The following is a 144,179-nucleotide window of genomic DNA, read 5'->3' as shown; positions in this document are numbered from 1 at the left end:
GGGGACAATTTGTATATTAGCCTTTTATTATATAGGATATACACTGAGTGGCCAGATTATTATGTGTTCAGAGATCATAATAATCTGGCCATTCAGTGTATATATTAGTATATTTGTCTAACTTTTACTGAACATTGTCATATCAGAAATGTCCAGAAAAAAACACAATTTTTATCAACAGGGAAGTGTTTATACAAAATACAACTAGATTGTAAAGTTTTTTGCAAACTTTAAAATGAATGAGATGAAATCATGCATACTGACATAATAAAATGTTCAAGAAAATTTTGAGTAAAAAAGTACAAGTTGCAAAGATCATGCATAGCATAATCCCAAATTTGTGAAGGGAAAACAAATATACCTGGACATTTCTGTGTGTTTTCATAGAAATCGTCTGAAAGGACACAAGCTGAGGACAAGTGAGGACAGGGAATATGTGAGGAATTATACTTTTTCTTTCATACTTATCTGTAGTAGTTGAGCTTTCTACATGAAGTATGTAATATTTTATTTTATTTTTTATTTTTTTTAAATATATTTTATTGATATTTCACAGAGAGGAAGGGAGAGGGATAGAGAGCTAGAAACATCGATGAGAGAGAAACATCGATCAGCTGCCTCCTGCACACCTCCCACTGAGGATGTGCCCGCAACCAAGGTACATGCCCTTGACCGGAATCGAACCCGGGACCTTTCAGTCCGCAGGCCGACGCTCTATCCACTGAGCCAAACCGGTTTTGGCGAAGTATGTAATATTTTAATGATAGAAAAAATATAAAGTGGGTTTGTTGAGGCTGGCAAAGTGGAGAATTGTTTCAGTTATGCTTCAATATGAAGGCAAACTGTCAGAGGTTAGATGAAGCCATTCTGAGAGCTGTGGGTTAGTTTAGCTACTTCCACATAATGTTAACTTTAGAGTCTCACTGATTTGCTAATTACTGTCCATTAACTAAAGGAAGTGGGAAAGAAGAGGCAGACACCATAGCCCTGTGGTACCCGGATTCACTTTGAAATTGATATTGTATTAATGTAGCAGTTATCTCCCCAAGATTGCTTTCCACATTAACTTCGTCAAAGAACATGACGGCCCTCTGTCCAAGGCCTCTAACTGCCTTGCCATCTCACTCAGAGAAAGTCAACATCATTACAATAGTCTACAGAGGCCCATGGCATTCTCACTTCTCTGAGCTCACAGCCCACTCCTTTTCCCCAACTCACTCTACCCTTCAGGCCTCTTTTCTGTAGCTTAGACACCGAAAACATCCCTGTGTCTTTGATAAAACTCTAGCCAGGCTCTCCCGAGCCCTCGTCTTGACTGGGCCTCTACTTTGGCCTATAAATATCTGAACAAACACTCATAGTTTCTAACAGCTCAAGGTCACATCCCTAGGATGACCAGGGGGACTATAGTGCTTGCCTGCAAAAACTCAAGGCTGCCATAATAATTCACTATTTGTTCCAAATGACACTTGAAGACAGGGCCTCAGTCTCCCAGCCTCTGTGGGAGGAAGGAACCTAGCTTCAATAAGCACCAGATCACAAACCCAAACAGGCTTCACGTGGATCAACCCACTTGTAATTTTTCACTTTCTTGGCTCTACTGAACTCCTACTCACCTCTTCCTACCATTCTCCCTTTAAAATGCCTCGTCACCTCTGTACAAATTGAAGTTGAGTTCAGCTCACACTAGACTCTTCCCTCTCGCGGTGGCACATTACTGATTAAAATCTCACCTTTCCATTTTAACTAAGGTCCAGCTTTATTTGACATTCCCCACCACAATGTAGGCTCCACGGGCTGGATTTTGTTTCTCACTGGCACATAGTAGAGAGTTGGTAAATACATGCTGAGTGTCGTTGATAGATCAATGATTGTACATGGGTTTTAGCCCCTTAACCAAACTTCCGGGATGGTAGCATGTTTAAGCTTGTGGATGAAATATCACTGTTCAGTTCATTCATTAAATACTTGGCAAATGACAGGTGGGTGAATACCACAGATCACGCCAGTCTTCCTAAACTTATCTTCAATTTGTTTTTAATCTTGATAGAGCACCATCTGCTACCTGTTTAATATTATCTATAAACATACATGATGGCACACAGGACCATGCTAATGAAAGATTACCGAAAAGACCTTGCTTCACAGGAAGACTTCTATTGTTGATGGTTATTTCCTCCATTCCCCACCCTTTATTTCCATCCATGACCCTGGTCCTGAAACTTCCCTTCATCTCCAACTCCCCCAGTTCCTCTCTGGGTTTCCATTCCCAGGACTTCTTTACATGTTTTGGGTAATGCCATTTTTAAAAATGGATTTGAGTTTGCAATAAATTTGGTGTTTTAATCTAGTTAAAAATAATCTAGGTGAAAAAAAATAATCTAGGTGAAGGTGGTCAAAAGGTACATACTTCCAGTTATAAGTAAGTCTTTTTTTTTTAATAAATCTTTATTGTTCAGATTATTACAATTGTTCCTCTTTTCCCCCCCATAGCTCCCCTCCACCCAGTTCCCACCGCACCCTCTGCCCTTACCTCCCCCCATACTGTCCTCATCCATAGGTGTACGATTTTTGTCCAATCTCTTCCCACACCCTCACACACCCCCGAGAATGGTCAGTCCACTCCCTTTCTATGCCTCTGATTCTATTATATTCACCAGTTTATTCTGTTCATCAGATTTTTTATTCACTTGATTTTTAGATTCACTTGTTGATAGATATGTATTTGTTGTTCATAATTTTTATCTTTACCTTTTTCTTTCTCTTCCTCTTCTTAAAGAATACCTTTCAGCATTTCATATAATACTGGTTTGGTGGTGATGAACTCCTTTAGCTTTTTCTTATCTGTGAAGCTCTTTATCTGACCTTCAATTCTGAACGATAGCTTTGCTGGGTAGAGTAATCTTGGTTGTAGGTTCTTGCTATTCATCACTTTGAATATTTCTGGCCACTCCCGTCTGGCCTGCGTAGTTTCTGTTGAGAAATCAGCTGACAATCATATGGGTGCTCCCATGTAGGTAACTAACTGTTTTTCTCTTGCTGCTTTTAATATTATCTCTTTGTGTTTTGCTCTTGGAATTTTATTTATGATGTGTCTTGGTGTGGTCCTCTTTGGATTCCTTTTGTTTGGGGTTCTCTGCACTTCCTGGACTTGTAAGTCTATTTCTTTCACCAGGTGGGGGAAATTTTCTGTCATTATTTCTTCAAATAGGTTTTCAGTATCTTGCTCTCTCTCTTCTTCTGGCACCCCCATATTTCGGATGTTGGTACGCTTGAAGTTGTCCCAGAGGGTCCTTACACTATCTTCATATTTTTGGATTATTTTTTCTTTTTTCTTTTCCAGTTGGGTGTTTTTTGCTTCTTTGTATTTCAAATCTTTGACTTGATTCTTGCGTTCCTCTAGTCTGCTGTTGGATTTCTGTATATTATTCTTTATTTCAGTCACTGTATGCTTAATTTCTAGTTGGTCCTTTTTCATATCCTCGAGGATCTCACTCAATTTATCGGCCTTTTCTAGGAAATTCTTGAAAAACCTTATAACCGTGGTTTTGCACTCTATATCCAGTCGTTTGCTTTCCTCCATTTCTTCCATTTGTGACCTGTTTCTTTGTCTCCACATTTTGGCTGCTTCCATGAGTTGTTAGAGTGGCTTTGTGTGGTAGGTGTCCTATAGGGCCCAGTGGGTCAGCCTCCCCAGTTACCTGAGGTGGACACTCTTGGTGCACCCTTTGTGGGCTGTGTGCACAGTCTTGTTGTAGTTAAGCCTTGATTGTTGTTGGTATCACTGGGAGGAATTGACCTCCAGGCCAACTGGCTGTGAGGATCAGCTGTGTCTACGATGGGAGAAATTCTGTGCTGGAGACACCCTTATGAGGCAAGACTTGCTTCAGTGGGGGTTTGGTGTTCACTGAGTCTGCCCCCTGAGTGTGTCCCTTATGGATCTGAGGAGTTGAAATCTGGATGGTCCTACTCTGACCCCTGGGTACACTGGCTCTTAGAGCTCCAAGGAGGTGCTAATTTAGCCTCTGCCTGAGGCCACCCAGCAGGAGCTACAGAGAGATCTGCAGATTCCTCTTCTTTGTTTGGGTTTTGGAGGTGCCCAGATAAGGCCCAGCTGTGAAGCAATTCAAGCTGCTGTGGAGCCTTGGGCCTTCTTTTGGATGTTCTGGATCTCTCTGACTCAGCTGCAGTTTGTTAGGTAAGTTTAGATTTCAAAGGACCAGGCCATTCATATGCAAAAGCCTCTGCGCACAGCTTGCATGGGGCGGAGTCTCAGGGTGGAGAAAACAGCAATGGCTTCCTGTCAGGCCTGCCCTAAGAGGCCCCAGTGTCTCAGTGTCCCTTGTTAATCACTGCAAGCACCTCTGAGAGAAAGCCGCCCTCCAGTTCCGCCCGCTGCCAGACAGTCCAGTTTCTCTGAGTATGAGTCTGGGTCCCCAGAGTCTCGCTCGGAACTGGAGTTCAGAGCAGTCGGGAGCTTGTGTCTCCCTCTGGATTGAAAAAGCCAGCCGCGTACGCAGTTGCCAGCCCTCTCCGTGCACGCCTCCGTACCTCTGCACTTTACTTCCGCAGCTCCTCTGAGTCTCGGTGTGCTTTTCTCTTCCCTTCTAGTTGTAGAATTTCCACTTAGCCGGCCTTCCGCTGGTTCTGGATGATGTCCATTTTGTCTTTTAGTTGTAGTTTTGAAGTTGTTGTGGGAGGCAGCAAATTCCGGTGTTTACCTATGCCGCCATCTTGGTTTCTCCCTCTATAAGTAAGTCTTGAGGATGTAAGGTACAGAAAGTGCTTTGGTGTGAATACCAGTAACTTCCTTCAGATGTGACCCAATGGTGTCTTTTCAGCATTTATTCTTCAAGTTCTCTTAGGTCAGTGGTCAGCACACTGTGGCTCACAAGCCACATGCGGCTCGCGAGCCGCGGTTTGTCACTCTGTTGACTAATGAGTTTGCCGACCACTGGGATAGGGGCTTAATCACAAGGAACAACAACAGCCTGTAATTATTGGAATCGAGAGTGTAAGTCAGTGGTCGGCAAACTCATTAGTCAACAGAGCAGCAAACCACGGCTCGTGAGCTGCATGTGGCTCGCGAGCTGCAGTTTGCCAACCACTGACTTAGGTGACTTGAGTGATGCTGATAACCTTGTTCACAATACTCTTTCTCCCTTATTCTCATTTTTTTCAGCTGCTCTTCTCACCATTGCTAGGTGACTACAAGTAGTCCCAAGTATAACTGTCACTTCCAATAAATGCTTTATAGGCAACTACTATGGGTGAGGCACCCTGGAGATTACAAAAACTAATACTCAAGTGCTGCACTCAAGAGAGTCTGTCCTCATCTGAAAACTTAAAGTTTACTGCATAGTGGTTGATTTAATAATTATTTGTTGAATAAAATGGTTATGTATGAAAATTCTGGTGCTATTCAAGGCATAATCAATTGTCACATGACTGACATAATCAGTAAGTCAAAGTTCTCCATTTAGAGCCATAGCCTCTCCCCATTGTTCTTTTTCTCACTTCCACGGGGTGTTTCCCATGACAAAACATATCTTCTTATTGTATCCTCAAGCCTGCCTATTTTCCAACATGCTCACAATTACCAGGGGCATCATCAACATTCTTATACTGAGGTGCATCTTAGCATCTCTAGTCTCCTTTGAAGGAGATCCATGCCCAACCCAATCCCTGGGGTCCCCTTTCCTTCTCATTTCTATGATCACAGCCCTGGGCTGAAAGTCAATAACCTCAACTCCAGTCTCCTCAGCCTATTCCTCCTTGGCTCTACAAAAGGCATCACAGACACTGAGAAATGAAGAATTAAAACTTTTCAAAAGTATATATTCATCTTTTACTCTTTTCTTTACATGTTTTGGGTAATGCCATTTTAAAAAATGGATTTGAGTTTGCAATAAATTTGGTGTTTTAATCTTTAGTTAAAAATAATCTAGGTGAAAAAAAATAACCTAGGTGAAGGTGGTCAAAAGGTACACATTTCCAGTTATAAGTAAGTCTTGTGGCTGTAAGGTATAGCATGGTTTCTATGGTGAACAATATTGTATTGTATATTTGAAAGTTGCTAAGAGAATAGACGGATGTTAACTAAACTTCTTGTGGTGATCATTTTGCAATATATACAAATATCAAATCATTATGTTTTACATCTAAACTGAATACAATGTCGCCCGGCAGATGTGGCTCAGTCGTTGAGCATAGACCTATGAACCAGGAGGTCATGGTTCGATTCCCGGTCAGAGCATATGCCCAGATTGCTGGCTCAATCCCCAATGCAGGGCATGCGGGAGGCAGCCAATCAATTATTCTCTCTCATCATTGATGTTTCTATCTCTCTCTCCCTCTCCCTTCCTTTCTGAAATCAATAAAAATATATTTTTAAACAGAAATAAATAAACCTAATACAATGTCAAACACCAATTATATCTCAAAAAAATTCTCCAGCTCCATCTCTTGACCCTACTATCTAAAAACCCTAGACACTAGAGGGTTTACGGATAAAGTCCCAGGAGCCAATTCACATGGACACTCTTGAAGCAAAATATCCAGCATAAGTGGAAGTTCTAAAGGCTCCCTCTCTCTTAAATCTTTCCGAGCTTCCACCTCCTATAAATAATATATAGACGGTTTACTAAACAAGAAAGCAAGAGTAGGGTTTAAAGCAGGACCGAAGTTTCCACAGATGGAATTTTAAGACATTAGTGCAAAAAGAATCTGTCCTTAAAATAGTTGACAAGTCCAATAAAAGCTATCCCTAGAGGATTGCTCCTCAAAGTGTGGTTCATGGACCAGCAGCATCAACAAAACTCAGAAGCCTGTGAGAAAATGCAGAAGCTCAATTGCACCCCAAACCTACCAAAGTTCAACAAAGATCCCTGGGTGATTCATAAGCACAGTAACATTTGAGAAATGCCACATGAGATAATATAACTTTGCCCCCTAAATCAAAGGTGAACCCTGGTGAGAACTCTGGTCAACAGGCCTTTGCGGTAGATTTGAGTTGTCCGTCGATGCACTGAAACATCACCCCAGTACCCATCCAGAAGAAAAAGGTAGACTTGGTGTTTTCTGGTGTGGCTAGTTTTCCATCCTTTGTGGGTGCTTTTGTTGCCTGTTGACTATTAACAGAGCAGTGAGGTGATAATGACTGAAAACCACAGCCTGGGATTAAGGGCTTCCTCAATGGGGCACAGGAACCAGTTGAATCATATCAAGACACCTCCACCCCCAGTCCTCAGTAATAACTTCAGCACAGGTGAGGGGCTATAAAAATGAACATCAAGGGAAGCCTTGGAGGAAGAGGGCTCAAAGAGCAACAGTTGATGTAGGTGTGAACACAAGAAGGGAGGAGTGGCAGCCACGCAGCCCACGGCGGCGGTAGGACAGAGGCATGTGCACGCAGATTTTGATGTACTTGGTAGATTTTTCCAGCACCAGAAAGTTCAAAACACCTCTCTCTTCTTCTGCAGCTGCTTGGCAGGTGCCAGGTCCCTCCTGTGTGTTCCCAGGCCCCATCTTGCCACTGCCTAAGGCCAAGGACTTGTGCTGGATCCCAGGTCTTTGGGAATTTGTCAGCTGCCTAAAGAGCAGTCATCACAGTGAAAAACCACCCATCTTGATCTGGATCATCACATGTGACCTAATGCCAATTCTAACTCCTTGCTGAGAAACGTTTTATCCGATCAGGCTGGAGGAATGCCATTCCACACCCTAAAAGAACCTCAGAAGCCGAAGTCACTATCTGGGAGAATGTAACCCCCAGAGAGCCAGGGTTTGGGTCAGCCTCACTACCATAGGGTCCATTTGGAAAGAAGCACAGGCCCGATCTGCTGTGTGAGGCCCGTTATCAACGTAGGGACAGGGGTCTGGTAAAATGACCATTGAGGACAGAGAGAAATGAAAGGAGCCCAGATAGCACCATGGTAGCATGCACCCTACAGCTGGTATGGTGGTGGTTGGGGAGGAAATTGGGTAGCCACCCCATCAACTGGGCAAAAGAGAAGACCATCTGTTTTCATAGCCAAGGCTTCTCCCCTGTATTGTTTATATTCCTCAAGGCATAAGATCTGCTCCCTCGTGACCCTCTAACACAGTGGTTCTCAACCTTTCTAATGCCGCGACCCTTTAATACAGTTCCTCATGTTGTGGTGACCCCCAACCATAAAATTATTTTCGTTGCTACTTCATAACTGTAATTTTGCTACTGTTAATCAATCGTAATATAAATATCTGTGTTTTCCGATGGTCTTAGGCTCTACAGCAGCAGTTCTCAACCTGTGGGTCGCCCGCTGCTGTAGAGCCTAAGACCATCAGAAAACACAGATATTTACATTATGATTCATAACAGTAGCAAAATTATGGTTATGAAGTAGCAACGAAAATAATTTTATGGTTAGGAGTCACCACAACATGAGGAACTGTATTAAAGGGTCGCGGCATTAGAAAGGTTGAGAACCACTGCTCTAACATGTACCCCACCCTGCACCCCAACAAATCACTTCCATCATCTTTGCTATCCCTACCTTGTTGTTCCCTAGAAATACCCCTTCTTGCTTCTTTCCCCAAAACTCCATAATACCCGACGGTGCTATGGAACATCCAATTCATTATAGACAAATGTCTTCTTATTCTATATAATTTTTAAAAAACGTTTACAGTGGTTTCATTGATTTGAGAGAGAGAGGAAGAAAGGAGGATAGAGAGGTAGAAAAATGGATGAGAAACATCCACAGGCTGTCTCCTGCATGCCCCCTACTGAGGATCACGCCCACAACCCAGGCATGTGCCCTGAATGGCAATCTAACCGGTGAGCTCTTGATTCATGGGTCAATACTCAACCACTGAGCCATACCAGATGGGCTTATTCTATATAATTTTATTACCCCACTCTTTTTCTTCTTCCTTACCTTAGCAGGCATTTGGCTTTTCTCAGTGAGGCTTTTGCATCCCAGAAGCCCAGGAATTCTTCACTTCACTAATCCTCTGGTACTCTGAGGCAATAGATAATTTTGGTGTGTTTTCCCATTCCCCCCATCTCTTATCTAAGAACTATCTTCTCCACATCTACAGAAGAGTACATGCCAGCAGCCTCACTTATCCCACATCTGGATATAGCTGGGTACAGGAATGGCTATCTGGCCCAAGCTGGCATTTGGAATTGGGACGCAAAGGCACTGAGGAGTCTCTCTGCTGGTTTGAACTGAAGATGTGTAAATTTAGATGTAAACATGTGCTCATAACAGCAGAGAAATCTGACACAGATGGGTGGATGGACGGATGAATGGATGGATGGATAGAAAGCAGGTTACATTTGATGATAGATAGATGAAGATAGATAGATGATAGATGGATGGATAGATAGATAGATAGATAGATAGATAGATAGATAGATAGATAGATAGATCCCTGTATTGGGGGGAGGAGTGATGGAGAGATGAAGAGAGTGTGCTCTCCTTGGCCACAGGTAACTTATTAGTTCCTGGTTCTAGGGCCTCATGATACTACTCAACTCTACTTCCTGGTTTTGGGATACTCTTGTATCCTTACATTTAAAAGCTCTCTTCTTTGCCCTAGCTGGTTTGGCTCAGTGGATAGAGCATTGAACTGCAAACCAAAAGGTCCCGGGTTCGATTCTGGTCAAGGCCATGTACCTTGGTTGCAGGCTCCTCCCCAGCCAGGTCCCAGTCAGGGCTTGTGCAGGAGGCAACCAATCGATGTGTTTCTCTCACATCAATGTTTCTCTCTGTCTTTCCTTCTCTTTTCCACTCTCCCTAAAAATCAATGGAAAAATATTCTCGGGTGAGGAGTAATTAAAAAATAGTGAAAACTCTCTTCTTTCACTCAAACAAGGAAGTCTCTATTACTGCCCATGGAAATTTGTTCATTTTGATCAAATCTTTGCTATCACTTAGTAATCTTCTCACTCATATCTTACTGAGTCTCCCACAAATGTTGCAGTGACCTTTAATTTCTTTATCTCACAGTCACTATGTTAAAAGTCCAAACTGGCCTGTTTGGTTAGCACATGATGCCCTTGCATAGTTTTGTATTTTTGAGGTACGGTGTATTACTATAAAGTAATATGAATGACTTAGATGTCGAAATGAGTGTTATTCGCACCCAAATAATCATGCTGGGAGGAAAATGAATTCCCACAACGGAGTGGCACTAGCCCAGCAATTTCTAGAATGCCACTTCAAATCTTCCCCAGTGACAGTGTCTGAAAGGTAGATATGATTTTTAGAAAGAGCTACAATTGTGCTATAATTGGGGCAAGGAAATAAAATGAGGGATCAAACATGTTAGTCATATGACTTCTGTTAAACACTATTTTACCCAGCAAGATCATAACTGGAACAGGCATACACTTGTCCAATAGGAAAACTCTAAAAGATAACATTCACTTAAAGACATAAGTTCTATTACATTCATTTTATATAAATCACATCCTTTATCATTACTATATATTTCTGTCACCTTCATCCAGGTATCTGGAACAGAAATCAAAGATTTATAATGCCCAGTAGGTTGAAGAAGAGGGGTTTAATATATGTTTGTTATTAATGTTTAGGGTACTTAATTATTATCTAATAGAAAGTATACCTCTGAAGAAGTATGCCAAACATTCAGGGAGGTTAAAACATATGTGAGGACAAAAGAAGATTACGGACCAGCGTGGATGATCTGAATCACGGCCATACATTAAATGCCACACATTTAAAACATGTGAGCCACTGATTCAAAATTGAAGCATCGCACCTGAGATATTCCTGCCCTAGCCACAGCCCTGAGCTCTCAATGGAACAAATGTACTTTAATTTATGTTGCAAGTTTCTTCCTGTTATGAGGGATAAGCAATAGCTACTTTTTCTTAAGCCTTCACAGAGGCATCAAGAAACTGCAAAGTAAGCTATATAAATGTCAAGTTTTAGCCAACAGGTCCCAAAGTGAGCTAGATCTCAGAAACTTTGCGAGGGCATGCTAGTGCAACCTACTTCTCTGTGCAAATTTCAGCTACTGTGATCAAAGATAATGAGTCACCCAGGACGGTATTTTAAAAACACTAAAGCTGCTTCAGTGTTTTTTCCTGAGCTTCATTGTAACTGAAACTACGCTTGTACTTTGAGCCGAGATATGCCTCTCGTGCATGAATTACACACCTGACTCCAAGACTGAGTGATCTGAGGTCCAAAGAAAGCCCCTACGTAAGGATAAATGAAGTGTGCTAGCCTGTAAATACTGGATTCCAGAATCCCATCACAAGTCATCCACAGTTCCTGTCTTCACTAGAAATCTGATGTGTCAGGTGTACTTTAAAATGGATAGACAATTGGCTGGGGCCTTAAAAAGATCTTTTGGTAGAAAGAGATGTTAATTCTGATGGTCTCTCTCATATGGTACTTGCAGTGTAAAGCATGATGCGATTTCCTCCCTGATGATGGGGGTCCGTTTGGTGGTTTTCCATCCGGGTGAGGTAGCGTGCAATGAGGGAAAGAGCGTGAGCTTTGAAGTCAGAAAGATTTTGGTTTTGGTTCTACTACTTTCCTGCTACCTGTGGGACGGACTTGGGTGGGTCACTCCACCTTTCTAAAGCCAGGTTCCTTATCTAAAAGTGATATATCACTATGTCCTGCGGTTGCTATAAAGATGAAATGTGATAGCGTGTGTAAACAATGCAGCACTGGAATGGCATGAGAGTTCACTTCCTTCTGACCCTGCCGGTCTGCACTCTGGCATCCAAGCCCCAGCACTAGCACTCCAAAGAGGCTGGATTCCATCATCACCAGCAGGAGGCTGGGCTGACACCAATTCCCTTTCACGATTTTCTATGCATGTCACAAAGCGTGGTTTGCCCCATATCCCCAGAGAAGCTCCAGTTATGAGTGGAGCTTTAAAAACACCGGTTAGTTCTGTTTGTTGTTTATTTTTTGGTTAATTCTCATCTGAGAGTATTTTTTTCCCCATTAATTTTTAGAAAGAGTAGAAGGGGGTGGCGGGGAGAGAGAGAAACGTCTATGTGAGAGAGACACATGGATTGGTTGCCTCCTGCACATGCAACCCAGGTCCATGTCCTTGGCCAGGAATTGAACCTGGACCCTTCAGTCCATGGGTCAACACTGTAACCACTAAGCCAAACCGGCCATGGTGTTTTGTTTTATTTTAACACATTTGGGAATAATAGCTTTTACCCAATCTTCCATTTATTTATTTTTATCACTTTGCCTATTTTTCTGTTTATAAGAATTTATGAAAACTGAAACTTTGATCTTCTACCCCATGCACTTCCGTCCAGCTGCCTTTCAACTGGTCAGCTGCATGACTGGCGCCAGGAATGCCTTGACATCTCCAGGGTAACAGGTCTGCCTTTGCTTAAAACTCTTTGCTCCAGGCCTTGTAGCCAACCCAGCTCTTCACAACTCTTCACACCATTTCCTTAACCGTCTCCAAAATCTGCACCCCAAGCATGTCATCCACATATAAAAATGTGTAGCCAAGAGCAAAAAAAAAAAGAAAGAAAGAAAGAAAGAAAAGAAAAGAAAAGAAAAGAAAAGAAAAGAAAAGAAAAGAAAAGAAAAGAAGGCCAGTCCAGACCTGTCAAAGCCTCAATTCCACCATTCCAACTTCTGGTTAGTTCTCTCTGGTGCCTATCTGCCCTTGGCAAAGGTGTGATGCTTGTGTTTTAGAACCTGGGAAGTAACTTTCATGTCAACTTAGGTGCAATCTTTATCTTCTCTAAAACACCATGATTTACAGATATTTGGTGTCAAAAGCACCGACTTAAGGAATTTATGCATTAATTTGGTAAATATCTAGTAGGCACCCAGTATATACCAGGCCCTGCATTAGGCACTGAGAATACAAATATAAATATTAGTAAAACACACTTTCTGATTTCAGTGATCTTACAGTATAAAGAGACAAACCCATGCGTATTTTGAATATACCATAGTAAGTCCCATAACGGAAGTGTGCAAAGGGTGCCATCATTTACATGGCACTTTATTAAGAACATTTTTAAAATGTATTTTATTTATTTCCAGAGGAAGGGAGAAGGAGAGAGAGATAGAAACACCAATGATGAGAGAGAATCACTGATAGGCTGCCTTCTGCATGCACCACACTGGGGATCGAGCCAGCAACCCAGCATGTGCCCTGGCCAGGGATGAACCATGACCTCCTGGTTCATAGGTTGATGCTCAAACACTGAGCCACACCAGCCAGGTTACATGGCACTTTAAAGTTCAAAGGTACTTTGCATACAAGAACTCTATGAACTAGGTTGCTGTTACTAGCCATTTCCAGGTCAGATATAAGGAAATCAAGCAGGAAATGGAGGGACAGTAAGTTGACAAGATCACACTGATAAGAACCATGACTCTGTGTCTCAAATCTTAGCTGTCTGTGTTCTCTCTTCCATTGTCCCTCGGTGTCCATGTCGGAAGACTCTAGAACACACCCCCATCAAGCTTGCATATGCCTTACAAATGTCACTGAAATTGTGTCTCCCAGGAAACATTCAGATGCAGGAACCTATCATCCTCTGGCTTTGGCCTAGCTCCCTAATCTCGCTTCTCTCACCTCTTTCGCAGGAACCCTACCGAGAGCCAAAGGAACTGCTGGGGGTTTTCTGCTGCTGTTGGGTTGTTTCAGGCCTTGGTGTTTTTGTGTGTCCTGTTTCCTCTCCCAAACACTCCTCCTCCACCTCACCCAAATCCATCTACCTGATGGATGGAGATAGCACAGCTTTCATCTCCTCCAGGAAGCCCTCCCTGGCTACACTTCCCAAGCCATTTCCTGTAGCTGAGTCTCCTGGGTTCTCCTCCAGGCCCAAGGCAGGGCACAAGTCATCACTCTTACTTTATTGCACCTCAGTTGTTCGTCTATTTACCTGTCTTCCCCTCACTAGATTGTGAGTTCCTTAGGGATGTGTTTGCAGCCTCTGTGTTTAGCTCATTAGCTGTTTGTTGATTGACTATATGAATTAAAAAGTCAAGGTATGCTCCCTCGCCTAGAGTAACCCCTATAGTAGCTGGAGCACAAAATAAATCCCATGGCTTCACTATCAGTCTCAGAGCTACCATTGAACTACTGATGCAAACTGGAGTGTGCCCAGTTCAGGTATAATTAGCAAATCATGCATCCTCTGAAAATAAGAACAAGAGTAATCACTATCATCGTCATCAGTCATTTTTCCAGCATAATCATGGCAAATAACAATGGCTTAGATCACTAGACATGCTGCTGTATCTGTCCTGCCACACCTTTTCTGTCCCCAAAATTGCAGAAACATATCCTGTTACCTCTGTATACCCAGTGCTTAGAACAATGACCGGCACACTTAAGACCAGTTGAATGAATGAATGAATGAATGAATGGAAACTTCCCTGACTCAGTCCTTTCTAAGTGGCCAAACTGGCATTGTGGGATGACTTTACCTTCCAGGCCACAGCTGGTCTGATTTGGGTAGGTGTCCTCAGATGAAGAACAGACACATAGGCTTCACTCTGACCTTTGACCTGCTGTGAAAAGGTGGTTTCAAATAGTAGATCTCTTCTAGGAAATTTGAACTAAGGAATACAAAGCAATTTCCCCCCTAAAAGTAGGGACAAGAACTAAGAGGAAGCAAAGGTAAGGATGGGGTAGTATAGACAGAGCCATGAGGTGGTATTTGTAAATAGGTGGCTGAGGAAGCACCTGTGAGGAGAGTCTGTTCAGATTAGACACCCTGAAGCAGAGTGTGTTCCAGCCTTGACTACAGGTTCAGGTGAAGATGAATTTTAAAATGTGCCAACCTCATGTACAGGACCACCATCAGCTTCTATAGAGGTCTTTGTGAGAATTAGATAAAAGATACACCTTCTGGGATGAAGCCGGACCCATGGTCAGCTTCTGGCCGGCTAGAAGTCCATGGCCGTTGGGCAAAGAGAAAGACATGCATAGCCTCCCTGTGCTCCTCCTCCTCTTTGGGGGAGGGGCCCAGGGAGGCTGTGCGTGTCCACACCAGGAGGCACTGCTTCACCATGGCTGGGCACAGGCTCCACTTGAGCCCCCTGTGTGCTCTGCCCATGACTCTTTGTACTCCCAGGAGGGAGGCTTTGGTCTTCTGTGAATAGAAACAGACAGAAAGTAAACTTAGAGCCAGATGGTCTTTGTTTAGCAAAAACCACTCTGAGTTTAGCAAATGGAAAGTGAGCAGGCATCCATTGTTCCTGACCTAGGGGAGCTCAAGCCCAGCTGTGACTGAGGGCCCTTGGGACCCAGCCTCCCAGGCACAGCATGATGCTTTCGGAACAACGGGCTGAGCATGCAAGCATCGACTCCAAGAGTAATAACCTTGGAGGTCAGGGAGAGGCACTCTGGGAGCAGCAGCAAGGTATGGACAATCCAGGACTCCCCTCAGTGGGATAGATAACCACTAGCTGCCGACAGCAGCACTAGCTTTGCAGTTACCGATACACCTATATACCATGGTATACCAGGGCAAAGGGATGCCCGAGAGGCGAGTCAGGGTACCAAACATCTATACATCAATCTAATAAAGTCTTCCATTCATTCATACCTCCCCCTTTTTTTAAGTGGCCCCAATAGTTCTCTGCTCTATGCATCCCAACATGCAAGACTAAGAGTCATCACTTGAAGATGGCACCCCTCTTGGGCCTCCCTATGGCCTGACAAGTCCGGCACGGTGCCTGGCACACAGTAGGTCACAGTCAGTACTTGCTGAAAGCTTACAGCAGAAATTGCCCTGGGTTGTATCCTAAGGTTCTTTACTCACTAAGCATTGGGCTTATCAGAAGAGCACATCAGAATCTACTGAGTATATTTAAGTCTCTAACATGAGAAAAGATTGATCTGAAAATTAATAAAACACCTGTCCATATACCACCAAAAGCTTATTTCAGGATTTTATTATTTTTTTAATGATAAAATGCCACTAGATTTACAAAGAAATACTAGGTTTTTAAAATCCAGAACTTTTGTTCAGTTCAGAACTGTGTATTCAAAAACCATAAAGCAAAATTAATCTGTGTTTTTATAAAGAAAAAAAATCTCAGTTTTTATAAGCTCAATGAAAGGGCTTATGTATTTAAATAACATTTTTTAAATGCATTTTATGAAAATATTTGGTTTCTTGGCACTTTTTGAGTGGATTTTACAAAATCCACAAAAACGTGCCTGGCCAGTGTGGCTCAGTGGTTGAGCATAAACCCACAGACCAGGAGGTCACGGTTGGATTCCCAGGCCAGGGCACATGCCCGGGTTGTGGGCTTGATCAGTAGGAGGTGTGTAGGAGGCAGCCGATTAATGATTGTCATCATTGATGTTTCTATCTCTCTCTCTCCCTCTCCCTTCCTCTCTCTGAAATCAATAAATACATATTTTAAATACAAAACAACATATAGGTTATGCTGACAACATGCATGCATTTTTGTCAAGTGAAAAAATAACTGCTCACATCACAAGTTAAATAAAAGCCATTGAAATCTTTTCTTGACAAAAATCTAAGTATAAAGCACAGACGGGGAAAGTGGATCCTCTTGTGATATCCCCACAGCATCAACACAGTGCGGGCACAGAGCGGGTCTTTAGAAATATGTGTCCTATTGGAATACTTCTTATTGCCATAGTTGGCAAAATTTTCGAGGTCAAGTTTCAAGTTTTTAGTTATTTTTTCATGGGAGAGGGGTGGAGAGGAGGCTGGGTGGAAGGTGGGGTGACAGATGGGGGTCGCAGGGAGGGCACGGTTGTTTTGGAGTGAGGTTCTTCTTGACCAGCCCTTGGAGAACACCTTCAGCCTTCTCTTCCTTCCCCTCCTCTCCTCCCTCCCAGACATACATCATTGCAAAATGTGATGTCCCATCCCCTCCCCCCACCTCACACTCTCCCAAGGACTCACACCAGGTAGTTGACTCATTATTAGAAATTAACCCTTAGAAGAAACTTGTTGACAAGAAACTTGAATCGAGAAAGGGAGTGAGAAAAGCTGCTTGGGAGGTGGCAGTAGTAGGAGAAAGTATCAATAGGGATGTGAGAAGGTCATATACCAAATCCATCAACCTTACAGTAACTGGCCCAGGCCAACCCTGGCCACAGTACACAGGACATATTGACATATACACACCACATGACAGTGGTTCTCAAGCTTTGTTGCACATTAGAATCATCTACTACCAGGCTGCACCGGATGCCAATTAAGTCAGAATCCCTGGGGGTGGGCCCTGGCCATACTCTGGTTGTGGGTTTTGTTTTATTCCCCACGTGACTCCTATGTGTAACCAACTTTGAAAACAAGTGTCAGAGAGTCATGCTTCTCAAATATGAATGTATCTAAACACAAGCTGGGGACCTTGTGAAATGCAGATTGGGGTTAAGTAGGTCTGGGGTGGGGCCTGAGATTCTGAGATGAGGCGGGTCTGCTGGCCCGGGGCCATTCGGGTGAGGCTACATATAAGCAACTGTGGGCACTACCCATGTGTCCACGGCTTCTGGGGAGGGCCTGGAATGAAGGCTGCTGCCCTCCCCCAGGCCAAGGGATGTTTGCACAAGGTGGCGCAGCCTCCCTGTGGTGCCTATAGGGCAATCCCGTTACCCAGCCCAGTCATCTGGCTGAAGCTCACATGCCTGCAGAGGATACAGTACTCCGGGAAAACACTCTGTGTGTGTCCATGAGGAACCAGACCACTTTTTTCTGAGTCTAAGAAATGCAGGCGCTCCTGGTCACGTTTAGCCTGCTCTTGCTCCGTTCTGAAAAGGGAACACCGTCATATGGGAGAAGTTCACTCTTTTACACGTGGGTCAGCATCCAGGGGCACCAGGACAACTCAGCTGACAGTTGTCACTTCCAATGTCCTTTAAGAACATACAGAGACACAGAGTTCTCGGAAGCAAAATAATGTTATAAAATGAAGCCCATAGCTCACACGATGTGCACTTTGCACACTCACATTTGAAAGGGTTTTCCTGTCACATGTGCCAAATGAAAAATGGTGATACAAGCTATGCTTATTTATCTACCACCGGACTAATTTTCAGTTGTCTCTTTAGAGCCATCTGAACAGTTCATTTTTGTAAAAATCAATCGAGATTATCCATAGGCTAAGTTCAGTTTGGCCAAGACATAAAAAGCAAGAGGTAAGATAATGTCCATTCAATGCTTTCCACAGTATGAATTCGCCAGAGGGGTCTTTTTTAAAAATATGTATTTTTTATTTTTATTGATTTCAGAAAAGGAAGAGTGAAAGAGATAGAAACATCAATGATGAGAGAGAATCATTGATTGGCTGCCTCCTGCACGTCCCCTACTGGGAATGGAGCCCACAACCGAGGCATGTGCTGTTGACTGGAATCTAACCTGGGACCCTCCAGTCCACAGGCCAATGCTCTATCCATCGAGCCAAACCAGCCAGGGCGCCAGAGAGGTCTTTACACAAATCCCACGCCCTACCTCCCATTACCTGTACTGAACAATTTTAACCAGCTCTATCCAATTTGATCTGCAAAGTCAGATCAATAATGCCTTTAATGTTTTCTAAGTATACACATTGTGCGGCAAAAACAATATTACAAGAATAAGAAAACTGAGGTCTTTGGTGGAAAACAGAGCTAGTTGGCCGGAAACGTGCCTTTTTTGATCAGGAAACTCGGCGGTAGAAGTGGGGTTGAGTTAGAGCTTTGGCTTGAGCCCGGGCCAGAAAGGGGTCATGGTGGGGGATAGTGTACACCTGCGCACCACTGTGAGGGCCTTTCGCTGCTAAGGGTATTCTTGATGTTCGTTTTATTTCCAATTTCCAGTTCCTCAATTGAAAATTAGAAAAAATCTCTGGAAACTTAACCAATCTGGTGGACTTTTTAAAAGTTCTGCAGTTCTTAAGGTAATGCGTTGTTCCAAAGCATTTAAAAATGATTAATTTTTTAATCCTTATAACCTCCCCATTTGGTAAGTAGTTCCACATTCTTCATTCCTAATTTGAACACCGAGATGTGAGAGACAAGGTTAAGTGATGCGCCCATGTTAGCCCCTGGCACCTGGCCGGGCTCCAGGTCCTGCCTGTCCCGGGGCGCGCAGGGCGGCCCCCAGGACGCGCCGCACACGCCGCGCCGAGTGGAGCCCAGGGTCCGCGGCGGGGCTACGGCAGTGAAGGACCAGATGAACACACAGGCTGGCCGAACTTTCGGCACCACCTGCACGGGCTTTTACAGGGAGTCCTCTGGCCAGCAGCATCCCGCACCCCCACCCCCAAGAACGCTGGATTTCAGAAATAAAGCAGTTGGGAGAGTTTCCAAGACCTGCACTGGCCCAGCCCCCCAAGTGACAGGACCGCACCCTTCCGAGGGACAAAGTCGCGCTCAAGACCAAGAGAAGGTTCCTCTTCCTGATGGCCCAGCCTGCGAACCGGAGCAGCCGCGGGAGCGCTCCCTAACCCGGCGGCAGCACCCTCGCCCCGAGAGACGGGCGCCCACCCGGCCCGCAGCCCGCTGCCCGCTGCCCGGCTCTACCATCTCGGAAGCAGGGGACCGAGCCGCAGGCAGCCTGGAAGGAGGGCGGCGGGGGAGTTCAGCTTCGCCCTGCCCCTACCTCCCAGCCCCTCCCCTCCCGCCGCCAGCCTCGGAGACCGGTTCCCGAGGACGCCCCGGCTGCAGCCTAGCCGTTGCCGCCACCTGCCCGCGCCCGCCTCCCCCGCCACGGCCGGCCCCCTGCGCCCCAGCCCTTACCTGAGCCGGAGATGTGCACCCGGAGGGGGCGACCCCTGCTGGAGCATGACGACAGGTCGCTCTGGGAGCGGCCACGGGGACTCGGGTCCCCGGGCAGCCTGCGTAGGGCCCGCGGCGGGGCGGACGCCTGGGACTCAGAGGCTTTGGCCGCCACCTGCCCGACCGGCTCCCCCGGGGGCTCCGCGGGGCTCCCGCCCGCCTCGGCCATCGGCTCCTCCGGCTGCCGGCCGGGAGCGTGGGGTGGGGCTGGCGCCGAGGGCTGTGCTGCCAGCCGCGCCGCGCCCCCCAGGCAGTGCGAGGGGCCAGGAGGCTGGACGCCGGCGCGAGGAGCGGGCGGTAGGGCGGGAGGAGGAAGAGGAGAGAAAAGTTTGCACAGGAAGGAGCCGCCTACAGCCTGCTCTCCCTCCCCGGCGCAAGCCGCAGGGCTCGGAGCCGGCCGCCCTCGGTGCCTGCGAACCTGCCCAGCTGCTCCTCCCCCTGGGGCCGGGCTCTGCCCTTTGCGGGTGGCAGCGGTAGGGTCCCTCTGGCTGCCACCCAGGCCGCCGATAAGTGGGGTTTGGGCGTCAGGAGCTGGGATGCAAGGTCAGGGTTAACAATTCCATGTCCATTAATGGGGGCGGGGGGGGGAGGGGGAGATGCCATATACACACACTCGAGCCGCAGAGTAGTGGAACGGAAATGACCATACCCAGTTCACAGGTAAGACACTGCAGGGCCAAGGCGCTGGTGAGATAGTGGCAGATCCTGGAGTCCCTTAAGTCAAGTTCCATGACCTTCCCTTGCCTGGAAACTCCTTCCTGCTCTCCCGCTCACTGTTGCCCGCATCCCTGGATTTGTCTGCTGGGTAAACTCAAAGGTCATGTTTAAAAGACAAGTGTTCCGAGAACGGAATAAATAACACAGATTTGATGTCCGAGTCAGTGCTGTTTGGAAACATTTTAGTTGATTCCATGCCTTGTAGGGGTTTGTAAAATGGGCAGTGGGGATTTTGCTGTTTCAGCTGGTGATTTCACAACCTAACCTTTATCAGTTTCCTGATTAGGCCCCCAAGTTAGGACTTGCCCAGAATCAAAAGGCTGTAAATCAGGCTCAGCAGTCACCATTCATTGCAGGCCATAGATGGGCAGCAGGAAGAGATGAGGGGATGTGTGTGTGTGTGTGTGGGGGGGGGGGGGGGGGGAGAGGAGCAGGTTAGCAATGAAACTTGATTGATACACACACGCCCATATTCCAGGTGCTAATTCAGACACTTTGTACATATTTGTACATATTATATCTTTTAATAAGAGAAGCAACCCAAGCAGATGACGTAAAAAAAAAAAAGAGGGACAAAAATAGGTGGTGTGGATCCGCAGACCAGCGGATTAAAAAGCTGTGGTACATTTATTCCATGGGACGCTATGCAGCAGTAAAAAAGAAGAATCTCTTACCCTTTGAGACAGCGTATCTCCAGGTGAAATGAGTCAAAGACAAGGATCACATGATCTCACGCCTATGTGGAATCTCATTAACAAAATAAACTGATGAATGAAGTGGATCCAGAGACGTGGAAGCATGGAACAAACTTCGGAATCTCGGAGGGAAGTTGGGGGAGGGTGGGTGGGTGGGAGGTAATCAACCAAAGATCTTGTATGCTTATATACATAACCCATGGACACAGACAATAGGGTGCTGAAGGCCTGGGGGCGGGGGGCGGGGGGGCTGGAGGGAATCAAAGGCAGATAAAGGGGGACATATGTAATATTTTCAAAAATAAAGATTTTTTTAAAAGGCAGTGCAGGCTAGAGTGGTTCATTAACACCCACTAAAGGGTTCATTAATGCCCTTTGTAGCAACTAGGTCCTAACAACAGCTCACCCTTGATCATGTAAAAGGACTTTCACCTTAACTCTCACAGCAGCTCTGTGGGGAGGGTATGATTATCCCGGTTTTGCTGTGCCAACTGTCCAAATACAGGTCCGTTTCCACAAAGCCAGCCGTGCTTGCCTGGTCCTGCCAAGCACTATTTTCTGCTTTCCCACCTTTTAAAATTTACTCCAAATGTTACGTCACTTTCTTGGTACCTGGTGTTGTTTCAGAAAAAAAGATGTCTGTGCGGCTCAGCATCGACATGCATTGTTTTAGTGGACAGGTCACTAACAGAGTTGAAAGGACAGTTAGATTTCCCACTTTCCCTGAATAACCCACATTAGATTACAGTGTATCGTCGGCTCTCCTGTGTATTGCTCGGTGATGCTGTCTGTATTCCTCACTACCCCTCCCTCAGCAGTTACCCACCCAGGTTGCCTTCTCTCTGGAGCAGTGGTCGCCGACCTTTCAGACCTCACAGACCACCAGCGTCTGCGGACCACCGGATGGTGACCGCTGCTCTGGAGCATACATTCCTGTTCCCTGCACATGGGTCTCACAGTGTGAGTGCTCCCACCATCCTCCAGGCCCCCTGCTTCTCTCTTCTCTGGTTTATTCTCTCTGCCATCTCTCTCTCTCCCTCTCTCTCTCTCTCTCTCTCTCTCTCTCTCTCTCTCTCTCGATTTCAGAGAGGAAGTGGGGGGAGGAGAGAGAGAGAGAGAGAGAGAGAGAAACATCAATGATGAGAAAGAATCATTGATCAGCTGCTTCCTGCATGTCCCCCACTGGGGACCAAGCCTGCAACCCGGCTCTTTGTATATTACAGTTTAACTTATGGAAGGAGGAATTTTTTAAAACATATTTTTATTGATTTCAGCGAAGAAGGGAGAGAGAGATAGAAACATCAATGATGGGAGAGAATTATTGATAGGCTGCCTCCTGCATGCACCTCCCCCCCCGCCACCCCAATGGGGATCGAGCCCACAACCTGGGCATGTGCCTTGGCTGGGAATTGAACTGTGACCTTCTGGTTCATAGGACCAACACTCAACTGCAGAGCCACGCCAGCTGGGCTGGAAGGAGGAATTTTTGTTCAAATTCTTTAATGCATAGTAAACAGTACTGATAAGTTTTGTGTGTGGTTTTATGGTTTTTTTTTATTGATTTCAGAGAGAGGAAAGGAGGGGGAGAGAGAGACAGAAACATCAATGATGAGAGAATCATTGATCAGCTGCCTCCTGCATGCTCCACACTGGGGATCGAGCCCACAACCGGGTATGTGCCCTGACTAGGAATCAAACTGTGACCTCCTGGTTCATAGGTCCATGCTCAACCACTGAGCCACGCTGGCCAGATGGTAATGATTGTTTTTTAAAATTAGACACATTAGGAAGCTGAAGGATATTTTGTAACTGATCAGTATCTTATTGTCTGGCAGTCTTTATTTTTTTAAAATATATTTTATTGATTTTTTTACAGAGAGGAAGGCAGAGGGATAGAGAGTTAGAAACATCGATTAGAGAGAATCATTGATCAGCTGCCTCCTGCACACTCCCTACTGAGGATGTGCCCGCAACCAAGGTACATGCCCTTGATGTAATTGAACCCGGGATCCTTCAGTCCACAGGCCGACGCTCTATCCACTGAGCCAAACCAGTCAGGGCTGTCTGGCAGTCTTTAGACAGGAATGGTATGCAATGCAAACAGTTGTGCTGCTCAAATGAAAATCATACTTCCTAAAGACATTTCTTAAAGACAGTACTAACTCCCTTCTAGCTTGGGTTATTTTGATGATTGCAATTTTGTTTTGCTGTCTTCCTCTCCCCCCACATTTATACAATTTCCTTTCATCAGACTTTATATGTAAGACACATACACACACACACACACACACACACAAATACAGTATAAATTTTTTTTTCAGGAAACATGATTCCAAAATGAAGGCATTAGAAATGAGGGTCTTTCATGGGCAATACTGTTTCCTTAATACAGGTGGATAAAACCACCATGAATAGAGAAGGGGAATCAAAGTAATATTTGAAAAGAAGTGGCAGAGATCAGATGGGTGATATACAAATCAAAATGAAATAACAGAAAGGCAAGGAATTCAGGCAATAAACAGAGTTTGGTAACAAAGGAAATGAATCTAAAGGACCACAATATAGTAAAAGTAGGCCAGCATTTAAGGTCACATTAAAAAAAAAAGAAAAGAAAAAACACACACCAAGAAATAGGAAACTAGTTTTGATAACCTCTAAGGCAGTGGTTCTCAACCTTTCTAATGCCGCGACCCTTTAATACAGTTCCTCATGTTGTGGTGACCCCCAACCATAAAATTATTTTCGTTACTACTTCATAACTGTAATTTTGCTACTGTTGTGAATCGTAATGTAAATATCTGTGTTTCCCGATGGTCTTAGGCGACCCTGCTAGTAGACCTGTGGGTTCTCGACCTGTGGGTTGAGAACCACTGCTGTAGAGCCTAAGCCCATGCCCCCCAGTAGGAGGCATGCAGGAGGCTCCAAGCAATGATTCTCTCTCATCACTGATGTTTCTATCTCTCTCCCCTTCTCTCTTCCCCTCTCTGAAATCAATAAAAACAGTTTTAAAAAGTGAGTAGGGTTGAAAAGAGGAAGGGCAGGGAAAACCTTCCAGGCAGGGGGGCCAGGGCAGGAAACAGTAGAGAGAAGTAGGGAGGTGGGTCTGGAGTCTTGGGTACATGCTGGGATATGAAACAGAGAGAGTTGTCAAAGGATGAAGCAGAGTGGTAACAAGATCAAAGTCGTGATCTTTTGCTTCAGTTTTAATACCTAAATGAGGCATATACTGAATTTGTTGGGTTGTTTTAAGGATCGAAAAATAATGTATATAAAGTGCTGAGTGTAATGATTGGCATATACTGGAAGCTCAATACAATACCCTAAGGCATTTGGGATATGCAGTCTATTTGTTTCTATAAATCATACCCAGCTCAGCTTCTCCTACAAAGGTTGCCCCAAAGACATCTTCCAGAATTAATTACTTCTCCCTAGATCAAACAGGAACCTTAGTACTTAAGACTTTAGGAAGATAGGAGGGGACAAGGTCAGCTATAGGGTCCTTCACCTTGACTTCCATGTAGCGTCCAGGACACCCAATCAGCACGGAAGCCACCTCTCCCAGGTCCTGAATCCTCAGAGACACACTGTTAGAGGGGGGCTAGGAGCCCATCAATCACTCAGATGTCAAGGGGTTGGAAGTACCCAACACGCCTGGGGATTGAGTCCTCCTCAAGTCAACCCTTAAACCACTGGAATCAATTGTTGGTGGGAATGCAAAATGGCACAGCCACTTGGGAAACTAGTTTGGCAGTTTCTTAGCAAGTGAAATGTGACTCAGCAACCCTATTCATAAGTATTGATCAAAGGGAAATAAAAATATATGTTTATCCAGAAATCTGAAGGCATAGCAGCTTTACTCATAATCTTCAAAAACTAGAAACAACCCAAATAAGTGCTTCCATACAATGGAATACCTCTCAGCAATGCAGAGCTGTGAATGACTGACACACACAGCATGGAAGAGTCTCAAAAGCATTATGCTAAGTACAAGAAGCAGAACTCAAAGGACTTCCTGCAGTGTGATCTCCCTTCAGTGATATTCTGGAAAAAGCAAACCTCTAGGCACAGAAAGCAGAGCAGAGGCTGTTGGGGAGTAGAGAGAAGGGGTGACATTTTGGGCTAATGGAACTGCTCTATCTTGATTGTGGTGGTGATTACACAGGGTATTTGTCAAAAGCCATAGAATTATATGTCAAAAAGAGAGTATTTCAGTGTGTGAAAATTATACCTGAAGAAAATAAAAAGGAAAAAAACAACAACACTCCACCAAATTGCTTTCCCTTTGGAGACAATCCAGCCTAATTTCCTTCACTGGCCAAGACTGCCAGCAGGCAGCCACCTGCGTAGATTGTTCTATGCTTAGAAACGTCTCTGGTTTGAGTACATTCACACATAAACACATAAAAGATGTTCACCTGATGAACAAAAAGATAGATACAGAGGCAAGTAAAGCATCGAACAGACTGTCAAATTACAGCAGGAAGGCTGGGGAGTGTTGTGGAGGGGGGAAAGAGATCAACTGAAGGACTTGTATGCATGCATATAAGCACACCAATGGACACAAGACACTGGGGGAGGGGTGGGATGAGGGCGCGCGACAGGGGTTAGGGGAGGCTGAGGGAAGGTCAATGGGGAAAAAAAAGGAGATATATATATACTACTATGTGTAATACTTTAAACAATAAAAAAAAAGATGTTCACATGCTATTATGTGACTCTCAGGAAGCAAAGGTCCACCTCTACCCTCTGGGCGGGAGAAAGAATGACCTCTTCTCCCTTCTGGATGCATCCCCATTGCATGCGGGCGGGAGGGAACAGTTTAGGGGTTGTCCCTGAGGCTTGCCAATTTCTGGTTTGTTTGTTTTTAAGCTTGAACTCCCAGAAGGGAGAGGAGTAGATAAAAATTACCTTTTGGAAAACTTCAACAATGTAACTTTTCATAAGTTTTCTGCTACATTCTGTCTCAGAATAGCATCCCAGCACAGGATGTATTCTGAAGGCTAGTTCTGTGGGATGAGGGGGTAAGGGGTGGACTGCCAGGAGAAACAGGGAGGGCGGCAGGGGGGACCGAAAAATGAACAGTAAGCACAAAACAAGGCCATTTCTCATAGGCATAATACTCTGAAGAAACGGAAACAACTGGAAAGAGGGGTCCTTTAACTAGCGCGGTCAGAGAAGGCCTTTCTGAAGATGTGGCCTTTGTCCAGGCCTGAAAGATGAGGCATCATAGGCACCAAGAGCAGAGGGCACATTACAGGCTGAGGGAATGGCAGGTGTGAAAACTGCAGGAGGAAGGAGCCACAGGTGCACTAAAGGAGGCTGGATGTAATGAGCAAGGGGGCACATGCCTGGGTTGCAGGTTCAATCCCCAGTAGGGGTCATGCAGGAGGTTTCTCTCAACATTGATGTTTCTCGCTCTTCTCTCTCCCTTTTCCTCTCTGAAATCAATAAAAATATATTAAAAACAAATCTTTCTGGATTTTTTTTGAGGGGGGAGGATTAGAGATAGGGGATGAGGAAGAGCAACGAATTAAGGCCCTCTCCAAGATTTTTGGCTCAAAAATGTGGTAAAATTAGCTATTTTTCTAAAGGAATTGAAATGAGGAAGACTTGTTTTATTCAATATTTTTAAAACAAGACAGAGATATAATAATTAAAATGATGTGGTGCTGGCATATTAATAATTAAGACTAATTTAACATGTATAATATACCAGACATTACGTGAGGTGCTTTAAATGTATAGCACAACAAATCCTCACAGAAACCTATTAGCACTATTTTACAGGTAAGGCACAAAGGCACAGGAAGGGTAAGTAAGATGTCCCAAGTCCCGAAGCTCAGAGGCAGCCTGGCTCCAGAGCCCCTGTTCTTACCACACATCACTTTACCCATGACTAGGCCAATGCAAAGAACATGGAATCCTAAAAAGAATCAAATATATCTAAATCTTAGTCTATCATAAAGACACCATAACAAATCAATGGGAATAAATCAATAAACAGTGTTTGAATATTTTTCTAAAGTTTTTGGAAACTACTTCCTTTGACACATTCCCTAATAAAGATACACTACATAAGGACAGATTGAAGAGTTTAATTTAAAAAGAAATATGCACAATCTATACAAAGTTAGAGGAAAATATGGGATAGATAGAAAAGCATTTTCTAGAAATGAAAGTCATTTGAAAAATTACAAAGAAAAAAATCAATACGTTTGACTTCATAAAAATGAGAAACTATAATGTAAAACAACTCAGGAACAAAATGAAAAGTAAATTGCTTTCCAGAAATACTGCATCCACCTTACATTATGGCTCACAAGATTGTATCAATTCATACCGTGGCTTGCAGTATTTGAGAGTGCCCATCATACTTTGCCAGCTCTGGCCATAAAAATTTTACCAACATTTCCTAGATTGACAAAAAAGAAAATGGTAAACATCTGTTGTTACAATTAGCATTTTAAAAGTGTGGTGACTTTGAACACCTGTTTGATCTCTTTATCGGCCTTTTGTATTTCCTGTTTGTGAAATGGTTGTCCGTGCCCTTTCTCTGTGGGGATTTTAGTCTTATTGATTTGTATGAGCACTTTATAGATCGAGAAGAGTACAGGTGTTTTTTTTTATCTTTTCATATTTGCAGAAAATGTATTTCTCCAGTTTGTTTACCTTTTAGTTTCTACTTCACATTTTTTTTGCTGCTATTGTTAATGGGCTTCTCCTGCCCACCCCCCCGCCCCCCCCCCCCCGCCCCCTTTTCAAGCCAGCCAGTTGTGTATACAGGAAAGCTATTGATTTTTGTCGTTGTAACCTAGTACCTTATTGAACTCTTTTTAGCTCTAAGAGTTTTCAGCTGATTCTCTCTTGGGTTTTTTAAGTCTATGATAATATCATCTACAAAAGGAAGGGAGTGACTGAGTGAGGAAAGGAGGGGGAGGTATTTTTTCCTTGCTAATAATAAACTCTTACTTAGGCTTGATATGTTAATTTTTTAGCCAAAATTTCCAGAAAATTTGGTGGTAATAAGTACCATAGTTTTTTCCCCCTTATTCTAAAAAGAATCTCTAGAATTTCACTGTTATCTGTGAAGTTGGCTCTTGATGTGATATAGATATTAATGATTACTTTAGATCATCCATCCTTCTATTCTAAGGTTTTCATTTGGTTTTGTTTTAAGGACATGTTGTGGCAGGATATCAAAGATGATAGGTAACAGAAATAAAAGCAAAATTTTAAACCTCAGGCAGAAAGTACACTAGCAACACCATATATTTGGTTTGAGGACAAAAAAAAAAAAAAAAAAAAAAAAAGTCCTTGACTATTTTTTTGTGTTGTGGACAACTTTTTATTTATTTTTTTAACCAGTCTCTTGATTTTCCTTTGAATAGCACTCCTTACCCTTTTTAAAAAATCAACTTCCTTGAAGTTTAATTTACATGCAATACATTGTGTCTATTTAAATGTATAACTTTATGCATTTTGACAGATGGAAAGAAACACTGGTAAAACTGACACAATCAATATACTGACAATCTCTTTCACCCAAAAGATTCCTCCTGCTTCTGAATTGTAGTCCATCCCCCCTTTTGCCCACAACACCAGGCAACCACCGATCTGTTTTCCTGTCATTATGGAAGAGCTGGCATTTTCTGGAAGTTTATATAAATGAACATACTATGTGAACTCTGTGTCTGGCTTCTTTTACTTAGCTCTACTCCCACTTCGAGAAGGGTAGATGCAGCCCCTTAAAAGATGAAGAAACTTGGCGTTTCTTCAGAAATCTCTATATTTATTCTCTCTTCCCCCCTTCCTCTCTCTCTAAAAACCAATAAAAAACATATCCTTGGATGAGGATTAAAAACAAAATAAAACATGGGCCTTAGTCTATTTAGGTAAGTTATTTAACCTCTATGCCTCTTGTCTCATCTGTAGGATGAGATAATAAAAATGCCGTATGCAGATATTTAATTACATGTATATGTATATATGTATATATTCATCAAACACTTAGAACAATGCTCAGCATATAGTAAGCACAAAACAGTCCCTTAAAAAAACTCTCTCTTTGCAATCATGGAATTTTCATGATCACCCCATTCAGTTGTTGCTATTCTAATGCACTTACCCTGGCTCACATTATTATAAATATTTCATCTAATCTCTTTGTGTATTTTTAGTGCTTATTATCCTGTGTCTCTAAGTTCTCCCGGGCAGACTTATCTATCCACACAGTAGGCACAGTGCCCAGGGCCCACAGGTCTTGTAGAGGCCCATAAAAATGTTTCTATTTCTCCTAAAGTCTGAATGGGGGGGCGGGGAGGGAACTTTTAGGTTAAAGAAAACGTTTTAGTATAGAATAATAATACATTTGCCTTTATACCAACATGGTCATGAAATAGACTTTTTAATCCGTGTGGGTTTTCTGCGGGGGAGGAAGGGCCCCGCGGCAGCCCAAGTCAGCGTGCAGCAGGCAGCTCCCACCTTGCCGCTCTGCACGGGAGCCTTCACTCCTCCGTTAGCATGAAGGAGAACAAAGCTATCCGTGAGGCAGCCGCACGGCTCTCCTGCGCAGCGTGAAGGTCTGGCAAGGGCAGGCTGCTCCTGAAGAACAGGCTTCCCAGCAGTAGGTCATCTTTCCGTGCAGGCTCTACCCTCAGGGAAACAAACGCGCTCAGCTAGAACAGAGCTGGGGGAGGACTCCCCCCCCCTGTGTCATCCACCCACTCCCTCTCACTGGGTCCTCAGCCTCCCACTTCTCAGCCACAGATTTCCTGCTCACATCACCTCCTTTCCCCTTCTCCCCACTGTGTCCTCCTCCACCTCGGCTTGCAGGCATGCCTCAAGGAGCTAGGTCTCCTCTCCTTCACCTCTGGGATGGTCCCCTGTGTCTGTCGCCTTGCTTTGTCTGCACCTCCTTTGGATCCCCCACTTTGCCTCTCCTGTCTTCCTTCTCTTCACTCCCTATTCTTGCACATTGTATGCTTTTCTTTGTATTGCATTGTAGTTCCTTTCTGATTCGAATTTTAGGCACTCTTTGTTTCTCCAATTTGTTTACTTTTTTTTTTTTTTTAAGTTTCATGGTCTTGTAAATTCTTTCTTTCTTTTCTTTCTTCTTTTTTTCTTTTCTTTCTTTTTTTTTTTATTTTTGCTTCTTCTTGCTCCAAGGACCTGGCCCCTTCTAACCAGGGCTATGGAAACTTCCCTCTGTGCTCTGACCCACGCAGCCAGGAGCAGGTTGTCCCCCTCAGCCAGGAGGCCCGGGAGGAGATTGAGGTGGGACACAGACCCTTTCCCCCTGAGCTGGGCCTCCATGGACAGGCCCTGATTGGAGCATTCATCTTTCCGTGGACACTGGGAAGGAGTGCAAGAGAAGGCAGATGTGTTGCACATTTGGAAGCTCAGGCTCCTCAGGTTACCTGGCGGAACCCACCGTGCAGAGAACATGTGGCTCCTCTGTGTTGTAGGTAGCCAAGCTGCCCGCCTTCGCAGCGCAGCATACTGTCCGTCTCCCCCATGCACACGCCAGGTGGTGGGTGGCCAAAACGGATTGTTCAACCAGATGAAGTGTAGACAAGTCCTGCAAATTAAACAGCCTCTTCAGCAAATATTGAGGTTCTCCTTTGGGTAAAACCACTCCGAGTCTCAGATGCTTCCCCAGGCCTTGCTTTTCCCTGAGGTGGAAGGGGCTGCAGGCAGGAAGGCCTTGGTGACGCCCCCCCAGTGCTGGGGTAACCACACGCTCCTGTAGGTGCTCCCAGATGAAGCCTGAAGCTGCTACAATTCGATCTGGTCTCTCGTGGGCCCGCCTCAGCTTTTACTGGTGAGCTGGAGACCTCTGAGGATGGCTACGAACTCCATATACTCGGCACAGAGGCCTGCCACAGGGAACCACTGGGGCCAGATTCCCTGTTAGGTTCTCAGCGACTTCTGGGTCTCGTGTGTATCACTTGAGTTTCAAGGTCATCAGGGAAAGCTATACAGCAGCCTCTCCCTTCACCTGACCACACAGCTTCACCTCGTGAAATCTGCCAGTCAGCCTCAGAGCCTTCCTCTGGGGTCCTCAGTGGGATCCCAGACAGAAATGCCTGTCCCTTAGCCTCCCCTCAGTAGTCTGCACTTCGAGGAGGCTTCATATGTGCTTTGCATGATTTAATTTTCACAGCAATTCTAGGGAAGACATACCACTATCATTCACATGCAATTGGTGCAGAAACCAAGGCCCAGAGATGCTGAATGACTCCCCAGGGATCACGCAGCCCCGAGGTAGAGGCAGGAGCTGGTGTGGTGGTCCAAGGGGCCTGGCTGCCAACCTGTGGGTCCTGCTGCTCTCCTGCCTCCCCTGAGCCCTGTGGCCTCCTCCTTCATTCCTCCTTCTCTTCCCCAGGCCAGTAAAGGGAGGATGCTATTTCCCCCATGTCATCTGCTTGTTCTACCATAAACTGGGCTATTTACCATATAAAGGACGAAGTGGGCTCAGTTTGAATGTTGTTCTTGTGCATTTCCAGAGCGAGACTGTGTTGATGTCAGCGGTGAGGCAATTGTTTCACTTCTCTGACTGGCCGCTTGAGAGGAATCTGGGATCTGCTGAGGCTGTGGTGGCAGGCATCCAGGACCCACATGGAGATACAGAGTGTGCCCTCCAGAGCCTCGCCCAGACGTCAGCTCTGCCACGGCAGCTGACGGTATCCCTGAGAGGACAGCAGCATGGCGATGACTTCCTCCGACAGCAAAAGGGGTTGTGCAGGGCTGGCCTCCTGCCCTCGTCTGCCTGGGAGACCCAGATCAGGAGCAGCGACCAGGGTAAGCACCCAGTTACCTGCCACTGCCCAGCATGTGGCTGCCAACCATGGTGGCTTCACAGTGAGGAACACCTGTTGCTACAGGGACAAAGTGCCTCACGGTGACCTCACACAGGATGGGATCAGGGCTCATTGGCAGAGTTCCCCAATGAGGCCCAAGGCCCCCCCAAAAAAAGCCACGTGCACCTGGGGAATCTGGCCTTTCTCAGGTATCTGGATCCTCTATCAAAACCTTTAAATACCAAGGGGAAGCCTCAGTGCAGTGTGGTCCTGTTGCTTATTGGCAGTAGCTTAAAGTGCAAAGACTGTACGTTTGTAATGCATTATCAGTCAGCGGTCGCCAACTGGTGGTCCGCGGACCACTGGTGGTCTGAGGTCCGAAAGGTTGGCAACTGCTGCATTATCTGATAAAATATGAAGTGCAATCTATTGCATGCTCCGTAAGTGACCATGTTTCAAAATATGTCATAGATTTTCATTCTTTTAGTCATCTAACAAGTATATTTGCAGTAGAATCTCTTCTCCATCTTCATTTCTAAATAAATCTCTTTCTTATTTATTCCAAATCCTGTATCAATGGCTCCACATGTGGTGTTCTAGGATTCTTATGTGTCCTCTGGGGCACTAAGGAAGGCCTTTCATCTATTTTCAGTATTTCCTACGGAGGTTGTAATTTCATAAGGTTGTACTTACTGAGCAAAAATATTTCATTGCCTTCAATGAAATGATAAATGACCCAAGTGGCATTTGAGCAGATCAGAAGGTCTGATTAGCGCTGATTAACCAAAATGCATGGAAACGTAAATCATTTATTGACTGAAACATACATTTGTTTGGAAGATGGAAACCTTCACAATGTGGGGTTTATGTGGGCAAAGGCTTGATGAGAAGACAGGCCTCTCCCCATGGCAGTCACCTAGCCATGTCTACTGTCCCTCTGAGAGTTCAAAACCTCATTGTCACTGTGAAATATGCCGTTTACGCTTATTACATGAACGTCTGTTTCAAGGAATGTCAGTCTGTTTCAAGGGATGTCAAGACGCAGTGACTGAAAGGTCCACCTTTTTGTTGAAATGTGCCACTGAGGTCCTAGGCCATTCGAGGGTCAAAGACTAAATAATGAAACTCATCACCTACTTTATCACTAACTGGGGTTCTTGCTGTTGGTAGTGCATGTTCAGTGGATTACCCTGATCCCTCTCTCCCAGGAGACCCTCCACCTGGGAAGCCTGGGGCTCTTCATGTGCAGGTGTGGTCCCGGAGAGTCATTAACACTGCACCAAGGGGGTGAATGCCCTTACACCTGGGGTGACAGCGGCAGCTGCTGCTCGCATGTCTTTGCAGAGACTGGAGAGTGAGGGCAACAGCTACTTAGCGTTATCTCCTTTGTCAGCAAAAATTCCAAAAGAAATTAAGAGAGTTTTACCCATATATGATTTGCAATGCAGGGACTAGCCCACAGTATGAACTGAAGACTTGTGCCGAGGTGGGAGTGGGAGAACAGTTGATTTTTGTCTGTTTGTTTTTTAAAGGTATAACTTGTAGCAAAGAGATGGGTTGCTAAGGGAAACAAAACCACAAACTCACCTTATTTGTTTTCTAATTGGTGGACAGCTGGCTCAGTGGTCAGCAAGTGGGGCTGCGAGATGAGAACAATGGGTAACATATCAGTCATCTGTCAAGTCCCAGTTCTGGTTCAGGGTTGTAGAATGAAAGCTTTGGGTGACTTACCAACTGAAATCCGACAGCACAGAGAGGCGCTGGTTCTGCAGGCAGTTTCCAAGTCCAAGGTGCAGTTATGTGCTATGAAGGAGACTCAGATTTCAAACTGCACAAATCCAAATGGCGGGCCACAAATGGTGATGTTAAAGTTCCTGTAAGTCCTCGTCTTTGCTCTTTCATAGAATCGCATCATTAGAACCCCAGTTCTAACTCATTGAAGGACTTCAATCAACATGCCTTGAGTGCTGCCCTCTGCTTTAAATGCAGCGGCATCCCTGTCCTCAGGAAGCTCACAGCCTAAGGAGAAATGAGAGCTGTGTCCTTCTAACTACAAGGCAATTTTTGGATCCTCTGCTAGAGGTTGGCAATAGATGTTAATGGGAACACACAGCGGGGAGTAAACTGTCTGGCAGGGAAGGTGTTGACAGAAAGCTGGGAGGAGGTGACACTGGCCCATGAAGGAGAGAGATGCTTTGCAGGAGCAGAAGGGGGGAGGGGTTCTGGCTTTACTCTGAAAGCATAAGAAGAGGAGATGTGAGCCTTGGTGATGCCCCTTGATGGATCGTTCCACGTCTGGTCTGGCTTCTTTTCCCAAGCCTGCGGATTTCTTAAACGTTGACCCCGATACGGGACTTTTGGACTGGAGCATGCAGTGTTCCCCTGGGCAGGATGTCTTCCCCGGATTCTTTGTCCATGGACGGAAGATGGTATAGCAAAGGTGGACATTTATTGAAGAACAAGTACAGATCCCCATGTGGGGAGGGGGAAAGAGTCCCACCAAGTTCCTTTATCCCAGGTTTATAAAGGCTGCAGTTTTTGTGCCACGATATCCCCTGATTTGACACCATTCCCCTTTGATTTGGTTGCTATAGCAACTCCTGAGCTCAAAGTTCAAACCTCACCTGGGAGGTGTGAGGCCCTCCTTCTTTATTTTGTAAATATAGACCTTTGGCTACTCCCAATTCCCTTATCTTTTGGAAATGTAACTTCTGCCTTTCCCTTGTCTTATGGAAATGTACCCTTTTGTAATTCTGTAATCAGGTGTTTTTTCCATGGACCCCTTAATTTAAAAAAATCCCCTAAACCTGTCTGTTTCACCCATAAAAATTTCTATTTCAACCCCACTGGTCTTGTTACAGGCCAGTAAGGAGCTAGGAAAATTCCAGGGCAAGTAGAATAGGGAAACTGAGACAGGAACGTTAAAACAAGGCCAAACAGTGTGGGCAATTTGCAGCCAGCTTGTAAATAACAAGCCATTATCTTCCCCAGCCAAGACACTCCAGAGCAAATGGTTAAAAGCCTCCCAAACAAGAGAATGCAGGAAAGGAGGCAGGGAGGGGAAAGGGAAAAAAGGGCAATTTTACTCCCTAAGCAGAGAAGGCAGCTGTCTTGATGCTTGGAAAGATAAAATTGCCAGGTGCTTCTCATGAAATCTGGGAAGGCCACAACAAAATAAAAGGAGTTAATCTGTACCAAAACAGTCAGCAGAGGAATTCTGAAACCTATAGACAGGAGGGTACATAACACCTCAAAACCCCACCCAACTCACTCTTCTGATTAGCTGAGAGCCCGTCTGTGCTTCATAAGCCAGATGTGTAGATTTGCTTGCCTTGCTTCTTCAATAAAGGTGCATACATTAATTGCTTTAATAAAATTGGCTTCATCACAACGCAGTCAAGGCCTCTCGTATAAATTCATTTATAGGAGAAGACAAGAATCGAGGTTGGGGACAGTCCTGACCGGTAGCACCTCCGGGCGTCTGAGAGCGGTACCTCTAACAGTGTCACCAGATGTCTCTAACTGTCACCGCCTTAGCCCGCCTGGGTTTCTGATGCAGTTCTGCTCAGAAGCTGGTGCCGGAACCAGCACCGCAACCAGCGCTTGGTGTGAAATGCACATTCCGAGGCCCCCGCCCTGAATGAGAAAGTTGGAATGTCCCCTGATACAGACCCAGGCTCCCAGAGCTAAGCGTGATTCCTGGCGTGTCGGTCCCCTTGCCCTCTCGGGAGGTCTCTGTAATCATCGTGCAGCTGGAGGAGAGTTCCTCCTACAGGTCCCCAAACCCGACTCATTCTCCTCCCCCAAACGGATAGACTGACCGGGAGCCTTAGCTCGGCAGGCACAGGGCTGGCTGGCGTGGGGGTGAAGCTCCTAGGCTGTGCCAGTGAGGAATGCAGCCCTCCTGGGGCAGCCCGCCCCAGCGCCCGCCCACAGCGGCCACTACCTCGGGATCCGGACTGCAGCGGGACCATGTCTTCTCCCGGACAGTTTGGTCAGGTGACAGGAGGCGGAGCCTACTTAGCCGGCGCTCCAGAAGGCCGGGGGCGAGCTGGCCCGGACGCAGCGGCGGGAACATGCCGGCCCTGGCCCTGCCTGGGGTAGGGGTGGGGGTGGGGGTAGGGGTAGGTCTCGCGCTCCACCTGCTGCTGCTGCTGCTCGCGTCCTGTCCCGCCCGCGGCGTCCCGCCCTTCGACCCCACCTGGGAGTCCCTGGACGCCCGACCGCTGCCCGTTTGGTTCGACCAGGCCAAGTTCGGCATCTTTATCCACTGGGGCGTGTTCTCCGTGCCCAGTTTCGGGAGCGAATGGTTCTGGTGAGTGTGCCTCCCTCCGTGTCTCCTCGGGCCCTCTTTCTGTTCCCCGGCCTCCAGCCACCACCTAGCCACCGCTTGCGGTTTCGCCTCCCAGTGGGTTATCTGCGTTTAGAATTTCCGGGTGTGAAATGTCTAATTTATTGTGTAAGCTTTCGGCCTGGGTAAGCATTGACTTTTTCCTCAGGGTGACTGCAGTTATTATCAGGCACTTAAGGTGGCTCTGACTTCTCAGCTCCTGGATAGTTGCATTTGCCAACTTGTATTTATCACGCTACAGTGTAACCATCCAACGACGAAACTAGCGGAAATTAATCGACTTGTGTAGGGTCACATGATGAGCACTGAAGCTTGCACCTTAACTGCCCCTGGAGAGGGCGATGTCCTCTCTGCTATTGGCTCATTTTCAGCGGTTTTGCCATGAAGTATGGTGACAACATAAATGCATGGGTATGAGAAACATCTGTTCATGTGGGCAATTCACTCGCTCTTCAGTTAAAATGTTACCATGTGTGCCTCTAGGAATTTTTAAAATAACACCTTACTATATGAAGAGTATTGCCCTTTAGATTCTACCTTGCCTGTGTAAGAATGTGCATGTAATCTCTTACAACTTTGAAGCGTTTCACATATCTTTCCTGATTAAATACTTCGTGTTAAATTCTTCAAGATAAATGCTATCATATATATATATATATATATATATATATATATATATATATATATATTATATATATGATATATATATATATATCTTATATATATGATATATCTTATATATATAAGATATACACTGAGTGGCCAGATTATTATGATCTCTGAACGCATAATAATCTGGCCACTCAGTGTGTGTGTGTGTATATATATGTGTGTGTATGTATATATATGTGTGTGTGTGTGTGTGTGTGTGTGTATACACACACACATATATATATATATTAGAGGCCCGGTGCATGAATTCGTGCATGGGTGGGGTCCGGCCAGCCTGGCCAGTGGGAGGGGACATGGGTGGTGGGCCGGCTTGTCTTCTGGTTGAACTCCTGGTTGAGGGGACAATTTACATATTAGCCTTTAATTATATAGGATATACACTGAGGGGCCAGATTATTACGCATTCAGAGATCATAATAATCTGGCCACTCAGTGTGTGTGTGTGTGTGTGTGTGTGTGTATATATGATATATATACTGTATATATAAGATATATATATATATATATATATATATATATATATATATATCTTATACTAGAGGCCCAGTGCATGAAATTTGTGCACGGGGGGGGGGTGTGTCCCTCAGCCCACCCTGCACCCTCTCCAATCTGGGACATCCCTCTCACAATCCAGGACTGCTGGCTCCCAACTGCTCGCCTGCCTGCCTTCCTGATTGCCCCTAACCGCTTCTGCCTGCCAGCCTGACCATCCCCTAATCACTCCCCTGCCAGCCTGATTGATGCTTAACTGATACCCTGCCAGCCTGATTGCCCCTAACTGCCCTCCCCTGCAGGCCTGGTCACCCCTAACTACCCTCCCCTGCAGTCCTGGTCCCCCTCAACTGCTCTCCCCTGCAGGCCTGGGTCCCCCCCAACTGCCCTTCCCTGCAGGCCTGGTCACCCCTAACTGCCCTCCCCTGCAGGCCTGATCGCCCACAACTGCCCTCCCTTGCAAGCCTGGTCCCTCCCAACTGCCCTCCCCTGCTGGCTATCTTGTGGTGGCCATCTTATGTCCACTTGGGGGCAGCCATCTTTGACCACATGGGGGCAGCCATCTTGTGTGTTGGAGTGATGGTCAATTTGCATATTACTCTTTTATTAGGATAATTAAAGTCTAATATGCAAATTGACCCAACGGTGGTAGAAGGACTGGTTGCTATGATGCGCACTGACCACCAGCGGGGAGACGCTCAATGCAGGAGCTGCTCCCTGTGGTCAGTGGGCTCCCACAGGGGGAGGGCAGCTCAGCCAGAAGCCCTGAGCGAGACTCACTGCTCGTGAGTCCAGCAGTGGTGGCGGGAGCCTCTGCAGCAGCACTAAGCCTTCAGTCAGACATGGTCCAAGAGCTCCCTTGTGGGAACCCCTTTCACGTCCAGTGTGGTTCAGGGTTCAGGTTTAGGGTTCGGGTTCTGGAGTAGGCCGCACACAAATGAAGAGAGACTAGAAAAGCATTAATTTGGGAAATGGGGGCCCGGCGGAAGCCCAAGGAAGGACTACTACTCGCTCTGGCTTTGCCATCCCTTTTATTAAGATTATGGGATACACCCATATCCCTCAGGCAGGAAATTCCAATAATAGCCAATCATAAGACTAACAGGTGGAGGCTGCTTCAACTACCAATGTCTCAATCAAACACTGAGTGATTAGCCCTGACCTTTCAGAGCAATTAAGGTTGACCAGCCTTCCGGATTCCCCATCCACATCTCTCTACTAATAAAACCATGATCGGCTTCTGGCATGCCCTGACTGTGAGAGGGTGCAGGCTGGGCTGAGGGACCTCCCCCCTCCCCCCCCAACAATTTTCATGCACCAGGCCTCTAGTATATATATATGTGTATGTGTGTGTGTGTGTGTGTGTGTGTGTGTGTGTGTATATATATATATATATATATTCCTAAGTAAAATAAAAATAATGACTATTTAAATCTACTTTATATTATACATATCATATAGTGTACATCAAATTTAATATATACAACTAGTATATGTAGTATATAGTATAAAATCTACATATTTCATAGTATACATTGTACTGTTTTCTACAAAGACATGACTTTCTGCAACCAGTAACCTTTGTTAAGTTAGGCCAGTTGTGTAAGAAATGGAATACTGTTCATCTACTCCAGGGGTCCTCAAACTTTTTAAACAGGGGGCCAGTTCACTGTTCCTCAGACCGTTGGAGGGCTGGACTATAGTTTAAAAAGAAAAAACTATGAACAAATTCCTATGCGCACTGCGGTCCCGGGACGAGTCAGCTGCTAAGCAGGACAGGCAGCGGCACCCAGCGGGCCGGATAAATGTCCTCGGCGGGCCGCATGAGTTTGAGGACGCCTGATCTACTCTTTTGAAATCAACTACAAAACAAGGGCTTCTTTCTTCCCATACCATGTATTCCCAAACATATTTACTTTAGGAAGCTATAAATATGTATGTGCAATTTTGTGCTGTAAGATAGTTGGAAGTTCTTTTTGAAATGTTTCACATTTGCTAGGTACCTAAATGAGCAGATTTTTTTCTTCTTTTATTAAATACCAGAGGCCCAGTGCATGAAATTTCGTGTACTGGTGGGGGGGGGGGTCCCTCAGCCCAGCCTGTACCCTCTCGCAGTCTGAGACCCCTTGGGGGATGTCTGCCTACCGGCTTAGGCCCGCCCCCCGGCCTAAGCTGGCAGTCAGACATCCCTCTCGCAGTCTGGGACCCCTCACTCCTTAACACCCACCTGCAGCATAGGCGGGAGAGGCTCCCGCCACTGCTGCTGTGCTCGCCAGCCATGAGCCCGGCTTCTGGCTGAGCGGCGCTGCATTGAGCATCTGCCCCCTGGTGATCAGTGCATGTCATAGCGACCGGTCATTCTGCTGTTTGGTTGATTTGCATATTAGGCTTTTATTATATAAGACTAGAGGCCCGGAGCACAAAATTCGTGCGGGGGGTGGGGCGCGGTGTGTGTCCCTCAGCCCAGCCTGCACCCTCTCCAATCTGGGACCCCTCGAGGGATGTCTGACTGCCCAGTGGGATCAGGCCTAAATGGGCAGTCCGACATCCCTCTCACAATCCAGGACTGCTGGTCCCAACTGCTCACCTGCCTGCTGGCCCGATTGCCCCTAACTGCCCTCGCCTGCCAGCCTGGTCACCCCTAACTGCCCTCCCCTGCAGGCCTGGTTGCCCCAAACTGCCCTCCCCTGCTGGTCCGGTAACCCCTAACTGCAGTCCCTTGCCAGCCTGGTTGCCCCTAACTGTCCTCCCCTGCCGACCTGGTTGCCCCCAACTGCCCTCCCCTGCAGGAATGGTTACCCCTAACTGTCTTCCCCTGCAGGCCTGGTCACCCCCAACTGCCCTCCCCTGCAGGCCTGGTCACCCCTAACTGCCCTCCCCTGCTGGCCCGGTCACACCTAACTGCCCTCCCCTGCTGGCCTGGTTCCCCCCAACTGCCCTCCCCTGCAGGCCTGGTCCCCTCAACTGCCCTCCCCTGCAGGACTGGTTTCCCCCAACTGACCTCCCCTGCTGGCCTGGTCAACCCTAACGGCTCTCCCCTGCCGGCTTGGTTGCCCCCAACTGCCCTCCCCTGCAGGCCTGGTCCCCCCAACTGCCCTCCCCCGCTGGCCTGGTCACCCCTAACTGCCCTCCCCCGCTGGCCTGGTCCCCCCAACTGCCCTCCCCTGCAGGCCTGATCACCCCAACTGCCCTCCCTTGCAGGTCTGGTCCCTCCCAACTGTCCTCCCCTGCAGGCCTGGTTGCCCCCAACTGTCCTCCTCTGCTGGCCTGGTCACCCCTAACTGCCCTCCCCTGCAGGTCTGGTTGCCCCAACTGCTCTCCCCTGCAGGTCTGGTCCCTCCCAACTGTCCTCCCCTGCAGGCCTGGTTGCCCCCAACTGCCCTCCTCTGCCAGCCTGGTCACCCCTAACTGCCCTCCCCTGCAGGCCTGATTGCCCACAACTGCCCTCTCCTGCTGGCCTGATCGCCCACAACTGCCCTCCCCTGCTGGCCATCTTGTGGCAGCTATCTTGTGTCTACATGGGGGTGGCCATCTTTGACCATATGGTGGTGGCCATCTTGTTTGTTGGAGTGACCGTCAATTTGCATATTACTATTTTATTAGATAGGATAATACATTATATTTTAAGTTATCATTTTGTTCAACTATGAAGATTGGGTAAATTATACATTTGGTGCTAGAAGAGGATTTAATGTTTGTTAATTGAGACCAATGCTCTGCCACAAACTAGTTTTGAATAATTTTATTCTTATTTTTATTTTCTACCTGTGAACACAGGGCTTTTTTTTGTGACCGAGAACAATAAAAATACTTCTCAAACAAAACAAGATAGAGTATATTTCTGATGGTCTGTAAGTGCATTAACCCTGTAGACCTGTCGTTGCCAACTGGTGGTCCGTGAGGTCCAAAGGTTGTCGACCACTGCTGTAGATGATTCTTTAATTATCATGGTTTCCCCTTGTATCTTTTCTAAACCTCTGCTCCCCTTCCCAGTTTGACTTGTGGGCAGTCAACAGTACCGATGAGTATATCTGGCTGTCCTTATAGGCAATGCAAAACCAAATATAAATGATGGACTGTTCAAGTGCCTCTTTTCTTGTCCATTTGGATGAAATTTGAGAAGTGGCTCTAGACAATATAGAGAATGCTGGTTCAAATTAGACTGTACTAGGAGGAAATAGGAGAAATCCCTTATCCTTGTTCAACTTTCTGAGTGTCCCAGTTTTTCTTCTGTAGTTCAGTTTAAAAGGTACAAATGTGTCGTGGATCAATTAGGATACTTTTACTTCAAGGTATAGAAAACCCAAATAAAATGTGCGATAGTAGGGGCTTGTTAGCATACATAAGGAGAATTCGAAGTAGTTGGCTCATTGATGAAATCAAAGACATAGACGCTTTCTGTCGTCCTCAGCCTCTTGACTTGTTCTTTCATGGTCTCATGATGGTAGCCGGCCATAACTTGACATAACTTTGTCCAAAGGCAGAAAGGCCAGTTTTTCTTATTATTAATTTCCCAGAATCTTTCAAGTTGGCATCCCCTTACATTCCATTGACCAGCATGGGTCACATGCCCATGTCCAAGCTGCAGTGGAAGCTGGAAAATTATGTATCTGACTGGTGGTGGTGGGAAAAGTGAAGATGGGTCAGAGATGGGGCTTGAGGCTGTTTCATAAGGAAAGTTACTGCTACATCTGTCTAGAATGTAAAATTATGTTTTTGATACAGTTTTCCTCATGAAGCCTTGCTTAGGAAATTTGGGCCTCATTGCTCAAAATAAATGCAGATAACAAGGAATCCTTGAAGGTTGAGTCAATAGATTAAAATAGCAGCATCTTCTTAATTTTACTGTTGCCTACTCCCCAACTTGTTCTCTGTTAGTGAATAAAATAGATCCATGTTATGTTTTAGGCACTTAGTTTTCCCCTTGAAGCTTTCCTCACTTACGTTACAAAGATATATACTACATGTTGTTATTTAAAAGTGGGGATTAATAGCAAATGCATGGCTGGGTTGTCTAGAATGTTCTAGTTTATGAGTTGAGCGGACTTCACAGAGGGATAGGTGGAAAACGAGGGGAATTTTGGTTTACATAAACTTTCTTTAAGGAAATGTCAAACTAATGGGGAAGTGAAAAAGTGAATCTGGGTAATATTTGAGAGGAGAATTAGTAAAGGGAGCTGGCCCGATCATTGCAAATGTTTATATGTTTTATGTGCTGTTCCTCTTCGTCCCTTTAGGTGGTATTGGCAAAAGGAAAAAATACAAACATTTGTGGACTTTATGAAAAATAATTACCCTCCTCATTTCAAATATGAAGATTTTGGACCACTATTTACAGCAAAGTTTTTTGATGCGAACCAGTGGGCAGATATTTTTCAGGCTTCTGGTGCCAAATATGTTGTTTTAACTTCCAAACATCATGAGGGTAAGTAACTGCAACATTTGCAAATTGGACGATGGTTATGAAATGTAAAGTAGTTCATTTGGAAGCAGAAACTAAAGCAAGGTCATCTATACAAAAACCAGAGTATTCTCTTGGGATCAACCTTAAGTGGTTACTGACATTTGCTTATAACTTAAGGGACCACATGTTCCACCAATTAAGAGGCATTAGGCATGCAGAAAGATCATACCCTCCACATAACAGCGGTGGGGCGGGGGAGGAGATCACATTTTTGTTATAGGCATATTTAGCAATATTTCCAAAATTTGATTAAAGCTATTTGAAATGGGATGTGGGTTGCAGGTCAAAGTTTATAATTGGAATTCTGCTCTTTCCTTTCATTTCACCTCTGAAATGCATTCTGGGAAGGCATCATGGGGTAAGGCCGCTGTAGTCTTGTGTTATTACTGACACACACCACCATGCTTTTGGCCAACTCTTACATGACCAAATGGTGGACAATTTGCTAGTGATGAAAGTGACACAGATTACCTGAAAGAAAAAGGATTATGGAACTATAATGGTGCCCAGAAATATCAGAAATGGAAGAATATCTCAAAGAAACACAGTGGTGTGTTAGTCAGGGTTCTCCAGAGAAACAGAACCAATAGGAAGTATAATAGCTATAAAAAGATTTATTACAAGAAATTGACTCACACAATTATGGAGGCTGAGTGGTCCAGACACAGGAACTGATGGTGTAGTTCCAGCCTGAGTCTGAAGGCCTGAAAACCAGGAGAGTTAATGATGTAGGTTCTTTTTCAAGCTGGGTCCAAAGGTGGAGAAGTCCAATATCTCAGCTCAAAGACAAGCAGAGAAAGAATTCTTTCTAACTCAGCTGTTTATTCTATTTAGGCTTTCAACAGATTGAATGAGGCCTACAACTTTGGGGAGGGCAATCTGCTTTACTCCTCAGTTTATCTATTCATATGTTAATTTCATGTGGAAATACCCTCATAGACATACCAAGAATAATGTTTAACCAAATACCTGGGTACCCTATGGCCCAGTCAAATTGACACATAAAGTTAATCATCACTGTGGTCCTACATTAATAGGATCATTTTCACCCATTATCATTCAACATTCAAGTATTTATAAGATCAAGGAAGCATCAATAAATTGTTATTGTTCCAACTTAATGTTAATTCACTTGGCAATTTCCTCTGCAAGATCATCTTTGCCTTGGTATAAGAAATCTTGCCCCATTACTTCCTTCAGGGGTGGGGAGGGGAGTAGGAGGGAAGAACTAAAACCACAAATCTGGAATTATCTTAGAATATTTTCCTCTTTGCCCAAATTCTAGCGGCTTAATGATTTTTCCCTATAGATGTTTTTCCTATTGGATGAATATTTATGATGTGTATTTGTTTGTGAATGTGTTGATTTTCTTGCTTTTAGAACTTCTCCGAGCTGTAAGGACAAGGTATTACACAGTGAGCTTATTAAACTAACAGACAAAATCACTCTTAGTCAAACTGTGAGGACAGATGATGAAGCTCACATTTATAAACTTTCTAGGACCCATGCTATTAGATGTTTTCATGCTCATGGAACAGATCCTGCTGGGCTTGTTAGGCAGGAAGACCACTGTGTGAGCGCACAGTGCTGACACTGAGCTGAAGACCCATGTGGTTTCAGCACTGCTTGACCTTAGGGTCTGACAAGTTGAAACATTTTGAATCAGGGTTTAAAATATCCACACTGCACCTTCCAGACAGCATGGAAGGACCTATTTGGTTCGTAGATAATTCACTTTTAGGTAATTTAAGAGCAACATCTAAGCTTACAACTTTAGAGTAGGATGAGATTACAAATGGTGGGTCGAGTATTTTAAAGTACAGACTAGAGTCCTACTCACCCCCACTTCACCCTCTCGTGAAAAGATTTACTGCTTCACAAGGAGCACCAGCGTTCTAAGAATCACACCATAATAAAATAACCCTAAAATCGGGGAATCTACTTTAATCTTAGCTGTGACCTCCTAATGTTGATTGCTGATTTCGTGTTAGACCCAGTGCTTGCAGCTGGCGGGGACTATAATAGGGAACAGGACAGACATGATGCCATTCCTCAAGGAGCTTATATTCTACGAGGGAAAACACAGAAGACAGATTAGACTCTACATATCTTGTCAGTACCCCGAGAGTTACTTTTATTTATTTTTTATTTTTTAAATATGTTTTTATTGATTTCAGAGAGGAAGGGAGATGGGGAGGGATAGAGATAGAAACATCAATGATGAGAGAGAATTATTGATCGGCTGCCTCTTGCATGCCCCATACTGGGGATTGAGCCCGCAACCCGAACATGTGCCCTTTACCGGGAATCGAACCATGACCTCCTGCTTCATAGTTCAAAGCTCAACCCCTGACCCACGCCAGCCAGGTGAGAGTTAAAACCTTGGTTTTAAAAACGTTGGTTTAGCCGAAACCGGTTTGGCTCAGTGGATAGAGCGTCGGCCTGTGGACTGAAGGGTCCCGGGTTCGATTCCGGTCAAGGGCATGTGCCTTGGTTGCAGGTACATCCCCAGTGGGAGGTGTGCAGGAGGCAGCTGATCGATGTTTCTCTCTCATCGATGTTTCTAGCTCTCTATCCCTCTCCCTTCCTCTCTGTAGAATATCAATAAAATATAAAAAAATAAAAATAAAAATAAAAACGTTGGTTTACCTTGTTTAAATTCTCATTTGTTGCTCATATAAAAGCAGAATATATGTCATGAAAAAAATTGCCATAACAGTTGTTTGTAGAAGCAGTTATTTATATACCATGTGTATGATTAGATATGTTTTTGCATTTGCATAGGTAGAGATTTACCTAAAATAAAGTGGACCTACTTACACAGGTTGTTAACCTAATTGTGCAGGCTTCACCTTGTGGGGCTCCCAGCACTCGTGGAACTGGAATGCTGTAGATGAGGGGCCCACAAGGGACATCGTCAAGGAACTGGAGGTAGCCATTAGGAACAGGACTGACCTGCGTTTTGGACTCTACTATTCCCTTTTTGAGTGGTTTCATCCGCTTTTCCTTGATGATGAATCCAGCTCCTTCCAGAAGCGACAGTTTCCAGTTTCTAAGATGCAGCCCGAACTCTACGAGTTGGTGAACAAGTACCTGCCAGAGGTCCTGTGGGCAGATGGCGATGGAGGGGCGCCCGATTGCTACTGGAACAGCACAGGTTTCTTAGCTTGGCTGTACAATGAAAGGCGTGTATGCTGTTGGACTGCTGTAGCGACCTTAAATGTTCCTAATACATGCATAACATTTCATTCCCTTGCTTCTTGAAATATTTCCTTTCAGGCTCATGTACTGGTATGGTATGGGGAAGGAAATCATTATAAATAATTCTTATTAGATATATCAATATTTACTCAAAATAATCAAGAATTACAAATCAAGAGTTACAAATCAGGAGTCAAATACAATTCAATAGTCTGATTTTGAAGACAGACCAAAAATCACAGAATGCAGAATTTTGAAGACATTAATTATGTGGGTCCCCCTTTTCATCTCCTGTTCTGGGACAGCTCAATTTACCCATGACTGTTTCTGCTTATGTGCTTTTCAGTCCCTCTAATTGCTTCTTCTTTTCATCCTCTTACTCTTTGATGACCAGTCAATGTCCCCCTTGTCTGTCTCCTTTTTTCCTTCATCATTCTCACCTCTTCCTGTTCTTTCCCATTGCTTTCTAGCATATTCCAGCCTGTCCCATTGGCATAGGGAGTTCTGACTGAGCTCTGCTATTAGGCTTAAACTAGATGGAACAAATTTATATTTGTAACCAGAAGGTACTTGGTACTGTGTTATGAAGTCAGGGAGTGTTCTGTTGTGTTCCCTGGGCCCACAAAGGACCAACATACAAATACTCTGGATAGGCCTTGCTATTTAGAACAGCAGTTTCTTCAGGTACCCCTTCCAATGGGAAAGACTGGAAGTCATCCTCTTCAATTTGTGAATTAGAACGGTCCCCTCTAAGTAGAGAGGTGCTGGAGGTACCACCTCTTATGAGAAACAATATTGTAGGGTATTTCATACCACAGTGAATTTCATGATTGCAAGTTGACTTACTTGAAATGTTTCAGTACTAGGCACAATTGTATGGGAAAGAGATGAGATGATTCAGTCAATGGTGAGAAAAATGTCTTCATTGTGAAGTTTTGGGTATCATTCACAATATTGGGGGGGAAGCTTCAAAAAGTAGTATAATACTCTTATTTATGCTGTATGTGCTGGGCATGGAGTAGGTGTTTTATATAAATTTTTCTATTCTAATGAGAGCTGAAGAAATTGTTTATTCAGAGGAATTAGGTACCTTGCTATAGGATAGGAAGCTTAGAAAGTGACAGAGACAGGACTGCAGTCAGCCCAGGTCCGTTTGACTTCAAAACCATGGGCTTTGTATTATATTACACTAGAGTGCATTTTTAGGAGTGGATTTCAGTCAGACCTCTTTTCAGTGACATTTCCTCTTGTGTTGAAAATTTTTACTTTTTGTTTTTAAAAAGTATGTTTTTCATTCCAGCCCAGTTCGGGACACAGTAGTCACCAATGACCGTTGGGGAGCTGGTAGCATCTGTAAGCATGGTGGCTACTATACCTGCAGTGACCGGTATAACCCAGGACATCTTCTGCCACACAAGTGGGAAAACTGCATGACAATAGACAAGTTTTCCTGGGGCTACAGGAGGAATGCAGGAATCCGTGACTATCTTACAATTGAAGAATTGGTGAAGGTACAGTGAAATGTCTAGTAACAATTATGGTAATATTCTTAATAGTGTGGGTGTGTGAGAATCATTTTTTGTTTGTATAGCTCAGTGGCTTATAAATTCAGGGCACTGTTCTGTCTTCCATGCTTGTTCTCCTAGATCAGTGGTTGGCAAACTGCGGCTCGCGAGCCACATGCGGCTCTTTGGCCCCTTGAGTGTGGCTCTTCCACAAAATACCACAGCCTGGGCGAGTCTATTTTGAAGAAGTGGTGTTAGAAGAAGTTTAAGTTTAAAAAATTTGGCTCTCAAAAGAAATTTCAATCGTTGTACTGTTGATATTTGGCTCTGTTGACTAATGAGTTTGCCGACCACTGTCCTAGATAGTGACCAAATATTCATGTGTAAACCCATAAATACAACATATTAATACATTTGTGATGGAATTGCTTTATCTCTCTAAAAACTATATGTATTCTTAATTTTTTTTAGCAACTTGTAGAAACAGTTTCATGTGGAGGAAATCTTCTGATGAATATTGGGCCCACTAAGGATGGCACCATTTCTCCAATTTTTGAGGAGCGATTAAGGCAAATGGGGACCTGGCTAAAAGTCAATGGAGAAGCCATTTATGAAACCAACACTTGGAGATCCCAGAATGATACTGTCACCCCAGATGTGTGGTAAGTTATTCTTATTACCAGTGCTATCTGATAGAAGAAGGTACTTAAATTTTCTCAGAGATATAGAGAAAAATAGGATAAAAAAGGAAATTGGATGAATGCCTTTCTATGCAAAACACTTTCTAAACTTTATTTTCTATGAAGAGAAAGAAGGGGAAGCATGTTTTTGAACACTTACTGTTTAGCAAATTGAGCTCAAATCATCTCTAGATACCTCCTAATAGTGGACAAATTTTGGTGAAAAGTAGTTAACTCTTATAAAAATTATAAGCCATTTAGAAAATTGAAAAACCTTGAGTGGTTAATCCAAAAGAGAGATTTCTGGTTAGTCAGTTAAGTAAATTCTAACATTTGCAGATGTCATATTACATCAAATTAGCAAGCAAAAGTGCCAAAGGGCATGAAAAAATATTAAAAATCAGCTCCAATAACATCACTAGTTAAGTTGATTAAAATAATTGTAACTTGTTCATAGTATCCAAGTAAATCTAAACCTTAAGTTTCTTTAAAATTAATTATCTTAACTTGATAATTTTTCTTTTTATTGTATTATTCTTTGAAAGCCTTGCCTCAGGCTCCTATCTGAGATTTGGAAGGTTAGGTGGGCCAATGAGAACCTGAATCTGACTCTGCATATGTGATGGTTTCTAATGTGGGATTTTATATATACATAAGAGTAGTATGAGTAGAGCTCTAAAAATTCACCTTGTGTTGCTACCAAAGTGAGTATAGCTGATCAAGTATAAATCAAAAGGTTAGACTAACTGTTCTTTGATTTCACTTGAATTGTGACTTAAAAAAATTGTAAGCTCATTGAAGAAAATAAACTAAGTCAATGCAGACAGAAGCACCTGGTTGTAGAATTTTAGAACTTTGGGTCTGTGAGAAGCCATAATGAGAACTCAGTACCAAGCCTTCATTTCACAGAGCCCAGTTTAAATCTGGTTGTGGAAATTTTTTCTATACTTATATTTGACTATGAGGGTGTCTGATCTGGGACTTTTCAATCATTAACAGTTATTCCATCAAGTTTTCTTTAAATAAGTAAAGATAAGCCTGGCCAGTGTGGCTCAGTGTTTGAGCCACGAACCATGGACCAGGAGGTCATGGTTCGATTGCCGGTCAGGGCACATGCCTGGGTTGCAGGCTCAATCCCCAGTAGGGGGTATACAGGAGGCAGCCGATCAATGATTCTCTCTCATCACTGATGTTTCCATCTTTCCCTCCCTCTCTCTTCCTCTCTCTAAAATCAATAAAAACATATCTTTAAAAAAATAAATAAAGATAAAAAGCCAAGGCATTGGACAAGGCCTATAAAGCCCTATGTCTGGCTCCTACCAATATCACCTACCTGAGGTGGCCCTGCTCTCCCCTCCTTACTGTGAGAGTATCTCTGTAAATAATTCAGACCTGACCTATAAATAATGAGAAATATTACTATGCTTTCTCCTCCTTTTAACCAGGTACACATCAAAACCTAAAGAAAACTTGGTCTATGCCATGTTTCTCAAATGGCCCACATCAGGACAGTTGTTTCTTGGCCAACCCAAAGCTACTCTGGGGTCAACAGAGGTAAGAGGGAATTTTATCTTTATGTTCCTTTAAATTGTTGGCTAGAATATCCTGATAAAAACATAACGTTTAACTTTAAGGAGATCCTTATATGTGCTCTTCTTATTTACCCGTAAGAGTAATTTTAAAATAAGCTTCATTAATGGCAGTATTTGGCCAGAACCTTTGACAATTTTTTTTCATTTCCCAGAAAACTAAACTTATAAAGCAGATATATCATCTCCATTCACATCAAGGTAAAATATTCTTCTTTACAGTCATTTTATGTTGTTCAAGTTCGCTGTATGCATCCAAAATGATTCTTTTCATAAAACTGGAATTTGTATTCTTCCCCTGACATCCCACCCAGAACACATTAGAATAAAAGGAAGAAGTCTTAGCCTTACTATGTTAAGTTCATAAAATACTTTTGAGAAAGTTAAAGGTTAATCTAATAGTTATAACCACTAAGTCTGGTATTGAGTTCATTTAGATCTATTTTATAGCTTATTTTAAAGAAATCAACAATTTTCTTGGAGGTGAATTATCCACATGCTTCTCCTTGCATCTTATTTTCATATTTCATTTCTAACGCTTATGGTTGATCAGGCCAAAATGAAGATGGAATTGAAATCTAATGTTTAATTACAGTTTGTGAACTACTAAATAAAAGTAAAAAATGAATCTTCTGTCTACAATGCTTTTAAGGAATATCAACCACCCTTCTCAATAAAGTGGGCAAGTCACAAATACACCTGGAGACACTTGTGTGTGTGTTTTCATTTCAGGTTAAACTACTGGGACATGGACAGCCACTTAAATGGATCTCTTTGGAGAAAAATGGCATTATGGTGGAACTGCCACATCTCACCTTTCATCAGATGCCTTGTAAATGGGGCTGGGCTCTAGCACTAACTAACGTGACCTAATGTGCAGCGGAGTGGTTCATGCTGCAGTTACATCTAAGACTAGAAAATACCAGGTTTCTATAATTATAGCACATGGAGAAAGCAAATGTAAAATGGGCCAAGAAAAGTCAAGTACTTACTTAAGCAATACAGCCCCTTTCTCCCCTTACTCCTTAAATTACCCAGTAACTGTTGTAACTCTCCAGTGACCTTGTGTTCAGAACAGGCCTTGCCAAGATGCGCCACTTCGGAATGTATTATTTTGAGCTGAGGACAATTGAGACCCTGAAGGCTCATGAGAAACTTTTATCTCTCCCTTAAGGAATTTAAATTTGGGGACTTGCCCGTAATAAGAGTTATCACCAGAGATACGTTTTTGGTGTTCTGTTTTTAAATATATTTCTCACCATTTTAATGTTTCAAGTAAACTGACATCTACAAAGTAAACACAAAGAATATCTTAAAAAAATCTTTGACAGGATATTTCATTTTGTTAGAATTAATATAGAAATTAATATTAATAACAAAGGAGAAAAGCCACAAAATTCCAAGAAAGTGTTGTTACAAGCCTTCTTGGGTCAGTTAACATCTTTACCATCTCCACTTAATTCTGCAATCAGAAACCTTGCACATGTTCTCCCACTTTATTTAAGACATTTTTGACAAAGAAATGTCAGTCATCGTTGTACACATCGTGGAAAGAAATAACTTTTTACGACCTTTCTGTAATAGGGCAGGACAAACTTCAAAGCACTGAACATCTGATTTTCTTTTCATCCTGCAAAGACTTCCCTCCCTCTGAAGCCTCCATGGGCCTTCCCTTACTCCTCAACCTTAGCTCAGAATGTCATATATGCCTCATTTTAACTTCCTGTCTCTGAACCTCTCATGTATGTGGAGTTCTCATCTGTACGCACGTGATTAAATTTGATTATCTTCTCTTATGTTTCATGTTGATTTGATTAAACCAGCTGCAAGAACCTAGAAGGGTGGAGGAAATTTTCTCTCTCCCACATATTTGCTGTTAAAGTCTCTCCACATTGAATTTAATTCAATGTGCGATTCAGAGTTGGAAATTTTTGTTTTAGAGAAGTTAGCAGTTGGTGGTGTAAAGGACTGAATTGTCTGCTTCCAAATGTTGAAGCCTTAATCCCCAGTGCGACTGTATTTGGTGGTGTGGCATTTAAAGGGATAATTAAGGTTAAATAAAATCAGGGGTGGGGGCCTTAATCCAATATGACTGGTGTCCTTATAAAAGGAAGAGTCACCAGGGATGCACAGGCAGAGAGGCAAGACCATGTAAGGATACAGTGAGAAGGTGGGCCATCTGCAAGCCAAGGCGAGGCCTCAAGGGAAACCAAACCGGATGACACCTAGAGTTTTCCGCCTTCAGAACTGTGAGAAAATAAATTATTGTTGTTTAAGCTGCCCAGTGGGTGGCATTTTGTTATGGCAACCCTAGAAGACTAATACAACTGGAAGGTATATAATAAATTTGGCCTAATATATATATCCAATGCTTATAGTAATTGTATCTTTATTTTTAAAATTGTTTTTTTCCTTGTGGTAATAAAACTAATAAGTGTTCACTGTAGATATTTTAAAACACAGAAATGCTCAAAGGAAAAGTCACTGTTCAGATCACCACTATTAACACTTTAGTACATACTCTTCCAGGAATCAAACCTGTGACCATTCAGGCACAGGATGACATTCCAACTAACTGGGCCACACCAGCCAGGGCTATTTATTTTTTATGATTCCTGCTTTAGTAACTTTTTTGGATTAACCAAACAACTAAGGGTCCCAGACAAGAGGGTTCCTACTGTACTGACAGAAGACAAATTTGTAATGTCTAAGGTCAATTAACTTCAAATACATGTGGTTTTTACCTTGTCATCTCTTCAACTGTCATAACTACAGATGCAGATGATGGTAGGTGATAATTTTCAGCTGATCACTTTGTATTTTTAGAAGGCCACATCTGTTCAGCCTCAAATTTTCTTTGGATGAAATCCTGGGTTAATAAAAGGAAGAGTCACCAGAGATGCATCCTTATTATACACACATTCACTAGTTTCCCAAAATGCAGTTGTTATATCTCCCTATTAGAAATAACATCATATTCTGCCCTAACTGGTTTGGCTCAGTGGATAGAGTGTTGGCCTGCGGACTGAAGGGTCCCAGGTTTGATTCCGGTCAAGGGCATGTACCTGGGTTGCGGGCACATCCCCAGTGGGAGGTGTGCAGGAGGCAGCTGGTTGATGTTTCTCTCTCATTGATGTTTCTACTCTCTCTACCTTCCCCTTCCTCTCTGTAAAAAATCAATAAAATATATATTAAAAAAAAGAAATATTATATTCTGTCACATTTTGAAAAGAAGCATTTGCCCTCTTCCCACATTTAAATCTTTTTCTTTTTTTTTTCTTTTTAACATTTTAGACATAGACTCCCTACCTGTGGGCTTCAGGTCTAGCCTGGACTTAGAGGAGACTTCATAATTCGTTTTCTGCCTTCCACTATTGAGCTACATTTATGTTGAACACAAAATGATGTTACTGGAAATATTCTTATATTACTGAAAATATATCTAATATACTAATGATACATGATTTATTTCTGCCCTAATTTCCTACATAAATATAGCACTATAGATTTACTAAAGAAAATGAATTATTTCTTTTCAGAAGGAAATGCTACTTATTTTTTTCTAAACAAATTAAAAGACATCAATTATATTACCAGTTAAAGTGAAACATGAAAACTAGTGTCTTCCCAACATAACAGCAAAAATGCTATGGATATTGTAGCAACCTTGCATCCCTGGAATAAATCCCAATTGATCATGGTGTATGATCTTTTCAACGTATTGCTGGATCCAGTTTGCTAATATTTTGTTGAGGACGTCAGCATCTATGTTCATCAGGGATATTGGCCAACCATTTTATTTCTTTCTACTCATTATCTGGTTTTGGCAAAATTCACCTGTGAAGCCACCTGGTCCAGGGCTTTAGTTTGTAGGGAATTTTTTTTAAATATAATTTTATTGATTTCAGAGAGGAAAGGTGAGGGAGGGATAGAAACATCAATGATGAGAGAAAATCATTAATCAGTTGCCTCCTGCATGCCCTTTACTAGAGATCGAGCCTGAAATCTGGGCATGTGCCCTGACGAGGAATGTAACTGTGACCTCCTGGTTCATTGATCGATGCTTAACCACTGAACAACACTGGCTGGGCTCAATACAGGTTTTTTTTAAATGGGCAAAGGACTTGTATAGACCTTACGCCAAAGATGATTTACATAAGGCCAACAAGAATATGAAGATCACTAATCACTGAAATGCAAATCAAAATCATGAGATGTCACCTCACAGCCATTAGAATGGCTACTGTTAAAAAACAAAACAACTAGTATTAGCAAGGATGTAAAGAAATTGGAACCCACGTGCACTGTTGGATTGTAAAATGGTGTAACCACTATGAAAATCAGTATGGAAGGTCCTCTAAAACTTAACAGAACTACATGATCCAGAAATCCCACTTCTGGGCAAATATCCAAAAGAATTGAGAGTAGGGTCTTGAAGAGATATTTGCACATTCATGCTCATAGGAACATCATTCATAATAGCCAAGAGGTGGAAGCAACCCAAATGTCCATCAACAGATCAATGGATAAACAAAATGTAGTTTGCTATGGAACAAATAAATTAATGGCTATAAAGTATTAACAAAACCATATTTTACTAAAATACTTTATTGCAATATCCACTGTGCTTAAAATCAATACAAAGTAAGTTATTAAAGTTATTTACATACAAATGAATGACACTGTGTAGTTAAAATATCTGTGAGTAAACGGCCTCAACACAATTTAGCCTCTAAATCACTATGTCATTTTCTAAGGATTGTTAACAGTAAAGGCTGATCATGGTTGTTAATTTCACTGATTTCCATAAAAAGCAAAGTCCTCCATCAAATATATTTAAGACACATAATTTATTCCTTTAAGGAGTAACTGGAGAAAAGTCTGATTTACTACTGTATGCTGCAGTTCAGTGAACTTTGATTCATTAAATAGCATATTTTCCAACCTTCACACCTATTTCCCAAAGAGATTTTTACCTCAGTATCAATGTCAAAGTATACTGAGTTTCATATTATACAAAACAAGTATCTACTAGTACATTTAGTTTTCAGTCCGTTTGGAACTAATATCCATGGTATAACAAATTCTGATATGTGTGCTGTGTACATTCAGATATGCCCACAAAAACTAGTCTGTTGATGACTTTAAAAAATAAGATGCCAAATAAATTTGTTTTATTATGAATGAAAACTTTCAGAATATTTTTATTAGGCATTTTGGTAACAAATCATTACCCTATATTTATATAGTTGACTTATTCAGTGTATATTTAAAAGTAAATTATTCCACTGTAGGTTTTTTGAAAGAAAAAAATCATTTCTCCAGTTGTTGAGAGGTACTAAAAGCTTCGTAGACATTAGCTGCAAAGTCTTTCACTTGCTCCATCATCAACAGATCCTACAAAGAGGACAATAAAATGTTAGTCTGAAAAATGTGTAGATAATCTGAATTCATTTCTGCAATCAAGAAAGGAGTTTAGCGATACGTTTTGTGGTGTTAAAGCCAAAAAGAAAACCATTTAATAAAGGAGTATTTTTTTCTTATAATAAATTTTAGGAGATATTTATTGTTTAGGTTCTTATATGAGGGATGCCATCTTTACCCTTACGCCTAGGGACTCTTCTCACTGCACATTCTTGAGGTAGTTCGGAATTGAGGTATACTGCAAGTAATTCTTTACTTATAATACAGTTTCCAAGTTTGCAAATGACTCAGATAAAAAACACTTATATGGATTTAAAGTTATCCATTTAATAATATCAGTCTTACCCAATGCATTCTAAAATGCTTTCCTAAGAAAGAAGATGGAGAAATAGGTAGTCTAGGGAAAATTTTAAATAGCCCACTGTCTATGTAGCTTTTAGTGAGCAAATTATTAGTTACTATTAATAGTTATATTTATTAATTATTAAAATGCTTTACTTCTCCACAAAAGTTTTTTTATTCTTCTCAAAATTTGAGGACTTGTATCATTGATCTGCCTTAAGGCTCAATACGCTCACTAACACAGCTTAATGCAAAACATTAACACTGTAAATTCAACTGACCACTAGATTGTATCAGGGCTACAATACAGTCTGTCAGGTGTTGGACTATAACAAGGAGAAAGGTATTCCCAACCTCATAAATTTGCCATGATACATTATTACTCGCATGGGCATTCTATCACACTTAACATGTGATTTTAAGTTTTTGATTTCTTTGAACAGGTATCACAGGAGAGAAGTGCAATTTTATGTTAGACAAACAGGACAACATCCAAAAATACAATCTAGTTTTTGTGTTTTTGTTTTTTTTTAGATAAAAAATAAGTGTATTTAACTAAACTTAAAAACTTCATAATCAAAAGACACCTTTACAAAAACAAACAAAAAACCCCCAAACATCCAAGAAACAAAAACAAAACCCAAACCCAAATACAACCTATATATCTGACAATGGACTTTTATGAGCATTTGTAAAGAACTTCTACAACTCATTAATAAAGAGAAAACCACATCAATAAAAGAATGGGAAATAGCTTGAGCAGATCATTACAAAAGGAAGTATAAAAAATGGCCAACAAGCCATGAAAGATGCTCAATAGACCACAGAAGATAACACTTCATATTTTTCCAGATTGTTAAAATTTAAAGACTGACAAAAACAAGTGTTAATAACAATCTAGTTTTAATACTCCAAAGCTTTCTTCTTACCTGAACAAAATGACTAGGTGTTTCACTGCAAACCGAATGGATCTGTCCATTTACTATTGGAATTATCTTAGCTAAAGGCAGGCTGACACTGGAAAGACTGAAACATCATCACAATAATTAGTATTGTGTAAAATTTATCTTATGTGTATTTAACACTTTAATTATAAATTCATAAACAGCTATTAAAAAGTACTTACAGAAATGTGTTAAGAAAATAAAAGTCACACATAATCCTACCACCTAGAAATAATAACTACAACTCACATCATGGTTAATTTCCTTCAGTAATTTTTACACATATCTATGTTTTTTTGTTTTTAACATACAATTATAACTTCCCAAGCAATACTGTTTTGAATTTTTATTCATATAAGCATGTTTTCATCTTATTAAAAGTTCCAAAATTTTTGTCTGTTTTTAATGATTATATAGTAATCAAACTAGCTGTGATAATCTATATGATCAATTTCCTAGAATTAGGCACTTAAGTTTTTGCCTAATTTTCCTTAATATAAATAAATCTTTGTATTAACATGGAATTACTGGATCAAAGGGTAGGAATGTTTTCAAGGTTTAAAATGTATATTGCCAAATGCCCTCTGCTTCTCCAGCAGTGTGTGAGAACACTGGTCTTTCATGCCTTCTTTCTGTGTTAAGCATTATCTTTTCTTTAATCTTTGTATGTCTGATAACTGAAAATGGTATCTCACAGTTGTGATCTGTATTTTCCTCAATAACTAGCAATATTGAATGTTTCTTCCCTCTATTCCAGTGAATTGTACCATTATCTATCTGAATGTTGAAACAGGAAACCTGAGCATTATCTTTGGCACTTCCTTCTCCTGCGTATATCCAATCTCTCCACAATCTTAAATATTTCTTAAATGTGTCTACTTCTCCCCACTGCCAAACTTAGTCCAAGTTAAGCATTAACTTCTGTCCAAACTACAGCAATTATCTTCTAACTTGTGTTCAATAAACATTTGTGAGATGAATAAATTATTGTGTGATTATATATGATATAATGACTGTTAAATGATAAAATGAATTTTTTGTGTAGTGGGTTACAGACTTAGGTTTATTATATTAAATATCATACTTTATACATTTAAACCTAAGGCTAGACTAGAAATTTTCTTTTAAATATAATGAAAATGCTGAAGCAATGGTGTCTAATGAGTATGCTATGCTGAGATTTGAGGCAATGCTTAAAAAGAAAAAAGCAGGGAGGTTTTATGAACTCCTGAAGAAAATAGGCTTTATTCTCTTTTCATAGTACCTATGTAGACATTTTTCAAAATCTGTCATGATTTTGTTTACTTGTTTTTTTTATTTGTGAATTTGTTTTCAATAGAATTGAAGACACCACGATCATACAAGGTACAAGGTCCGTGACATTAGGTACCATGTGTACTCAATACATACTTGTTGGATTAATTAATAAAAGTCTTCATTCATCCATTGCTATGTCCCACCCCAACTTCCCCTTTCCCAATTCCTTTTCCACAAAGCAATCAAAATACTCCCATCATGTCACTCTTTTCTCACTTCTCTAGTAGCTCCCCAGCATTTCAAGCCAACACGCATAATCTGCATGTGCTGACTTCTCCAACTTCATCTCACACCATTCTTTCCCTAGTTCCATCCGTTCAGGTGTCACATCAGCTTTCTTCCAGGTCCTCAAATTGAACCTTGGTCCTCCTGTCTTCAAAGTCTTTGCCCTGTGGCTTCTGCCCTGAATGTCAATTGCCTCTTTCCAGTCCAACACTATATTAAAGAGTTATAGTTCTTAATTCAAATTATTTCCTCAGGGAAACTCTTCTTGACTTTTCATGTTTGTTCAAATACTTCTATTAAATGTTCAATGTTCTTTTCCTTTATAAAATTTATAACAGTTTGTACAATTATTTTTATTGTCTATTTCTCCTACTAGATTATAAGATCCATAAGGACAAAGACCTAGTAGAGTGCATGATGTATAGCAGGTGTTCAAGAAATAGATGTTAGATGAACAAAATGGCCATTTCTCTGTTCTTTTGTGAAGTATCTGTTTGTGTCTATGACCACTTCTTTCTTTAGGTGTTTTCTTCCTTAACTGGTGTGTATATACACCTCTTTGTGTGACATATATAGTTTGCAAACATTTCCCCCAACATATCATTGGCATTTATTTTAATATCCTATATAATAAAAGGCTAATATGCAAATCGACCGAATGGCAGAATGATTGGTTGCTATAACGTGCACTGACCACCAGGGGGCAGACCCTCAGCGCAGGAGCTGCCCCTGGTGGTCAATGCGTTCCCATAGGGGGAACGCTGCTCAGCCAGAAGCCAGGCAAATGGCTGACAAGTGCAGTGTAGGTGGCAGGAGCCTCTCCCACCTCCACGGCAGTGCTAAGGATGTCTGACAACCGTCAGTAGAACATCCCCCGAGGGCTCCCGGACTATGACAGGGTGCAGGCCGGACTGAGGGGGACCCCCCCTCCCCCCGCAAGAGTGTACGAATGTTGTGCACTGGGCCTCTAGTTAATTATAAAGTTGTTTGATTTATAAGATTTAAATTCTACATTTGTAAAACCTATCATTTTATTTATCTAAAGTTCTTTCAATCTTAGAATTATTTTTTCTCCATTTTGAGATCAGACAAATATTCACCTGTTTTCTATCAGTTCATTTATGTTTTTATTGTTTAACCTCCTGGATATATATTTTTCTATATGTATGGTACAGAGGGGCTCTTAACTTTATTATTTTACAATTAGTCATTATAAAATGTCAAGTTGTCTTACTATCATTTACTAAATAATACATTTCCATCTCTTACTCATCTTCATCATATAATAATATCCTATATATGTTAGAGTCTGTTTCTGGATGTTATATCCTATTCCACTGATTTATCTATTATTTTTAAAAGAATATATTATTCTCTTTTTTTAAAATTTTTATATGTTTTATTGATATTTTACAGAGAGGAAGGGAGAGGGATAGAGAGCTAGAAACATCGATGAGAGAGAAACATCGATCAGCTGCCTCCTGCACACCTCCCACTGGGGATGTGTCTGCAACCAAGGTACATGCCCTTGACCGGAATCGAACCCGGGACCCTTCAGTCCGCAGGCCAACGCTCTATCCACTGAGCCAAACCGGTTTTGGCAAGAATATATTATTCTAATAACTGTACCTTATATGTTCTATAGGGAAAGTATATTCATTGCTCTACTTTTTCAATAATTTCTTGAGTATTCTTATCCCTTTACTTCTCTGATTACTTTTATAGCAAATTTTCAGGTTCAAAAACAAAGCAACCACCTTTTTAATTCCTAATGGGATTTTGATGGAACTTTGACTACATTAATAAATCAATTTTGAGAGGCCAACTTTATAATTTTTAGTTGATTCTCTTGGATTTCTAAGTATAAAATCAGGTTGCCTTCATAATTTTTTCCCCTCCCTTTCCCAAACTTATATATCATTTTATGAAGATACGAATTGAACTTAGAAAATCAAGAGTCAACTAACAATTTATGATATAGTAATAAACATTCAGTAACAGTTGTCTATTTTCAAGTTAATATATAAAAAGTTAATGGGGTCTCTATATTTGGTTCTCAAAATCGGTCTTTTCCTAGCCTTACAACATTGGTTAGAATACTAGAATGATGCTGTTAAAATTTTTTTGCTTAACTTATTGTGATGGCTAGAACTTCCATGATGTTAAACAATACGTAAGACAGCAAGCAAAATGTGAATGTTTCTACCATTGAATCATGAAGTATAAATTTGGTTATTGAGATGAAAGAGAAAAACTCAGTTAATTTCTACTGAATGCCTACTGTATATAATGAAATATGAAAGGGCATCAGATAGTCTCTGACTTTGACAGTAGGCTTAAAATGTAACTAAGGAATAAGACTCCAGTTCATGGTGAAACATGTAGGTTGTATGTGAAACTACAGATTAGTACTACAGGGGATCAAAAAAAAGAAGATTATCAATAACTGTTGTGGTTGTAGCAAAATATTAAAATTCTTCAATGTATAAGATCAAGTATTTGTCCATGTTAAAACACTATTTTAATTCTTTATCAGCACACCTTGCTGGGTAGAGATTATAGTGAAGTTTTATGAATTGGAGCACCTTGATTTACGGAGCATACAGGGGCTCAAATTTATTTTTGTAAAATTGAAAAAACTGCTAAAAAAAGATCTTAGGGAGATATTTAAATTATTTTAGAAGATAAATTTTATGGCTTAATGAAGTTTAATCCTCAATGTTAATTGCAAGTTATTTTTAGTTTTTATTTTTGTATAATAAAGATAGGCTATGGAGAATTGGGCAAATAATCAATTTCTTGCTTTATATATTTATGGATTAATTAGGATATTGCACACATATACATACACACAGAATATCATTTACTGTTTCCCTTATTTTTAATGAATGAGTTTATAGTCAGTTAACATCTATCTATAATAATAAAAGTGTAATATGCAAATAGACTGAACAGCCGAACAGCGGAACGACAGTCTGGATGACCTTCTGGATGAAGCCAGGGCTGTGAGGGCGGCCGGGGCTCTGAAGGCCTACTCCTGCACCGATTTCGTGCATTGGGCCTTTAGTATATATATAAAACCCTAATATGCAAATAGACCGAACGGCAGAACAAATGAACAACTGGTCACTATGATGTGCATTGACCACCAGGGGGCAAGCGTGGAACATGGTGGGCATCGGCAGCAGGCGGCAGAGTGTGGAACATGGAGGACGTCAGCTGCGGCAGGATGGTGAGCAGGGGTGCCAGACCAAGGCGGGGCGCTGGTTGCTGTCATTGGGGCGAGCCTCTGGTGGTTACTGAAAATTCTTTGCTCCCGTGTGCCGCAGTCCTGCCTGGCACCTGCACCTACTGCCGGCGCCGGCCCTGCTCACACCTGCTGCTGGTGCCAGAGCTGCCACTCGCATCCACTGCCGGTGCCAATTGCCCCTCAGGGTTTCTCCACCTCCCCCTGCTCCTGAGAGGTGATTGGGGCTGGCAGCCGCCTCTCGCACCTGCACCTGGCGCCAGAGCCACCGCTCGCACCCGCTGCCGGTGCCTGGCACTGATCCCGATCGCTCGGCGCCATCAGCGAATGTGAGTGGTGGCTGCTGGCCTCTATTGCCCCTGAGGGCTTCTTCACCTCCCCCTGCAGCAGCCACCACTGGCACCCACTGACAGCACCGGCCCCACTCGTACCCACTATTGGTGCCGGCCCCAATCGCTCTGCGCCATCAGTGGGTGCGAGCGGGGCCGGTACCATCAGTGCTTGGGAGTGGCGGCAGCAGGAGCAGGGCTGCCGGCAGAGAGGAAACCAGGAGCTGTGGTGGGAGAGCCCAGGCGGGGGCATGGAGGATGGGCCAAGACCTGCCCCTGTGCCCACCGCAGCCTTGCAGCCCACAGTTCCTTTCAAGGTGCACGAATTTGTACACTGGGCCCCTAGTTGATTTAATACCTATTTTCTGAATTTAATATAAAAAAACAGAGATTCTTAAAGAGTGTAAAGTTTAATAGGAGATCCAAGGTGCTTATGTTAAGATGATAAGGATGTAATAAAACCATAAAATACCTTTGGCAGCATAAATCCATGACTTAATAATAGTTATCATTAAAATTACTAACAATGGAACTAACTAAATATTCTCAATTCTACAAAATGAATACACTAACATAGTTATAGAACTAGGAGATAATTAATCAAAAGGAAACATTACAGGAATGCCTGGTTATTAAAATGACTAAAATATTGAATTATATAGGCCAATTATGGCTTGCAGAACTGGAATAAAATTAGAGAATGCATTAAAACATTTTCAGTTTTGTATTCTAAAGAGTTAAAAACACATACCAATAATTGGAATTTGGCTGATAGCAGGGTAGTTTCACAATCTAAGTACTTAACTATATTGGGAAAATTTTTACAAGGAATTAAAGTTTTAATACTGAGTCTAGAAGGAGTTCTACTCACGAAGGTGTAATTGGGTTAATGAAATTTAACTTGTTGAAAAATGAGCATTCAAATTTACCCTCTAAGATTTTTTTTTGTTACAGAAAATAAATAGAACCAAAGCTCTACTTCATTAGAGTATTCATTAGACGGGTAACATTTTTACATGTCATCTTACCTATTCATGGAGTTCCCATGCTGCAGGTCCTGTTCCGTAGGTCGAAAGAACTCAGCCATATTGTCTAGCAGTCTACTAAAACCTCGGTTTAAACAGGTATTCAAAACTGTACTAAAATCTGGACTACACAAAATAAAAAGATAAGTTACTTTTCAGAGTCTCAACGGAAAAGGAAATAAATTCATGAACTGTGGCTACCACTAAGAGCCACCATTTCTAGTCACAATCTAGTTTTATAGCCTAAAACACTATAAAAATATATCAAGGAGTGAATTCTTAAAAATTAGTATAAAAAGAGAGCTTATTATTTAGCACAACACAATGAGAATATTCATCCACTTCTTTAAATTTTCTTACATTGGTTAGCATTTTGTACAATTTATTTTTAAAATTTCAATAATAGTGTTACTTCTCTTGAAGAAATTCTTAAAGAGAAAACCTCTTTTAACCATAGATTATTGGTTTGCTTTACATATTCCATCATGAAATACCAGTAATTTAGAACATTTTATTATCCTATACAGAAGAGGAACTGGATACTTGAGGGATAAAGAAATTTGTTCAATGGTATGAAATTAGTAAATGGGGTAGCTAGAATTTGAACCCAAGCCTTTTTTAACTTAAAGTTCAAGATCTTTCTGTTATGACATATTAGCACTTCACAAAAAATCCTATATAATAAAACTATATGCTAAGTGTCTGGTTGGCCGTTCAACCAATCAAAACGTAATATGCTAATGATACGCTAAGGTTGTTCAACTGCTCCCTGCACTGACCACCAGGGAGCAGATAGCTGACCAGTCGACCAGTCGCTATGATGTGCACTGACCACCAGGGGGCAGACGCTCCAACCAGTAGGTTAGCTTGCTGCTGGGGCCGGCCTATTAGGACTGAGCGAGATGGGCCGGACACACCCTGGAGCCCCCTCCAGTCCCTCTCCAGCTGGCCAACGTCCTGTGTCCCTCCCTGGCCCCGATAATGCACCGGTGGGGTCCCTCGGCCTGGCCGGCACCCTCTTGCAATCCGGGACCCCTCGGGGGATGTTGGAGAGTCGGTTTCGGCCCAATGGTGGAACGACCAGTCGCTATGATGTGCACTGACCACCAGGGGGCAGACACTCAATGCAAGAGCTGCCCTCTGGTGGTCAGTGCACTTCCACAGGGGGAGCACCACTCAGACAGAAGCCGGGCTCATGGCTGGCGAGCACAGCGGTGGTGGTGGCAGGAGCCTCTCCCGTCTCTGCGGCAGCACTTGAGTATGTCTGACTGCTGGCTCAGGCCCGCTCCCTATCAGTCGGACATCCCTCAAGGGCTCCCGAACTGTGAGAGGGTGCATGCCGGGCTGAGGGACCCCTCTGAGTACATGAATTTCATGCACTGGGCCTCTAGTTTGATATAAAGAATAATATACTGTATGTATGCTATGAAAATCAGAAAATGCCTAGTGACCAAATTACTTCTAACTTCAACATAGAGAAATCTCAGTCCATATCAACTCATGGGAATGGAGACGTAGGGCTATAAATTTGGGAATTATTAGCACACAGTAGTTAAAAAAAAGCAATGGGAATATAAAAATCTTCTTGGAGCAATTAAGGATGAAATATGAACAATTACCTGGGAGATTCTAATGTTTAACGGAAAGACAGATTTAGAGGAACCTAAGAAAATATGATGTGAGAAAAATTAAGAAATTATTCTGCCATGGAAGCCATATGAGAAAATAATTTCAAGAAAGGCTTGATCAACAGTGTCCACTACCAAAGAAAGGTCAAGTAAGATGAACATTAGGGGCTAATGGCTTTGATAAAAGATCACTGATGACCTTTTCTAGAGCTTCATAGAGTGATTTGGTGGAAACCTGAATAAGAAAAAAAAGGGGAGATCGCTACTGTAGAAAGTCACTAGAACTTGATGAATTCAGATTGTAGATTCAGCAGCTGGGTTAACCTAAAAAAATTGCTGATTTTCTTCAAAATCATTAAAAAATATTATAAGAAGAGGATATGATTTCCTCAGAAAACAGAACTAGAGAAATGGCCTTAAATTATCTTTAATTTAAAAGAAGTTTTGATTATTTTAATCACTTAAGGTAAAGTGGGTAAGACTGGTTTTCCTACTCAGCTTTTACGATGATAAAACTACCTGAAAGAGTTTAAGTGGCTCATTGAACAGCCAATAAATATGCAAGCCAATCTTGAATCTAGGTTTGGTCTTCTAATGTAGAGTCTGGTGCTTTCTCTACTTTTAACACCCTAGTTCTCTTCTGCATGATTTAAAATAGTAATACCCTATTTAGGGAAGATGTGACATTTTTATCACTTAAAGTTTAGAAACATATTCTATCCTAAAAGGGTTCAGGGGAGTAGTTCTCAAATATGAGAGAGAGAGAGAGACAGACAGACGACAGACAGACAGACAGATAGACAGACTAGTATACACTGGGTATACCAGAATCATCCTTGAAAGCTTTATTCAAAATATAAACACTATCTTCCAGTCCCTCAACTAGGATACAGACTCTCTAGGCTAGGGAAGTGGGCCAGGTGTGAGTATGTTGAAAAAAATCTCTGCTTCCCTCCCCACCCTAAAAGAGAACAACTAGTTTCAGTTGGAAATCCTACCTAAAGGCAGGGCAACAGATTCAAAATTTAATTTTGACAAGAGATTATGTTGAATATTTTTTTCAAGAAGGACTAAAAGTGGTAAGAGTACAATCAAAACAGAAACACGTTTTCTGTTACATACAGTATACATACCTTTCCAACATGTCTCTAGTTTCATTGAGTAATTTAATAGTGGTAACATCTCTAGGAGAAAGCCCACAGGCCTATGAAATTAAAATGCCATACTTCAGGTTTCAAATATTAGTACAGGGTTATGATGAAATTAGTCATATTAATAAACTCCAGAGTTGATAAAATCTAAAAGTCTATGTTCTACCAAAAAGCAAAAAATGTTAAACTATATAAGAACTATAAAGACTCATGTGTTTTTAAAAGATAAATCAAAGAAAATCATAATACTTTGTAAGATCTTTGTTTATCTGGGCCCCCTCAGACACATTTCTAGCATATATTTGCAAAGCACAAAATAGTCCTTGAAGTTGCAGAGGCCTGCGATTTTTTTTTTCTTTTATTGGAAAGACATTTTATCAGGATATGTATGTGTCTTTGGATCAATTTACGCTAGTCTGGGGCTCTGTGTGTCCTTTCAATCTGAAATTTCAGGTTTTTTTCTTCTTTTTTTTTTTTTTTTTTAAATATATTTTATTGATTTTTTACAGAGAGGAAGGGAGAGGGATAGAGAGTTAGAAACATCGATGAGAGAGAAACATCGATCAGCTGCCTCCTGCACACCTCCCACTGGGGATATGCCTGCAACCAAGGTACATGCCCTTGACCGGAATCGAACCTGGGACCTCTCAGTCTGCAGGCCGACGCTCCATCCACTGAGCCAAACCAGTCAGGGCTGAAATTTCAGGTTTTAATTCAGGTAATATTTGGCTCACTATTCCTCTTTTCACCTGTTCTTTTGAATCTTTTTTTTTTTTTTTTTTTTTTTAGTTCCACAGCTGAATTTTAAATTTGAATTTTAAAATTCCAGAATGCTTTTTAAATATCTTATCACATCTCCTTGACATTATAGCTTGTAAGTAAGTGTTCTCCTGCTTCTTTTATTAATTCTGTCCCATCTGTTCTGTTGGTTCATTTTAGCCTCCATCCACCCTACAGGGATGCCTTAAACAGGTTGCAACTTATTTTTGGCCTCCTCATGAATACAAAATATCTCCCCACCCAACAGGTCTATCTTTGGGGTCTTTAGGGAGGGGTTGGAAAGCTGCAGGCAATGAAATATATGGCATTCTTTGTTCTAATGCTAAGGAATGGCATAGGGACCTTTCTGGTCTAAGGCTTCTCCAGTTGTCAAATGAGAGATGCATGGGTGCAATCCACTTACATATGAAAAAGCCAATAATTCTTTTAAAATGAGATATAGAACTGCAATCTTTGGCATTTTTATTATTCTTAATCAATGAATAACGTAAATCACAACTGCCTGAAACCCACAGGTGCAGCAACACCATGGTGGATAACTGCTAGATTAAGCCTTGTTTCTCAACTGGATGACAACTTCGTTCAGTCCACTTAGATATTGCCATCATTGGTTTATTTTAAAAAACAAATGTGATAGTGGTAACTGGCCTAATTAAAATTTACCTTTCTTTTTTAAAAATATATTTTTATTGATTTCAGAGAGGAAGGGGGAGGGAGAGAGCGATAGAAACATAAATGATGAGAGAGATTCATTGATAGGGTGCCTCCTGCAGGCCCCCTGCTGGGAGTGAGCCAGAAACCCAGGCATATGCCCTGACTGGGAATTGAACCATGATCTCCTGGTCTATAGGTCGATGCTCAACCACTGAGTAACACTGGCCGGGCTAGCTCTATCTTCTGCTACTTGATCTCATAGAAATACAATATTCTCTAGCCACATGAACTAAATTTGTCTCCTGAGTTTCTCACATGTAATGAACATGTCCTATTCATTTTATATCCTGATCATATATCATAGTATTTGTCACATAACTAATAATAAAAATTTGCTGAATATCTAAAATTATAAATGTTTCTAACTAGAAATCATATATGAAATTTGTTTTCTAAATTAATGAGTTTTATTTAAATTATTGAAATATATATTTTTCAAATGCTTACCTTTTAAGAGACTCAGAAATCTACATTTTAAGAGACAGTAAAACATTTAAATATATAGAGTAAGAGGTTTGGTTAAATGGTCATGAATTAAGCACCTGAACTGCTAATGGAGTTTCTTCATCTGGCATCATATAATGGCATAATAAAGATTTATATCCATTGTTATTAGTCCAAGAGGAAGAATTATGCTCCTCAACGAGATTTCTGATTTCTTTCAGATTTTGCTCCAAGTCCAAAAGGGACAAAGAATGTTTAAGAGAAACACTAGGAACAGAGAAAAGAAAATTGGGATTAATTGAAACTATACTGTACATCCTACACACACTCTTTTCCTATCAGGTTACTATCTGAGATCCTGTTTCATCCAGTCAAACCTGAAACTGCTGACTGTGAAATCACTTGAGTAGATTAAGAAATCAACCATCAGTTAAGGGGCATTATTACAGAGCCAAGAAAAATCTTGCTGCAGATTTCACAAGAAAATTCCCACTGTAATTATAGACATTACCAGTATAAGTGGGAGATAAAAGCCTCAGAGGCTAATTTTAAAGTAGGTTTTTACCCCACGACCCAAATATTTCTGGTTTGGAAATCAATAAAAAACAATGAAATGTTAAGGGTTTACCCTTACTATCAAAAGGTTGATACTAATGAAGAAAATGGATTCCACGATGCAATATCCAAGGGCTATGTCTCTTACTAGCTTACAAAGAATCTCATGAACAACCTTTGTCAAGTTACTAGCTTCACTAGAACAATTCTAATTTTTCTTTTATTCATTAGAATCGGAAGTCAGAAAAGCCAAAGCAAAATGCCTCACCTTCCTAAAGTCTTATGCACAGCTTGTTTAATGACAGTGATCAGCTCTGTCAGGCCTATTAAAAGAAAACAAACATAAAGCCTTGTTTACTTCTCAAACTCCTCAATAATACAAATGAATGAATTACAATTAGTTTACAGGTCACAAATAAGAATCTTACCATCTCCAAGGAGGTGTTGAATACTTGATAGATATTGCTGTTGGACATCTGGGGGCGCAAGGACTGTCTGTACAAAATAGAAGAAGGTTAAATTACACAATATTATTAGTAAATAATATTTTCAGTGTAACTTGAGCTGAGATTTTTAGGACCCGGATTAATAGGCAATATAACATTCTTTAACATAACAAAAAAGTCTAGTTTCAAAATATAAAAAAATAGTTTATAAAAGTTTATAATCACATGAAATATAAAGATATTTAATTTATAGAAATTATCAATAGTAGTAATATTCGGTTAAATTTTGAACCCCTTGAAACAAAGGGCACTATCTATTTAAGTCTATTCAACTTACTGTGCCATTCTTGCCAACTGCTGCATTATCCAGGTAAATATATCCACCAATAATGTTTAACTGGACTCGCAAAAGAACCACCAGCATACATGTACTATATACAGCTACAATACTTCTTGTAAAACCTTCATAGAGGAAAAAAATACAAACATTTGGTACTCTTATTAAAACACAAATCAATGTGTAAAGACATGAATCATTGCTATGGTTATTTTCTCATAAGATGACTTAAAAATACATTTGTAACTGTTTCAAATACAAAAATATATCAATTCAAAATATTTCAAAGTCTATCTCGTAACTTTTTAATGTACATTAGGTATGATTTCTTAATTAAAACAATAACCAATATATAGAATGAAGGATCATATATTATTAACTTTAAAAAGTTAATAAGAAAGGGCTGGGAAGCATGAAGAGTTGCAGCCTCAGAACTCCGGTTTTCCCAGGGAGCTAACTCAGAGTAAAAGAATTTTACTAAGCTTGGAAGAACTCCAGCTTTCAAAGGCAGGCAAAGGAGTATGAGCCCATTAAAGGGCTAGGACAGTGGTGTGGCTCCTGAGCCACGGTTTGCTGCTCTGTTGACTGAGTTTGCCGACCACTGGGCTAGGGGAAGGCACAGAAACACAGGGAGACATCTGGAGATGAGGTGTCACAGTAGCATAGAACACAGTGTTCAAAACAGAGGAGTGCAAAGGTGTTGACTGCTGCCATGGGGTCTAACAGGAGAAAAACGTCCAGTGGATTTAGCAACATAAAAGTTACTACTAATGTTGCAAGATCTGCGTGGGTGGAGACATGGGAGTAGAATCCAGGCTGCAGTGTGTCAAACAGTGAGTGGGAGGGAGGAGAAGGGAATGTAGAAATATTTGGTATTATATGGGGGGTGTGAAACCACATAATAGCTCAAAGGAAATAAAGGGTACTACAAAGGTTTAATTTATTTTCAAACAGGAAGGCATAGCATGATTCAGTTGATAAAGATTAGTTGAATGGATGAGAAAATGTAGGAATGATAGTATGATGTTATAAGACATGGATGTATATATGCGCTAGGACAGCTCTTTGCTTCAAACTTTTATCACCAATGAAAGTTTGTACACAATACAAAGTAAAGTTACTATCTGGGTTGGAATAAAAACTTCTTTAAAGTATAATATTGCAGATATCAGTACCTAGTATAGTCATATGTAGTCTAGGACAAGTTTACATATTATCATAACAATAACAGTAACACCACCTACACCATTAACACTCTTAGTACTTTCTATGACCAGAAACTGACCGACTTGTTTTATGAGAATTATTTAACCCTGATAACTCTATGAGATAAAGAAGAGTCATCCACATAGAGTACAAAATTTTCTTTCTAGAAATATTTTAAGGATGTGCTGCTGTCACAGAGTATGTAAGCTTACTTATTATCTTCAGATCCTCCCATATTTCTAGCTTGTTAGAAGGCCTAAAGAAAAAAATAAGAATATATGAAAATAATATTCAGATCATCTAACAGAAAACTTTGCATTTTATAGCTGTACTAGAGGCCCGGTGCACGAAATTCATGCACGGGGGTGGGGGATGTCCCTCAGCCCAGCCTGCACCCTCTCCAATTTGGGACCCCTCGGGGGATGTCTGACTGCCCGTTTAGGCCTGATCCCGGTGGAACAGGGCCTAAACGGGCAGTCTGACATCCCTCTCACAATCCAGGACTGCTGGCTCCCAACTGCTCACCTGCCTGCTTTCCTGATTGCCCCTAACCGCTTCTGCCTGCCAGCCTGATCACCCCCTAACCACTCCCCTGCCAGCCTGTTTGCCCCTAACTGCCCTCCTCTGCAGGCCCGGTCACTCCCAACTTCCTTTCTCTCCCGGCCTGGTCACCCCTAACTGCCCTCCCCTGCTGGCCTGATTGCCCACAACTGCTCTCCCTTGCAGGCCTGGTCCCTCCCAACTGCCCTCCCCTGCTGGCCATCTTGTGGTGGCCATCTTGTGTCCACATGGGGGCAGGATCTTTGACCACATGGGGGCAGCCATCTTGTGTGTTGGAGTGATGGTCAATCTGCATATTACTCTTTTATTAGATAGGATAGAGGTCTGGTGCATGGGTGGGGGCCAGCTGGTTTGCCCTGAAGGGTGTCCCAGATCAGGGTGGGGGTTCCCTTGGGGTGTGGGGAGGCCTGGGAGAAGGGCCTGTGGTGGTCTGGCGACCCTGGGATCTGGGATTTATTTATCTTCTACAATTGAAACTTTGTAGCCTGGAGCGGAGCCAAGCCTTCTGCTCGCTCTGTGGCTGCCACCATTTCTGTTGGGATTTATTTATCTTCTATAATTGAAACTTTGTAGCCTTAAGTGGAGGCCAAAGCAGGCCAGGGCTGAAGAAGCTTGGCTTCCTCCATCGCCGGGGGCAACCCTAGCCTCCTGCTCTTTCCAGCTCCGTGGCTGCTGCCATTTTTGTTAGGATTTATTTATCTTCTATCATTGAAACTTTGTAGCCTTAAGCGGAGGCCAAGGCAGGCCAAGGCAGGCGGAAAGCTTGGCTTCCTCCATTGCCGGGGAAACCCAAGCCTCTCTTCTGCTCTCTGTGGCCACAGCCATCTTGGTTGGGTTTATTTGCATATTTGCTCCTGATTGGCCAGTGGGCGTGGCTTGTGGGTGTAGCGGAGGCACGGTCAATTTGCATATTAGTCTTTTATTAGATAGGATATGTAATTATAGTTTATTACAGGGTAACTGCAAAAACAAAGCCCACAAAACATAGTAAAAAACAACTATAATTTTAGTAACCAATGATAACAACTATTTGCACTAGCATATTGGTATATATCCTTCTAGTCTTTTTACTCTTTTAGAGCATATGAATATCTTACCTAATAAAAGAGAAACATGCAAATTAACCATCACTCCGCTACACCCACAGCCAATCAGAGTAAGTATGCAAATTAACCCAACAAAGATGGGGGTTAATTTGCATATGCAGGTGCAGAGCGGTGTGAAGCCTGCTATGAGGGGAAGGGGGGTGGCGGAGGGAGCTACTGGAGTGGTGCTTCAGACAGAAGTGAGGACATGCCAGCTCCGGGTGGCCCGGGAGCGGGGACTTGCTTGCTCCAGGGTGGCCGGGGAGCGGGGACGTGCTGGCTGCCAGGCCCCAGGTGGCCTGGGAGCGGGCACTTGCCAGCTCCCAGTGGGAGTGGCGACTTGCTGGCTCTGGGCGGCCGGGGAGTGGGGACTTGCCGGCTCCCAGCGGGAGCAGGGACTTGCTGGCTCTGGGCGGCTGGGGAGTGGGGACGTGCCTGCTCCCGGTGGGAGCGGGGATGTGCTGGCTCCCTCCTGGGCGGCCGGGGAGCGGGGACTTGCTGGCTCCTGGGTGGCCGGGAAGCGGGGACTTGCCAGCTCCAGGGTGGCTGGGAGTGAAGCCAGGGGCCTATTCTTGCACGAATATTGTGCAATGAGCCTCTAGTCCTATATAATAAAAGGCTAATATGCAAATTGACCGAACGGTGGAACGACCGGTTGCTATGACATGCACTGACCACTAGGGGGAAGACACTCAACGCAGAAGTTGCCCTCTGGTGGTCAGTGCGCTCCCACAGGGGAAGCACTGCTCAGCCAGAAGCCCTGAGCATGGGCTTACGGCTGGCGAGCGCAGCAGCGGTAGCGGGAGCCTCTCCCGCCTCTATGGCAGCACTAAGGATGTCTGACTGACGGCTTAGCCCAGCTCCCCACGGGCCTAAGCTGTCAGTCGTACATCCCCCGAGGGCTCCCGGACTGGGAGAGGGTGCAGGCTGGGCTGAGGGATGCCCCCTCAAGTGCACAAATTTCATGAAACAGGCCTCTAGTATGTATTATAAAATCATGTAGGAAAAACAGAAACAATGTTTATTTCTTTCCCACATTTACCATTTTACATATAATGAAGTAGGTCCTATAATCATTCAAAGGTAAATAATGAAGTATTTTTTTTTTGTTTTAAAGTATCATTACAGACACATGAATTTAAATATATATTTGATGTATTTCAACTCACTTTACTTATTCTTATTGATGTTCAAATTGTCCATCTTTGACTAAGGATGGGGAGGACTATTCATGTTAGTTCCTGAATCCTTTTGACATGACCCCATTTAGTCTTTGATAGCTTCCTTGCTTACTGACATAAAAAACTGTGTGTGTTTATCTTGTTCATTTCTTGCTGTAGACCTGAAATCAGCTATTTCTCCAAGAGTCCTATTTCCTGGTAGCAGGAAAAGGTAGTTTGAGATGGCAACCTTCGATTAAAGATATTCATCACTACTGGGTAGCAATTCTAAGCTTCTTCGGCAGACTAAAATAGTACATATATGTGTATTTATACAGACAGTCCTCGGGTTATGTCGAACTCGACATATGTCGTTTCATGGTTACATTACCATCTCCCATTTATTTATAAAAAAAAAAATGTTCTGTCATTTCGACCTATGTACATATGTGCTTTATGTTTTTTATTATTTATTTACCACAAGAAAAAGGTCAGGAATTATCTTTCTTTTACATTTTTTTTACTGTTTCGCTTCATTACTGCTGTGTATGTGCTTCATGTGAGTGACGTAGGTGCTTTGTAGGTGGGTTCTGATTTAGGGCGAAAATCGCGTTATGTCGTGCCGTAGGAACAGATCTCCAATGTAACTCGAGGACCTACTGTATACTTATATGAACATATATTCAAAGAGATAAAATACATCATGAATTCATACTTGGAATTCTTTAGTGTCACTAAAATGTCTTCTTAAGAATTAAACTAATCCTTTCAAAGTGTTCTATTTCTCTTATGATAGAAGATATTAAAGATTCTTTGTCACCAAAACATCATTGTCATTATCAATCTTCAATAAGAATTCCAAGTACTAAAAACAGTGATGGAAGCTTATTTGCTAAACTTACAAAATAAGGCCACCAAATCTTTTCTTTATTTCTGATCAGCTATTATCATAACTAGTTTAAAGAGAAAATTAATTTGCTTGACAGACTTGTAAGAGACCTTAGTTGACTGAAAACTAATACAAAAACAATCATTAGGTTGGAGGCCTATTTAATTATACTTTGTAAGGGTCTTTATGCAAATGTCTTTCAAATGGACATTTTTTTTAATATATATATTTTATTGATTTTGTACAGAGAGGAAGGGAGAGGGATAGAGAGCTAGAAACATCGATGAGAGAGAAACATCGATCAGCTGCCTCCTGCACACCTCCCACTGGGGATGTGCCCGCAACCAATGTACATGCCCTTGACCGGAATCGAACCCGGGACCCTTCAGGCCGCAGGCCGACGCTCTATCCACTGAGCCAAACCGGTTTCACAAGTTGACTAATTATTAACGACATTTTTTTTTTTTTTTTTTACTTCAAACTGCAAACAGTAATTTCAAATCAAAAGAAAGGTAAGGAAAAATAACACTGAGATATAAGAAGGAAACAGTGAATTAGAACTGTTGCCCATTTTAAACTCTTAAGAACGTAAGAAATTCTCCTGTCTGCAGTGGAGTAAGAGGAATGCCACCTTTTCTTTAAAGCTGTCCAAGATTACCCTTCAAAACCAATCCCTGTTTTCTCTAGCCCAACACATCTTCACCCCACAGTTTGCTTTTACATTTTTTTTAAACCACAGATCAAACATAATATGTCTTGAATTATAATTTATTTCATCTACTTCCTTCCTAGGATGGCAATGTCTTAAAGGGAAAGAGACCCTTTGTTAATTATCACAGGGAACCTAGAGCCTTGTAGGAAAGAGTCACCAAGGAGGAAGAATGCCACTGTTTTTATGTTGCTTTTATAAAGGTGCTACTCACTTTATTTGTCATGTCTCCCCAATAAAACTAAAACTTAAGACAATTAAAATGCATTTTTATTCCCTACTTATGTACATATTTATTTATCCCCTATTTATGGACATATATGTGATAAAAAGGATTTATTTGACAGTATTCTGCTGATATGTTTCTTCTTCATATAATTATATGAACATAAACTGAACTTACATCTGGAAGTAATGGTGAAATTATGTCAACCTCTAACAATGATGAAATTTAGAAGGAAAACCCCTTGTCATTAAAATTACATTTTAATCAGATAAAAAAATTCCAAGTACACAAATCCATTGTCACTTTGGGAGGTATTTTCTGAATAAAGAAAATGTTTCAAAGAAATTTTCCAGCTTTCTATTGAAGCTATCTGAGCAGTAAATTCCTATGTGCAAAATGAATGAAAATATCTGCCTCACAAGAATATTGTGAAAATTAAATGGAGCAAGTGTGAACATTAAATGGGAGCATGTATGTAAGGTATCTGCACTGGGCCTGGCACAGAGAGAGCTCAGAAATAGCACTTTCTTCCCCTGGGTATTGGAGGATGATTACTAGGAAAGCGAATATTTCAGTAAGGCCACAATGATTAAAATTTATTTATTGAGGCCATTTCTCTCCATCTTGTCCATTAAAATAAGAAGCCATTTTCTTCTGGAGCTCTTCTCAAATTTACACAGCACCACCAAATTAGAATACCCAACACATACTGCACTCCATACACAAGGTCCTATGTGTGAAAGTGCTGTGTAGCCAGTAAACTGTCATGGTAAGATAAATTATCATTACTTTTGCTCATGTTGTATTTGTATTTCACTTCATAAATAATATAAAATGTAAGTTCAGGGTAGTGTGGGGCAGTGGGGTGATAAGGACACATATGTAATACCTTAATCAATAAATAAAAATAAATAAAAAATAAAATAAAATGTAAGTTCATATGCCTTATTTACCTAAAATGCATGTTCACATGATTTACCTCTTATATTGTAAACTCTCTAAGAAGCCCACTGTTTAACGTAACTTAGTATTTGGTTCAGAAACACATTCCATAAGGACTCAATAATTATATTTCTGAGTAATGTCAGTGATATAAGATCTATTTATATAAAAACCAGAATGCATATAAATATTTGTTTACCCAAATATTTTGTGTATCAAGGTAGAGTATAAATAACTGGACAAAATAAAATATGAATTCAAAGATATAGTTAGTAAATATTTTTTCCAAATAAACCTATATTGTAAGCTTTAATTAGAAAGAAAAAAATAAGGAAACAAAGATGTTTGAAAAGTATTTCAGTTAATTGTACACACTTTAAGTGCAGTATATAAGTAAAAAAATGCTGTACCTTTCATTTACCTGTTTTTTAGCAGAGCTGTGAGGCTCTCGGAATTGAGTTGCTGCATTAAGGCCTCTCTCAGTGTTGGAAGCATGGACAGCACTGTAACACAAACAGAAAATAAAAGAGGTCACAAGTGCTATGACTGCCTTCCCTGACAGGACTATGACAGGACTAGCAACTAGCAAGGGTTGGGAGGAAGGCCAGGATTAGAGTTTTCAAATTATTATTATTATTATTGTTAATAAAAATGGATTATATACTAATAAATAATTTATCTACTTATGTTAAGTGAACAAAATTTTATACATACTATGATTATAGCAATGTAAACAAGTACACATAGGAAAAAGTATGAGAAAATTATTCCCAGATGCCAACAGTGGTGGTATCTGGGCTATGGATTACGGATGATTCTTTTTTTTTCTATTTTCTGTCCTCTCCAAATTTTCTTTACAAAAAAAAGTCTATTTCTGATATAATAAAATGATTAAGAACAACATTTTTATCTTTAGCTATACATTTTACTTCTAATTTTAGAAAAACACTTATTTATTAAACACTACAAAGTGATAAGCATTTATTATAACCTCGGCAAAAGTCATCAGGCTAGGAATGAAGAGTTGCTAAACCGAAGTTCTAGTTTTGCCAATGGCTACTGCCTATAACTCCCAAGAGTAACATGAAGATAAAATAAAATACAGTACTCTATGGAAGAAAGAGTACATGTAATTTATAGGAGTTGTTTTATTTATGGCTCTATGCATGGTATAAGAAATATTGGGGAAATGTACATATATAAATTTAAAATGAGTTTATAACACTAAATAAGCAATAAAAAAAATTGAAGAAAAACCACAAACCCCACATTCTAAAAGGGAAAACTTTAGTGTATGTTTTTTACTTCCTGTAGTCAAGGCTTATTAATTACAAAATCCACATTATTTTTTTTTCTATAGAACATTCAGCTTTTAACCAACTCTAGACATTTATTTCAGTACTGTACTATGCAGCTTCAGCGTACTTCCTCAAGCTGTATGATTAAATCACTTGAGGTATTTATTTATTTTTGTTAATCCTCACCCGAGGATATTTTTCCCCTTTAACTTTTTAGAGTGGAAGTCAGGGAGGAAGGGAGAGAGAGAAACATCGATATGAGAGAGACACATCATTGGTTGCCTTCTGCACACACCCCAACAGGGGCCTGGATTCAAACCTGCAACCCAAATACTGGCCCTTGACCGGGAATTGAGCCTGTGACCCTTCGGTGCACAGGACAACACTCCAACCACTGGGCAATACCTGCCAGGGCTCACCTGAGGTATTTAGAATATTAACCACTGGACTAGACTAAATGTTACCATGTAGTTGGAAGCTGTGAGGATTAGGCAATTGTGGCATATTGTGTGCAAAGAGGTAAAGGGTAGTATATGACAGTGGTCGGCAAACTCATTAGTCAACAAAGCGGCAAACAGCGGCTTGCCGACCACTGTCTTAGTGTACTTGTCTTCTGACACATTCCAGTTTGTATCTTCTTAACATGTGTGTAAGAGGCAGAAATGGACCTGTATGCACTCTGACTACTGCAGAGCATGCTGTAACTACTTTTGATCTGAACCACAGACTTTCTTACTAAAGTCTCAGATTAAATTAATATCCCTAAACAGCATATTAACTATCCTATCTAATAAAGAGGGAATATGCTAATTGACCATCACTCTGTCACAAAGATGGCTGCACCCACAGCTGAAGCCAAGTTCCCATAGGAGCCTTAACGAGCCATCAGCAGGGACCTGAGGCTATGCCCTCCCCTGCCCCCGGCGGGGCTTGACAGGGGACCTCAGGCCTCATCCCCCACCCTGGCATCAGGTTGGGGGACCTCAGGCCACGCCCCCTGACCCAGTGCCAGGCCAGGGGACCTGAGGCCATGCCCCCCGCCCGGCGGGCTTGATGGGGGACCTCAAGGTGTGCTTCCTGTCCTGGTGCTGGGCTAGGGGACCTCAGGCTGCTCACCCCGTCCCAGCGCCAGGCTGGGGGACCTCAGGCCATGCCCCCCACCAGGTGGGGCTTGACAGGGGACTTCAGGCCGTGCCCCCCACCCCGGCACCAGGCCTGGGGACCTCAGGCTGCACCCCCTGCCCGGCAGGGCTTGATGGGGGACCTCAAGGTGCACTTCCCATCCTGCTGCTGGACTAGGGGACCTCAGGCTGCTCCCCCAGCCCCAGCGCCAGGCTGGGGGACCTCAGGCCGTAACCCCCACTAGGTGAGGCTTGACAAAGGACCTCAGGCCGTGCTCCCCACCCAGCGGAGTTTGATGGGGGACCTTAAGGTGCACCCCCAGTACTGGGTCAGGGGAACTCAGGCCGTGTCCCCCGCCCAGCGGGGCTTGATGGGGGACCTGAGGCTGTTCCCTCCTCCCGGTGCTGGGCTGGGGGACCTGAGGCTATGCTCCCCCCCACCTGGTGAGGCTTGATGGGGGACCTCAGGCCATGCCCCCCACCCAGTGGGGCTTGACAGGGGATCTCAGGCCATGTCCCCCACCTGGTGGGGCTTGACGGGGGACCTCAAAGCATGCCCTCCAGCCCAGTCTGGGCTGGGGACCTCAGGCCATGCCCCACGTCCTGGCGCTGGGCCAGGGGACCTGAGGCTATGTCCCCTGCCTGGCGGGGCTTGACAAGGGTGGGACTGGCCAGGTCTGGATCTAGCCCAGTGGGGGCGGGGGCCGCCAGCGTCTGGGTCTCACGTGATTTTGAGGCGCATATGGGTGGGCGGGGACTTGACTCTGGGTCCCATGGTGCGCCCCAGACTCTGACAGGAGGAAGGTTTTTCATATACATTTTACTAATTTTCTTTCACCTCTGACACTTCTATTATAGAGAAAGGGCAAATAGCAGTATTAAATTATTTCCTCTAATTAATCCCTTTTTAATGTGCACGAATCTCGTGCTCTGGGCCACTAGTTTGTTCATAACAAGCTTATGTTCATTTAGAATTCTGAACCCTTAATCATTCCCTGCTTCCAAGCAAGCTTAGATAATTCTATATCTGTACCACTGACTTTTAATGCAGACAATTCACTTATCCCAATCTAGCACTTATATGAGACAAGACTATTTTGCATCCTAAAACTTCATTTACAGTGTCAGCTATGCACCCAAGCACTGTGTCATGTGTAAATTTGATAAGCATTTCTTCCAAATCTTTAGTAAAATCATGAAGAAGATAAAGCCAATAGTCAGGGCACAGAAGCATGTCATTAGATGCTATCTTTCAAGCTGGAGATAATTTCTTGGGCAGAAAAACTAGCTACATTTACCTAAAAGTACTAAATTTGTTATAGTATATCCATTACATCTTATTCAAAATGATAGAAATTTAATATGATTTATAACTCCATTATCAATGCATACCAGAAAGCTAATTTGGAAAGTTTTTCAGTAACCTATATTTTGGCTTATATTGATTACCATATTTTATTTTGAATTGCCTGTGGTCAGCTATTTATTTATCTGAGGGCTGTGATGGTCATGGAAATGTGCCACCACATCTTCTTCTGGGAGGAGATTGTTAGCTGATAGCCCCAGCTGCCACCCCTCTATCATGGATCCATTACCATGCCCACACTGCTCCCAGACAATGAGAATGCCCAGTGGGGATACTGAAGCAGGCCTATTCCCAGGGGACTCCTCTACTAGGGAACTTTGAGTCTTAGACCATTTGGCCTTAGACCATTCGGCCATCCTGACACACATCTACCAGGGAACTTTGGCTTGAGAACTTCACACTGGCCTGCTGAAACCTTCTGAGAACTGCACTGTAGATGGAGACTCTTCTTACCGAATCTTCCTTCCTTCTCCTTTTCCATTCACTGATCAGACCTGCATTGTGGTCTAAAGGATTTCCTTTCCTACTTCTGCTCCCTCCCCTTTATTCTTCATAGGTGCTTCCTCTAATTAATTTCTCCCACAACTAATCCCATATTAGAATCTTCTTTCCAGAGGACACAAACTGACACAAGGATCCATGCCAAACTGAGATATATTTTGAGACTCCAAGACCTACCTTTTTCAATTTTCTGAAGCAAAACTGGATTGTTCTTAGTCTCTAAAAATTCATTAAAATGTCCTTGGTAGCCCTAGCCTGTTTGGCTCAGTGGATAGAGTGTCGGCCTGCGGACTCAAGGGTCCCAGGTTCGATTCCAGTCAAGAGCATGTACCTTGGTTGCGGGCACATACCCTGTAGGGACTGTGCAGGAGACAGCTGATTGATGTTTCTCTCTCATCGATGTTTCTAACTCTCTATCCCTCTCCCTTCCTCTCTGTAAAAAATCAATAAAATATATTTAAAAATAAAAAAATAAAATGTCCTTGGTAGCACCACTATATTAAATGCTAAATATCAATTTAAATAATTATGCCATTTTAAAAAAGTTATTTACTGAGTATTGTATATGAAGCACTTTATCTGTGTTATCTCATCACATTATCACAAAACATTCATGGGAGCCCTAACTGGTTTGGCTCAGTGGATAGAGCGTCGGCTTGCGGACTGAAAGGTCCCAGGTTCGATTCCGGTCAAGGGCATGTACCTGGGTTGCGGGCACATCCCCAGTAGGAGGTGTGCAGGAGGCAGCTGATCGATGTTTCTCTCTCATCGATGTTTCTAACTCTCTATCCCTCTCCCTTCCTCTCTGTTTAAAAAAAGCAATAAAATATATTTAAAAACAAAACAAAAAAAAACAAAACATTCATGGGAAACCAAGATGGTGGCATAGGTAAACACCTGAACTTGCTGTCGCGCACAACCACATTAAAACTACAACTAAAAGTCAAAACGAATATCATCCAGAAATATGGGAAGGCTGGCTGAGTGGAAATTCTACAACTAGAAGGAAAGAGAAAAGCACATTGAGTCTGGTAGGAGGTGCGGAGGTGCGGAGGTGCAGAAGTGAAGTGCAGAGGTACGGGCGCGCTCGAAAGGGGCTGGCAGCTGGGTACACTGTTGTCTTTTTCAATCAGGAGGAAGATACTGGACTATCTGGCTTCGGGCCGGAATGCAAGGTGGCTTTCTCTCAGAGGTACTTGCAACGATCATTGTTCCTGCACGGTGCTGCGGACATAGAGACCCGGGGGCCTCTTCGGGGCAGGGTTGACGGTCAGCCATTGCTGTTTTCTCTGCCCTGGGGATTCCCTGAGATCTCGCCCCACCCAATTTACAACCCTACCCAAGCTGTGCACAGAGGCTTTTGCATATGAATGGCCTGGCCTTTCTCCGCCTAAAAACCTGTCAAATTGCATTTGGGTTAGAGAGCCCCAGAGCCTCCAAAAGAAGTCCCAAGGCTTAACAACTGCTTGCATTGCTTCACAGCTGGGCCTCATCTGGGCACCTCCAAACCCCAAACAAAGAAGAGGAATCTGCGATCTCTCTGTAGCTCCTGCTGGGTGGCCTCAGGCAGAGCTAAAGTTGCACCTCCTTGGAGATCCAAGAGCCAGTGTACCCAGTGGTCAGAGTATGATCATCCAGATTACAACTCTTCACATTCATAAGAGACACACTCAGGGGGCAGACTCAGTGAGCGCCAAAGCCCCACTGAAGCAAGTCCTGCCCCATAAGGGTGTCTCCAGCACAGAAGTTCTCCCATTGTAGACACAACTGGTCCTCACAGCCAACTGGCCTGGAAGTCAATTCCTCCCAGTGATACCAACAGCAATCAAGGCTTAACTACACCAAGACTTTGCACTCAGCCCACAAAGGGGTGTATCAAGAGTGTCCACCTCAGATAACTGGGGAGGCTGAGCCACTGTGCCCTAGAGGACACCTAGCACACAAAGCCACTCTATCAACTCAGGGAAGCAGCCAAAATGCGGAGACAAAGAATCAGGTTACAAATGGAAGAAATGGAGGAAAGCAAACTACTGGATATAGAGTTCAAAACCACAGTTATAAGGTTACTCAAGAATCTTCTAGAAACATCCAAGAAATATAGTGAGATCCTTGAGGATATGAAAAAGGACCAACTAGAAATTAAGCATACACTGACTGAAATAAAGAATAATACACAGAGATCCAACAGCAGACTAGAGGATCGCAAGAATCAAGTCAAAGATTTGAAATACAAAGAAGCAAAAAACACTCAACTGGAAAAGAAAAAGGAAAAAAGAATCCAAAAATATGAAGATAGTGCAAGGAGCCTCTGGGACAACTTCAAGCATACCAACATCCCAATTATGAGGGTGTCAGAAGAAGAGAGAAAGCAAGATACTGAAAACCTGTTTGAAGAAATAATGACAGAAAACTTCCCCCATTTGGTGAAAGAAATAGACTTACAAGTCCAGGAAGCACAGAGAACCCCAAACAAAAGTAATCCAAAGAGGACCACACCAAGACACATCATAATTAAAATGCTCAGGGCAAAAGACAAAGAGAGAATCTTAAAAGCAGCAAGAGAATAACAGTTAGTTACCTACAAGGGAGTACCCATAGGACTGTCAGCTGGTTTCTCAAGAGAAACTATGCAGGCCAGAAGGGAGTGGCAAGAAATATTCAAAGTGATGAATAGCAAGAACCTACAATCAAGATTACTCTACCAGCAAGGCTATCATTTAGAATTGAAGATCAGATAAAGATTCATAGATAAGAAAAAGCTAAAGGAGTTCATCACTGCCAAACCAGTATTATATGAAACGCTGAAGGGTACTCTTTAAGAGGAAGAAGAAGAAAAAGGTAAAGATAAAAATTATGAACAACAAAGTGACAATAAATACATATCTATCAACAAGTGAACCTAAAATTCAAGTGAATTAAAAATCTGATGAACAGAATAAACTGGTGAATATAATAGAATCAGGAGCATAGAAAGGGAGTGGACTGACAATTCTTGGGGGTAAGGGGGTATGGCAGGTATGGGAAGAGACTGGACAAAAATCGTACACCTATGGACGAGGACAATGTGGGGGGGGTAAGGGCAGGGGGTGGGGTGGGAACTGGGTGGAGGGGAGCTATGGGGGAGAAAAAGAGGAACAACTGTAATAATCTGAATAAAGATTTATTAAAAGAAATTCATGAACTGGGTTTTATGATGATAATTTTATAGAGGAGAGAACTAAGATTTAGATTTGCCCCCAAACACACAGATATTACAAGGCAAAACTGGGAACTGAACCAGATCTGACTTACCCTTGAACCTTTGCTTTTACTCATTGTGCCTTATCCAGTATTTATGATTACTATTTGCTTTATAGAATTAAGTATTATCATCTATACTAATAAAAGGGTAATATCCAAATTGGTCAGGATGCCCTCACAGTAATGACTGAACAGCAGGCTGCGTGGAGCGACCAGGCCAGCAGGGGGGCAGTTGGGGGCGACCAGGCTGGCAGGGGGTGGGGCAGTTGGCGGCGACCAGGCTGGCGGGGGTGGGGGATGGGGAGGCAGTTAAGGGTGATCAGGCCGGCAGGCAGAGGCAGTTAGGGGCGATCAAGCAGGCAGGCAGGTGAGTAGCTAGGAGCCAGCGGTCCCATATTGTGAGAGGGATCGGGCCTAAACCAGCAGTCGGACATCCCCCTAGGGGTCCTGGGTTGGAGAAGGTGCAGGCTGGGCTGAGGGGATCCCCCCCATGCATGAATTTCATGCACTGGCCCTCTAGTCTACACTAATAAAAGAGAAACATGCAAATTGATCATACCTCTGCTACGCCCACAAGCCACGCCCACCAGCCAATCAGGAGCGAGTATGCAAATTAACCCATCAAAGATGGCAGGTAAAGTTGCATACGCAGGCAGGGTGGGCAGCGCCATGGCCTGCCCCTGGGGGTCCGGGTCCATCGGGTGCCAGGGGAGGCCGGTAGGGCAGCGCCAGACTCCGCCCGCAAAGTACCAGTCCATCGGGGCCTGGGGAGGCGGGGTTAGCAGCACCAGACGCCACCTGCAGGGTCCAGGTCCATTGCAGGCCCTGGGAGGGGCATCAGGCCCGCCTAGCCACTCCCATGGGGCCCTGGGAACATTGCCGCCCAGGGGAGGCGGGGCTGGGCCTGCTTAGCCACTTCAGTGGGGCCCCGTGAACATTGCTGCCCCGGCGAGGGGAGGCTGGCCCACCTAGCCACGCCCACAGGCCCCAGGAACATTGCTGCCCCGGGGAGGTGCAGCTGGGCCTGCCTAGCCATTCCCGTGGGGCCCAGGGAACATTGCTGCCCATGGGGAGGTGCAGACTGCGGGGCTGCCTGAGGGGCCGCTCCAGGGTGAGTGCCACAGCTTTGGCAAAGCGGCTGGCCAGGAGGCAGGCGTTCCAAGGGGCCCCAAATAACGCCTCACCATTCCTCTATGAGGACACCCCACACAGGCGCTGTCTTTGCCAGCAGGCTCTGGGCGACATCTGCAAATGCTTCTGCAACCTCTAACATTCTGGGCAAAGAACTGACCCTGTGCCCCTCTGGGTACCAGGCTTGCTAGGAATGTGCTGTCAACAATGCCATAGATCAAAGGCAAAAACCTGGCGAGGCGGGGTGCACCAGAGGGGGCTCGGGCTGGAGCAGGGCCCTGGAGCGGCCCCTCAGGCAGCCCCGCAGTCTGCACCGGGCAGGGATCTGCCTCGCCTGCAGAGAGAGAGGTTCTGCAGTGGCCCCAAGACGTGGGTGGGCCCGGCCAGGGATCAAGGGGCTTGGAAGGACCCGCAGCCCTAAGGCGGGAGTTGAGGGGCGGTGCCACCTCAGTGGAGGGGTGCCACACTGCAGGGTACTGGACTGACTTAGAGTGATTCAGAGAAGCTCCCAGTGCTAACCGGCCTCGCCCAGGGGGCCTTCGCACTTCAGAGGCAGTGACTCCTGCTCCCGCCTTGACCCAAAAGCAAGCCCGTTCTGCCCTGCCCCATGGCAGAGCATGCCTATGTGGTAAATGCGAAGCCTACCACCTGATCCGGAGAAGGGGGGGCAGTAAAGAATGGGGGAAGGGGCCTGGGGAGAGGAAAGAATGTGGAGCGTCCGCAATGAAGAGGTGCTTGAGAATGAGGCTCGGAAGCCTGACGGGAAGGTTTGTTCTGTTTGCCCAGCGGCTGCCCCTTAGGAAGGGCAGAGAGCATGGCTCTGAGGGCTCCCTGTGCGCTGAGTCAAGTTCCACAGCCAACTGGAATTGGCCTCAGTTTCCTGGTCTGTAAATGGATTAAGCCTGTCCCAGTGCCTTCACTGAGTTTTGATGGCCAATTGAGATACTATATAAGGAAAATGAGGGAAGAAGTGAGAAAGAAAAGGAAAGGCAAACAACACAAAAGAAAGACTGGAAGGAACCTGTAAACCCATTATCACTTAAATAGGGAATATAGTCAATAGTGTTGTAATGATGGTATGATACCAGGTGGGTACTGGAAGTATCAGGGAACACTTTGTAAAGTATATGATTGTCTAACCACTGTCTATAACTAATATAAAACCTGAAACCAATACAAAATAATATTGAATGAAAATTGGAGTGACATTTTTATAAATTTCAAAGTTTAAATAAAGGCTGTAAAGGAAGGAAGGGGGAGAATAAAAATATTGTTTTTCATTTTACCTCTTTATTGTCTTTTCAGTACATGAAAAAGATAGTTTTCTTTATGTGGTGCTTTTATACTTTTCTTAGTCATTATCTCATTTTAATTTTAGGGCAACTTAAAGACAAGATAATTATTCCCTCCACTATTCAAAGAAAGGAAATCTTGGTGTCTGGTCCCAATGATTCAATTGTCAAGCCCTTATTGTAAAGCAGGGTTAGTAAAATTTTCTGTGAAGGGTCATATCTATACTAATAAAAGCCTTGGCGGTGATCAGGCCAGCAGGGGAGGGTAGTCGGGGGCAATCAGACCGGCAGAGGAGCAGTTAGGTGTCAATCAGGCCGGCAAGGGAGCAGTTAGGGGGCAATCAGGCAGGCAGGCGAACGGTTAGGAGCCAGCTGTCCTGGATTGTGAGAGGGATGTCCGATTGCAGGTTTAGGGATTGGGCCTAAACCTGTAGTCAGACATCCCCCGAAGGGTCCCAGATTGGAGAGGGTGCAGGCTGGGCTGAGGGACACCCTCCCCAAGTGCACAAATTTTGTGCACTGGGCCTCTAGTGTTAAATATAAAAATCATACTTTGGCTGTTTTGGATGTGTCTCTTTACCTCCTAATCTTAGCCTCTTTATCTGTCAGATGGAGCTGAACTAAAAATAAAAGTCTTTTCAACTCTGAAAAACAATTTTACTTTTAAAATTTGATAAAGAGAATTTAACTTTATAAATTTGTTCTAAATTAATTGTTCTTGAAAAGATGTTAATAAATGGATTAAGCTTTAAATATTTTTTAAACCCCTCCTTCCCCCCAAAAAAACCCCACCAGATTCTAAATGGATTTGAGAACTAAGTTTTTAGGAGTTATGCCAGTTATAACACCTGTTCTTTTCTAATGATTTTGGTATGGCATTCTCCCAGTAAGCTTCTAGCTCTGGAGGTTAAATTATTACTGTTAATTAACACTGCTTGAGTATATACTATAGTGCTAAACTTACAGGTGTATAGTTGCTTACTGTAAATTTAACAAACTTATGACTGTTTACTATCGTATATAATAAAGAGGTAATATGGAAATTGACTGTCTTGTCCTCACAAGATGGCTGCCTATGACCGGGCCAGCAGGGGGGTTAGTGAGGGATGACCAAACGACTGAACAAGCAGGCTGCATGGGGCGACTGAGCTGGCAAGGGGGCTGTGAAGGGCAACCAGGCTGGTGGGTGGGGTGCAGTTGGGGGCGACCAGGTCAGCAGGGGGTCTGTTGGGGGCAATTAGGCTGGCAGGGGGGCAGTGAGGGGCAACTAGGCTGGTGGGGGGGGCAGTTTGGGGTGACCAGGCCAGCAGGGAGCAGTTAGGGGCAACCAGGCCGACAGGGGGGCAGTTAGGGGTGATCAGGCCAGCATGCAGAGGCAGTGAGGGGCAATCAGGTAGGCAGGCAGGTGAGCGATTAGGAGCCAGTGGTCCAGGATTGAGAGAGGGATCCTGGATTGGAGAGGGTGCAGGCTGGGCTGAGGGGATCCCCCCACCCCTGTGCATAAATTTCATTCACCGGGCCCCTAGTGATAGATAAGGCCCAATGGGATCAAGACTACCTGCAGCTTTACTTTCTATCACTCTTTTACTGCTCATCGCTCTAACTACAGAGCCTCTGTACTGTTTCTTGAATGTGCCATGCTTGTTCCCACCTCAGGCATTTTGGCTTTTGCATGGCTTCCTCCATTGTATCATTTGGTTTCTCCTCAAAAAGGCCTGACTCTCCAGAATGCCTTATCTTAAACAGCAACCCCACTCTTCCCACAGTTTTATTCTCTTCATAGAAGTTGTCACTGCTCAAAGTTACTTATTTGAGGATTATCATGTTTTTCTCTCACTAGCACATAAACTCTGAAGGTCAGGGATCTTTTTTTTTTTTAATCGTTCATCTTCTGTTTTCCAAAAAGTGTTGGGTACCCCAAATTATTTGCTGAATGAATAAATAAAATGAATGAATGAACAATTATATTGTATATTGCTTTTTTAAAATCCACATGTATTTCAGTTAAATCATGAATTAAATACTTGCTAGATTTTACCATTCTTCCTTTGCCTTTTCTGTCCTGGAAGGATAAAAATTAATATAAATCATTAAATAACTTTGTACATGTATAAATATTTCTCTGGCCTTACCTGTCATATTGCAAGTCCTCTGGTTACTTTCAAAATGATACTGTCGTCGTGCTTGAGCAATATATTCTGCAGCCTCCTTTTCTTGTATTTCTCTGATTTTCTTCTGTCCATATTTCCCCAGGATATATACTCCTAAAATTGTATATTTAAAACAAGCTAGTATATTAATCCAATAACTAGTTTATTAAATATTCCAAACAGTATTTTAACCTGCTTTATTAAAATATAATGCTTATACTAGCAAAATGCTAAAAATTATAACTTTTAAAAATCTAAATTAAAGAATTACATAAGAATTGTAACTTAAAGACAAGGAAAAGGAGATTGTTATTTTAACAGCCAAAGATAGACAGGTACATAAGGACTAGGTCTGAAAAACAAAGGAATTAAGTCTACAAAGTCTTTAATAGTAAACTGGAGATATTCTAAATGACCAACAATAGGGAATTGCTTAAATAAATTACGGTCTATCCATACAATGGAATCTGATATAGCTATTAAAAACCACATTATGAAATAATTAATGACTCAAGGAAATATCCATGTTATATTTTAGATGATAAAATAAGAAGTCTTTCTTTTTAATGTAAGCAACTGCATAGAAACACAGGTGGGTTTTAATTTCTAACATATAATAAATAATTATCATTGTTGAATAGTGGGATAGCAAGTGATTTTTTTCTTCTGTTCGCTCCTCTGTATTTTTCATTCTTTCTTCAATCAATGTTATATAAAAATATAACATTTTAAAAAATATAAGATAAAATGTAACATTTTAAAAAATATAAGATAAAATGTAGTACCAAAAAGGACAATGGGATTTCAATGAACCCATAAAACAAGTTTATCATACTGTTTTACCTATGCCTTGCTAACAGATGTTTTTGTGTGTGACAGAATTTGCTTCATTATAACCTGGCAAACAAGGTTGTAGAGGAGTAACTAATCCTCATCTATCTCCAACTGTCTGGGGCTCCTAACTAAAAAGAACCTAATAATTGTGCATGACCTAAATAATTGAATTTAGTCTGTTTGTCACAGATGGGGAGGAAGCATTCCTCTAGGAACTCTAAAGCAAACACACATCCTGAATTATTTTCACTAACAAGCATTATAGATGAACAGATAACATGTTACGTATTCTTAAAAACTAGTAGCCCTGTGCACCAGTAGTTCGCCAGTAGCTTTCTGCCCGCCTGTAGCTCCCCCCGAGCCTCCCTCATAGCTTGCTGCCCCACCCTCCTGCTGATCTGTGATATGGTCGTTATGCATTCGGTCCTCACTCTTCATGATGTAACAACCATTTGCATATTACATCTTATATATAGGATAACAGTTCAATAAAAGGGTATGGTAGTACAAATAATTAGGCAGAAATAAAGTATGATTGTGGTTATGTTTGTGTACAAACAAAGGCATTATAATCATGCTTAAGGAACAAATAAATTTCAAATGAGTGTCTTCATAGCTACCTTTCTTTTTACTCTATCCCAGTGGTCGACAAACCGTGGCTCGCGAGCCACATGCGGCTCATGAGCCGCGGTTTGCCACTCTGTTGACTAATGAGTTTGCCGACCACTGTCATATACTACTCTTTACCTCTTTGCACACAATATGCCACAATTGCCTAATCCTCACAGCTTCCAACTACATGGTAACATTTAGTCTAGTCCAGTGGTCGGCAAACTCATTAGTCAACAGAGCGGCAAACCGCGGCTCGCCGACCACTGCTCTATCCTAAGCTGATGATGGTGTCACAAAACCAACAAAATGAAGAAATTGACTGATGTTTCACAAAGTAACTCTTTGACAGGCAATTGTTACATAACAGTTACTTCTCAATGAATTGCTTATATTTTCTTTATACAACAGATTGCTAAAAGTTATGTGTAAAATTATTATTTATCAAACAATGATAATGGAAAGTGAAACACTACAATAATGCCCTATGTGTAGCTTTGTATAGCTAACATTTTTCCAAAATAATAGTAAATTTGATTAGTAGGTGTTTTCCAGGGGGAAAGTCCACTGCTTTCATTAGATTCTCAATGTGTCTGATAAAAATTCTTTAGGAACTACTGTATTTGTTTAATAGATAGAGTTTATTCTAACTAAAAGGAGAAGATGAATTGTTATGGGTTGAACTGTATGCCCTCCTAAATTCCCATGTTGAAGCTCCAGTACTTCCAGAATGTTACCGTATTTGCAGATAGGGTCTTTACAGAGATAATCAAGTTAAAAGGAGGTTGTTAAGGTGGCCCCTAATCCAAAGATTGGTGTTCTGATAAGAAGAGAAAATTTAGACACAAGCATGTGTAGAGAGATGATGATGTAAAGACACAGGGATATGGATTAAAAGGGGGCTCTCTAATAAATATGACTGAAAGTAACCTCCCAGGGTGATGATCAGATCATAAATTCCTAACTGAGCAGGTCACACCTCGGGCCTATAAAAAGGTTTATCTTTGCCTGAAGCAAGCCCTGTCCATTGTTCTTATGCATCTAGGTTAACACACCCTTGAATGCCAGAATCCTCTTTTGTAGATATCTCAAAGGAGTAACTACCCTAGCAGGAGCACATAATCTTGTTAACTATTCTGTATCTTGTTTTTTCTTACTTTCACGTTATCATCCTTACATTCCCTCTTTTGTTCCAAATTTATAAAAGAAACTGCAAAACTGTCCTTCTCTGGAACATCTGAGATCTTGCTTCCTGGCATGATGTCAGTTTGGCTGAAATAAACTTTTACAAAACTTCTCTACAGGTTTGAACGTTTCTTATTTAAAGGGGAGGAGATGGCCATCTCTAAGCCAAGGAGAGGGCTCTGAAACAGATTCTTCTCTTACAGCCTTAAAAGGAACAAATCCTGCCAACACATTTGATCTTAGACTTCTGGCCCCCAGAACTGTGAGACAATAAATTTCTTCCTTTTTAAAAAAAAAATGTATTTTGACTTTTTTTTTACAGAGAGGAAGGGAGAGGGATAGAGAGTTAAAAACATCGATGAGAGAGAAACATCAATCAGCTGCCTCCTGCACATCCCCTACTGGGGATGTGCCCACAACCAAGGTACATGCCCTTGACTGGAATCGAACCTGGGACCCTTCAGTCCGCAGGCCAACGCTCTATCCACTGAGTCAGACCAGTCAGGGCGAGACAATAAATTTCTGTTGCTTAAGCCACTCAGTTTGTGGTACTTAGTTATGGCAGTCCTAGTAAACTAGTAAACTAATACTGGAATTAGAGTAAAGTCCCACAATCCATTATTTTTCTTGAGTTAGCCCTTAAGTTCCTACACAAATTCTAATTTACTCAGATTCTCGTTCCCAAATTTTATAAATTCTGATTTTGTCAGATTTGTCTCTCTAGGAAAATAAGAATGAAGGAAGACAATTAGTTAGCTAAATTATGGAGCTCGGGAGCATCGGATCCTGACTGGGTGCCGGAATTCTGGCTTGGCAGACAGTATTGATGGCTGGAGCACCAAAATAGTAGGTAACTTTGAGCAAGTCCCTTCCTCTTAGGGCCTACATTTCTTCTTTTTTAAAAAATATATTTTTATTGATTTCAGAGATAAGGGGAGAGGGAGAGAGAAACATCGATGAAAGAATTTTATTGATCGACTGCCTCCTGCAGGCCCCACACTGGGGATCGAGCCCACAATCCAGGCCTGTGACCTGACTGGGAATCCAAGCCTGACGTTCTGGTTCATAGGTCAATGCTCAACCACTGAGCCATGTCAGCGAGGCAGGCCTAAATTGCTTCATTCATAAAACAGAAGAACGGGATTATATAGCATTAAAGTGTAATCTGTAGCTATGACTTTTATGAATAATGAAGACATTCACTAAATACCTCAAAAAATAAATGTAAAATGTTTTGAGGTTTCCTTTCAGAACATTGCTGGTAAAGCAAAATATCTGCTAGTGTTTCCATTTGATATATTTGGTTTTTTAAAAACCAAATGAATGAAAATTCCTTCAGCATAACTATTTTACTAGATTAATAATTTCAATAAAAGTTTGAAAATAATCTATTAACATTGCTCCTAATCCAACAGACCACCCAATCCTGCTATTCTGATTCTATTTCAGAAATACTGTCTAACTTTTGTCACTTGACTCCAACTCCTTTACCACTGTCTTCTTCCAAACCCTGAATATTAATTAATGCACTCATTTAACAGCTTCCTAACTCTCCTCCTTTGCTCCTGGTCTTACACTTTTCCAATCCATCTTATATATGCAGTGGTTTTCTAAAATTTAAATCTGACCACATTATTCCTGTGTTTAGAATTCTTCAACACCCTCCATTATTTCTTAATGTGGATTCTCTATTACACTTATATCAGAATTACTTGGAAAACTTGTTAAAAATGTAGCCTTTAAGGAAGTTCCTTGAAAACATCCCCAATAAGAGCTAAATAAATAGTTGCTGAGTGAATTAATGATCCTGGAAAGAAGGATTCTATATTTTTATTAAAAATATACTAAAGTCTGAGAAGCACTGATACACAGAATAATGTCCAGATTCTGTAGCTGGCCCAGTAAGGAAGGCCCTTCACAACCTGCACTCTAGCTAGTTCTCCAAGTTCATCCCCATTTGTTCTCTGTAGTTAGCCAGAGTGAAATACACTTGGACTCATCAGAAGTAATGTCTCTGAATCTGGTGAGCATCCCCCTTTCCTGCTGTGCCCCCTCTCCTTTGCTAGCTGAACAACTTAAGTGGATTCTTGAGTGAAGTTTACCAGACACCTTCATGTTTTTCTCTCCTCTATGCTCCCCATAGCACACTGCTCAATTATGGTACTACTAGAGGCCCAGTGCACGGATTCGTGCACCGGTGGGGTCCTCGGCCTGGCCTGCAGGGATGGGGCCGAAATTGGCTCTATGACATCCCCTGTGGGGTCCCAGATTGTGAGAGGGAAGTTCTTGGGTGATGCACTCGGAATCGGGCTCCCTCCTCTCTGGTTCCGGATGTGTCATCTGAGAACTGCAGCTGCCAAGTCACTGCAGCTAGGCAGCTCCTTCATTGAGCGTCTGCCCCTGGTGGTCAGTGCACATCATAGCTACCAGTCAGAGCTTCTGCCCCCAGGTGGTCACTGTGCATCATAGCTGCTGGTCGGACAGTCAAATGGACGGACGGTCACTTAGGCTTTTATATATATAGATAATACTACCATTGTATTAATTTCGTTTATTTCTATTTCTGCTTTCTGGACTGTGTGTACCATGTGTTTCTCAAAGTCAAGAACACTGTCTTATTCTTTTGTATTCCCAGAGCCCGATATTATAGTGATTCTCAAAGTATGGCTTGGGCACTACTGGAGGTGTTCAATTACACTTTAAGTAGATCTGAGAATCAAAACTACTTTCGTAATAATACTAAAACACTGTTTTTCTTTTTCATTCTCATTCTCTCATGAGTTTACAGTGGCGTCTTCTAGAGGCTATAGAGGCACTATACTAATGACTAAGTACAAAATGACTAAGTACAAAATGAAATATGAGAATCCAGCTTTCTCCAATTAAGCCAGATAGTAAAGACATTTGCAAAAATTTAAAACAATACCACTCTTCTCTGTTAAGTTAGAAAAATAATTATATTAATAGGTTACAAGTTTACTATTTTTTAAATTTTTATTTAAAAACATTTCTTACTTCTAATTTCTAATATGGAAACTATTAATTAGATAAAAGTTTTAAAAGTCTCTTTTAGAGTCCTTAATTTTTAAAAGTGTAAAGACCACCACCAGTCAAAAAATTTGAGAACCAAAATCTACTCTTTGCATAAACTGTTCAAATTGTACAATTGGCCTAAAGCAATTACTCATCCAAAATGCAGGAAATCCCTACTTAATAAGGCCTGCACCTCAAAGTTTTTACTTAGATTTTTTTTCCTACCTCTTGGAGCATACATGTCGACATCTACCTTCCGAAACTGATAATATGTGTCTTTCGTTAAGCCCTTTCTTGATTTTTTTTTTATAATCTTACATGCTACCTGTTAGTTTGATCTGTATAATATTTTTTTTCAGCTTGTTTTGTACTCTAATTATTTGTATACTTGTTGCTAGATTGTGAATGTTTGTGTGCCCTCCTGCCCCGAATTCATATATTGATATCCTAACGCCTGATATGAGGGTATTTGAAGTTGGGGTCTCAGGGAGGTGTTTAGGTAATGAGGGTGGAGCCCTTCTATATGGGTTTAGTATTCTTATGAAAGGGTTTTCACAGAGCACCTTCTGCCATGTGAGGCTACAACAAGTGTGCAACCTGGAAGCAAGCCCCCAATTAACCATTCTGACACCCCAATCTTGGACTTCCAGCCTCCAGAACTGTGAGAAATAAGTTTATGTTGTTTATAAGCCACCCAGTCTGTGGTATTTTGTTACAGCAGCATGGACTAAGACACTTCTCATTTCTACCAGACTATGAAGTCCGTGAAGGCAAAGCAGTATAGTGTGGAAAGAGAATGTGCTTTGGGATCTAACACACTTGAATTTGAATTCTAGCTTCCTTCTTAGCAACTCTGAGACACTGGGCAAGTTTCTTAAATTCTTAGGGCTCTAGTTCCCACATTCTTGAATGGGATAGCAATAACTATCCTGTTGTCATCCCCACTGAATACAAGAGCTTAGCACAAAATGGTAACTATTACTATTGGAAATCTTGTAAATCCTCTATTTCTAATCACATTACTTTGATAAGTACTATAGGCACTTGATTAATATTTCTTGAATTAGATGAATTGAAGTGTAACATGTTATAGGACCTTTTCCTTGAAGCAGAAAAAAATGAGGCCATAAGGTCATCTACTTTTTGTCTTTTAGATTAACTTTTTTGTTATAAAACACTAGGATTATTTTCTTTGTCTCTCTGAACCTTGTCTTTCTTTCTCATTCCTCTTAATCTGTAACTATAAAGTTCTCGATAGATTTTTGACAAAATCTATAACTACCTCTTAAGTATAATCTTTTGCTTTCCCTATGATTACTCCTAATGTACCATTAGATTTTTCCATAAATTTGAAAGGTATACTAGTCTTTCTGAGATTGCTAAAGAGAGATTCTTTCATTTCTTTTTGTGGTGGCAAAAATACTTTATTTATACTTCTTCCATCACACATATATCTTTAGCTTCTACAAATAAAATGAATTCAACAGTCTTAGCATAACCTAAATACACATTAGATGCCAGTGGCTGAATATATCAGAAAACACATTTTATCTGTAAATTTTTTTCCAGAAAATTTACATCTGTTCATTATAAAATTATGACAGATCTCAGAGACTTGGAAAAGCCTCTCTCCTTGCGTGACCAAACTTTCAAGAATCAATAGATCTAAATCACTGATGCTAAGAGTATTGTTAATTTCAAATTGTTTTTTGGGGGGGGATAATAGAATATAATCTAATAATAGTAAAAGAAAAGCAACCCAACTCCTTGGGAAATTTTTCTCCTTGTTTTTTTTTTTTTTTACATGCTTCTATAACCAAAAGCATGTAGTTAGTGATAATATGTCTCAAAAAACTCAAATTCTAAAAACTTCTTTACATCCCTACATTTTCTTCTCCTATATCTCACCAGGCGTTTTACTCTCTCCTTTACATTCCTGCTCGTTATGAAATGACTGCCAGATGACGAAAAAGGCTCTCAAGATTGTTATCTGTTTCTAAATCGCCTTTCAGCCTCTGCAACTCAGTACTGTCTGGGCATCGATCCCAACGCTGAAGAGCCCGAGGAAGACTGCACATGCGGAAAGCACCGTCTTACTTCACAATTGACTGCACAGTTCGTATTCTAAAATAGCAGAAACAGAGCTAAAATATCGATTTGTGCTTTTCTTGTCTAGTATATATCTTCCTGTCCTTCTGTACAAGTGTGCTATTTTCAAACGTTCAAATTACCTTTAAACAACACTCCATGTACAGAGTCGAGGCAACTCCTAGAATATTATTATGACACTTGTACGAAGGGGGAAAGCCAAGCAAAGTACCAGGAGCGCCAAATAGAAACCCAGAATCTCAGGAAAAAAAAAACAATAGAAGAGCATTAAACAACAACATGTGTCTATACGAGAATGGTGCCTTGAAACAGAAACTTAATCGCGGAGAGTTCTCCCAAGGTCCGTGAGAATAAAGGACAGGCGACCAACAGAGTAAGGGGCAGTGTCAGGGCGAAGGGCTCACACTCCACAACTGGAGAGATGGAAAGTACCCTGGAGGTTTGTCGCCCCGCTCCCCATAAGATGGTTGAACGACTCCCCTCTACACATGTTGGACTATGGTCCCCGGCCTCTCTATTTTAGAAGACAGTCACCTCGCTCCCATGCCCTCCTCCCAACGCCCCGTTCCAAGAACGCTGTCACCCACCTCCGAGGACCGTGCCCAGGAAGATACATTTCTTTTTGTGACGTTTGAGAAAATTCCACGTAGATCTCAGCATCTTCAGGCCCTAGAGGTGCGGGCTGCCTAGGAGTAGGGGTGGGGGGTGCACTAGGAAACCGTTTCTCTGTCACCTGCCCTGGACCACCGCCCCGGCAGGGACGCCGTGGTCCCGCTGGGTGCTCTCCAGAAACCCCAAACGCGACTTTCTGCAGACTGTCACCGGAGCGGGAAGGGGGCGTGGACTACAGCAGATCAGAGGCGCTTTCTGTGGCAGCCGCCGCGCCGCCGCGCCGCCGCCTCCACTGATTGGGCCGGGCCACCCAGGTCCGCCCAGAAATCGCTCCCGAGTGCTTCGCCGATCGAGTCCCCCGGAAACCGCAGCCTGCGCGCTCCGAGTTCCGGGCAGGGGCCCGCGGCGCCCCGGCTTCCGGCGCTGAGCTCGCTGCCGCCCCAGCGCGGTATGGAGGCGAAGGAGGCATCCACGCCAGCTACCGGCGGCGGGTGCTCGGTGTCAGCGGAGGAGATCGAAAAGTGGATGGAGGAGGCCATGCAAATGGTGAGGAGCCCGGGAGGTCGCTGCCGCGGGTGGGAACTTCTCCGGCTCTCTACCCAGCCTGATCATTTGAGCAAACGCCCCATGTGCTTTCTTGTCACCATAATCTCGTTGGCGCCACGCTCTCTGGGTAAACAGCTGGCTTGAGGCCATTCTCACAGTGGCTCTGGGGAAGGAAAAGAGGAAATACAGAAATTGTTTTTCGCTGGCATGAAGTATGCGTCAAATGTCCCTATTCAGCTGCTGTTGGCACATACGTGCAGCGTTCTCTTCTATACTGTGAACACACTAGCAAACCCGCCAAATCACATTATTTTGTATTTATGACTCCTTGACCCCGTAGAAGGAAGGAAGCTGAGGATGTTTCTGGTAGAGTAGATAAACCAAGCCCCTGTACAGCCATATTCTACCATCCATCCATCCGTCCATCCATCCATGCATCCTACTGCCTTCCCTTGCTCTGAGTCTGGACTGTTGATTAAGGAGGGCTCTATGTCTGCATTCACTCCACAGATGTTTCTTGAGTGCACTGTGCTTGGCAGTGGGGATTCAATCCTGAAACTGTTTTCAGCACCTTCTCTGTTCTCTTGTCACATTATTTTCTCTGCATTCACGCACTATTACAGCCAAACACTTTTCTCTAAGCCAGGAGGCATTTCAGCATCTATGCATTTGTTACATAATGTTCTTCTAAACTTGTTTCTTATGCTTTTTTGAAAGTGAATCACAGTAAAAAAAACCCCTATTTTATATTACAGCCCAGTAAACAGAATACAAATTATTTTATACTATACATACGAGTTTAGAGGTTAGACTAGACCAGTGGTCGGCAAACTCATTAGTCAACAGAGCGGCAAACCGTGGTTCGCGAGCCGCAGTTTGCCGACCACTGGACTAGACTATGTGCAAACCCTAGAATGGCCACTGACAGCAAACTAAGATTCTTAAACTTTCAGCCTCGGTGCCTTCTATAAAATGGGCAGATAGTATCTATCTGTTAGGTTTGTATAGGGAAGTTCTCCACTTATTTGTAATAGTGGAGATTTGAAACAGTGTAAACGTCAAACAGTTAAATGAATCATCTATTCATACAGAGGAACACTGCAACCTTAAAAAAATCATGTGCTGAAAAATATTACCCAACATGGGAAAATGTGTATATTTCTAAATGGAAAAGGTGGACTGCTGAACTGTATATATAGTATAAATCTATTTGAATTTTAAAAAAACTACAAATATGTATATGCAGGCATAGAAAAAAACTTGAAAATCTTCTTTTACAGAATAATAACTAAGTGGTTTTATTTTTTAATGTGTGGATATTTTACCCCCAAGTTTCACCGCTTGAACAGATCTTACTTTATAATTAGGGAAAAAGAAAGATGGAGTGTGTGTGTTTGTGTGTCTATCAATATCTATCTATCTATCTATCTATCTAGGTCTATCTATCGAGAGAAAGCAAGTGTTCTAGAATAAATCAATTATATATTATTGGAGTATTCATTTCCTAGGTGTCTGGTATTGGTATAATATTGTGCTAGGCCTGAGGAAAATTCAAAAAGAAATCAAGCACAGATACTTATCCATTTCAACAATTGTGCTGTAATTGTTTCCCATGTTTTAGGCCTTTGTGCGGGGTACTAAGGCTGCAAAGGTGAGCAAGTCGAGTTTGCTAGTGTGAGGATCGTGTGCTTGCCTCCCAGGAACATACTGTTTGATGGATGAACGTAAACCATGCACCAATGAAAAAGTTAATAAGTAACATGTCTAGGGTCCAAAATTAGAGACAGGTATAAAGTGCTATCAGATAATAGGCAACACAGTCCTGAGCAAGTCAGTTGAGATCAGTTTGGGATGCTTACTGCATTTTAAAAAGAACAAAAGCAATGTGGGCTTTGAAATGGAGGACTTTGTCTTGGGTGAGGAGGTGAGCCAGCTATCTATCTAGAAAAGGGCTTCCTAACCTGAAACTATATAACAACATTATGTGCATGTGCCTGTTCCATGCGATGTGAGAGAGTTCATAACTTTCATCAGATGCTCAAAGGGGATTTGACTACAGTTTGCACAGACTCTTGATGAGTCCCCAGATATACCCTATATAATAAAGAGGTAATATGCAAATTGACCATCACTTTAACACACAAGATGGCCAGCAGGGGAGGGCAGTTGTGGGCAATCAGGCCAGCAGGGGAGGGCAGTTAGGGGCAATTGGGCCAGCAGGGGAACAGTTAGGTGTCAATCAGGCTGGCAGGGGAGTGGTTAGGGGGTGATCAGGCTGGCAGGCAGAAGTGGTTAGGGGCAATCAGGCAAGCGGGCAGGTGAGCAGTTGGGAGCCAGCAGTACTGGATTGTGAGAGGGATCCCAGATTGGACAGGGTGCAGGCTGGGCTGAGGGACACACCTCCCCCCCTCCCCCCCCCCCCCCCCCCCCGGTGCACAGGCCTCTAGTTTCCTATGAAAGAAAAAAAAAAAAGTTAGCCAGAAAACTCTTAGGTAGAAAGTAACAACATCCAAAAGATTACACTACAGCAGTTCCTGCTAATGACACTCAGAAGCTGTGTTTTCCTCTGTCACCTTTAAATTCCTCAACCTGCCACTGGCAGCCTCCCAACTTCCACCTATCATCCCCATCAGCCTAAGTTTTCATTATTCTTCTAGGTTCTTGGTTCTTAACTTTTTCACCATTCTACCCAAATTGCCTCCATATCACTGACCCTTCTTTCTTGGCCTGTTTATTCTCAGGTCTTTCATAACACCAGATACTCCTGGTTTTCCTCCTGCCTCGCTAGGCATCTCTTAGTCTGCATTCCAAGATACTGCTCATTTGCTCCACCTTTTTTTCTTTAACTTTTCATTTTGAAATAATTATAGTTTCACAGGAAGTTGCAAAAAAGTGTCCAGAGAAGGCCCATATACCGTTCACCCAGTTTCCTGCAATGCTAGCATTTTACATAACACTAGTACAATATCAAAACCAGGAAGATGACATCAATGCAGTCTGAGTTTATTCAGGTTGCCTCATCTTTATAGGCACTCGTGTATGTGCATGTGTGTGTAGTTCTGTGTAATTTTGTCACATGTCTAGTTTTGTTTAATTATCACCAGAACTGCTCCATAACTACAGGTTCTCTGATGCTGCCCTTTTATGGCCAACATCTCCTCCCAACCCTAAACCCAGGCAGCCACTTGTCTGTTCCCCATACCTATAATTTTGTTATTCAGGAATGTTATATACAAGAATATGTAAACTTTTGAGATTTTTTTTTTCCATTCAACATAATTTCCTTGAGATTCATCCAACTTGTTGAGTCAATCAATAGTTCATTCCTTTTTATTGCTATGTAGTTTTTCCATGGTATGCATGTACCGGAGTTTTTCTCAGTATTCCCCTGCTGAAGGACGTTTGGGTCATTTCCACTTTTGGGCTATTATGAATAAAACTTCTATGAACATTTGTGTCTGTCTATGAAATGATGAATTGTAGGAACATAAGATTTCATTTTCCTGGCTAAATATATGTGCAAGAGTGCAATTGCTGCCCTAACCGGTTTGGCTCAGTGGATAGAGCATCGGCCTGCAGACTGAAGGGTCCTGGGTTCGATTCTGGTCAAGGGCATGTACCAAGAGGCAGCTGAATCGATGTTTCTAGCTCTCTATCCCTCTCCTTTCCTCTGTAAAAAATCAATAAAATATATTTTTAAAAAAAGAGTGCAATTGCTGGGTTACGTGTTAAGTGCATATTTAGTTTTTTAAGAAACTGCCCAACTATTTTTCAGAGTGGCTTGTACCATTTTACATTTTACATTCCTACCAGCAGTGTATGAGTGATTCTGTTTCTCCATGGCCTTCCCAGCATTTGGTGTTTTTAACTTTTCGTTTGAGCCATTCTGATAGGTGTGTAGTACCATCTCATTGTGGTTTTAATTTGCATTTTCCTAATGGCTAATGTTGTGGACGTTTTTTCATTTACTTATTTGCCATTTGTATGCCTTCTTTGGCTAAATGTCTTTTAATATATTTTGCCCATTTTTTAAGGGGCTTGTTTGGAGTTTCTTGTTGAATTTTTGAGAGTTCTTTACATAGTCTACATACTAGATCTTTGTTCAGTATGTGGTTTGCAAATATCTCCTTCCAGTTTTAGTTTGTCTTTTCTTCCTCTTAATGGGGGTATTAGTTTCCTATGGCTTTTGTAACAAATTGCCACAAACTTGGTGGCATAAGACAATAAGTTTATTCTCTTATTTTTCTGCAGGCCACGAGTCAGCAGTTTCTCTGGGCCACCAATGTTTCAGCAGGGCTGAGCGCCCTCTGGAGGCTCTAAGGGACATAATTCCTTGGCTTTTCCGGATTCCAGAGCAAGCATGTTAGCTATTGCGAATCAATCTATTATGACCATTCTTTTGCTGTTTTTTTTTTTTTTTTTTTTTTTTTTTGGTAGATATACAATCCCTTTTCTTAAAGAAACACTCATGAGTAGAATTTGTCCATAGGCGATATGTTTGTTCTCTTTTAAAGGAAACTTCCAAAATGTTCTCCAAGGTGGTTGTGCCATTTTCATTTAGAGTGCTCCTCAGCTTTTTTTTTTTTTTTTTAAAAAAGTATGTTAGTGGAACGCTAGAGGATATTTTCTGTCCTTTTTAGAGAAACAAAATTAAGCAAGTAGAATTTCAACAAGGAAAGATTTTTAAGAAAGGATTTATGTCATTTATTCTTCTACATCTTTGCAAATATATATATACACTCTCTGAAAAGGTGCATAGACCCTGGAAATTTAAGAATAAGAGTCAATAAGTCTTTTGATCACCTCTGCTTCCAATGAGGAAAAATACATCAGGAGCTCAGGACCTGTGAAGGGATTTGTTCCTGATCTCCCTTCATATGGACGCCCAGAGAGCAAGGGCACTAAGTACTGAGCTGTATCTGAGAGAAGGGAAAGGTCAGTCGCATTTCTTTTTCTAGTATTTATACGTGTGTTTAGTGCTCTTGCTGCATCTATTTCTTTCCTGTAGTCCTTTCAAGCATTGAACATTACATCTTAGATTTCCTGCTTTGTTTTTCAGGCCAAAGAAGCCCTAGAAAATATTGAAGTTCCTGTTGGCTGCCTTATGGTCTACAACAATGAAGTTGTGGGGAAAGGAAGGAATGAAGTTAATCAAACCAAAAATGTATGTGAGTATAATTGCATATACAGGGCAGTGACAGTAAAAGTGGATGCAGTTATCACAGCTGGTGAGAAGATGGGTCTCTGTAGAGTCCGATAAGGTATCAACGGGAGGGTAGTTTCCCTAAACATCTTTTTGTTGAATGCCTTTTTTTTTCTGCTTCTAAAAGGGACACATGTTGACTTTAACACTTGAGTGAAACGGAAGAGGCAATTTTTTTTTTAATATATTTTATTGATTTTTTTACAGAGAGGAAGGAAGAGGGATAGAGAGTTAGAAACATCGATGAGAGAGAAACATCGATCAGCTGCCTCTTGCACACCCCCTACTGGGGATGTGCCCGCAACCAAGTTACATGCCCTTGACCGGAATCGAACCTGGGACCTTTCAGTCCACAGGCCGACGCTCTATCCACTGAGCCAAACCGGTTTTGGCAAGGCAATTTTACTACATTTGTATGTCAGTGTAGAAGAAATGAGTCTATCTCTAATATAAAAATTTCACTTTATAAAACATATCTCTTTAACTCATATCGCATTCTTTAGTAGCTCTAAAAGGATGTATAAAGAAGCTATTTCTATTTCAGATAATTCAATGGGATGAAGTCTCCACTACATGGAGTATGTACACTTTACTAGGTTGTGAGACTTTTAATTTATTGTGGTTAGGTTGGGAAGTTCATGAATTAAGGCAACCCTTCTTGAATATGGTATCACAACAGTGTGTCCCAGTAACTGTAGATGAAGCGTCAGATTTTATGATTATAAGAAGTACTCAGTGGATCAAGGAGAGCATAAGCCCACTCTCACAGACTTTGATCTTGTTGTGTGACCTTGGCAGCCAGGGAACAAGCTGGTGTTGGTGCTAGTGCTATGTGGACTTTCAAGTTCATCCATCTTATCTATCAAAGACAAAACTGAGACTTAGCAAAACACATACAAAGTGGGAACACAGATTACCAAAGCAATTATGTGGGTGTCAAAATACCTGTGAGATTAGTAATAAACATAATACAGCAATTAGTGACTATATAGATACCTATATTTGGGAGTAGAATTTTGTATTTTAGGTAATTGTCATATCTCCCCATTTGTATTTTGTGATTTATTTGGCACAGTATCTTTAACATAAGAACTTTGGATGTCCTAACAACATTCATCTAACTGCCCAATGACATGTGTTTCTTCTTTACTTTGAAATTAACCTGGATTTATTTTGGTATTCTGTGTCCTATAGAAGATTATCCTATAATCACAGTATAGAAAGACTCCTGACCCCAAATGAGGAGACCTGAGTCCTACTTTGGCTTTAATACCACCTCCACTCCCCTGTTACCACCGTTATCACCTGTTCCATTGTGCGGCTTTAATACATTCTGTCTTAGCTTCTGCCATAAAGGAGGAAGTTGCTTAATATGATTCAGTCCAACAATTACTTATTGAGAACTATGGGGAGATTTGATTTAGTCATTCTGAATCTGATTTATAAAAAGCACTCGAGTTGGGGAAACTTTTTCAAGCTCCCCAGTGGGTTCTGGTATGCCGCCAGGTTTGGGAACCTCTTTTCTAAATTCCCTTCTGGCTCTGAGTTTATAATCCTGGCTTTCATGGTACTTGGGCCATTGTGCCAGCATTTTTCACACCCTGCCCTTGGTCACAGGTAAATGAGCAACTTTCTGTTTACCCTACCAGACTTTAGTCTTGTTGAGGACAGAGAGTTTTATTACACACAGAATTTAGCACAGTGGCTTGGACATAGATAACACTCAATATAAGTTTTTGATAAATGTGATGATCAAGAGTATCTATATATATAAAAGCCTAATTGACTGATTGACCAAATGACTGGTCGACCGGTCACTATGACATGCACTCACCACCAGGGGGCAGACACTCAATGCAGGAGCTTCCCCCTGATGGTCAGTGTGCTCCCACAACCAAACTCCCGCGGCTGGCCAACCTCCCATGGTCCGTCCCCCCGGCCAGCTGGGTGGTCAGTGTGCTCCGACAGCCAACCTCCTGCGGCCAGCCAACCTCTTCCCCCCAGCCGGCCGGCCCTGATTGGGACTAGGCGAGATGTCCCCAATTGCTGGCCAGGTCGAGGAACCCCACCCTTGCATGAATTTGTACACCGGGCCTCTAGTTATAAATAATTGTTGCATAGCAGAGTACATTATAGCATTATATAGCATGTGCTTCCCATAATTCAGATTGCTTTGAGAGGTATAGGGACCAGTGTACCCCATTTTACCTATGGGTAAACCAAGACTTAGAGAAAATATGTAACTTGCTCAAGGCCACATAATTAGTAATCTATATATATAAAAGGCTAAGCAACCATACGACCGTCTGACTGGCCGGTAGGTATGACACACACTGACCACCAGGGGGCAGACACTCAATGCTGAGCTGTGGTGACTTGGCAGCGGTGGTTCTCGGGTGACACATCCCAGAACCAGAGGGGAGGGAACCTGATTCCAGGGTGCGTCACCCGAGAACTGCCCTCTCGCAATCCGGGACCCCTCGGGGGATGTCGGAGAGCAGGTTTCAGCCTGATCCCCACAGGCCAGGCCAAGGGACCCCACCTGCCAGAGGGACCCTCTCACTCCTCAGACTCCCTTAGAGCTGAGGCGCCACCCCAGGTGCAGCCTGGGGAGGGATCGTGGGAGGTTGGCTCCAGGGCGTGTCCAACCCATCTCACCCAGTCCCGCCCCGCCAGTCACATTCTAATTAATTTCCTTTCAATGTGCACGAATCCATGCACTAGGCCACTAGTGTCACAATAAGGATTCAAATTTAAATGTGGTTGATTCCAAATGCTGTGTGATTTCTCCTGTATTCTGCTTACATGAGGTATCTGAGAGTTAAGCCAAAAACCTGCCAATATATAAAACCTTATCCCAAAGAAAATGCGAGGCATTCAGTAAAAACTAAATGTAGATTTGCTTAGAGTGAGGTCAGTGACAGCCTTGAAAACATTTGAAACTGGAGCACATACTTATGAAAATTTCAAGCTTTCCCTAAAATATTCAGAAATACTAGGATCATCTTTTTTTTTTTTTTTTTTTTTTTTTAACATATCTTCACTGTGGCATTTTAATTGAAGGAGCATCCCCCAACTTCTTAGGTACTTAACTAAAATATAGCATGATTCGTACAGCATTTCAGATGAAATATCTTTTTTGGTGATGTTATGGTACTTGACCTGGGGACTATGTTGTCAACTGCTAAGGGTGTCCTGAAACCTCCATTCTTTAAAACACTGGCAGAAACAGGAGGCCCACTTTCTTTGGTATTTATTTTTGAATATTTGCAGAATACAGTTACGTGTAGCAAACATTGTTAAGGCAAGCTCCTCTCTCTTTTCAGGCTACTCGACATGCAGAAATGGTGGCCATCGACCAGGCCCTAGCCTGGTGCCGGGGGAGCGGCCGGAGCCCCTCCGCGGTGTTCGAGCGCACGGTGCTGTATGTCACGGTGGAGCCGTGCATCATGTGTGCAGCTGCCCTCCGCCTCATGAGTATCCTTGGGCTTCGTGGTTAATGTCTGTACCCTTCCTGTGAACTTGAAAGTGGCCAGACAGGTAACCTGTCCCTACAGAGACTTATGAAACAAATTCTAGGAGGTGAAGGCCAAAAAACTGTAGAAAAGATTTTGAAATAGTAAAATAACCTTTTTGAAAAATGTCTATAAACATGTAACTAGTATATAAGCTAGAGATAGAAAAGCTTAGCGCTAATTTGAACTGTAATAGAATAAATCATAATTTAAGTTAAAATAGGATAAAACTACATAAGGAAAGGTCTGAAAAAAAAAATGCACCTAAGGCTTGCCTTTGGATAATAGATTTTGGTGATTTAAAAATTTTCTTTCTCCGTTTATGTGCTTGTGTTTTTTTAAAATATATTTTTATTGATTTCAGAGAAGAAGGGAGAGAGAGAGAAAGAGAGATAAAAACATCAATGATGAGAGAGAAACATTGAATGGCTGCCTCCTGCACACCCTCTACTGGGGATGGAGCCGGCAACCCAGGCATGTGCCCTTGATCTGAATTGAACCTGGGACCCTTCAGTCTGCAGGCTAATGCTCTATCCACCTCACCAAACCGGCTAGGGCCGTTTATATGTTTTTATTTGCTTACTTTTGCCATAAATACCTATTATGATATATGACAAATTTTGTCAGAAGTCAATACAAATTAAAGAACAAACCAATATATTATGATATTGTTGTAAATAAATGGGAAATTGATAGTTACAGCTCTTTGTCTTTCATAGAGTAAGTGACACAAATACTGAGTGCTGCAAGTTAGTCTCTAAAGATTTAAAAAAAATTATGTAATAATTTAAAACTCAGTTTCACACTTGCATGTTTTTATCTCCGTATTTTGCTGTGTATGGGTGAAACATTTGATCACTTTTAAAATAATACAGAGGGTTTTGAGTCTGATAAAATGTACAATCTCGATAAAGAGGCCAGTATTGGTCAACAGGTTTCTGTACCCATCCTGCCATACAGAGTGGTTCAGCTTTAGCCCGTTTTGTACAGGGGCACAGGATATATTTTATTTGGGGAAATCACAGGTAACAATATGTTATCTCTACAAGGTGAAATCTCTGCATTAAATACCTGCCTCTTTTTTGGCTCTGATTCTCTAATGATTCCAAAACAACGGATTTAGGAAAAACCAGAGAGAACACCACACTGAACATTTGCCAGTTACATATTTAGTTTTCATTCTGTTTGCAGTTGTGAGATATTAATTTCTAAATCCTTTAAACCTCTTTTGTGTAACTGCATTGTATGATTTTTAAGCTTAAGCCCAAGCTTAGTTGTTTTAAGAGTAGCATGAGCTTTCCTCTCCAGAATGTCCGGTGTAAATCCTAGTTTTGTCTTGAACTGCACATTCTCCGTAGGACCTTAATTCTCTCACATAAATCCCGCTGGTTGTGTATGGCTGTCAGAATGAACGTTTTGGTGGTTGTGGCTCTGTCCTAGATATTGCCTCTGCTGATTTACCAAATACTGGGAGACCATTTCAGGTAACATGAACTGTTATGCTTTTTCTTTCTTTCTAATGACTTTGATCTCATCATGGGCTTGTGAATAGTGAACATGTGGGGGTTATACCAGAAACCATGATAGAACTAGACAGGTTCTCAGGACTGCTGGTTGAATTCAATGAGTGACAGGCAGTCATTTCCGGGTGAGTGCCCAGCTCAGAATCAACCGAATCTGTGTTGGAGGAGAGCCCCAGCCTTCCGAGGTATCTTCTGACAACCTTCGCCCAGGCCTTGAGGCATGCTCGAGGACACTACCGCTGTTGGCGTTCTCCCTCAGTGAGTGTTCCTGGCTCCATGCTATACTAAGTTTGGGTGAAGCTTGGCCTCTGACAGTGACAGTAGATGCTGTTTACAATAAACACTAATTTTTTGCCCAAATTCAATAATTTGCTAGATTGCCGCATACTATTTTTGGTGTGTAGCAATCAGTACCTGTATTTTTATTTTTCCCTCCCCTTGATATCTGAGCGGGTAGTTCCAGCAGAGTCCTGGGGGCACAGGCCAGCGAGCGTGAAGTTGAGGAGGAAATGAGAGCCCCCAAAGGGAAGGCCATGATTCTGGAAAATTCTCAGGGAGCAGCGGGGAGCAGCTTGCCTGGGCGCAGGGTAGAAGGAAGGTCATTGGGCTGTTTTCCCCAGCTTTATTGAGGTATTATTGACTTCTAGCACTTTGTAAGTTTAAGGTGTAAAACATGATGATTTGATACACGTATATATTGTGACATGTTTGCCACAATAAGGTGAGTTAACGGATCCTTCACCTCACATAGTTACCGTGTTGTCATTGTTGCTCTGGTGAGAACATTTAAACTCTACTCTCATAGCAACTATAGTATATAGTATAGTTACCTTGCTGAATCTTATATTTCCTGGAACTTAACCCTCTTATAACAGAAAGTTTGTACCCTTTGGCCAGTGTCTCCCCATTTCTGCCACCCCTCAGCCCCTGGCAACCACTCTCTGCTTCTAAAAGATAAATACACACATGCACAGAATATTATTCAGCCATAAAAAAGGAAATCCTTCCATTTACGATAACATGGATGGATCTCTAGGGTATTATGCAAAGTCAGATAGAAAAAGACAAATACTGCAGGATTTCACTTATATGTGGAATCTAAACGTGTTGAACTCGTAGGAGGTTATCTGTTTTGATGGGGAAGGTTTATGAGCCTCTGCAGGCACAAGAGAAAGAGGGGCTCATTTTGAGCAGCAGATCGAGCCTGCCAGCCCCCTGTGCTGCTGCTCGCTGGGTCCTTCCTGTTCTGTATGCTGCCTCCAGGCAGGCCTCCCTGAAGTCTCTGCTCTTATCATTTCATGCTCTTATCATCTCAGATGGTGCAATGTATCAAGTTCAAACTCCTGCCACAAGCTTTCAAAGCCCTATATATTTTGACTTTGTTTTTTCTCTAATTTCTTTCCTTATACTCCCTCAATAATCACCCCTGCCCCTTCAGCTGGCTTCCTCACATACAACCCAAGCTTGTTCTTATTCTTTCCCTAATATGCTCTGTTTAGCCTCTTTAAATATTCTCTATCATTAAGGCAAGTTCAAGTCTCAGATCCTTACATTACCACAATTTCGCTTTCTTCCATGTTGTTCTTTTCTCCCAATTAGGTACCAAGATAGCACAAAGTGAACACTTAAAAAATCCTCTATAGTAAGTAAGGAGTGACAATTTTTTCCCCTGTAAAGAGCCTAGTAGTAAATATTTTAATCTTTGTGAGCCATTTATGTCTCTGTCGCATATTCTTATTTTTTTAACCTTTTATAAAGATAAAACCCCTTTCTAACTAATCATTTTAAGCAGTGGACAGCCAACCATAGCTCTATAGCATCAAACACTTAATGGGCCACAGTAAATAAGACCAGATAAAAATAACTAATACTTAATGAGCCCTTATGATGTGCTAGGTACTTAACAGGCATGATTTTATTTAATTTCATTGAATCCTCACAAATCCTTCTGGGTTAAATTGCTATAATTAAATACATTTTACATATAAGGAAACTGAGGCATAGAGACTTTAAGAATCTCACCCTATATCATATAGTTCATAACTTAAATAGTAGTTGATTGAGAAATGATAATTAGTTGATTGAGATGATATTTGACAGGCCAGATAGCTATTCTTTTGGAAACATACTTCCCATGTTACTAATATCCACAAAGTGTATTAACATGATCTGTTTATATAATTATGTATACGTTGCCTTTTTTATGGAACACACCACACATTATCATAGGCCTATGTTCATTCTGAACTTTCTCTTTTCATCAGTGCATTCCAGGGTATCGGGCTGAGGAAGCAGTGGAAATGTTAAAGAACTTCTACAAACAAGAAAATCCAAATGGTCAGTTTTCCCTGCTATATATAAAGTACCTCACTTCAAACAAATCAGGAAAAGAGAGTCTGACACGGCCTGCCTCTTCACCTTCTCTTTTTCTTTTCTGTCCTTCTCATAGCACCAAAATCAAAGGTTCGGAAAAAGGAGTGTCAGAGATCCTGAGTTTGTTCTAACGAAGGACTAATGCCCCTGGATGAAATTCTTGCCTGAACGCTGGTGACATCATTGAATCAGATCTTATGTATCGTCCTTAACCTGTGGAAAAAATGGTCTCTCATCATTACCTCTGTTAAAGGAACAAATGAACACTTTGACAAAGTCTGACAATTGCAATAAACAATTAGTTTTTCCACAAGCTGGAAAATGAAAGATTGAAGTTTTAGAAATTAGTAAGCAGTATGATGCACTTCCTGCCAAAAGCATCACCAGTTCAGGACAGTGCTGTCAGAGCATGCGCCTGCACCGGGCTGTGCCACTGCGGACCCCTGCTCCAGGCCTGGCGTTGCAGAATTGCATTTTTCATTCTTTGCAGTCACTATGTTCTCCCAGCGTGTTGGAGGCCCGTGACTTCCTTGGAAATTGTCTGTGTTGCGTACCTGTAGACCATGATTATCTGGTCTTTTGAACAGATTTTTGCCTTTATAAAGCATTTAGAGAAAATGCATATTGTAAAACAAGTGCTTAAGTGTCATTTTAAATTGCAACATATTGCTAAAATAAAACCGTATTTGTGCCTTTTTTGAAGATGGATAATGTTAAAAATATAAGATAAAAGCATAAAGGGGACAATTCCTTCTTTGTTATTGAGCAACTGTATTGGGAATCAGTGAACAAAACAAAGAATCCTGCCCTCATGGAGCTTATGTTCTAGCAGGGGAGACAGATACTAAACAGAATAGATTATACAGCATGTGAGAGGGTGGTCCGGATTAGGCAAAAAGAATGGGCATGCCATTGGTGGTGGGAATGCTGGTTGCACAATTAAATAGAATGGTTACTTTGATCTGAAATCGAATACAGTTCTTTCTTTTTATAAAAATCCCGATTTAGAATTTAAGGTCTGAAACTGTGCAGTGTGAACGCAGCCCTGGAAAGGGTATCCACAGCAGGCACTCCCAGATATCTCCGCTGGCTGGCTGCGGCGCTGCAGAGCTGGGCTGCAGTGCTCCGCGTCTGCCCAGAAGGGGGCCTCCGTGTTCTACCGGAAGCCCTGCTCCAGGCCTTGGACAGCAGCTCCTCAGTTGCATTTCTTCAGTGGGTTCATTTCCTTGATGCAAAGCATCTGTATTTGTTGGTTCTGCCATTTGAGCGATGTCTCTGACCTGTTTGTTTTGAATTACATTACAGGCTGGAAAGTAATTGTGAAAGTCTTTTTATATTGCTGAGAGTAGTGGCTAATCACAGTGACATGCTTCAGAGGATTTATAATTGCTCTATTTTGTACGTGTGTGTTTTTAACTGCTTTTGAGTTTTATGGAGAAGAATAAGCATGATTTTAAATCTATAATAATGTTACATGTAACTTCTCTTCAATTTCTCCTGCTTTTAAGATTATCCTCTCGTTAAATTTTAGTGCTTTGACTAGTTTATTCCTATTTGTAGTCGGTCATAATTCATTTCTGGCTCCTTATGCTTTTTGGCAAGCAGGCATCATTGCACTTACTGTCGTCATATCATTTTCTGGAGGATTATTTGCAGACAAAAAAAACTTGGAATCTTTCCTCCAGAGAGTACCACCCAATATGTCTGGTTAAGCATCTTATGCCAAGTAGGTTCTTAGTAAACAAGTGTTAAATAAAATTATTAATTGGAATTTGGGAGGAAATGAGCAATAAAGAGACTATCTAGGGTAAAAAGCCAAAACCAAAAATGGTATGTGGCTATTTTAACCCAGAGATAGTCACTACTAAACGGATCTAGAAAATATAATAATAAAAGTATAATATGCTAATTAGACCGGACAGCCAAATGACCTGCCAGACATCCTTCCAGACAAAGCCGGGGCTGCGAGGGCCGAGGCAGCCACCATAGCTTCGAGGGCCGAGCCCCTTGCATGAATTTCATGCATCGGTCCTCTAGTAAAACTATAAACAGGAAAGGATAGAAAAGACTTACCAATATACATATGTTCTGGTTTTGTTGTGTTTTGGAGATTGGGTATTTTCTAATTCTTAAGCATGGCTAAAAATTTTAATTTTGGTTATGACCTTTTTGATTATCCAGTGACTGACATAGAAAAGTCTCCCAAATTTTTGGTCTTAGGCACAGTTCCCTGCCTAATTATTATTATTTTTTTTGGGGGGGGGGTCAGTATAGATGGTGTATTGCAGATTGGAGGTTGGCACCTCCAGTGCTGGTATAGGACCATTATGGGATCATAGACATTAAGGCTGAGGAATTCTGACAGCAATTTCGAGGTGGTGGGGAGGAGTTGTGGATAGCTGATGAGGCGATCTTGCTTTCTGAGTACCACATTCTCCAGCTACTTAGACATGGCTTAAAATATTAAGATGCTCCAGTTAAAAAAGATAGACTCCAAATGGTTGATACTGATAGTAACATCTAAGAGACTAGCTGAGAAACATGCTTTGTGTATGAGATAATTCTGGAAGTTGTGGGATGCAAAAAGGTTTTAGAATTTCTACCCTGTTTAGAGAGATTACTGGGAAGTGATTGCATATATGTTGCTAGAGTATCCAATGTTTACTGTTTTTTGCAATGGACTCTGCTGAGAATGGGTGGTTTATAATGCTCTGGCAGGCTTCAATCACTGATAAGAGATCATGTTAAAATATCTTTGCACTTTCATGTTACTTGGAGAAGCATCTCTTCCTGTGTTGTATTTGGAATATCATGGAGAGAAATTAGACAGCCAATGTAGGCAATTTCCTTAAATTCTCTGTTTGGAAATAATTTCAAATGATAGCAAAGTTGCAAAAATACCCATGTATTCCTTATTCTTCAAACCTATTGTTAACATTTTATACTTTAGCTTTGTTATTTGCTCACTTTCTTTTCTCTCTATTGGTATATCATAGTTTCTCTGAACCATTTGGTACAAAATTACATGCATCATACATCACGGTCCTTTACCTTGAAATGTTTCAGTATTTCCTAAGCATAGGATATTCTCTTATATAATCACATTGATACATTACTTTTATCTACTGTGCTGCCCCCTACTCTCCTCTGCAATATTAGATCCATTCTGGGGTCCAATATCATGTATCTCATGTGTTTTTAGCTTCTTTTAGAACGTTTCCATGGCCTCTCTACTTTTTAGGACATTAAAAAAATCATACAGTCCGTCTGCTCCAACTTTTCCTTTTTTTCCTTCATAATGGTGTTTTTTCACGATTAGATTCAGGTTATGCCTTCTAGGTGATGTTATGTTCTCAGAGTGTCATATCTGGAGGTACCCAAAAGCCATCTTCCTTCACCTGGTGAAGATTTTATCTGATTCTACACTATATAATTATTGTGTGTTTTTTCCTTTTCAATGAATAAACAGTTTGGATTGGGAAACAGTTACATTGTTTCTCAAGTCGCAGTTGTCGGCAAACTGTGGCTCGCGAGCAGCCGTTTGCCGCTCTGTTGACTAATGAATTTGCCGACCACTGGGATAGGGGCTTAATCACAAGGAACAACATCAGCCTGTAATTATTGGAATCGAGAGTCTAGGTCAGTGGTCGGCAAACTCATTAGTCAACAGAGCGGCAAACCGCGGCTCACGAGATGCATGTGGCTTGTGAGCTGCAGTTTGCCGACCACTGCTCAAGTGTATTTGACATTGGCAGAAAGGAGGGGAAGAAAATTAATGACATAAATTTCAAAGCAACTGTTAAACTATTTGATTGTATGCTTTCTCTTTTATTATGTTTGCCAAAATTTACAAAATTCCCTAATAAGACAATTTTAAAGAGGGATGTCTTAATAAAAAATTGAAAGAAGTATCAGAAATAAGTTCTTTCTCTCTGGATTTGCCTCAGCAAAACTAATAATTATATCAACTTAATTATATCTGATAAAAATAGAGTTTGGGAAAATAGGTCTAAGATGTTTCTGGAATCACAGATGGCCCGTAGTGATCCAATAGGATGTGTAATTCTAGGTAGGTAGTCATTTGGCCATAAAATAGTTTTCCTGGGTTTCCATAGAGACATCTAGACTTATAATGTTTCAAGCACTGCTACGTTTCAAATGAACATCAGTAAAAATAGCCAAGGCTCTTTAAAAAAAAAATAAAAAAAATTTAAAGTAGTGAGATTCCTGGTTAAAAATCCACATCGAAGCCAAAGCTTCTCCTTCCCAGTCATTCTGCATCAACTGGAGAAGAGGCACCAAGAACTGGTTTCCCTGCCTTTTGGCAGAGGAATGAGACTACATTGACTTCATCCATGAAGACAACTGCCAACTATTTTCTAAGCCATAACTGTTAATTGTATGTGGTGAGGGAAGGGGTGATGGGTGATGTTATTTTTATGGGTATAAGTTCTGGTGGAAGTTTGACATCTTTAGGATCTTATGTTTTTTCAAGTGGAGTTAATAAAAACAGGCTCAGGGGGTTACTTCTTACCTGATTTTTAAGTGAATATTGCGGTTGAAGAAGCATGAACTTGGGAGTCTAGGGCAGGAGTTGGCAAGTATGGCCCATGGGCCAAACCCAGCTTGCTGCCTACTTTGGTACCACTCACAAGTTAAAAATGGTTTACGTTTTTAAAAGGTTGAAATAAATCAAAAGAATTTAATGACTGGTGAGCATTAAATGAAATTTAAAATTCAGAGTCCATAAATTCAGGTTTTTGGAATGCAGCCATGCCCCGTTGTTTCTCTGTTGTCTGGGGCTGCCTCTGACAACAATGGCAAACGCAGTGGTTGTGACAGAGACCCGTCTATGGCTCCCAAAGCCTAACTATTTCCTGTCTGGCCCTTTAAGAGAAGGTTTGCTGCCCCCTGGCCTAGAGATTCTAAAATGTTGAGATTGGATTTCCAAGGTGCTTGTTCAAGTTCTGTGATTTTGGAACTGAATAACGTGGCTCGTTGTGCAACTGTGGTGAATTGCTTCAGTACCGTGATTTTTTAACATTGGTTTATAAATGTGAAACAGAGATCCAAGACACTAACATATTTATTCTGCCTTAAAATATTTTGTTTCCTTATATACACTTGAAAAGAGTGGCAAGGAGAAAAGAATTTATCATTTTATTAGTGTTTCAAATAAACAATACTTTTTATTTATAATCATCATAATACAAATGTTATCAAGTATTCATCATCTTTAGGAACCATTGCTATAATGTCAAAAGTCTATTGGACTCTTAAGAACCAGAATCTTAACAGAATCTATCTCCATACCATCCCCTATCTCAGACCTTCCTCAATTTTCTCTGCAACAAGTTTGGTAGAATCACATACACTGAGTTTGAAAGAAAGACAAAAAATAAACATGTATTAGGTGTTCTATTATTATTATTACTAGAGGCCCGGTGCACGAAATTCATGCATGGGGGGGTGGTCCCCTCAGCCCAGCCTGCACCCTCTCCAATCCAGAATATCCCTCTCACAATCCTGGACTGCTGGCTCCTAATTGCTCACCTGCCTGTCTGCCTGGTCACCCCTCACTGCCCCCCTTGCCAGCTAGGTTGCCCCCAACTGCCCCCTCCCTGCTGGCCTGGTTGCTCCTAACTGACCCCTCTCCCCTTGCCAGCCTGGTCACCCCTTACTGCCCCCCTGCCAGCCTGGTCACCTCCAACTGCCTTCCCCCCCCCCCCCCAACCAGCCTGGTCGCCCCTCACGGCCCCGCTGGCCTGGTTGCCCCACGCAGCCTTCTTGGTCAGTTGTTTGGTCATCCCTCACTAACCCCCCTGCCGGCTTGGTCGTAGGCAGCCATCTTGTGAGGGCATGAGGGTTAATTTGCATATTACCTCTTTATTATATAGGATTATTATTATTATTATTATTATTTACCCAGCATTGACTTTAGGACCAGGCCTTATGTGTAATAGACAAATACTAGGTCCAAATTCTAAATTGCATAGTAAAAAAGTATTTGAGGGAGACTTCCTGGAGGAAGACCAGCTGTGCCCTGAAAGGCATGTAGGATTTGGGAAGGTAAGCAAGAGGGTGAGAGTTAGCATCTGTAATATTAGAGTAGGAGAGTGACAACGATGGAAGACACAGGTAAATGTGTGGGCCAAGTGACTTTAATGAAGATCCTCAACTTCTTTCTGAGAAGAAGTACTTTTTCATTCTCGGTCTGATGTGTGATTTCTCTGTCTGATGTGTGACTGTTCCTGGAGTACATGTGGTTTGGGTAGAGGATTGCCAAGGACAGAGGTTGTGACTCTCCAGTCACTGAGGTAAGCAGACTGGAATTAGAGATTTAGGGATGGACCATGTTAATAATAGAAACCAATATTTACCTAGACCTTACTAGGTGCTCATATCTTACCTCATTAATCCTCATAACAACCCTTGGATTCAGTACTATTATCTCCATTTTACATCAGGGAAACTGAGGCAAGGGAGACTAAATACCTTGCCCAAAGTCACAGAGTACTAAGTGACCATGTCAGAATGGGCTAGGTTATTGCAAGCTAACACTCTTCATGAGTTAGTGGCTGAGAACAAGGTTTAATTCTCTCATGCTTCACTTCTTGTCCATCTCAGTCAGGTCAGGGGTAGCCTTAACTCCCCCATCACGATCATCACCAGTCACCGTGGCAGGGTGAAGAGAAGTGGTGAATAATGCTCTATGTCTACAGCAGAGCTTCCCAAACTTGAATGTGCATCTGAATCACCTGGGTAACTTCTTAGATGCACACTGTGATTCAGGAGGCCTGGGAGGGGCCTGAGATTCTGCATTTTTAGCCAACTTCCGAGCGATTTCTGGACTGCCCCACCATGGACCACTCTTGAATCAGGAGGGCTTACTAGTTTTTGCCCAGAAGTGACACGTCACTTCTGCTCACCAAAGAACTAAAGTAAGTCACGTAGTCACGCCCATGTTCAAGGTGGCAGGGAATGTAATCTACCACCTACCCTGGCAGAAGGACAATTGCAGTATTTGGGAACAGCCCCAGTGAAGAGCAAAAAATCTGAAGCTAGGATTTGAATTCAGGCAGGCTGTCTCTCCATACGGTCGGAAGTATTGGTACCTTCTCCATTGAGAAAGGGCAGCAGGTGGCACCTGCCCTGCTGGGCAGGCAGCCAGGCGGGGTAGCCCTCGAGACTGACTGGTTGTAGTCCATTTGTGTGACATCGGTGCCAGGTGTTCCAAGCTGTTTGGTGTCAAAGGCAGCAGTTCTCAACAACGTGTTGCAACTCTGAAATGTTTCAGTTCATTTTTTTCTTAACGTGCTGACATCAATGAATTCTTTCTTTTTGTTCAAAGCATACCTTTGTGTAGACTCAAGTCTGTCCCTATGGCACTGTGTCTCCTCTAATCCTGCCACACGTTCTTGTTTTGGAGAAGGGGTGAGGTTGGAGCCAGCGTTCAGAGAGCTGTGCATGATCCCGGGAACACCCGTTCTTCATGTATGTTTGCTGCAAAGGGCTGGAGGTGCTGGTCTGGAAGAGCCCTGGGTGTGTGGTTGGCACAACGAACTCCATTTCCAGATGGTGGTGACTGAGAAGCAGGCTCTCTGGGCCTGCAGCCCATGTGCTAGCTGGGAACTTCGGGCATGGTCATAAACATGGAGGATTGGTGGAGAGAGTGGTGCACTGCAGGACCACGTTAGAGTCGTACGTGGAGAGCAGTGGGCAGGGTTCCTTAGAGCTCAGTGCCGAGTGAACCCCACACCTCCTTTGATTGGCCTCCAGCGCCCACAGAAAACCCTGCTGTTGGGTCCCAGGCTGAAGTGTCAACAAACTGTTCAGAAATATTACAGGGTTTCCCCCCAAAATGTATACACACATTTTTTTTTTTCAGATAGCTCAGTTGATATTTCTTTCTTTTCAGATTTAACCCACTGGAATTAATAGTTACTCAAAGTGTGTATACATTTTTGGGACACCCTATATTTGAAGCAAGGCCCCTGTCTGCCGTATGCAAACCTGATCTGCAATGATACTTGGAATGAAATACGATTGTTCTTCCTCCATTAAAAACAATCCCTCCCAGAAGGGAGCTAGAGGTACATTTCAGTTTTACCTTATAATCAGAGATACGAGTTCCGAAGTAACCGACTACTTCGGTCAGCAATTTAGTCAAACGTGAGGGAGAAAATGGGCCCTGAGAATTTTTGGTTTGGAAAACCAAGTTTGCCAGGTTGAAAAATGCCCTCACCCCTGCCCCCCTGCTCTGTCATTAACCACGGGAAGAACTGGAGAAACCTGATCGTTCCTGAGACTCGTTTGTCCTGTAATGCATGGAGTTCAGTGAAACTACGCAGACGAACACAAAGTTAATAATTAAGGGAAAACAATCAAACAAGAGTATTGCTCTTTTCATTCGTTACTTTGACTGACACCTGCGGTATGACTTTTACCTTCATGGAAGTGAATTCTACTGCTTGATCATTCTTTGGAAAGAGACCCACCACTCCACTGGTGATCCTGATTTCATGTGAAAGTGCTCACAGCTTTGAATCCAGCTGTACTGGCATCGATAGCCATTTCTTTCAGTGACGTGTCTATATTGGAGGCCGAAGTGAGTTAAGGATGTCAGCTTGATCTTTCCATTGGCCACATCATCCGATTCAGATGCTAAGCAATTTCAGGAAAGATTACATTTCTTCTGGACCTGAGAGCAAAACCATTTTGTTAGTGACTGGTGCCACTGGCAGGGTGCCCAGGGGAACCCGGCACCGCCCTCCTTTGTGGGCCTGCTCCGCAGGTAAGCTTCCCACTCAGCACCGTGTTCTTTCATCCTGAGCACATTTCATCACCTTAGAAAGCTCCAGCCTCCTCGTACTCTTCCCTTCAAAGTCCTGCAATCACCCTGAAATGTTTTCCAACTACTGCAGCAGCCCACAGAGATTGTTTTCTTTAAACACTTACTTAGTGTCACCTAGTTTAACACTCTGTGGGGCTCTAATTATAGTAATTAGATTGTAAGCTCCCCCAAAGCCAGGACTTAGCCCAGTGCTAGGCCCAGGGGCACTTTCAGTAAATGCCTGCTGAGTGATGGATTTCAGCTGTGGATAGTTTCCAGTCCGTAGACAAACGGTGACTTAGCGCCACCGGAGAAGGCTGTCTCAGCTGACTGAGCAGGGCCTCTTTCTCCCTGTGTGCTCGTGAAAGCCTTCGCTGCCAGACAGCTCTGGGCAGCCAAGGTCGGGTGACTTAGACACCCAAGGTCGTCCTCCAGCTCCTCTCTTCTCATTTAGAAAGGTACATTTTGAACTCAGGCATGCAATTTCCCATTTTCAGGTTTGAAAAGTCAGAACAAGCAGCAGAGAGATAAAAATTTTATATCTGCTAGACCCTGTAACTTTCCTGTGCAGGCAGAACACATGAAAGGGAGGACACATTGAAGAGCAGATATTGTGCTCTGTGGAGACTGATTTATATAACTCTTTTTGCTAGACTAACCCAGAGCTGGATTAATATTTTAATCATATTCCCTTGAGAGGAAAAGGCAGCTGGTGAAATTGTTGGAGGTGACATGCCAATCTACAAAGAAACCAAGTGTGGTTTGGAGACCACCATGGAAATAATAACTTCAGTCATTAAGTAGAGAATGAAAGAAACCAGATAAGTTTTCCAGGATCAAGAAGTTATTTTTATTATAAACGAACCTGAGGGAGACCATAGGCTTGATTATTATTTTAACATTTAAATTCAAATACTGATGGTTTTATCTTTTCACTGTTGATTACCCTTGGCAAGAACAGAGTTAGCCATGAGTGCAATAGAACATCCTTCATTTTTTTATTTTTAAGTTGCCATTTTAATTGTGTACATAAACTTAGTTTGTAGGCAAAGCCTGGCAAGGAGCACGCAGTGACACGATTCAGGTCTTGATGTGGGATTTCTCTCTCCCTTGAACTTGACTTTCCAGGATCTGAATTCTGATGGTTGGTAAAGATTTATTGGCATTTGAAGGAAGTGGTCTTTCCTCTTTTTTGTTTTCTTGTGGACCTGCATAACACTAAATCTTTACAACGGTCTGTAGCTGGCACTAGTAATAAACGTCTGGAATATAATGTGTTGTGCTCTGGGAAATGCTGTCTTTTGCTTGGATGGAAATTGATATTTAGATAATTACTGAGAATTTGTTTGTGCTTCTGGATTTTGTGGAATTAAGGCTGATACTGTGATATTCTCATGTGTTCTGTTGACCCTTAGGTATTTGAGAAAAGAGGGAAAAGAGTGCCTTAGGGTTGAAATAATCAAATTTTGAAGGTGCTAAGGTTCTACTCCAATTATACTGGCTGATGGCCCAGGGTGCAACTGCTGACAAAGGATCCCAGATTGTACCCGACGGCCCAAATACCATCTCTCCTGCCTGGAACTGAGTCAGTAAAAGGAAATAGTGTAGGGCAGAATTTTGGACGGAAATTTCTCTGTGGGAGCAACAGATTGAATTGATAATGGGAGAAAGTTTGTATTGTTAACTTTTATAAGGTGGCGGTAATTTTAGGAATTATATAGTGCTGGCAAATTATTTGGGCCATATTTTCACCTGGTGCTCATTGTTCACGCTGCTTGGTTGGGTAGCATAGCTGAGCCGGATCCAAGATGAGAAAGAGAATTGGGACCAACTGTGGCACTGGGCTAATGTAATTAATGTCATGACCCGTTGCCCAGCTTCTGGGAACCACAAGAGAGAGCCATTTACAAAGGCCCTGAGGGGATGAAATCTCTGATACCTGGAAGAAATGAGCAGGAGAGGGTAAGAGGACTTAGAGGAGGTGGCTCCAGGGAGAGAGTAAGGTTTGTTAGTTTGTTTTATCCTCACAGGAGGATATTTTTTCCATTGAATTTTAGAGAGAGCGGAAGAGATGGGGGAGATAGAGAGAGAAACATGGGTGTGAGAGACACACATTGCTTGGTTGCCTCCCACCTGACCGGGGGATCAAACCTGCAAGTGAGGTACAGGTAAGTACTCTTGACCAAACCCATGACCTCTCAGTCCATGGGCCGATGTTCTATCCACTGAGCAAACTGGCCAGGATGTGCATTTGTTTGCTTATTTGTTTGTTTGTTTATTTATTTATTTATTTATTTATTTATTTATTTATGTCTTCTGATCTCCTTTCCAGAGCAAGACAGCAACCCTCAGGGTAGACTATGGCTTTAATAGTTAATTTCACTGGATAAATAAGAGAAATAGCCAAAAAAGGAAGAATGCTGGTGTCAAAGGTGGGGAGAGTCACTTTTCTATTCATGCCATTGGTTTGGTGAAGGGCATTTGATATGCCTTGTCCTAATGGACAGAAATACAGTGCAAAGTTAGAAGCCACTTTGAGCTCTCGAGGCTAGATAAGATGGCTTGGGAGCAGCTGAGAAACATCACTCTTGGCATGTGTCCACACCCTGTTTCTCCTTCTCTCTCATGGGTGTGGCTTTTCCCTACACTGGAGTGTAAAGCTGAGATTCAGTTTTTAATCTAGACTTAGGGTGGGTCCAGGTAGTTCAATACTAATAGGCTGTTTTGAATCAAGGCCTATTAGGCCCACCTTGCATAGATAGTGGTGTTCTCTACAATCTAGCTAAGTTAGAAATGCAGTTGTCAGAAAACAGACTCTTTCACCAGATTAACTAGCAACAGCTAATATTTATTCACTGTTTATTGTGCACCAGTCATAGTTCTACAGGCTTTGCAGATAGTATATGATCCTTGTAGCAACCTTAGGAGATTACTGTCCTTTTCCCCATTTAAGTAAGTTTATAGAGGTTCATAGAGTTTAGCTTGCTCAAGATCACAGAGCTAGTAAGGGGCACAATCAGAATTTAAACTCCAGAGCTCACATTTTACAACCAGCAAACTAAACTGTTTCAAGATTACCCAAATAGGAAAAGAACAAAAAGGATGGTGAGTGCTGTTCCCTGCCACGCCTTCCACTGGGTGTATTGGAGAGGAGCCTTTGGCTTTTGTCAGTACTTTGTGAATTTGAATGTCTTGTTCTACTCTGTGTGTGTGGTTTTTTGTTTTGTTTTGGTTTTTAATTTTAGCAAAGTAAATCTTCTAGAAAGAAAAGAGGTGGTTTACTTATAAGAAGAGATCTCAGGATACTTACAAGCTTAAAAAATACAATTGGATCATCATCTTGGTTCTTTACAAAAATTGGAAACAAAATTGCCTGATTTCATAAAAAAAAATTTTTTTTAAGGCTAGTCAAGTGAAGCAGTGAGAGTGAAGAAGGAACAAAAAAATCTGTAACTGCTGTGATCAATTAATTGTGGGCACCATTGCAATCGGACCAGCCGAGATAGGTCTTGTTCAGGATCCACAGATGAACTGACTTGCCAATACCTTTGCATATTCTGTAATTATTTCTCTGAAAGAACAGCACATATTATTATTGTGGTTGTTATTATTATCATTAGGTATTGTGCTTGCGTGATTTACATGTATTTTCTCCTTTATATTGATATGTATGTGATAGGTACTACCATCATTTATCAGTTATTTATTGTCACAGAAATGATGCATAACAATACTGACAAAACCCTCAGTGACAAGCAAAAATAACTATTTATTGCTTGTACACTTAAGATGATTGGTTCAACAGATCCAGTCATGGCTAGACTGGCTCACAACACATAGGGTTTGGCTCACTGAAGACTAAGCCAGTCTGGCCTTGATTGGGATGAATGAGGAGATTCAGCACCTCCATTTATCTCTCATCCTCCGATAGACTGGGCTGAGCATGTTCTCTTGGCAATTGCGATTGCAAGCTTAGTACAAGCTTAATTGCATAAGTTCATTTCAACCTTCTGCTTCCAACATGTGTATTAATATCTCATTGGTCAAAGCAAGTCACATAGCTAGGTCTAGGAGTGTGGAATTATGCACTACATTCCTGGGGAGAGCCCTGGAAAGCAGCACAGCAAAAGCCTTAGATGAAGGAAATGGTAAACAATTGGACCCATTTTTGCAATCTAGTACATGTTCTCATTTTATAGATGGAGAAACTGGGACTTGGTAAGTGGCTTGCCTAGGATCACATAGATATTAAGGGACAGAGCTGGAATATAGACTTGGGTTGGTCTTTTCCCAAAGCTGGAGCTCTTAATGATGTGCTATAAATGCAAGATTTAGAAACTAGCTCTGCCTCCAACTCCTGTCTAGATCTGAGCTATCTTCTAACTCCCTTTTTATGCCTCTTCACCAATGAAGACAAAATTCAGCTGTTGATATTATATAATGAAAATGCTGTGAGGAGTAATTAATGTTAGCAAATTCTCTGAAAAAGTGCTATGTATTATGATTAAAGAAATATACAGACTTTTAAATCACTGCTTGACCTCATTTTACATTTTGTAGTTTTTCAAATGTCTCTCACCTGCCTTGGTTTAGAAATGTACCGAGTATAAAATCTTTTCATATTCTCACTCCCCCCCACCCCCAAATCATCCTAGCAGTGCCCTAACCTTCCTACATTAACAGTAACTATAAATGAGAATAAATCCCTATACAAATTGCTTTTTTAATATCTCAGTTTGTTTATGTGATGTATCGCGTTAATTGATTTGTGGATATTGTACCATCCTTGCATTCCTGGGATAAATCCTACTTGGTCATGGTGTATGATCTTTCTGATGTAGTGCTGGATCCGATTTGCTAGAATTTTGTTGAGGATTTTGGCATCTATGTTCATGAGGGATATTGGCCTATAATTCTCTTTCATTGTGTTGTCTTTATCTGGTTTTGGTATTAGGGTGATGCTGGCTTCATAGAAGGAGCTTGGAAGTGTTCCTTCCTCTTGAATTTTTTGGAATAGTCTGAGGAGGATAGGTTTTACTTCTTCCTTGAATGTTTGGTAAAACTCCCCTGTGAAGCCATCTGGCCCTAGGCTTTTGTTTGCTGGAAGCTTTTTGATGACTGCTTCAATTTCTTCCATAGCTATTGGCCTATTGAGATGTTTAGATTCTTCCTGATTGAGTTTTGGAAGGCTATATTTTTCTAGGAATATGTCCATTTCCTCCAGTTGTCCAGTTTGTTGGAATAGAGTTGTTCATAGTATTTTTTAACGATCCTTTGTATTTCGGTGGGGTCTGTTGTTATTTCTCCTCTTTCGTTTCTGATTTTGTTTATTTGGGTCCTCTCTCTTTGCTTCTTGTTGAGCCTGGCTAGAGGTTCATCAATCTTGTTTATCCTTTCAAAGAACCAGCTCTTGGTTTTGTTGATCTTTTGTATTGTTTTTTTTTTCTCAATGTCGTTTATCTCCACTCTGATCTTTATTATTTCCTTCCTTCTGCATACACTGGGCTTTTCTTGTTGCTCTCTTTCTAACTCTTTGAGTTGTAAGGTTAGGTAATTTATTACCATTGTTTCTTGGTTTTTGCAGTAGGCTTGTAGAGCTATGCTTAGTTAAGTTTATTCCTAGGTATCTTAATTTTTTTGGTGCGATGGTAAATAGGATTGCTTTTTTAGTCTCTCTTTCTGTAAGTTCACTATTGGTGTATAGAAATGCCATAGATTTCTTGGCATTAATTTTGTATCCTGCTACATTGCCGAATTCATTTATTAAGTCTATTAGTTTTTTGATGAAGTCTTTTGGGTTTTTTATGTACAATATCATGTCATCTGCAAATAAGGACAGCTTTGCTTCTTCTTTTCCAATTTGGATGCCTTTTATTTCTTCTTCTTGTCTAATTGCAATGGCTAATACTTCCAGTACTATGTCGAACAGGAGTGGTGAGAGTGGGCATCCCTGTCTTGTTCCTGTTTTTAGGGGAAATGGTTTTAGTTTTTGCCCATTGAGTATGATGTTAGCTGTGGATTTATCATATATAGCTTTTATTATGTTGAGGTATGATCCTTCTATTCCCACCTTGTTGAGAGTTTTTATCAAGAAAGGGTGAAGCATTTTGTCAAATGCTTTTTCTGCATCAATTGATATGACTATGTGATTTTTATCTCTCAATTTGTTTATGTGATGTATCACATTTATTGATTTGCGGATATTGTACAAATTGCTTTTTTAAAAAAATGACAGTAACAGCTTTAAGACTGTCCATAAAATTGTACATTTTAACAATTGACAAATGTGAACTCTAAGTTGGTAAAATTCAGCCTTTATATCAACTCCCCTTTCAACAGATGTGTCCTAGTCTAGTTTTGCATTATAACTAACTACTGTTGCTATTCCTTTTATTAAGTCAATGTCATGGTACATGTTTTGAAGAAAGTTGAGAAGTTTTATATACTTCTGTTGACCCTAGAAGCAAAACAGCAGAAGGACACATTCAGACATACTGCTTGCCAAAAAAGCACTCCTAATGAAGAAATTGCTGGTGTACCCTTTGATTCTTGGCCCTCTGTCCCGTCCTGGACCTTTGACAATAGAATAGAGCAAGTTTATACTTCTCAGCATTTGCCCACCAGCATTGTGTGAATGCTCCGTGGGTCCATAAGAATGTTAGAGACCACTTCAGAAATATGGAATTAAGGAGACTATGAAGAGGAAAGGGGAACATTTGGAGAGAGGCGATGCTGTGAAGATGAATGGCCATTAGCTCTGAAATAAGGGGGAAGAACAAGGCTGATAAGTTTCAATTAATATACAAATGATTGGGGAGACTGAGAAATTAAATTCAGATTCTTTGTGAACATAAACATTTGGGGAACATGACTATATGCTGTATTTCCTCATCCTAGCACCTACCACATATTTGGTGCTCACCTGTTCTCCCTCAAGACCGTGACCTCAGTGAGGGCAGGGACGATGTATGTCCTGAGTGGTGTTATCATCACAGGAGAGCCCCATGCACTGCATGTAGCATACACTATGTAAATATCTGTTAGTCAAATGTCCCAGAACCAGCTAATACTTCTGCGATTTCCTCAAGCAAAAACTCAGAAACTGCCTTTATCTTGTGCAACAAAAGAATAATCTATGAGTTGGATGTAATGTGGGAATTAAATAAAATATAATACCCATATTTAATTGTGTCCTGAAGGAAACTTTCTCATGTGGTAGAGAGGGAAGGAAGGAACATCAGTGTAATAAGTCAAGGGACCTATCTTCTTGTTGCAGATCTGGTTTTGATCTCGGTCACATGACCCAACAGCAGCTTACCCTGTATATAATATGAACAACAAATGATGTGTTATATTTGCAAATACTTCAGAAATAAAAGCACCAAACTAGGTACTAATATTGTATAAGACACAAGTTAAACTGAAAAGAACTCCAGATACAGGAGCCAGGCAGCTGCCCTGTCTTTTGTCTTTTTCATCTTGTGTGTGCACGACTCCAATGTCTACTATAGTGCATGGTCAACAGTTGACACTTGGGATGTGTTTATTGAATTAATCAAGGATCCTAAACTGCAACATAGAATAAAAAAGATGCTCTCAGGTAGTTATTCTTATTTATGGATGAAGATTTTCATATGATTATTATCATGCAGTTGAATTGTTGAAATTTTATATAAGTTATATGAAGTCTTAAGGCAGTATTTCTTCCCTCAAGAAATTTTCTATCTCATTGGCTCATGAGACTTAATTAGCTCCTCTCCCCTCATATTAAATAGTAATAAAAAACAAATAAAAGAGTCCTATTTAAGTGTATTTGGATATAGGGAGAGACATTTATTTTGGCCAACTTAAGGGGAAAAGAGAAAAAGGGTGGGTCACAGAAATGAAAGAAATGTGGAAGAGCCAAGTCCAGGCAGACCAGAACCTATATCTCCCCAAGATCAAGGGGGTGGGACTGGGACACAGGCTCACCACGACCCTGCAGCCAGAATGGCTTAGATCCATCTATTTTCTCTTTTGGTCACTCTATTCAACATTCATATTCTAAGGAGAGAGTCCAGTTAGCATGACTAGGGTACATCCTCTCTCATTGGCTAAGAAAGAGCAGTTAGGCAAGACTGCATGGAGCTGGTACTGTGTAGTTCCTCAAAGCACAATTTGGGTGCACCTCTGAGATACAGTGGATCCTGTTGACAGTATTACAAGATTTCAGAGAAGAGCAGTTCTGCTGAGACTTCACAGGTGAAAAGGGACTCAAGCTGGACCTTTAAGGATGGGTAGGACTGAGATAAAAGCAGAAGAGGAAAGATTTCAGGTGGGGCCACATAACGAGCAAAGGTTTAGAGTTAGGACTGAGCCTGGTGTGTTCACCAAAGTCCCAAGTGTCAGAGAGAGAAGACAGGTACTTGGATTTGTGTCAGTAGAGAAGTGAGGGTAGATGTCCGGTTTAAAGGATAAATCAAAGTTTCAGTTAGTGTAGAACTAACCAAACAGCAAATATTTAGGGAAAGTATAGGGGAAAGCTATGTATTTTTGAAAGCCAATCAGAAAAAAATAAGTTGGAAGATGCTTCTAGGAAGAAGATTGAGAACCCAAGTAGAGGGGTGAGTCTTCAAGAACCAGTTTGGCTTAGTGGATAGAGCATCAGCCTGCAGACTGAAAGGTCCCAGGTTCAATTCCGGTCAAGGGCATGTACCTTGGTTGCAGGCACATCCCCAGCTGGAGGTGTGCAAGAGGCAGCTGATCAATGTTTCTCTCTCATCGATGTTTCTAACTCTTTTTCCCTCTCCCTTCCTCTCTGTAAAAAAAAAAAAAAAAAAAAAAATCAATAAAATATATTTAAAAAAAAAAAGAAGAAGAAAGTCACCACTTGTTTGGATGCTGGACGAGTAATGGGGGCTGAAGAGGATGGAGATATCAGCACAGTGATTTAGATGACATTTTAAATATACTAGATCTTAGCAACATAAGGTAGGAGCCACTGTTGAGTGAAGTGGAACAGTGTTGGGTGAGGACTCAAAGACGAAGATGTTTTGGAATATTCAGTGTGGCCAGAGTGCTTAGGAATCAATCAGGGGTCAGTGAAAGATCACAAAACAACATCTCTGCCTTGGTTAAAGTTAACGCGAATTTGAGTTGTGTTTCCAAATGACTGGATGGAAACTTTCTGGTTAATATTTAAAAGCTAAGGTTTCCAAAACATTGGAGCCGATTTTAAAGATAAGAGAATTTATTCAGGAATTTAATGTTTATTCCTAGACTTAAAGGATTATTGGAAATATTTGGAAGACAGCAGATTGGCATATTTTATTTGGGATGGTTTGCATCCCTCATTTATATATGGAACAGTTGCCACAGAAGTCTCTTGATCTTGTATCCTTTTCATAAAATAAATGTATTACTAGAAACATCAGACACGTTAGTGTTTGACTAAGCACTGAAATAGCACTGAATAGAATATCTTTAGCCATTTCAACCCTCTTCTGTGCCTGCACATTATTTATGCTGGAGTTATCTCAAAAATGGATTAAAGGAGAAAGCACGAATCTACAAGCAATCCTTAACCTCAAATATTGGTCTATGTCATCACATTTAAGCAGTTCAGAATCTGCTTAGAACAGACAAAACAGGGTTTGGCTTCTCTTTATGCCTCTGAAAGAGCCAACACTTAAAATTTATTAGTGATCCAGATCCTCGCTATGACTAAATCACCTACTGGTGGCCCTTTCTGTCTGCTTAAGACAATACACAAATAATTGCTCTATGTCATACATCTATTTCTGCAAAATTAAAAGTAAACCAAATGCTCTTTGCTACAAAAAAGGCCTATGAGTCATGTTTCAAGAAAAAACAATCCCTCATTACTTATTTGTTTTGTAAGTTTAAAATTCCATGTATTGGCCCTAGCTGGTTTGGCTCAGTGGATAGAGCGTCAGCCTGTGGATTGAAGGGTCCTGGGTTCAATTCTGGTCAAGGGCACATGTCTGGGTTGTGAGCTCGATCCCCATTAGGGGGCATTCAAGAGGCAGCCAATCAATGATTCTCTATCATCATTGATGTTTCTTTCTCTCCTTCTCCCTTATTCTCTCTAAAATAAAAATAAAATAAAAAAAGAAATAAAATTTCATGTATTGGATTTACTTACAATGAGTAAATGCATCAGAAGTTTAGAAACATAGTTTGTGAGGTATCTACCGTGTAAACATCCTCCGAAAATAAGACCTACTTACAGGTTTCCTTCTGGGTGAAATATAAGGCATCCCCCGAAAATAAGGCCCCCAGGCTCTGTCTCAGAATGAAAATTAATTTACCGTAAACTGGTTGCTAGGGCTGCCCCGACTGGCGTCTAGCAACCAGTGACATTACGTGGAGTCCTGACGTCACTGCTGTGTGGAGGCGGAGCGGAGGTCGGAGTGAGCGGTGAGCGCAGGGCGGGAGAGAGGAGGAGACTTTCGCAGATGCGTGTAGAAGAACAGGAGGATTAGAGCGGACGGGACGCGGCGAAGGTGGTGAGTGCTGGTCTGTCTCTGGTGACACTACCTGATGCTCGCGGCCGCCTTCATGATGACTGAAGATTCTCAGTCAGTGGCAGACCCTGCTCCAGCCCAGATCCAGGCCCCAGCAAGCCCAGTGACAGTCCCCAGGCAGGCCCCAGGGAATAAATGTCTGATAAAGGGGTAGGGGGGATGTCTGGTGAAGGTGTTCAGTGGCATAGGGGTGGGGGAGGGGGATCACTTAAAATGACACAGGAGGATCAGAGGGGGCAATCAAAATGACACAGGAGGATCAAAAGGGGTTACTAAAATGGTAATCCCCCCTCTGATTCTCCTGTGCCATTTTGATTCCCCCCTCTGATCCCCCCTGTGTCATTTTGAGTGATCCCCCTCCCCCCACCTTGATACCCCAATTCCTTTTTTTTTACCCCTAGAAATGAGCGCAAAAAGAAAAAGCTACTCCGTGGAGTACAAGAAAGGAATCGTGGCAGACTCTTGGGCCCAAAATCTTACTGCTTTCTGCAAAGAGAAGATGTTGAGTATCCGATTGGTCCGAAAATGGCGAGCAGAGTATGGTAACCTCATTGAACAAGTGGACAAGGGAAATGCTAAAAAGCGCAAGTGTGAATCAGGTCGGCAACCATTATTTTCCGAGCTGGAAGACCTGATCTGTGAATGGGTTGTTGACAGGAGAGCAAAGGCTTTGGTTGTGAATAGGGCTCAGATTCAAGAATTTGCCCTTGCAATGGCACCACAGTTTGACATAGCCCCCGAAGACTTCAAAGCATCACAACACTGGCTGGATAATTTCCTTCAGCGAAGTGAACTGTCTTTAAGAAGATCTACAACATTGTTTAGGTTGGAAGATACTCAAGTTATTAAGTGAGCACTTGCATTCAAGTCCTTTATTGATGATGCTGACTTCTCTAAATACAATCTTTCCAACAGGATTGCTATGGATGAAACTGCAGTGTTTATGGGCCAATCATCTCAGACAACAATTGAACAGCGGGGTGCCTCCTTAGCGTACATTCCCTCCACTGCTTACGAAAGTGCACGTGTTTCCTGTATTTTGGCAATTCGTCTGGATGGCACTAAAATCCCACCTTTAATCATTTCTAAGGTCAAGAAGGAAAAGATTGAACGTGTTTTGGGCGTTTTTATTCTTGAAACTGAAAAAGCCTGGGCCACACAAGCAGTTATAAGGAAGTGGGTCGATTTAATGCTGCCGCTTGTTATGCGAGGGAGCCAAAGAGGTCTGCTAGTCTGGGATGCAGCCAGCACTCACCACGCTAAAGACATGAAGACATTTCTTCACGAAAGAAAAATAGATCAGATAATGATTCCCGCAGGAATGACGGCCTATCTCCAGACTCTTGATATTGCAATAAACAAGCCATTCAAAGACAATTTGCGCATGGAAATTAATGACTACATTGAAAATAGAATGGAGAGAAATCAGCATGGAAACTTTGTGAAACCTAAACTGCAAGAAGTTGTGACTTGGGTGAAGAATTCATGGGAGAAAATCACTGACAGTTGCATTGCAAATACACTGCGAGCAGGCTACCTTGACAAGAAGTACTCATTTAAAGACAGTGCTATTGCTAAACATGAGAGATTTGGTCCACTGATTCTGAAAGAAATGGAGTCACAAGAAATTCACCAGGAAATTCAGGAATTGGATTGTTATGATGATGTTCCAGAAGATAATGACATGATTGTCATTGAATAAATGAGTAAATTCTTGATACTGTAGGATTCACAGTTTGTCTGGTTTGTGTTGACAACTACCGTACCACCGTACCGTATACAGGTAATAAATTTCCTTTATTTTCATTTAATAATAAATGTGTACCGTATACTTCTTCATGGAAAAATAAGACATCCCCTGAAAATAAGACCTAGTGTGTCTTTGGGGGCAAAAATTAATATAAGACACTGTCTTATTTTCGGGGAAACACGGTACTTGTTCTTAATTGTAACTGTTCACAAGAAATAGCCTAGTCATTAATATGGCTAATTGTAACCAGCACAATAACAACTACTGCAAATTCTATTGGTTGAGTTTTCATTAATTCTTTATAAATATTGTCTATTGAATATAGATAATCATAATAGAGATAGTAGTAAAGACAATCATAGTCATATGAAGTAGGTATTATTATGATGACCCATTGTATACATGAGCAAACTTTGGCTTAGGAAGATTAGGGAACTAGCCTGACATCACATGACCAGTGAATAACAAGGCCAGAGTTGAGTCTACATCTGGATGGTCCCAAAGCCCATGCTTGTACCATACATGATCATTTCCTGACTTAATAAATGCTCCTGTATAAGACATTATGCTATGTTCTTAACCAGAAGCCTGTACCCTTACTGGTTGTTTGTCTTAATATTTTTTAAACGAAAACCTTTTAAGCTTTTCATTTCAAATTAATTTTAAACTTTAAAAGGTTGCACAAACAGTATGAAAATTCCTGCATATCCAGATTCCTCGAATATTAATCTTACATAGCTACAGTACAATGACCAAAATCAGGAAATTAACCTTGATACAATTCTATTATATAGTCTACAGACCTTATTCAAATGTCACTAGTTTTTCCACTAACGTCCAGGATCAAAACTGAGTGACGTGTTGCATTTCATTGTCATGTCTCCTTGGTGTCTTTCAGGGTCAGCTCTATGCTTGCATGACCCTCAGAGCAACTGCCTCTTCGAATTTTGCACCCTAAGTGCTTGGCTTGCTTCATCCCAGTTCCTTTAGTGTAGCAGAGTTGCTCAGCCTTTCTTTGACTTTCATAACCTTAACACTTTAAAAAATTACTGGCCAGTCATTTCTGCAGAATTTTCCTCAATTTGGGTTTGTGTGATGTTTTTTCACGAATAAATTTAGGTTGTTCATTTTATTTTATTTTTCAATCCTCACCTGAGGATATTTTTCCATTGATTTTTAGGGAAAGTGGAAGAGAGAGGGAAAGACAGAGAGAAACATCTATGTGAGAAAAACAGATCGATTGGTTGCTTTCTGCACGTGCCCTGACCAGGGCCTGGGCCGGGGAGGAGCCTGCAACCAATTCCTGACCGGAATCGACCCGGGACGCTATGGTCCGCAGGCCGACCACTGAGCCAAATCGGCTAGGGCTAGGTTGTTCATTTTCAATAAAAATACCATAAAGGTTATCTTTTGATCAGCACATCATTCCAAGAGGCACATGATGCTGACATGTCCCATCACTGGTGATGTTAACTTTGATCTATTTTTTCCTTTTTAATTAATAAGCATTTTGTAGGGGATCTACTTTGAGACTATGCAAGTATCCTGTTTCTCATAATACTTTTGCCACTAATTTTTATTATTCATTGATAATTCTTTTCTGAAACAATTTTACTATAGTAGTTGAAAATGGTGACATTCTTTTTTCATCTTTTATTCTACATTTACTAGAGTTTTACTGCAAGAAAGAGCTTTCTCTTCTTCCCCATTTATTTATGTATTCAATTACTTATTTATCAGTATGGACTCATGGATTCTTATTATATCCTGTAGATTATAATTGGTTACCGTCATTATTTGTTCAAATTGTCCTATATTTGTCCAAAAGAGCCCCTTCCATTGGCTCCAGTGTCCTTTTGACATGTTGCCATCATTTTGTTTTAAAGCACTTACTTTCTGGCACCACAAGATGTCCCAGACTCATATTGTACTTTCCCCGTCCAGCGATGGCAGGAGCCATTGCGCCAAGGAGCCTGGCTCTGTTGGATGGACAATGGTGTCCAGAAACCAAGATCATGGCCCCAGGTGCTCAAATTGCTACTGGAGCATCATTGCTTCTAGTTTCTTTCAGTGGAAAAAGCTAGAAATATATGAGTATACGCATACTTCTATATCTATTGATACATCTATCTTTCTGTAAATGTAATAAAAATCATTGCCTTAGCCCTGACCGCTTTGGCTCAGTGGAGAGCGTCGGCCTGCGGACTGAAGGGTCCCAGGTTCGATTCCAGTCAGGGGCATGTACCTTGGTTGCAGGCACATCCCCAGTAGGGGATGTGTAGGAGGCAGCTCATCGATGTTTCTCTCTCATCGATGTTTCTAACTCTCCATCTCGCTTCCTTCCTCTCTGTAAAAAATCAATAAAATATATTTAAAAAAATAAAAAATAAATCATTGCCTCAGAATGATATCTCCAATTCCAATAAACCACTACAAGGTTTATTCTAAACTAACTCTTTATTTGTGGTTCCTCTCTCAGACAATGATAAAACTGGCTCTGATAGCCGTAAGTAATATCACTTAGTCATTGCTCAATGCTAGAATTTATAGAGAGTGAATTTCCATATCCCTGTAAGTACATTTGTGTATGGTTAGTCTTATCTGTAGTTTCAGTGTATATAGTGAAAATACTGTTTTTCAAAGTAACTGAGGTTAGTTAGCTCCTTTTTCTCATTCCCTTTCTGTGTCATTGCTATTCATTAGCTCTTATATAGTTAGGTTTATATGTGTGTTTATTTTCTCTGCTGGTTATCAACTTATTGCCCTTTATCTCCAAATTCAAATTTACCCTTTATTGTCCATTGTCTACTTTGCAATAATGGTGCTGGAATCTTTTGTTTTGTTTTGTTAATCATCACCCGAGGATATTTTCCCATTGATTTTTAGGGAGAGTGGAAGAGAGAGGGAAAGACAGAGAGAAACATCAATGTGAGAGAAACACATTGATTGGTTGCCTCCTGCATGAACTCTGACCAGGGCCCCAGGCCAGGTAGGAGCCTACAACTGAGGTATGTGCCCTTGACTGGGACCCTTTGGTCTGCAGGCTGACGCTCTATCCACTGAGCCAAAGCAGCTAGGGCTAGGGCTGGAACCTTTAATCATTTTTCATCTGTAGCAAGCATGATGCTATGATTTGTCAGTGAAGGGCCCTGGAGAGACTTCAGGAGAGACAGCCTTCTCTTCCTGATTTTGGAGTGCTCCTGTTGATGTCCTCCCTCTCACCATAGGGCTGTTGGTAGTGTGTGGGAAACCCCGGTGTTTGTCCAGACCATCTAGTCCCTTAGTGAGCTCACAGCCCTGGCCCCAGGGACCAACTCACTGTGGCCCTCCCAACATGGTATCACACACTCTAGGCCTCTTGCTGCTCTGCTAGGGGGCAGGCTTCCAAGGTCCCAGTTCCTCCTTTTGTGTGCCTGTCTGCAGGCTTGTCTACTTGTACACCAGGGGAGTGCTTTTGGCTCGCTGGCCCTGGCTGGTAGTCCTTCCTGCCAGCCTTCAGCCTGCCTGTGCCACAGAGGGTATTTCCTGCTTGTCTGGGGAATGTGGGGCAGCTCCGGCTGAGGCAACCCACTGATTTTTAGCATTTACTGACTGTCTCTACCCACCACCTCCCCTTCAATGAGGCGGAATGTCATTCCTGGCGAGCGGCCCCTTCCAAGTTTCTTCATTCCTCAGGCTTTCTCTCTTTCTGCCCTAGAGTATTCTTTGGAGTTCTCTTTAACCTTTATAGTTATTCCTATGTTATAGTTTATATTAAATTTCATTGTTCAAATCACTGTGTGATAGCTGCCTCCTGATTGGACCCTGAATGATACATATTTCATTTTGGATTCCTTTTCCCATCCTAGTTGATTTTATTTATCTATACATTTTGACTGAGGGAATGATTAGTATGGTTTTCAAAAGTCAGGACTCTATAAAAAGGCTCACTCAGAAAAGTCACTCTCTTGCCCCGCCCATTCATCTCCCCATCTTTTCCAACCTATTCCCACTCACTCCTTGTTTCTGTCTTACTTGTTTCTAGTTTTTCTTACCTCTATTTCTTCTTAAACTATTGAGCAGATACATGTATAGTTTCTTATTTCCTTTTCTACAAAGGATAGCATCCTATTTATATTCATTTACATTTTGCTTTTTTCACTTAACAATATATCCTAGTAAGTACACCATATCAGTTCACAGAAATCTTTATCATTTTTTACAGCTATATTGTACTTCATTGTCAGGATGAATTATAGTTTATTCAGCCATTTTTAAAAGTATGTGTATAGTCATGCATCACTTAATGAGGATGATACATTCTGGGAAATGCATCTGAGGCAGTTTCATCATTGTGTGAACTTTGCCTAGTGCATTTACACAGACACCCAGGCTATGTGGTATATTGCTCCTAGGCGCAAAACCTGTACAGCATGGTACTGTACTGAATACTGGAGGCAATTACTGTAGGCAGTTATAACACAATAGTAAGTATTTGTGTATCTAAACATATATAAACAGAAAAGGTACAGTAAAATGTGGTTTAAAAGATAAAAAATGGTGCACCTGTATAGGGCACTTACCAGGAATGGAGCTTACAGGACTGAGTCACTCTGGGTGAGCCAGTCGGTGAGTGAGCTGTGAGTGAATGTGAAGGTCTGGGACATGACTGTACACCGCTGTAGACTTTATAAGCACTGTACACTTAGCCTACACTAAATTTATAACAAATGTCTTCCTTCACTCATAAACTTGTTAATTTTTAAAAGCTTTTCAACTCTTTGTAATAACTACTTAGCTTAAAAGAAAAAGACATTATTGCACAGCTGCACAAAAATATTTTCTTTCTCTGTATTCTTATTCTATAAGCTTTTATTCTGTTTTTACTTTTTCACTTTTTAAGCTCTCCTGTTAAGAGATAAGACACAGATGCATGAGCTTAAGCCTACCCAGGGTCTGGATCATCGCCAGCACTGTCTTCTGCCTCCGCATCTTCAGGGCCAACAGCAGGCAGGGAGCTACATCTCCTCTGGTGACAGGGCTGTCTCCTGGAGGACCTCCCGGAGGGCTTCCCGAGGTTCTTTCCTGAAGAGGTGTTATCAGAACGGTGCCTATGGTGCTTTGCTTGGTTTGCTTCTTTCTTTTTTTTTTCTTCTTATCATAGATTTGCTTGTTAGCACCATGAATATTCCTCTCTATTAATGAAAACCTTTCAGTGTTGTGGGGGGTCTATATTTTCAATCTCTTTATGGTGCTTGTAGAGGTCTTCAAAAGCTTCTGTTAAACCTTTCACTGTGAATTTTCTTGAAGGTTCTTATTTTTCTTCTCCAATTTCCCTTTCTCTTGCTTCTTTTTCAGCTGTGTGTTCCCGTTCCAGTTCCAACAACTCCTCATCAGTCAGTTCCTCAGGAGGCACGTCTAGTTGCTCCTCAATGCCACCACCCGCATCAACACCCAGACGGAAGTTGTTTGCCATCTTAACCACAGCCTTGTAGCGTTTTGCAACCTCCTCATCCTTGGAAAATCCTTTGAAGTCACGGATGAACCTCTCGAGTGTTCCAGATGCCATCATAAACTTCTCGATGACGTCATCGTGAAAGGTGTTTGGTGCGGTCATGGATGTTGTATTCCTTTCAGAATTGCCTCAGTGTTTTCTCAGTTACAGCAAAGCCCGGACAAAGGTTCTCCTCAGGCATAGGAGTTAAAAGCTGCTCTAACTCCTTGATCCATTGGTAAAGTCAAAGAAGCAGTGTTTGGAAGGAGAAACACAGCTTTGGTATTGGCATGAAGATCACCAATAAAGGGAGGATGTTTAGGAGCATTATCAACAAAAAGCAAAATCTTGAAAGGTATGTTAGTTTGCAAATAGTATTTCCCCATTTCTCTGGCATAGCAATTCCAGAGGGCCTCTTGGAAGAGAAGATTTTTCTTTAATCCTCACCAGAGGATATTTTTCCATTAGGATATTTTTCCATTGATGTGAGAGAAACACATCAATTGGTTGTCTCCTGCACGTGCCCTGACCAGGACCCAGGCTAGGGAAGAGCCTGAAATCGAGGTAGGTGCCTTGACTGGAATTGAACCTGGGACCCTTTGGTCCCCAGTCTGACGCTCTATCCACTGAGCCAAACCAGCTAGGGCCATCCATGACTTTTTATTCCTCCTGTAGGACACTGGCAGTGTGTGCTTATTGATATGTGGGAAGGCCCTGGGATTCTCATTGTGTCAGATCACAAAAGGTTTCAGTTGGTAGCCTGCAACATTGCCCTCAAGCAAGACTATTATCCTGTCCTTAAATGCCTCAAAACCTGGATTGACTTGGCCTCCTTATGGATGAAAGTCTTCTTAGGCATCTGTTTCCAGAATAGAGCGTTTTCACCCATATTGAATATTGTCTCTAGCAAGATATTTTCTTCCACATCAGCTTATCAGGCCTTTCCAAAAATTCCTTAGCTGCCTTCCTTCACATCAACACTCCCTGACTCCCACTCACGTTCACGTTATGCAATGCCTAACCTGCTGGAACTGTTTAAATCACCCAGAGCTGGTAAGTGCAACATTGTATTTGCGTCCAGCCTTTTCTTTCAACATTGCAAACAAACTTTTTGCTTTGGCCTTGATCTTCATGGTGCCGAGAGGGAGATGCTTCTGTGTCTGCTCTCCAATCCAGGCCATTAGGAGTTTCTCCATGTCTGATATAGACCCTTATTGAATTTTTGTTAGTTCTGTTGCCTTCAATGAAACAGATCTTTTAACAGCTTCCATCACTCTGTGCTTGTTCTTCAAGATCATACCAGTGGTGTAATGGGACATGTCTGACTGGCAAGCAATAACCATCACTGACTTCCTACTTTAGTAGTCCTTAATCACTTTTTAAAAATATATATATTTTTATTGATTTCAGAGAGGAAGGGGGAGAAAGAGAGAGATAGAAACATCAATGATGACAGGGAATCATTGATCGGCTGCCTCCTGCATGTGCCCCACTGGGGATCGAGCCTGCAACGCAGGCATGTGCCCTTGACCGGAATTGAACCTGGGACCCTTCAGTCCGCAGGTCGACACTCTATCCACTAAACCAAACCAGCTAGGGCAGTCCTTAATCACTTTTAATTTTGTTTCCAGGTCAGTCACTGGATGTGGCCTCTTACTGGCAACGTTAGTAGTGGATTTTGTAGGTTTAGGGGCCATGATGAACAAAACACCACAAAATTAAATCAAGTACAAGAGAAAGTGATGCAATCAAGAAAAAAGGTAAACACGAGATATATGAGGCTGCTGCCAGTTTAACATGGCATTGTATTTTACAGCAACCTTTTTTTTTTATAAGTAGAAAGAGTACACTCTAAAATAAAATAATGACAAAAGTATAACATAGTAAATACACATGCCAGTAACATACTCATTTATTATCATTATCAAGTATCATGTACTATGCATAATTGTATGTGCTGCACTTTTATAGGACTGGCAGAAGAGTAGGTTCGTTTACACCAGCATCACCTCAAACACACGAGTAGTGCATTGTATTACAACCTTACAATGGCTACAGTGTCACTAGGCGATAGGAATTCCGCAGCTCCGTTATAATCTTAAGGACCACCATCATATATGTGGTCCATTTTGGACCGAAGCATCGAGTGGCACATGATTGCATTTAAGCCGTTTCCAAACAATGTTGCAATGAATCACCTCTGCATATATATTTTTCTATTTTTGGAGATGTATCTTCAGGGTAGGTTCCTAGAAGTGGGATTGCTCAGTAGAGAGGTAAGTGCATGAATTGTTTTGTTAGTCATTGCCAAGTTCCCCTCTCAAAAGGTTGTGCCAATTTGTATCCCCACCAGCAATGCATGAGAGCACCTGTTTGCCCCTAGCTTTGCCAACAGGATGTGTTGTCAAACGTTTAACATTTCTGCTTATCTGATAGGTGAGAAATAGTATTGTTTTAACTTGCACTTTTTTTTTTTTTAATCCTCACCTGAGGATATTTTCCATTGATTTTTAGGGAGAGTGGAAGAGAGAGGGAAAGACAGAGAGAAATATCGTTATGAGAGAAACATATTGATTGGTTGCCTCCTGCAGGAGCCCCTGTAACCTTGACCTGAATTGAATCCTGGGACCCTTCAGTCTGCAGGCCGACACGCTATCCACTGAGCCAAACTGGCTAGGGCTCTAACTTGCACTTCTTTCATTATGAGCTATTTGAATATGTTTTTGTATGTTAAATGCCATATATATGTTTTAAAATAAATTTTCTGTTTATGTCTTTTTCCCATTTTTCTCCTGATTGTGGTTATGTCTCCCTCTTTAAGGTTCTCTAAACATTGGGGATGTTGGCCCTTTGTCTGTGGTATAAGTTATAAACATTTTCCCAGTGTGTCAGTTTTCTTTTGACTGTGTATGGTTCTTTTGCCACACAAGTGTTTTTATAATTTCATGTAGCCACATTTATTGATCTTTTTTTTTTCCTGAATTGTGAGTCATGTTAGAAAGACTTTCCCTCTAACATGGTTAAAGAGGAATTCACCCATGTTTTCTTCTAGTACTTGTATATTTTAAATGTTTCCATTCAGATTCCCAATCCACTTCAAGTTTATTGTCTTTTTCCAGTAGCTACCCATTTTTCCCATCTTTGCCCCAGCAATTTGAGATGCCCCCCCTTTGTCACACATTAAATTTCCATATGTACTTGGGTATTTTTGATGGCTTTTTATTCTATTCCATGGTTTGTTTAGGTTGCCATTACCAGACTTTTTTCAGATATGGTGGCTTTATAGCAGGCTGTTGGTAAGTTTAGAAGGGCTAGTTTACCCTCATAGATGCTCTTTTTAATGGACTTCTGGCTACTGTATGTATATTTTTCCATACTAATGTTAATAACACCTTGCCCTTGATAGTTAATATGATTCAATTATATGATGCCAAATTGAGGAAGCAATTCAGGAGCCCAGAGGTACATTTGCATTCATCCAATGGGCATCATGGCAGAGACCTTGATCCTGGAAGAAGACTGAAGACTGGGGTGAGGAAAGTCACAGAGGTAGGGGACAAACTCCAGCTAAGAACCAGATCTTGGGAGTCATGGGTGGTTAAAGCATCAAATCGGAAGGTCAGAAGCTATGGCTAGCCCCAGAAGGACTCAGGAATCATGACCTTACACCCTGATAGTAAAGAGGTTTAATGTGGTGTCAGCAGGTTTGATGTGGGAGCCCACCAGTTCTGAGTCGCAGGTGAAGTGAACTTGTAATATCCATTTGGTAGGAAAATTCTTAACTCTCTATTCAGATAGCCAACAATTTGGCTTTAAAGGGCATTTATGCCTGACATATTTCTGGAGTAAGTTTTGTTCCTAGGAAATCTTTCTTGCAGACTTTAATCATTGGAAACTAAAAGTTTTAAATGCATTTTAAATAGTCACTTTCCCTCCTCTACCCACACATTTACCAAAATAAGCAAGGCCACTCTACAAGCCACCATCTGATTTGCATAGCAGTGAGAGCTGATGCAATTTCTCACATGTGGGGCTATTTCAGAGTTGCTGGAGATGGCAAAGGGTTCCTTTCCTTAAATAGTCTTGAGAGTGGTACCCTTGAACGGGTGCTTTTCTAAAGCATAGCTACTATAAATTGAAAATATTTTAGGAAGTAAAATACTAATGATAAAATAAAAATTTTAGATGGTGTCTGGTTTGATTTCTGCTGTAAGACAACATGACAGCCCTGAGTGGAAAGTTAGAACTTGTTGCCTGGCCATGCCTCTGTTTCACTGAAGACTAAGTTTTACTCAGCGAGTTTTAGGAGAGGGGGCTATCCCGGCCAGTGTGGCTCAGTGGCTGAGCATGGACCCAAGAACCAGGAGGTCACGGTTGGATTCCCAGTCAGGGCACATGCCTGAGTTGCAGGCTCCATCCCCCAGCAGGGGGTGTGCAGGAGACAGCTGGTTGATGATTCTTTCTCTTTATTGATGTTTCTATCTCTCTTTCTGAAATCAATAAAAACATATTTTTAAAAATTTAAGAGAGGGATCTAAAGTCCCTGCTTCCTCTACCACATTTAATTAGAATTTAAATTTCAGAAACCTAACCTTATAACTTATTTGAAATTGTCTTTCATTTTGCACTTCTTTTTGATGCTCACGCCCTCATTCGTAATTGGTTTGTGTTTGTCATGTATGCTCTCCACAGAGAGACTATGTACTTAGGTTGCTCGAGTTACACGGTATTGTTTAAGAACACTTTTCCCCTTGGCTTTTGTGCCAGTAGAATGTTTCCAGTCATCTCCATTCCTGTACTCGCTCGCTTCGATGTGCTTTTGTAGTTTCCCAAGAGTGCAGCTGTCTGGGGAGTCATACAGCAGGGGTCGACACTTAGATCATGGAATAATTCACCCTTTTCCAGTAAACAGCACCAAACCATGCGTTACTGGGTTTCAGAATTCCAGGGGACTATGATGATTGTGTTAGCTCAGCTCTCAGCCAGTGACAAGCGTGGTGAAATGGTTTGCGTTAGGCTTGACTCTCTGGAAGTCCACTCTGGGGGTAGCATGCGGCGGGCAAGAAATAAAGCAGGGCCAGTTTTGTTGATGGATTTTTTTTTTTTTTGCTTGTTTTTAATTTTCATTTTCCTGGGTTGTTCATTCCAACCAGGAAAAGACCAGTTTACAGTTGGCCACATAGGTAAAGAGTTGAGGGTGGGAATCCAAATGGATTGGTGCCATATATTTTCTAATGTATTGGGATATTTTATGGGTTGTCATCCTGGGCACTGGTCTGTTTGTTAGGCAACCTCTAGTGAGGAGAACCCTTGGACACAGTTTTCTCCCGAAGGCTGTGTCTTTGAACTTAGAACAATTACCAACATGCTGATGATGGCCCCAGTGCGCCAGGATAGCGGCTCCTATCCTACACCCTTAGGTTGTGTGACTCAGAATCCAGGGTTTGAAGAACAGCCCTGTGTGTAAATAACTTCAAAGGACACCTCTGCCTCCCTGGGGTTCTGTTGAGGCAGAGCTTCCTGCTTTGTCACTGTGGTGGTGGTGGTGGCAGTGGTGGTGGTGGTGTGGCAACATTTTCCTCAGAAGAGAATCTTTCCATTTAAAGAGTCTTTATTTTAAAAATAATATTTTTGGTTTCCAGGTTACTTTTTATAAGCAGAAACCATAACAATGTATTCATTTATAAGGAGGAGAGGGGTAAAGAGAGCAGAAAAGTAACATGTACTCAAACAAACAAACAAACAAGCAAAAAAAGCTGTGAAGATACCGGTATCTTGGTCTAAGTAGCAAGGTCCAGGAAGTTGTAAAAAAAAAAAAAAAAAAAAAAAAAAGAAAAGAAAAGGAAAAGAAAATCCCAGTAGCAACATATCAACCTTATGGGGAGGAGTTTGAGTGTCTGATTTGGTGGAAAATGTAAAAGCATCAACTTGTCCCCTCAGGGTTTTGCTGAATGCTGCAGGCAGAGCCAGGATTGCAGGGCCGCAGCAGCGCTGGGGTCCAGGTCCTGTGTGATTTACACTGAAGCACAGTGGAAGCTGTTTTCCACAACTATCAACATTGCTGAGCCTAGAAATCAGGGAGTCAGCCCAGGAACTCAGGGGCAGGCTGGGGCTGGAGAGTCAGGAGAGGATGAAGAGAAGACAACCCAGAGTGAGGAGCACCTGACCCTGGGAGGCCCCAGGGGGTTCTGCAAAGCCGAGGAGATTAGCACGTTCACTGGTGTGGTTACAGCCTTTAAACAATGCAGTCTTAACAGTTATTGCCGCATTAAATAATAGCCTCCCAGTCTTGCTAAGACATATCATACTTCTCCGTTTCTTCAAAGCATGCTGAACAAAATAAAACCTTCTCTCTGTCTCTTCTTTTAGAGTTTAAAGTGAAAGGGAGTTTACTCGTGAAGGAGTGGGACAGAGAGTGGCCGCTCCATAGGCAGAGCAGCCTAAAACCCTCTCTTGATGTTTAAATCAGGATAGCTTTAAAAGCAACAACTGCTGGGCTGAGCTGCTGGCCCGGTGTTTCAGGCGTGGAGGTTTGGGAGGCGACCTGGAGACCATCCTTGAGAACAGCGAGTCTGCGTTTTGTGTGTGTGTGTGTTTAATATATTTTTATTGATTTCAGAGAGGAAGGGAGAGGGAGAGAGAGATAGAAACATCAATGATGAGAGAGAATCTTCGATAGGCTGCCTCCTGCATGTCCCCCACTGGGGACTGAGCCTGCAGCCCGGGCATGTGCCCTGACCGGGAATGGAACCTTGACCTCTTGGTTCACAGGTCTACGCTCATCCACTGAGCCACGCGGGCTGGGTTTTGATGGAGGCGTGCCTGCCTTGCTATCTGGGGCGTCTTCTCAGCACAATCGGTGGTCTGGCCTGTGGCTTGTGGCCCATAGGAGCTTCTCTTCTCTCTATTTTCTTGGTCTTCCCTGTCTTCTGGGAGCTTGACAACCCTTCAAACACTAAAGTTATTAATCTGGAGTCAGTGACAACAGCAAAGGCCTGAGGGGACTCACTGCGACCTTTGGTGTGGTCATGGAGAGCTAGCTTTGCCTTTATAGGTACCTTTCTTGCTTATGTCCTGATTTCTGGCTGCGTTTTGTGTAGATGGGTTTTTTGTACCATAATTTAAAATAGAGCAGGTATTGCTATAATGCAAAGGAAGAGGGTGAGTACAATATGGGAAAGGCACTATTGTATATGGAGCTGTGTTCTCCTCTGACCACACTAAGGGAGAATCCCCTCCACTGCTTTAATGCCACATGGCTGAGCGTTAGGAGAACAGTCACTGAGGCTGGGCGGTTTGAGGCTGTATAACAGAGCCACTTGGGGTGGCTTTTGGGTGAATTTGATAGACGGATATGTGACTTTCAGTCCTGGTTCTGTTGCTTCCTCGAAAAATTACCCATTCACCATGGATCTGTTTCCTCATTGTAAGTTGAAAGACTTAAAATAGAATATAAGATTTCTCCTAGCTTAACATTTTGAGGAGTGTGGGTGTGGGTGTGTGTGTGTACTTAAAGTCCTTTAAAATGCGACTCATGGCAGGCGACCAAAAGGCAAATTCCAGATCTGGTGTCTTCCTGATATCAGATGTGGGGACGAGGCAATGGAACACATTACCTGGGCCTCTCTCAGCAACTCTGACTTGACAGAACAAGCTGGATGCCACTTTTCTGCATGAGAACCTTTTAACCAGTATCCATTAGGCAACACAGGGTGGGGCGGTGTCTTTGCTGGGTCCAGGAGCCATCAAAATGGATGAATAAGAACAATTATGACACACTCCTGCCAGTTAGGCTCTGGTTGATGTATGCTGTGATGTCTGAATTTTATAATCTTTCTTATTCTAAAAATTTTAAATTCTTATTCTGTATACTCTAAGATGACCTATGTTTAAGATTTTTCTGCCCCTTCAGATCTTGCCATCTATATACTGAGGGATGAAGGAATATGTTATTCTGAAAATCCTGAGTAACTTTCTTTTTTAAACAAAATTGCAGGATTCATAAATGTTAAAAGGAAGGAGGCAGGTGGGAGGCAGGTTTCACTTTCAACGTATTGGGGGATGAGTGAGCTATAGTCTGGAGAGAAAATCTTGGCCATGAAATGATGACTGGATACTCATCGTTCTGATCTGTCACAGTGATGAGAACAGACAGACTGGTTTTCCCCAGGTCCCGGGTGCTCTGGGGGATGGGTGCAGGTTTGGATTGAGAGCCTAGATTTCCCTCTCTCCCTTTCATTCTGTGTTCACAGCATGCTTGGCAGACACGGAGCCTTAGGAGAGACTCTGAGAACACTATGTGCGATGTGTAGCACTTGCTGTATCTTCACAACCACACACG

At 42.0% G+C, this 144,179-nt stretch overlaps 3 protein-coding genes across 3 annotated transcripts; 2 read left to right on the top strand and 1 right to left on the bottom strand.

The window, feature by feature from the left end:
- The first annotated feature begins 36,029 nt into the window (after window positions 1-36,029).
- FUCA2 (alpha-L-fucosidase 2) lies at window positions 36,030-51,721 on the top strand. The gene is made up of 7 exons (XM_080664008.1): window positions 36,030-36,290; window positions 42,728-42,915; window positions 45,800-46,139; window positions 47,456-47,666; window positions 48,132-48,322; window positions 49,786-49,894; window positions 50,662-51,721. The coding sequence occupies exons 1-7, from the start codon at window positions 36,052-36,054 to the stop codon at window positions 50,800-50,802; spliced, it is 1,419 nt and encodes a 472-aa protein (XP_080520134.1). The 5' UTR covers window positions 36,030-36,051; the 3' UTR covers window positions 50,803-51,721.
- A 1,492-nt stretch (window positions 51,722-53,213) lies between these two features.
- On the bottom strand, window positions 53,214-96,425 carry PEX3 (peroxisomal biogenesis factor 3). Its single transcript, XM_080664009.1, has 12 exons — window positions 96,072-96,425; window positions 87,697-87,828; window positions 76,037-76,118; window positions 70,256-70,299; window positions 68,838-68,962; window positions 68,483-68,549; window positions 68,323-68,377; window positions 67,598-67,766; window positions 65,544-65,614; window positions 62,786-62,908; window positions 56,625-56,721; window positions 53,214-55,326 (listed from the first exon to the last, which is right to left on the bottom strand). The coding sequence occupies exons 1-12, from the start codon at window positions 96,142-96,144 to the stop codon at window positions 55,243-55,245; spliced, it is 1,122 nt and encodes a 373-aa protein (XP_080520135.1). The 5' UTR covers window positions 96,145-96,425; the 3' UTR covers window positions 53,214-55,242.
- Window positions 96,426-96,543: 118 nt separating this feature from the next.
- ADAT2 (adenosine deaminase tRNA specific 2) lies at window positions 96,544-113,140 on the top strand. The gene is made up of 6 exons (XM_080664943.1): window positions 96,544-96,642; window positions 101,702-101,806; window positions 105,172-105,322; window positions 106,738-106,844; window positions 109,148-109,220; window positions 109,333-113,140. The coding sequence occupies exons 1-6, from the start codon at window positions 96,547-96,549 to the stop codon at window positions 109,374-109,376; spliced, it is 576 nt and encodes a 191-aa protein (XP_080521069.1). The 5' UTR covers window positions 96,544-96,546; the 3' UTR covers window positions 109,377-113,140.
- Window positions 113,141-144,179: the final 31,039 nt, after the last annotated feature.

This window comes from Plecotus auritus, assembly GCF_963455305.1.
Source record: "Plecotus auritus genome assembly, chromosome: 4".
NCBI lineage: Eukaryota > Metazoa > Chordata > Mammalia > Chiroptera > Vespertilionidae > Plecotus > Plecotus auritus.
Note: the sequence above shows the minus strand (reverse complement) of the source record. Positions and strands in the feature narration are given on the sequence as shown.

Excerpts from the sequence above, each read along its gene's own strand:
- PEX3 (XM_080664009.1), bottom strand. The coding sequence starts at position 96,144 with ATGCTGAGATCTACGTGGAATTTTCTCAAACGTCACAAAAAGAAATGT. Across the intron at positions 87,829-96,071 it reads CCTGGGCACGGTCCTCGGAG|GAGTATATATCCTGGGGAAA; the intron begins GTGGGTGACAGC and ends ATACAATTTTAG. Across the intron at positions 68,550-68,837 it reads CAGTTGGCAAGAATGGCACA|ACAGTCCTTGCGCCCCCAGA; the intron begins GTAAGTTGAATA and ends TATTTTGTACAG.
- ADAT2 (XM_080664943.1), top strand. The coding sequence starts at position 96,547 with ATGGAGGCGAAGGAGGCATCCACGCCAGCTACCGGCGGCGGGTGCTCG. Across the intron at positions 96,643-101,701 it reads TGGAGGAGGCCATGCAAATG|GCCAAAGAAGCCCTAGAAAA; the intron begins GTGAGGAGCCCG and ends TTTGTTTTTCAG. Across the intron at positions 101,807-105,171 it reads AAGTTAATCAAACCAAAAAT|GCTACTCGACATGCAGAAAT; the intron begins GTATGTGAGTAT and ends CTCTCTTTTCAG.
- FUCA2 (XM_080664008.1), top strand. The coding sequence starts at position 36,052 with ATGCCGGCCCTGGCCCTGCCTGGGGTAGGGGTGGGGGTGGGGGTAGGG. Across the intron at positions 36,291-42,727 it reads TTCGGGAGCGAATGGTTCTG|GTGGTATTGGCAAAAGGAAA; the intron begins GTGAGTGTGCCT and ends TCGTCCCTTTAG. Across the intron at positions 49,895-50,661 it reads CTACTCTGGGGTCAACAGAG|GTTAAACTACTGGGACATGG; the intron begins GTAAGAGGGAAT and ends TTTTCATTTCAG.